Genomic DNA, 125,415 nt, shown 5'->3' with positions numbered 1-125,415 from the left:
GCCTACTCGGGATGCGATAGGAAACCAGAAGGATGTTCCTTTTGGCCTCCAGTGGGCCATTGCTATCTCCCGGGGCATCTTGATGTTCAATTCTCTCTACACTCTGCCCATACCAGAGGAATGCTTCCCCAATTTGCTTAGCAGAAGTGCACATACTACATTAAAAGCAAAAACAAAAAAGGAAACGTTATCATCAAATCACTGCTGAGTCCTAGCAGCCCCATATCATACATATATTTTCAGGATCACTGTGATTCTCAATCAACTGGATAAACAGTGGGTTTGCTTGTTTTTTTTTAATATACTTTAGGAGTTTATATTATTTGCCATCCTAGTCATTAACTAAAATCTTTCAGAATTAGGATTTTATTGTGTTAATTATACCTATCATTCTACATATTTTCATTTTCTTATTGCTAGATTCTTATAGGAGCCCTGGTGGCATAGTGTACTACTCTGGGTTGACTAGAGAAACAAATTTATAGACACTCATGTGTGTAAGAGAGCACTTTATACCAAAGAGTAATTGTATATTAAGAAAACATCCCCGCCCAGTCCAGTTCAAGTCCATAAGTTTAATATTAGCCCCTATACCTGATACCAGTGTTTAAATTCCTCTTCAGACTCACGCAGCCATGCAATGATGATCACAGGCCAGTGGGTGGAAAGTCTTGTGGACCCAGTGGCAGTGGAAGCATTTCAGCACTGGTGTGGGTCTCCACTTGGCTTCTCCAGCTCCAGGGCTCTGGTTCCATCAGCTTGGCTCCATGTGGCTTGTCAGTAGGAATGTCTCACAGGGAGGGAGTGTATCTGGCCTCCAGTGAGCTGTTTATATCCGCCGTGCCTCCAAATGAGGTCATCAAGCTGCGATCCTATTGACAGGCTAGACTCCACCCCTTCACAAGTTGACAATAGATTATGTAACTGTCACACATAGTGATTATGCGTTGAGTTGCTAACCTCCAGGTCAGCCGTTCAAAATCACCAGCTGCTCAGGAGAAATGACAGGACTTTCTACTCCCTTAAAGAGTTAACAATCTCAAACATTCACAGGGGCAGTTCTATCCTGACCTATAGGGTTGCTGTGAGTTGGCAATGATTCAGTGGCAGGGCGTTTGAATTCTTACAAGGGTCTTATTTTTTTTTTTAAGAGTCTTATTCATAGTGGAGCCTGGCACGTGGTGGGTAGCCAGTGAGCTGATTTTCTCTTAATATTTTAACTGAATTCTTCCTTTCTTTTTCTTACAGAATGAAGAAATTAAAATGCTGTTTTAAATACCCACTACAACAGAAAGTTTTTATCCTGTTTCTGACCCTATGGCTGTTCTCCATATTAAAACTCTTAAATGTGAGAAGACTTCTCTTTCCTCAAAGAGACATTTATTTGGTGGAGTATTCCTTAAGTACCTCACCTTTTGTGAGAAACAGATATACGCACATGCAGTCTGAAGACAGGTATGAAATTAACTGTTCAGGTATCTATGACCAGGAACCTTTGGAAATTGGCAAGAGTCTGGAAATAAGACAAAGAGACATCATTGACTTAGACGATGAAGATGTTGTGGCAATAACCAGCGATTGTGAGGTGTATCGGGCCATCAGAAGGTACCATCAGAAGCTTGTTTCAAGAGAAGAGAAAAGATTCCCAATAGCCTACTCCTTGGTGGTTCACAAAGATGCCATTATGGTCGAGAGGCTTATCCATGCCATCTACAACCATCACAATATCTACTGCATCCATTATGACCACAAATCACCCGATACCTTCAAAGTTGCCATGAACAATTTAGCGAAGTGCTTCTCCAATGTTTTCATTGCTTCCAAGTTAGAGTCTGTAGAATATGCCCACATTTCCCGACTCCAAGCTGATCTAAATTGTTTGTCAGACCTTCTCAGGTCTTCAGTGCAATGGAAATACGTTATCAATCTGTGTGGTCAAGATTTCCCTTTGAAATCAAACTTTGAGCTAGTATCAGAGTTGAAGAAGCTCAAGGGAGGAAACATGCTAGAGACAGTGAAACCCCCTAACAGTAAAAAGGAAAGATTCACGTTTCACCATGAACTCCGAAAGGTGCCCTATGAATATGTGAAGCTACCGATAAGGACCAATCTCTCCAAGGAAAAGCCACCTCATAACATAGAGGTCTTTGTTGGCAGTGCTTATTTTGTCCTAAGTCAAGCATTCGTTAAATATATTTTAAACAATTCCCTCGTTAAAGACTTTTTTGCCTGGTCTGAAGATACGTACTCACCTGATGAGCATTTTTGGGCAACCCTAATTCGGGTACCAGGAATACCGGGAGGGGTTTCTAGGACCTCCCAGGATATATCTGACCTCCAGAGTAAGACCCGCCTTGTCAAATGGAATTACCACGAAGGCCTTCTCTACCCCAGTTGTACTGGCTCTCACCTCCGAAGTGTGTGCATCTATGGAGCAGCAGAATTGCGGTGGCTTATACAATATGGCCATTGGTTTGCTAATAAATTTGACTCTAAGGTTGACCCTGTGTTAATTAAATGCTTGGCAGAAAAGCTTGAGGAACAACAGAAAGAATGGATCACTTTGTCTTCAGAAAATATATTTATGGGCACAAAACCCACAGTCCCATCACGATAGTAGTACCATGAGGAAAGCATGTGGGTGTCTGATGAATGGTGTTAAGGTGGACTTGTGCTCAGTCCCATTTGAACATAAGTCTTTTCTTAGTTTGAAAGGTGCCGAGAATTCTATGCCTAAGGGAAGATGATCGGGCCTGCAGTTGTTGGGAATTTGTTGTTGTTGTTGTTGTTGTTGTTAGTTTTTGCTTATAATCTCAGTGAGCTAAATGACAGCTATTACACATTTGATTAGTCAGGTGTTTATTGAGTACCTATTGTATGCCAGGAGCTTTCTTCGAAAACTTAATTGAAATTAAATCTAAATTATAATGGGTGACCTTGAGATTCAGTGGCTCACTCTAATCATACAGCATCCTTAATAGCTTTAGTTTCTTCACATAGCAACCAAAACTCTTGTTAGCTTTTGGGGTATGTGGTAATGATGTAACCGTCCAAACCGCCCCTTTCAGAATAGTGCTTAAGTGCAGGCACCAACACATTTGTTTCTCAATTCCATTTTCTAGGCTTTTTTCTTAACCATTAAAATACTAGGAGGAGAAGGTTAACTGCTCAAAGAATCGCCCATTTGCCAAAGCATAATTGACTTTTTGGTGCATCACTTGTTCACTCTTCAGACTCAGGGAGACTCGCTTGGGGGAGTCGGTGTAGTGTACATGAGGGAAGGCTGCGTGAGTGAGTAGGGGCACTTTGGGGCACTGGGATTCACCCAACTTTGGCATCACATGCACAGTGCTGTCGTGAATGGTTTCATTTTGGGCTCTACTATTTTTTTTAAAACCTACTTACTGATAAAAAATTAAGAGCGAATTGATAGTTCAAAGTGTCACACCCAGATCATTGAAACCAAGTCTTCCAGTTGTCGATTATCATGATAGGTAAGTTTTTACCATGGAATATTTCTGTGGGATTAGTTGGTTTTTGTTCTGTGAATCGTTCCACCTGTCAACCCGAGAGCCACCACATCTTCTTGAAAAGGTTATGTGAAATGTGACCACTTTCTGAAGTAAATATTGTGGACATTGATTTATTTTATTTCTTTTTGACCATCCAAGTGAGATCCAAGTGGAAAGTTTTAAGAGCTTAAAGTTTACTGTAATTGTCTGCTTCTCAAGCTTAGATCCAGAGAGAAAAAGCTAACTTTCCTCAGGACACAGTGAAAATATTCATTAGTAATATTTTATGAAACCTGTACCTTAAAGGACTACCCAGAGAGTCAAATACAAAGCCTTTCTCCATGTTTACAGTCCCTTTTAAAGAGTTTTGGTGGTGGGGTAGATGAGTGTTCTTTTCAGCCCAACTAGGATTCGCATCCGGTAGTGTATAGTGGTTACACTTTGGGCTGCTAACCACAAGGTCAGCAGTTAAAAACAACCAGCTACTCTGGGAGAAAAACCAGGCTTTCTACTTTGTAGTTACAGTCTTGGAACCCCACAGTGGAAGAGTTCTACTCTACTCTCTGCTGTAGAGTTGATAGGAGTCTGAATTGACTCAGTGGTAGGGAGTTTTTTAAGAGTGCCTTAGACCAGGCCAGGGGTAGAAATACTCTCCCTGCCATCCATTGTGTATCAATACAAAACAGGCTTAAACTCATAGATTTTGTCTGAAATTTTATGCCATAAGTAATCAGAAAAAAAAGGTGGAAAAATAAAGTGGGTGAATTGGTGTAGTTCTTTCCTTTAGGGCAAGAAATGATTCTGTCCTCTGCTCATTGGATCCTTTGCCAGTTGGTAGGTGGCAGTGCTTTCTTCCCTCAGTAACACTTCTCTTGGACTCCGTTATTTCCCGTTCAGGAGCTGCTGACCAGATCACCCCTTTTAGCAATGGGAGACCCTCCAGATTCCTCAACGCTTTCAAACCGCAGTCTTCCCTCAAGCCTTGTGGGGTGAGGCTTCTCTGGAGAATGTTCAACCGTCTGTGTGTCACAGATGTTTTTTGTATAGTATTTATTTAACCTAGACTCGAGTTGTTTGGAGGTGACATTGGGATCTTGGAGTTTGTAAATTGTATGTGGATCGTGGATCATATTAATGAAAGTGCTACCAAAAGATATCAAATATATCTGCATTTTGTGAACAATGTACTATATTAGTATACATGTTTAAAAACTAGGGTTATTGCTGTTTCAAACGTTTTTCGTATTTTCACTGATCCTAAAAATTTGAAGCCTTTTTTTTGCCTTCCAGAATGAGGTGAACATGGACATATACATACATATATATACATTTGTGTGTATATCTATATGTACATAGATATATTTCATAGAAAATCTAAAGGGACAATCCATTCTGGGAAGGTAAAGTGAATGTACCCTTACTTATGTTATAAACATTGATGATGAAAAAATAAGAGTTTTAAGGGTTTTTCAGAACGCATTTTTGTCAACTGTCCTCTGAATTGCATATTTTGTTTTTTATTGTTTTCAGAAGACATGATTTCCCATTGTAGAACTTTTACATAAACTCGTGTTGCATTTTTATATTATGCTATTGCTATATGTTAATTTTTCAGAATCATAAAATAAAATGTGCTTCAAAACTCAGACTCCTGGGATTTTTGGCCTTTCCTTTGTCTGGGTATGCTGACTCCCCAAAAAACTGCTGAAAATGTATGGCATTTGCTTAATATTTGAGGAGCAGGGTTACTTTCACTTCAGAGTTAGGAAGTCCAACCTGTGTATTACATATGAGTATAGCAGATCGATATATGAACGTAAGTTGTTTATTTTGGCAATGTCTCAAAGAACTTTTCAGGATTTCTCATCGTCCTTCAGGTTAGTTTTTTTATGTACTATACTATGACTTTCCTATATAATTTTTTAATTTTTGAAATGAACTTGTGTGTCATTAAAGGACCCAAGTCCACTTCAGTTTTACCTTTCCTCCTCTTTTAACCACTCAGACCAATATTTAGATCGGAGGGGTAAGGAATCTGGAAGGGTTTTTTCCTTCCCATGAAGCAATTTTTATCTTATATATTTAAATTTTGTATTTATTGTTTAATATAAACCCTTCCCTTTTTGCCCCCCATCCTCCACCCTTCCCCTCTCCCTGATAATTACTGCTTGATTAAGTTTTGAACTCTTTTTATCTCTGTTTCTTCACTGTAGAAAATCAAAACTCTTCTCTAGGCATGGACTCCCACCTTGGTTCTAAATCCCTGGACCGCCGGTGGGTCTTGTCCCGTCAATGTCATCAGGTTTTGTTGGCAGCGACTCCTGATGAACTTCTCTGTCCTGGACAAAGGTGCCTTTTCCAGCCTGGTTGAGCCAAGTGCTTGGCATCATAGACTAGCTCTCAATGTTCCCCCAGGCTTTATTCATCTTTCATCCTATCTAAAGCCCTGTCAGGCATCAGCCTTCCTGGCTGGCAAGGGTTATGCATGCTGTTCTCACAAATCATCCTAAGTCTTGCTCTTGCCAAGTTGGACAGCCATATAAATCCACAGACATTTGCATATTTGTTTCTTTTTGGTGGGCTTTAGGGAAAGGAAGCTTGTATAATATATTTTTAAATATCCAAGTTTCTTTAGATCAATATATTCACTTTGGTGACTATAAATTATACAATTGAATAGGAACAATTGGCTTCTAGTTTCATGAAACTGATTATGAGGAAATCTGACAAGAAGATGTGTAGATAATTGCAAATCTGTTCTCCCTACTGAAAAAAAAAGTTCCTATGACACTGTATAATCAACTTGAGTTGAACTCAGAGGCAGATCAGTGTGTCAGCCATGAGGCTGTGTTAAGACCAAGAAGCTCATGTATCCGACCTCAAGTCAAGCCTTTGCAATAATATCCTGACAAAACTATTATATATGTATAAATGTTCTAATCATAAGAGTCTATGTACACCATGTCTTATTGATATGGTTCCGTTCTAAAGACCAGGTCATTATGTGAAAATGGAGGATGATTATATTATTACATAACTGTCAAATGACATCATCATGTGACTGCTAAGCCACTGAGAATCAGGGCCCAGCCAAGTTGACCCATAATCATCACAGTCAGTGTTCCACTTACCTCACATCTTGGCATTTATTACTGCTAGGTGTGTATTGTTAATGTGCAAAGTAGTTGGGTAGATGACCTATGATTATAAATGTGAAGTGTTGAGTAATGAGAGTCAATAGGTGTGTGTGTATATTTACTCATACCTACTGCCTATATATATACATGCAGGGAAAAACTGTTCAAGCAATAATAATCATGCGTTTTTCTCACAATTCTGCTATTTGAGTGGGGCTAAGCAAGGAAATTTCATCGCGGCTGCACAGAGTGGTTGGTGGGATGCTGGGCAGTGGGCTAGAGGAGACCATTGCGAGGCATCTCATTCACATGGCTGGCGTATTGATGCTGGCTGTCATTTCAGGTCTGTATGAGGTCCAAGCGCCTGGCACTTTCCACATGAACTCCATGTGACCTGGACTTCCTTGAAGCATAGCATTTGGGTTCCCAGGACTACTGACCCACAGAGATGGCTAGGCAGAAATTGTGTTGCCTAGCTTCAAACAGAGCTTCTTCCACCAAATTCTGTTATAGTCAGAACAGTCACCAATTCTTATCAGATTCAAGGAGTGGAAGAAAGGCTCCACTCCACCTTTTGATTGGGGAGTGGCAAGTTCACTCAGAATTACATTGAGACCATTTGAGGGGAAAAAATTTGCCATAACAGCCAGGAGTAATTTCCAATATGTTTACTATGAAAATTAATGAGAAAGTATATATGATATATAAGTTAGTGCCTGACCAGCCCTTGTTGGCAAAAAGAAAATGATGGCGATGAGAAGACACTGGGAGGAGCATAAGAGTTCAAGGCCACAGTGGTTAAGTACTCACATATACAATCCTAGACTGGTGAGCTCCAGGTAGATGCATGGATAAACAGGCAGGCTGAATGGGCATGGAAGGAAGGTATAAGTATATTCACAAATGTATTTAGGTTTGACAGTATATTTATACGTGAGCAGTTATCTTTACTACAAGTATAGCTGTGGTGAAGCATACATGGGTCAAGTTATGAAAACTTTGTAGATATACACAAGAACCTTGAGGAGCGAACGGATTGATGGGCCTTGTGTCTCTGGACCATGGTCTCAGGACACCAAAGTCAATTGGGTAACAGTTCACAGTGACAATGTTCTACATCCTACGTTGGTGAGCAGCCGTCTAAAGAGCAACTCTGCTGAGAGGAAAGAAGAATGATGAAAATCAAAGGCACGGAGACATAATCCAGAAGACAAATGGTCCATGTGAACATCAGCCTCCATGACCCTGAGATCAAAACTCTAGATGGTTCTTCTATCTGGATACTAGTACTCACTGGTCTGAAATGGATCATACCAGAAGGCCCTGAATAGAGTGGGAGAAAAATGTGTAACAAAGTTAAAAATCATAAAAAGGACCTGAACGACTTGTCTTACAGAGACTGGTAGAACCTTCCAGACTATGGCCCTTAAACATCAAGTCTGGAGTCAAAAAAGATCGACTACTACTGACCACTCTGAAAGAGATCACAATAAGAGTTCCTGAAGGGGGGGGGGCAAAATAATAATAGTACTAACACCCAGGTTTGCTGGGTTGATAGAAATTGGCAGGATCCTTGAGATTATGGCCTTTAGTCACCCTTCAGGTCTGGAAATGATCTCATCCCCATGGCTCAGTCTTCAGCCAAAACCAAACAATCAGACCTCACAGGTCTATAGGGGGAACAAGAACACTAGTGAACTAATGAGGTATGAACACCTGAGAACAATCAACTATTTGAGAACAAAAGGGCAGCATTTACCCGGGGACCAAGTCCGGAAGATTTTGAACAGGAGTAAATGACAATAACCAGGGAAGAATGGGAGGAGTGATGCCGCATGGTGAGGGCTGCAATCAACTATATGACACAAAATACATATTGTTTAATGGAAAAATGAACTGCTTTATAAAACCTCCAACCAACCTATAATAAACAGGTTTTTTAAATGTATTCTATTAAAGAAGAAAACATATTTGAGCTCCTACTGGAGCGTTTGTAATCGCTTTGCTGTGCGTTGTTATTATTCGGTCTCTGCCTTAGTCTGGGTACATTAGAGAAACAAATCCACAGACACTTGTGTATAAGAGAGAGTTTTATATAAAGGGTAAGTGCACATCAAGAAAACATCCCAACCCAGTGCTGCCCGAGCCCACAAGTCCAACATTAACGCACATGTCCCACACCAATCCACAAAGTCCTCCTCCATCTCACAAAACAGACAGAATGACGCCGACTGCAGGAGGAAAGCCAAATCAGTGAATGTGTAAGCATCTCAGCGCTGGCAGGGGTCTCCAGCACCCAGGGCTGCATCAGGGTAGGTCCATGTGGCTTCTCCTTGGGGATATCTTGCAGGAAGTGAGCATTGCCAGCTGAAGCAGGGAACTGGCTAAGGTAGCTGCACCTTGGTCTGACCATCAGAAAGTAAGAGACCCGAGGACTCAAAAGGCGAGGCTCACTGAGCCATTTATACCCTCTGCCCTTCAATTAACCCCACATGTGTTTATCCTCCAGGCTGGCACAATAAACTAACTACATCAGTCTTGATGGTGCTGTTGTATAAGCGTTGGGCTGTTAGCTACGGTTTGAAGTTCAAACCTTCCAGTGACTCCTTGGCAGAAAGATGAGGCTACCCTGCTCCTGTGAAGATTTATAGCCTCAGAAACTCTATACAGAGTCTCTAAGAGGTCGAATGAACTTGACAGCAATGGGTTTGGTTTTAGTGGTTAGTATTCTGGTAAACCCAAAACTAAATGCACTGCCATCAAGTTGATTTCAAGTCATAGTAGCTCTATGAAGAAAGGATAGAACTGCCCTTGTGGGTTTCCTAGACTGTAACTCTTTACAGGAATAGACAATTTCATCTTTCTCCCGTGGTGCAGTGGGTGGTTTGGAATTGCTGACCTTGATGTGCAGAGCCCAACTTACGAGGGCTCCTCTAATATTCTAATAGATAAACCATAATTCACTCAACCTTGCCTTTATTGTGGGGCATATGGGCTATAAGATACTGCCATATTTTGCTGTCATAAAAAACAGTGCTGTAAATAGCTTTGTACACCTAGTTTCTCTTTTCCTTAATTACTTCCCTATGATACATTTCCAAAGAGAAATTACAGTCCTAAAGAGAATGGATTATTTTTTATTGACTGCCCTTTATATATTACAAATAATTCTCTGAAAGAATTGTGTGGGACACCTGACAGGTGTCTACCAACCCCAGCCTCCACCTGCCTGAAATAAATTGTATCTATTTATTCTGATCAATGGCTATTCTGATTTTCAAATAAATAGATCAAAGCAGGTGCTTTTAATGTGTGGCTAGTGAAGAATTATTTCAGAAGATGTCCTAATGGGCTTAACTTTGATGACTAGACGCTCGGCCCAGGGGTATTTCGAGGCCGTAGAGGTGGTAAGTTCATTCCAGTGTGATTCTTCACAGGTTTACTCTGAGCAAGAAGATGACCCATTGAAAGGCTCTTGTCATCCCCCTTTTCAGCTTGCAGTGACCCAGGAGACGCGAACAGAAGTCGTGCGTGGAGCAGCTGAGAACGCATAGAAAAGGTGACTTCTGAGCGCTCTTTCCCTTTTTCTGTTGCCTGGAATGTGTTTCTCGTGGCTGCGGTTTCAGCAGCCAGTTTTAAACCACGAGAATGGGAGCTACGGGAAAAGACTCCTCCTCATGGTGGCCCTCGAGGGCAGGGTCGAGCAGCCCCTGAGGGTTTCAGATATTGTAACTCTTAACAGGGTAGAAAGCCTCAACTTTCTCCCAACGAGCAGCTGATGGTTTCTAACTGTGGGCCTTGCAGTTAGCGGCTCAACGCAGAACCACTACGCCACCAGGGCTCCTGTGGAAAGAATAGCGATATTTAAACCGGTCAGGACTGTAGATAGCGACTAACTCCATCTCTTCTTTTGCTATGGATTTTAAGCTACTGTTATATCAGGGCTCTATTGTTGGCTGCTGAACGTGATCCCTAACTAAGACAATGTTTTTCCAGAACATTGCCTTTCCTACTTTAGTCTACATCAGAATGACCCTGAGGGCTTGTTAAACAGATTGCTGCCCTACCTCTCACCACCCCACCCCCAGTTCCTCATTAAGCACAGCCGGGAGGGGGTGGGGGGAGCTAAGAATTTGCAGCCCTAACAAGTTCCCAGGTGACGGATGCAGGTCTACACTATGTTGTGAAAACCTCTGTCACGGTCGCCTTCCTGAAAATTATTTCTTCAATATCATACACATTAGGTCAAGTCAGCATATAGAAAATATCGACTATGACAATCAGCACCCATACTTTCAGAGACTAAGACGCCACCCTGGCACGAAGTCCACAAGTATTTTATATGCTTTGCCTTTGGCTACATTTCAAGGTTGAGGAGGTGCCTGTATTTTTTGAGTAATGACAAAGATTTGGCACATTTCCATAACTGTCTGTCCTTTCAAAATCATTTCCAACTACAATGCTGCCTTATTTGGAAGTATGTTATAAAATGTGATAAGAACAAATGAATTTATTAAGTGAAATTACAGTGGTAAAAGCTCAAGTTCAGGGCTGTGTGTTAACTATTAAAAAAATAAGATGCATGCTGGTGAGACGGCCTCTATGAAGTTGAAATTTTTCATGAACATTTCAAAGTGACAGTGCCCATTTTTTAAAAAAGATTGCACCAGAGAGACATACCATGTTAGCTGTTGAGTGGTTCAGGACATTAGAGGAAGGCCAGTGAAGAACAAATGCAACGGGAGTTATACCAAACCAACCTCTCTGCCATTCTCCCTCAGAGAGACCCTCTGGGTTTCCAAGGCTGTAGATCCTGATGGGAGGAGAAAGCCTCATCTTCCTCCCACAGAGCGGCTGGTGGTTTTGAACTGCTGACCTTGTGGCTAGTGCCCAATGTGGCTCCTCAGGGCTGCTCTGCAGGAGTGATGCTATCTCATAAACGCTTGTGGTTTTTACTATACTCAGAGCTAGATGAAAAAGTAGTGGGCCAAGAAAACTCAGCAAAATGTTATCTGCCTACAGGAACTGATTCTCATTTCTAATACTAGTGCTTGTTATTTTGTTTTATTATTATTGTAATTGTTATTGCCTGTTATTTTGTTTTAAATAGCAACCCAGAGCAGGTAAATTCTCTTGCAAATAACTCTTTGCCCAATTTACAATAAAATGTTTTAAAAGTAAATTAAATTAAAGAGGTATTTTCCAACAGATTTGCTCAGTGCAATCTATACATATATATTTAACTACTTCCCTAGGTATTGATAGTGGATCCAAGTAAAGTGAAATCCTTGACAATTTCAAATATATTATTCATTTATCATGTAATCATGTAATTAACCAATATTCTGAAAACAGAAAACTTCTCTAACTACAGAGAGGGTTTACTGGCTCTAAGTGGATTAAAAACACTGCCATCAAGTCGATGCGAACTCATAGTGATCCAGTAGGACTGGGTAGAACTGCCTTTGTGGGTTTCCAAGACTTTAATTTTACAGGAGCAGAAAGCCCCATCTCTCTCCTCTGGAGCAACTGGTGATTTTGAACTGCTGATCTTGCAATTAGCAGCCCAAGGCATAACCACTATGCCATCTGGGCTCCTATCAAATATCAAATTCCATTATATTTTCCCATGAGCTTTTTGAAATCCCCTCGTGTCTTTGTGTTTTCCACTTATCTAAAGGAGGATCCAGGTGTGGTTCATACATTGGTTTGCTTAAGAAACCTTTTTCATGTTCTTACTCTCCTTCAGGAGTCTGAGTACTGCAAATGGTTAAGCACTCAACTCCTGGCCAATGCTTGGTAGGTATCTCTTTGATGATCTGCTTCTGAAGGTCACAGCCTTGAAAACTCTAGAGGGAAGTTCTCTGCCCACAGGGTCACCTTGAGCTAGAATCTACTTAAGGGCATCGAATAACTCTTTCTTAGGAGGAACTTAGCTGGGTAACAGAGGGGTTGAAATGTCTCAAAAAAAATAGAAGAATTGGGCCCCAGATACACTCTTCATTCCAATGTATATCCTTATGTATGCTACTAAACCTTTAGGATCTGTTGTTTGTGTTTAAATTAAATGTTAATTTAATTGATCTGTTCCACCATCCTTGAACAGTGGCAGCTCTATGAAATATATGTATATATAATAAATATCTATATGTAAACATGAAGCAAATGATATTAATCATCTGGAACTTGAAATATATGTTTATAGAATAAGCATATGAAGAGGCTTCAAAAAGTTCACAGGAAAATGGAATTAAAAGATAATGGATGAGTAGGGAAGGGAGACAGCAGTCAGTATAAGATGTGAAAATAATAATAATTTATAATTATCAAGGGGTCATGAGGGTGAGAGGTGGCAGGGAGAGGAAAAAGAGGAGCTGACACCAAGGGGTCAAATAGAAAGTAAATGTTCAGAAAATAATGATGGCGACTTTCGTACAAATATGCTTGATTCGATTGATGTATGGATTGTTATAAGAGATGTAAGAGCCCCCCATAAAATGATCTTTAAATTAAAAAAGAAATTATAATCACACACACACAAAAAGATAATGAATGAAAATCAAAGGGCATGGAAACAACCTAGTCTAACTAATGGCCCACACAACCATCAGTCTCCACACCCCAAAACTAGAACTAGACGGTGCCCAACAATGACTACCAACTGATTTTAAAATAATCACATTACAAACTCCTGGATAAAATTGGAGGAAAATGTGAAACAGATTCAAAAATCATAAAAGAGACCAGGCTTTCTGGTCAGATAAAGACGGTGAGGACCTTCAAGATTATGAACCTTCTCCTTCAGGTTTGGAAATGAACTCATGTCCATGTGAATCCTCAGCCGTGTAAGATGTTAAGGCAGCACTGGCCCACGCATTGACTTCTCAGGGACGACGGATCAATGACAGCACATTCACGGCAGGCAATGCACTCGTTGCAACAGAAAGCATATGAGTTGTTGAATGTAAAAGAGTTGATCTGCTCAGTAAACCTTCACCTAATTCAAAATAAAAGGATGTGGGGAAAAAAGATAATAGAATTTTCCAAGTACTGTTTTGAAGCTGCCCTCATCTCACACACAGAAACTTGTACATAGGTATCAGCCACCTTGAGTTGCATGGAGGGGCTGCAACCCCACGCACGTCCATGTCTGTCACCACTGTTTATAGATGAACAAGGTCCCAAATTGGTTAGCTGACCTACCTACGGCCCGTCAGGGGTGGAGCTGAGACAGAATCCAGGATGTGTGACAGCTCAAGCTTTACTCCTGCTACGTGCTTCCTGATGAGCAAGAAAGTGCTAGACAACTGCCTTTTGTTAATTTGCCCCACGAAGTGCTGATTTCTCTGAAATGCAGTGAATTTATATGGGCCTTCTAGCCGCAATTCCTTATGTGATTTATTATAATTCCGTACTCTATGCCTGTGGCTGTCATCCCATTTTGGAGGGTATAGGATTAAAGTATAGGATTAAGGTGGGATTTCTGCTGAATAGGTGTCACTTTACTGGGGGCTGGGAGTGGGGGGAGTGCTGAAGTCACTATCCTTTATTCTCCTTGGAGAAATGATTTGCTGAAAGGCACAAACCACACCTCCAGCAAAGGCATTCCTCTGTGTTTCTCTTGGACACCAAGAGAGATCCCAGCATCACTGGAAGGAAAGCACATTGAGATCTCTGTCTGAAGCAGTGGAGGTCAAGACCAGGGGCACTAGAGATGTGGCATGGAGGGTATGGGACAGAGTAAAGGAACCAGGCCCAAGGAAACCAGGAGACAGAGCCAAGGAACTATGGCAAGACTGAAAAACAGAGCAACAGACAGGCTTCCTGGTCCACGGGGACCACAGGCCCACAGGCTGAGAGGGGAAGGAACAGAGAGAGACTTCCATGATGGCTGAGCAGAGGCTTTGCTGTGGACCAATAACTGTAGCCTTACTGTTCCTGATCCTGACTTGTGATAACTATTCACTCCCTCAATGAGCCCCATAATTGTATTACCTGGGTGTTCTGTGTGGCCATTGCAGTGAGTTCCACCCAACATAGAAGCAGAGTGCTGTGAAGGAATGGTTGGTGTCAGAACAGGTAAAGAAGGATGGCGTCTGGAGGCATGTCTGAATCCCACATCATGGCAATAAGGAATCGTGAGGAGTTCGGATAGGGTCTGTTTCATCCGTCTTGTAGCCCCCAGAGACTGTGGACGTAAACTGTCAGCCGGGGTTGAGGGCAAGTCAGCATTTCAGGGGTCCTTGGCATTTCCTTTCTCCAGTCCTCTGCTCTTTGGCATTCCTGCCCCAGTCCTGCCTGATCGCAGGGCCTCCTCGTCCTCCGGGCTGCTGGCTGTGGGCTGTCCTCCCTTCACGTCCTTGTTCCTGAGGGTCGTTCCTCTTTGCCTCTTGTTTTGTCTGCTTTTCCACTCAAGTCTCATTTGCCTGCTTCCAATCCCACTTGCACATTTCTTCCATCTCTTGGTGGTGTGCTTGATTATAAACTAGGGGAGCCTCTTTTTTTTCATGGAAGGTCTCCTGGAATTGGCTAGCTCCCAAAGTCTCTTGGGAAAACGCAGTTTTAGATAAAGCCTTGTAGCCATGCCAAGCTCTTAAGCACAGAAGATAAAAAGTGGCGTCGTTTCTAGCAAAAGGCTTTCTGGGAAATATGTTGGGCTTATGAAATGACCTTGAAATTGATCAAGCATGGAGGCAGCACACAATCAGCAGTGAGTTATTGCATTCCAGGCACAGCTCGATGCTGGGCGAAGAAGACAATCAGGACAGGCTCTCCCTCCTCCATGAGCTCCTGGCCCAGAGGGAAATGAATATGTGCACACCATTATCTCAGAGACTGATGGCTGCTGCCCTTCCTAACCATTTCTATCTCCTTTCATAGGAGTAGAACTTTCCTCTCTAGAATAAAGGTTTCATTTCCCAGACTCCTGTGAGGTAGATGCAGTCATGTGATTAAGAGCTGGCCAAACCAATCCAAAAGCAAACTCAATGCCACTGAGTTGATTCGAACCGCATGGCCCTATGGGACAGAACAGAACTGCAGAAGTGCCCTTGAACTTCCGAGACTCAGTCTTTATGGAGAAAGTTTCATCTCTCTCCTTCGAAGCTGCTGCTTTGGAACTGCCAACTTTGCGTGATACGTAACCCACACACCACCAGGGCCCCTGCAAGCCAAGGGAATATAAATGGAAGTTGAAGTCTTCCTGGCCAGGACTTCAGACTTCCTGGATCAGAGATAGGAGACCATAATCTCAAAGGAATTCCAATCTCTAGAAATCTTGAGCATCATAAAAAGGTATTGTCTCATGGCACAAAGGGTGAGTGCTTTATGCTACCGAAATAAATAGTGAGAAGTTCCCATTCATCTTTCACATCCAAGATGAATGGCAGCTTCTCTGTTGAGTCCAAGTTCAAATAGCTTGACTTCAAAGAGGCCTCTTCAGATATATCCCGCACAGTCTAATTGAGATTCCCCTCTCTTCACCTGGCTTTTATGGCATGCATCACCATTTGTCATTATAGATGCACTTAGGTGCTTGTGTGTGTGTTTTTTTAATTTGTTTTCCTTTTAAAAATCATTTTATTGAGGGCCCATACAGCTCTTATCACAATCCATCCATGCATCCATTGTGTCAAGCACATTTGTACATTTGTTGCCATCATCATTCTCAAGGTGTTTTCTTTCTACTTGAGCCCTTGATATCAGCTCCTCATTTCCCCCCTCCCCCACCCTCCTTCCCTCATGGACCCTTGATAATGTATAAATTACTATTATTTTGTCATATTGTGTGTGTTTTTAAATGACTGCCTCCCCCTACCAGATTAAAGCTCCAGGAGGACGGGGGCAAGTGTGTCTCAGTGCCAGGTTCACAGTCAATGCCCGATACATATTTGCTGCAGCAAGAAGGCCTACACTTTTGGTGGCTAACCCGAGAACCACTCTTTTCCTTCACTTCTGAACTGAGGCGGGTCTCGGAAAACCTTGTTTCTTTTGCCATTTTGGTTCTGTGTGGATCAAAGAAGCTAGCATGCCCCACATAGAAAGCAGACTTCTCACTTTGCAAAAGTCAAGTTGTTGGTTCTTGCTGTTTCAGCGCCTTGCATTTGAGTGAAAATGGTGCCTTTCAGTTGCGGTGAGAACAAGGGAAAACAAAAGAGAGTTGCCCAGCAGCAGGGCATCAGGTGACCGCTTCCAAGGTCAAGACCTTAGGTTGTCCTTGGCATGAGAGCAAGCAGCAAGGTCCTGAAATGTCCTTCCATGACATGAAAGTGTAATGATAACTCAAAATGAATGGGCCGTCCCTGACATCTTGACCATCAACCATCTTTTAGAAAGGTCACAGGGGCAAAATCTGCTCTTTTTCTTTTTTGCCCCACTTTGGGACAGAAACAAAAATAGGATGTGAAATCAGAAAAACCTGTTTCTTGACACCAGTTAGATAAAACTCACAAGATGGTGTGGACTCTAAAAAAAAGTTGCATAAAAGAAAACAGGAAGTGCACAAAGACATTAATAATTCAGTTCAAGGTTGCTGATCACCGGCCTGCGGAAGCAGTGAATTACATGGTGCGTTTTTTTCTAGCCAAAGTCTCTAACTCCCACCAAACGACCTTTGTGTGCTTGTGTCTGGCAAGAAGGTGGGGGAAGATACTGATAGGATTCACCTGTGAGTCACTGTGAACAAGATCCCCTGTAGTGCTCTATGAAATGGCAGGAGGAGGGATCTCATTACCAGCAGGAGCTTAGAGCAGAGCACATTCTCTGGACCTGAAATCCCTACACAGCAGAACCAGGAGCCAGAGCATGGAACAGAGTGGTGGACTTCCCAACTCACAGAGCACGTAAGCTTAGTGATTTTATTCAGGAAACTGGCTTGTGAAGTAGACTGCCTCTGGGCACTTCATTGGGGAAGCTGAGCTTGCTGGCCCACAGAACTTGAGCTGAATTCTTCAGGCTGTGGCTAACTGGAATGAGGCACTTAAGTCAAGGAGCTGGCTTTACTGACCCACAGAACTGGAGCTGAATGTCCTTTGGAGCCTATATGAGAAAGCCTGAAAGGACTTTGTAATGTCCTGTGAAACACCTCTATTCTGAACACTTCTCAGCGGCATTACAACCTGTTGACTTCCTGAATAGACCTTTTTATCATGAATGTGGTCTGGGAGTTCTGGGTAGCCATTGCCATGGCTATTAGAGCCTAGAGAGGTAAGCTAGGCATCATTAAGATGGCACATTGTCTGACTGCCAGCCTAGTCACTGTGGCTATTAACCTCAGAAGCAGAAAGGTCTCTGTCCCTCCCAGATGCATCCAGCTTGCATGAGAATCAGGCCATTTAAAGGGATCTGCAAGGAATTGAGGTGGCTATTCAAATGTCACTGCATTCTAGAAGCTTCCACTCAGCTTCCCTGCCAGGGAGCAACCCCTCTAGGCTCTGACACCTGTGCCCTTGATGTTTCTTCACAGCCCTTAGCACCAGCTCATTTCTGTGTGGATGTGTTTTGTTTATTCTCCTGATTCCTATCTCCCTATAATGCCAGTTTCCATAGAGCAAGGCAAAACTGAGGGACCTCACAAAGTTCATCGAAGAATGGAATTAAAAGGTAATTGAACTTTTTCAGAAACTTTTTGACACCCCATCACCCCTCACATTTTTACTAACTGCAGAGCTCCTATCCCTTGGAACAACGATCAAAAAATACATCTTTCTGTATGGATGCCAACTCAATATAAAGAATATTTTAAAATCTCACGTCTGGACCAATAAACAATATCATGTTAAACAGAGTCTATCCAACCAGCAAGCCTTGTCTTCTTTATGATTTTGAGTTTGAGGGTTTTTTTTGAAATCATTTTATTGGGGACTCTTACAGCTCTTATCACAATCCATCCATCCATCCATTGTGCCATCATCCTTCTCAAAACATTTGCTTTCTACTTGAGCCCTTGATATCAGCTCCTCATTTTTGCCCCTCCTTCCCTGCCTCCTCTCCCTCATGAACCCTTGATAATTTATAAATTATTATTATTTTGTCATGTCTTACACTATCCGATATCTCCCTTCACCCACTTTTCTGTTGTCCATCCCCCAGATTTTGAGTTTTTGTTCCACATTTTGCTCCTGCGGTGTCCACGATCATCTCATGTGAGTCCTTTCAGAGCAGTTGGCAGTGGTAACTGGGTGCTGTATAGTTCTTCTCATCTCAAACATCTGAATTCTTCTTCAACTTTCTTTACTCTTCTTTCCTCCTGGCAGGGAGAGATCAATAATTGTACCTTAGATGGCTGCTCGGGAGCTTTTAAGGCCTCAGTCACTACTCACTAAAGTAAACTATAGAACATTGTCATGCTTGGTGTGCTGGTCTGAGTTGTCTAGAGAAACAAGACCAGTGACACTCATCTAGGCTTAAGAGACAACTTTATTTCAAGAAGTACTTTTATATCAAGCAGGCAGCCCAGCCCAGCCCAACTTAGATCCATGGGTGTGATGGGTGTAGCCAGAGCCCTCTTCAAATTCACATAATGCAGGCAGATGACGCAGAAAGGTGAAGCAGGATGCGGGGAGATCAGACCCATAGGTGCAGAGTTCACTTGGACCCAAGCTGTAAGAGAACGTAACAAGGCACTGGGGCGCTCTGGGTCAGGAGGCCCTGGAGGCAGACACAGAGGCCCAGCTAGGAGGAGAGCGAAGGGCAAGAGAGGGGAAGAGGATTTCTTTTTTTATGGGAAAGGTCACATCCCACGGAGTCATCCTCAGGTTGGAACCCACCGCTACCACCACACAGGTGCAAGTGGACATAAAATCTAACCACCACCCTTGGGAGATCAGTGAAACCACGCTGCAGACGGATGCACACAAAGGCGACACCACAAGGCTCAAGCATAATGCTTGTGAAGATGGCACAGGCGTGGGCAATGCTTTTTTCTGTTGTGCACAAGGCCCTCAGGAGTTGGGGCTGCGCACAGCCCCCTGCAGTAGCAGAACAATGCCTGGGACAGCCAACCCCCAACCTGAGAAGTTGCTGTCGAATCCAATTCCAACTCACGGCCGCCCATGTATCCGAGAAGAACTGTGTTCCGTAAGGTTCTCCATAGCCGATGATGGGAACAGATGACCAGACTTACCTTCAGAAGCGACCTCTGATTGGGCTCAGATTCCCAAACTTTAAATTAGCACTTTGTTATTAATCGAGGTGCATCTTGCCAACATCTGCATGGGTCTCACCACCAACCTTTCGGTGAGCAACGAGGGCTTAACCCTGTGTCTGGCACCTGATCCCCAAGCTGAACCACTGCCATCGAGTCGATCCTGACTCTCAGCAACCCTCTACAGGGTGCTCAAGACTGCAAATCTCTAAGGGAGCAGGTGGCCTCGTCATTGTCCTGCAGAGCAGCTGGTGGGTTTAAACCGCCAACCTTGCGGTGAGCCGCCCAACACTTACACAACAGCACTCCCAGGACGCCTTGTCTACCCACTGTGCCACCAGGGCTCCTTAGGGAGTGGGCACATAATAAGTAAAGAGTAAACACATTGCACATCAGGAACGTTATTTGTCCAGACAACCTGACTCACCAACAGGAACACAAATGGTCTACATTTCCTTAAGATGTATGACTTACATTTGGACCAGAGGTCTATGTGAAATCAACTCTCTGTATCAATATGACATGAATTTCTAAAAGGGTGTAGTGAGTCAAAAACATATCCTGGGTCTTTCCAGGATAAAAACCCAGGCAAGCAGGTTTGTGGAATCGATATTGGAGACTCCCGGGGATTAAGGAAAGTGAGCAATTACCGGTCCACAATCAGCGGCCGTATGCCGTTTCTCTGAGAATTTGCTTGCATTGGGTTTGGGGCTCTTTGGCATAGAGGGAATGAAGAAAGCATGTTATGGTATCACACAGAAGCAGCCTCACGACCTCGGTGGGTCAAACAGAGTGTGGGAAGCATTTTAGCAAGTGCTGTCACAGATGCCCTTCAGTAAGCTCAGACGCTTCCCCAAAGACCAGCCCTGAGTTACTTACCTCCACTACACTCATGCAGTTCGCCGCTGGTACACCCTCGCGGTCAGAAGGGACGCACTGAAAATGACAGCAGGGTCACCATGGTCACAAACACTGCAAATGCTTTGCAGAGGCAAGCTGCTTGTAATAACGCATTTCCGTAAGATCTGGTGAACATTTGGGGGAAAGATAAAGCAGGTGCAACCATGATAATAAAAACAAATATTGATGGGTGCAGTGTAGCAACGATGAAACATACAGCTTTCCTCTAGTTCCTAATTGCTTCCTCCCCACCCACTGTCATGATCCCAATTTTAGCTTACAAATCTGGCTAGACCAGAGGATGTACACTGGTACAGATAGCAACTGGAAACACAGGGAATCCAGGTGGATGATCCCTTCAGGACCAGTGGTGAGGGTGGAGATGCCGGGAGGGTGGAGGAAGGCTGGAGTAGAGAGGGGGGACCGATTACAGGGATCTATATATAACCTCCTCCCTGGGGGGTGGACAACAGAAAAGTGGGTGAAGGGAGATGTTGGACAGTGTAAGATATGACAAAATTAACAATTTATAAATTATCAAGGGTTCATGAGGGAAAGAGAAGTGGGAAGGAAGGGGGGGAAATGAGGAGCTGATGCCAGGGGCTTAAGTGGAGAGCAAATGTTTTGAGAATGATGAGGGTAACGAATGTACAAATGTGCTTCATACAATTGATGTATACATAGATTGTGATAAGAATTGTATGAGCCTCCCCAATAAAATGATTTTTAGGGGAAAAATATTTCACAATATATAAAAAAATATTGAGCTTTGAGAAGGTGGCAGGCAAAGGAGGGATGGAATTAGGGGGACCCCAAGGCTCCCATTTTTATCCCTCAGGGTAATAATCCACCATTTAAGGTCAAACGGACAGCATCTACCCAAGGACCGAATGCAGAGTGTGAGGGAAGAAAGAATGGAAGCAGGGAACAGGGAAGACGTGGGCTAAGTGGCGATACAGTGAGCACAGTGCCACGTCTGAGTTGAGTCAGAATGTGCATGAATTACTGAATGTAAAACTAAGCTCTGTGAACCACCACCTAATTCACAATGCATTAAGAGAAAGAAGAGGAGGAGGAGGAAAAAATTCCTGTTTGCTTTGACAAATACAGGAATTTCATCATTGGTATAAATCATTGTCTTAATAAAAATTACTTTTTTAATCCTCCAAATACCTTTCCATATAGGATGATTTGGAGGCTGGTTATATACTGAATTTAAGAAGTTTCCCTTTACACAATGCAGGTGCTATCATACAGAACTAAAATTAGATGCATTTTTCTCAACTCTCAGAATTTAAAATCATTATCAAAAATTATGGGAGCAAATAAAGTGAGAGAAAGGAGAGTCATAGAATAAGGATATATCAATTTCCCAGACTGGCCAGTGGCCATGCCCATGTTCGCATATTGTCTACGGCAAATTTTAGCTCTGTGATGACAGACATTACAGTTGTGATGGAGATGCCTACAAAAGAGAAAATATTGAATAGCTGGTCCTTTACAGAAGATTGACAATCTCTGATAGCTATTAAAGAGGAGGAGGATTCACCAGACTATCATGGTGTGATTAAAATATTCCTAAAGGCTGTATAATGTCCTTCTCTTTCATTCCTTTTTATGAAACAACCCTCTGATTAAAACCACATTTTTGAGGTGTGTTACTGGATTAGGAAGCGAATGTGAAGACTTATGAAGCACAGATTTCCAATCAGTATTTCTCATTGTAAATCAATAAATTGACCTGCTAGTATAGTCTCATAAATTCACACAAGATCCTCGGGTTGTCTAGGGGGTCTTGCACGTCTAGTTACTGGCTAGTGTGCTGGCCTGAATGACAGCTAGCTGATCCTGTGGTGCCCCTCGAGACCTGAGCTCACATGATCTTATATTCACATCCCCTTGGAGGTCAAGCACAAATGTGTGCCACAAATGTGCTTGGTGTGTGTGAACTTGGATTTCTAGGTCCCTTTTCCTTTATTGAAGAGCCCTGGTGGTATAGTGGTTACACACTGAGCTTCTAACCACAAAATCAGCCTTTTGAAACCACCAACCACTCCACAGGAGAAAGAGGGGGATTTCTACTTCCATAGAGTTAGTCTTGGAAGCCCACAAGGGCAGTGCTACCCAATCCTATAGAGCTGCTGTGTGTTGGAATCCATTTGACTCCAACAGTGAGTTTGGTGGGATTTTTCTCCCTTTATTTATTTTTTAAATGTTATTGGAATAAATGAATGAGCTACATTTTAAAAGTCAAATAGAAGTATGAGCTTCAAATAGCAAATGCCATTCACATCCACAAGAGCCTCCTGGCCTCTGAGTCTCATTAGCCAGAGCATCTCTATGGAACTCTTTTCATTGAATTCCCTCGTTATTACCTTCATAACTACATAACGTGCTAAATAAAACTCCCGTGATACACATGCATCAAGGAAATAATGAGTTCCTTCAAGTTTGGAAGCATCCTTGGTGTCACCCAGTCCAACCTTCACTGATTTTTCTCTGCACTCGGTGTTCAGCTTCCTGGAGCTTCCTTCAGTGCAGCTATGGGTTGTCCCACCATCTTCTGAGATCCCCCCTTTACTGAGCTTTCTGCACCATCTCAGGAACTCACAGGGGCAGTTCCACCCTGTCCTGTAGGGTCACTGTGAGTCAGCATCGAATGGATGGCAGTGATGTCGGCTTCTGAGTTTTTCCTACTGACAGATTGCGCAGTTCTTCAATCTTGAGGGAGGATGAATAGAAGATATAAGTGTTATTGCCTCTCAGGTCTTTTTTATATCCATATCAAAATTGGTTGATAGATTTTCTAGGTATGAAATTATATTAAAAAACCATGTTCCGTGGGGCAGGAGGAAAGTCAAGGGAAATAGAGGAAAGAGCTAGGAGGCAAAGGGCCTTTATAGAGGTCTAGACAGACATGTACATGCAAATATATATATGAGGATGGGGAAATAGATCTATGTGTCTATATTTATAGGTTTAGTATTAAGGTGGTGGAAGGACCTTGGGCCTCTACTCAAGCACTCCCTCAATGCATGAATACTTTCTTCTATTAAATTGGCATTCTATGATGCTCACCCTCCTGACACAACTGCTGAAGCCAAAGAGGGTGAACAAGTAAATGTGGTGAAGAAAGCTGATGGTGCCCGGCTATCAAAAGAGATAGTGTCTGGGGTCTTAAAGGCTTGAAGGTGAACAAGCGGCCATCTAGCTCAGAAGCAACAAAGCCCACATGGAAGAAGCACACCAGCCTGTGCAATCACAAGGTGCCAAAGGGATCAGGGATAAGGCATCATCAAAAAAAAAGTCTTACCATAGTGAATGAAGGGGGAAGTTCAGAGTGGAGACCCAAAGCCCATTTGTCGGCCACTGGAGACCCCCTCACAGAGGGGTCTAGGGGAGGAGATGAGTCAGTCAGGGTGCGATGTAGCACCGATGAAGAATATAGCTTTCCCCCAGATCCTGGATGCTTCCTCCCCACCCCAACTACCATGATCTGAATTCTACCTTGCAAGTCTGGATAGAGTAGAGGTTGTACACTGGTGCATATAGGAGCTGGAGGCACAGGGAATCCAGGGTGGATGATACCTTCAGAACCAGGGGGTGAGGGGTGATGCTGGGAGAGTAGAGGGTGAGTGGTTTGGAAAGGGAGAACTGATTACAAGGATGTACATGTGACCTCCTCCCTGGGGGGTGGACAACAAAAAAGGGGATGAAGGGAGACGCCAGATAGTGCAAGATATGACAAAATAATAATTGATAAATTATCAAGGGCTCATGAGGGAGGGGGGAGCAGGGAGGGAGGGGAAAAAAGAGGACTCGATGCAAAGGGCTTAAGTGGAGAGCAAATACTTTGAAAATGATTAGGGCAAAGAATGCACAGATGTGCTTTATACAATTGATGTATGTATACGTATGGATTGTGATAAGAGTTGTATGAACCCCTAATTAAATGTTTTAAAAAACAAAACAAAAAACCACGTTCCCTCAAAAGTTGGGGGCCCATTATCTCCTAGTTTCCTGGTTGCTGTGTTGGTTTTCCTTCCTAGACTTTCTATCCTTTGGAGGCTGCCTCTTTCCCAGATGCCCTGGAATTTTGCAGAGATGTATTTTGGTGTGAATTTTTTATATATATAATAAAGGTCAGTTTTTATAAGTGAAAGTAACGTTTTTGGTAGTACATTCTCACACACCAGAATGGGCCATCGCCAACAAGCCTGGAGCAACACATGAAGAGACAAGGAAAATGGGGGTGGGGGGCGGCACCAAAAAGAGGAACTTTTTTTAAAATCTTGGAGCTGGCAATCAATAGTCTCTTTAAAGCGGGTGGTCTGTACATTCAAGTTTGGGAGCTTTTACTTTCTTTTAAAAATATTTTTGGGAGCGGGAGGAAGGTAAAAGAAATCAGAGGAAAGATCTAGGAAGCAAAGCTATGGATAGTACCTCTGTTTAGAGGTATGCACTTATGAAAATATATTAATTCATAAAAATAGAGCTATTGGCCCATGCACACATATTTATATGGCAATACATTGAGGAAGTGGATGGACATTGGGCCTCTGCTCAAGCCTCCCTCAGTGCAAGAACACTTTGCTCTAACAACATGGCATCTGTGATGCTCACCCTCCCAGCACAATTGCTGAAGACAAAATGGGTGCATAAGCAAATGTGGTGAAGAAAGCTGATTGTTCCCAGCTATCAAAAGATATAGCTTTTGGGGTCTTAAAGGCATAAAGATAAACAAGAGGCCAACTAGCTGAGAATCAACAAGCCCACATGGAAGAAGCACACCAGCCTGTGCAACCATGAGGTATTGACAAAATCAAGTAACAGGCACCAAAAGACCACAAACAAACAAAAAACACTGTTGAGAATGAGGGGGCCAAAGAAGAAACCCAAAACTCATCTGTAGATAATAGGACATTCCCTCACAGAAGGGTCAAAAGTAAGGGATGAGCCAACCATGGAGCAGTATAGCATCAATGAAATACACAATACTCCTCTGGTTCTTTGAGGCTTCCTCACCCCCCACTATTATGACCCTAGCCCTGCCTTTCAGTTCTGGCTAGACTCAAGCATGTACACTAGTACAGATAAGAGCTCAGGACACACAGAATCCAGCTCAGATAGACCCCTCAGGAACAGAAATGGGAGTTGTGATACCAGGGGGGGGGAGGAGGAAAGAGGGGAAGGAGGGGGCGCGGGGGAACCGATAGCAATGGCCAATGTATAATACTCCCCCAAAGGGGGATAAACAACAAACATGGGTGAAGGGAGACAGGGATTGGCGTAAGATATGAAAATAATAATAATTTAAAATTTATCAAGGGGTCATGAGGGGAGGAGGGGAGGTGGGAGGGGAAAAAGAGGAGCTGATACCAAGGGTTCAAATAGAAAGTAAGTATTTAGAAAATAATGATGACAACGTATTTACAAATATGCTTGATACAATTAATGTATGGAATGTTATAAGAGCTATAAGACACCCCCCCCCGATAAAAATGATTTTTTAAAACTGAAAAAAGACCCCAAATAAAATGATTTTTTAATAAAATAATTTTATTCCTCTTTTTTTCTATTCTCTTTTCCCCCATGGTTCTTTTAATTAGAAATTTGAGTTTTCTTGATCAAGCTTATGATGTTTGTGGCTTCTTCCTTATATTTCCATCTCTTTGTCTTTGTTTCTTCTACCGCCTGGAAAATTCCCTTGAGTTTTCCTTTGAAACCTTCTATTGACATTTTTCTTTTTTCAAACGTATTTTTCATTTTAAAAGCTTTCTTATTCTCTACATGTTTCTTCATCCACCCTTCCCTCCACCCTCATTCTACTCTAATTTCCAGGATACAGCATCTTCTTTCACCTCTCTGAGGTTTTTGTTACATATTTTTAAATGTTTTCTCTGCTCCCTTCATTACCTATTTTTCTTTTTAAAAATTTTCCGTGATCTATTTCCCGTGGATTCCCTTGTTCCTTTTATTTTAGTCTTTGTGTTTTGTATCAGAGGTTTCATTAGCCTAATATTTCACAGTTGAAATTCAATTTTAAGAGAACGTTTATTTACATACCTAGTGGTAACAAAGCAGATGATATAAAGGTTCCTGCCCATGTAAAGAATGAGAAAACTGGAAAGTTATAGTTTAAAAAATATTTTCAGAAATTGTCTATTGTCTGTTATGTGCTATAGAGCAGGCTCCAATCCATAGTTACCCCCCTCTGCACAACAGGACAAAATGCTGCCCGGTCCTGCCCCATCCTTACAATTGTTCCTCTGTCTGAGCTCATTGACGTCAGTCCATCTCATTGAGGAGTTTCCTCTTTGTCACCGCCCCTCCACTTTACCAAACACAATGTCCTTCTCCAGGGACTGGTTTCTCCTCTCAATGTGTCCACAGTATGTAGAATGAAGTTTTGCCATCCTTGGCTCTAATGAGCACTCTGGCCTTACATCTTCCCATGCAGATTAATTGGCCCTTTTAGCAGTCCATGGTACTTTCAGCATTCTTCTTTCAGACATTAAGTACGCAGAAATCACAAAACTGTGACCTCTGAGAAAAACTGTACTATCAGCTAGGCTGTCTCGCTGGAGGTATGCCCCGACTTTGCCCTCAAGGGGAAACCTAAACAGAAAGTAGAATTTGGAGATGTCAAGGTAGCTAAAATTTGCAAGACAGAGAACTTGATCAACCAGAGTCACATAAAGAAACAACAAAACTCACTGCCATCAAGTTAATGCCAACTCATAGCAACCACATAGAACAGGGGAGAATTGCCCTTGTGAGTTTCCCAGGTTGTAACTCTTTAGAGAGTAGAAAACTCCATTATTCTTCCTCAGAGAAGCTGGTGGTATCAAACTACTGACCTTGTGGATTGCAGCCCAATAGGTAACACCTAAGCCATCAGGGGTCCTTAAGAGTTACATAGAGGTCTCTTAGCCTGGTTAAGGGCCCTTTGGACTTCTTTTCCAAAGAAACCCACTTCAGTAAAATCACTCTCTTTGTTCAAACCTTAAAAAATATGTTTTTAAGAGTTACATAGAGTTGCTGAAATCTGCATTGGATTTCCTTAGAGACTTAGGCTAAAGTAATCTGTATATGCGTATATATGAAATTACATTAGGCTGGACAAGAATATCTTCCAAGAAAATAAAAATAACCACTGAGGAGCTCGGTGGAAATGGCTCAGTAAACAGTTGCTAAGCACGATCTTGAAAGTTAGAACCCACTCGGCTTCTCTGCAGGAGGAAGAGCTGGCACTCTGCTCACAGGAGGATTACCACCCAGAAAACCCCATGGGCAGTTGTAGTCTGTTGCATGTATTTGCTATGAGTAAAAATTGACTCAACAATGACACTGAACTGTAACAATAAGACAAGTGGCTATCAAATCCCCAGAGGACTGAAAAGCATTCAAGTCCCTTCCAGAGGGAAGGAGTTTCACTGACTCCATTATTATCCCAGAAAGGTCATGCCTTGTAGTCGAGGCTCACCCCGCTACAGGATACTGGATCCGCTAGAGCTCCCGTAGGGTATCAGAAAACAAACAGCAAAAGGACTAAATCGGGGCTTCTCATTGGTTAATTATTCCTGCAGAGAATTTAATTTGCCTCTCTAGCTCAAACTCACTGCCATCGAGTCAATTTCAATTCATAGCAACTCTCTGGGACAGGGTAGAACTGTCCCTGTGAGTTCCCAAGATTGTACTTTTCTAAGGGAGTAGACAATGTCATCTTTCTCCCTTGGAGCCGCTGATGGTTTCAGACTTCTGATGTTATGGTTAGCTGTCCAATCCTTAACCCACCACGCCACCAAGCCTTTCCACCTCAGGTCACTAAATAAGAACCTACCTTTAAAAAATATCCCCCTCATGATTCTTTGAGGCCATCTGAGATGACAAAAATATTGGCTTCCTCTTCTTGGACGGAGGAGGAGCTCTGGTGGCCTAGTGGTTACAGGTTGGGCTGCTATTCACTCAAGGTCAGCAATTTGAAACCATCCACGACTCCTTGGGAGAAAGATGAGGCTTTCTATTCCCGTTAGCAGTTACCGTCTTGGAAACCCACAGGGGCAGTTCTGCCCTGTCCTATAAGGTTACTAAGAGTAAGCATTGGTACTTGATGTCAATGAGTTCAGTTTGGTCTTAGAGAGGGGAGCCCTAGGGGTCAAGCCTACCAGCTGCTTTGAGCAAGAAAAAAAATGAGGCTGTAAAGATTTACTTATAGTCTTGAAAACCCTATGGAGCAGTTTTACTCTGCCCTATAGGGTCACTATGAATAGGATTTGACTACATTATAGGTTCCCAAACTTATTTGACCCACTGTCCTCTTTTCAGGGGAAAAAAAATTACTCAGCAGCCCCTGGCAATGAAAAACTTGTATACAGTAGTCCATAATCCAGGTTAAAGTGTAGGTATCTGCTTCTGTAGCAGCCCCCTGTATCATTCCAGGGCCCACTTGGGGAAACACCAGTCTAGAGGGAAATGAGTTTAGCTTGGATTTTTTTTCTCCGTTTCTTAACCTAGATATGGTAAGTAGGCCTTTGCTCTCTCACTCTGGATCCCATCTTGCTTGTGAGACATTTTATTTAAATCCTCAACAAAACAAAGCACATAGCTTTTACTTGCTTGCCTGAAGCATGAACCCAGTCATAGTGTAGATTCCGAATCAGAGTGACCCTAAATACGGCTTCTGAGACTGTAAATCTTTATGGGAGCAGACAGCTTCAATTTGGCATCTAATCTTGTAGTTAGCAGGCTAGCACTTACCCAACAACGTCAACAGGTCTCACATAGTTTAGACATATTACCAAGAGAAACCAGTACCTGGAAAAGGATGTTATGCTTGGTAAATCAGGGGCAGCAAACAAGAGGAAGCCCTTCAATGAGATGGATTGACAGTGGCTGCAACAAAGGGCTCAAACACAACAATGGGAGGATGGCGCAGGACGAGGCAGTGTTTGAGTCTGTTGTACACAGGGTCCCTCTGAGTCAGAATGGACCCCACGGCACCTAACAGCAACACAAAGTCTAAAGCACAGTAGAAGGGGAAGAAATTGATGGTCCATAGTATTTCAAAGTGCCTCACAAGTCTGGGAATTGGAAACATAAATAAGGAGTTCCACAAATTGATCAAAGGATCCCTGGTGGTGGTGTAGTGGTTTTGCACGGGATGGCTAGTTGGGAGGTCAGCAGCTTGAAACCACGAGCCACTCCGAGGGAGAAAGATGCGGTTTTCTACTTCATGAGGAGTTACAATCTCAGAAACCCATAGTATCAGTCCTACCTTGTCCCATGGGACTGCTGAGTTGGAATCAGCTCAATGGCAGTGAGTTTGGTTTCAGTATAGACTGATAATGAGGGGTCTCTGGTGGCGCAGTGGATTGCATTCTGATGCTAACCAGAGAGTCAGCAGTTCAAACTGGCCAGCTACTCTCCAGGAGAAAGATGAGGTTTTCTATTCCTCTGAAGAGTTACAGTTTGTTGTGAGAGCCCTAGCTCTCCACCACTAAACTAGTCTATAGTTCGTCATCTGCAGAAACAGTAAAGATTTAGTCAGATGCTGAGTCAGACTAATATCAGAGGCAGATGCAGGGCATCACACTGGTTCATTCATGGCCAATGAAGTGAAACCAGAAGAGACCCAGATTTTGTTTGTTTGTTTATCTATTTATTTATTTATGGTGAGGATGGGGAAGGAGATTTATTCTGCTGACCATAGCATTTCTATGAGTCAAGTAACTTAACAGCCCTTAATGACACATCTTCACATAATGGATTAACAAAATTTTGGTATAAAATGTTATTTATACGGGTCTTCTAAGATTGTGTATCATTTACTATAATTTACTTTATACAAGCACATTTGCTCCCATCATCATTTTCAAAACATTTTTTTCCACTTGACCCCTTGGTATCAGCTCCTCATATTTCCCCTCCACCCCCCACCTTCCCTCCCTCACAAACCCTTGATAATTTATAAATTGTTGTTATTTTTTCATGTCTTACATTGACCAATATCTCCCTTCACTCACTCTTCTGAGACCCACATTTTAGAAATTTGGGTGATATCCAGAATGCTAGCTTCTTCCTTATTCAATGTCCAAATCTCACATACATACGAGGTGACTGAAAATGCCATGGCTTTTGTCAGTCTCACCTTAGTCTTCAAAGTAACATCCATGCTTTCAGTACTTTAAAGAGGTCTTGGAAAGCAGATTTACCCAATGCATCATTTGCTCTCTTGACTTCTGCTTCCATGAGCACTGATTGTGGATTCAAGCAGGATGAAGTCCTTGACAACTTTAATCTGTTCTTCATCTATCATGATGTTACCCATTGGTCCACTTGTGAGGATTGTAGTTTTCTTTACATTGAGTTGTAATCCACTCTGAAGACTGCAGTCCTTGATTTTTATCAGCAAGGGCTTCAAGTCTCCTGACTTCAACAAGTGAGGCTGGGTCATCTGCATATCACAAGTTGTTAGTAAGCCGTCCTCCAATCCTGATGCTGCATTCTTCTTCATATAATCTAGCTTCTCTGATGATTTGCTAATCACAGAACCAGACTATTTATAAGATGCTGCAGACAAGCTTGAATCTGCTGAAACTGACTGGTTGCAACACACTGGGCAGGCTCTATCTGACATAAGCTGCTTTCACAGTGACCCTGTACAGAAAGCCAGGGTACAATTGTATTTGGCTATCCCTACTTGCCTTCTAATTAAAAAGATGTCAAAGAAATGTTAAATGTTGGTAACATGTTTTAATGTAATTAAGCGATTGTCAATATTTAAATCCTCAAGACAACACAGTAAAATGGAAAATTTTATACTCTTCAAGATGAATCCCTCTATATTTACAACATCAGAGTTTTGCTTTTGGGGCCTTGCTGAAAATCTGCCAACAAAATTATTGTGTACTTATGCGCTAAGAATGGTGCTAGGGCACGGAAATCATTGGGGAATGACATGAGCCCACTGCCTCCCTTCACTGAGTTCACAGAGATGCACAAACATCAAACAACAACAACCATGGAGCCAACTCTGACTCATAGGACAGAGGAGAGCTGCCATGTGAGTTTCTGAGACTGTAACTGCTTACAGGAGTAGAAAGCCTCATTTTTCTTCTGCAGAGTGGCTGTGGTTTCGAACTGCTGACCTTGCTGTTAGCAGCCCAAAGTGTAGCCACTATGCCACATGGGATGCCACACAGATGTTAAATACACTGCTTATTCCACATAATTAATCTCAAGATCACAAACGTGGGAAAGACCATGAAAAAGAAGCTTAAGATGCCGTGGAAGCATATTTGGTGAGAGCTGACCAGTAATGGTATTCTGATAAATATGAACAGCTAATTATGTTAGAAGCAAGGGAGAGCAGCCTTAATTTGTAGTAATTGCTTATTTCTGAGGTGAAAGAATCCCACTATGATCGAGTTGAAGTTAAAGTTAGAATTGAGAACAGCTGTCCATTAGGGACACAGTAACACAGTATTTCCACCCCAGAGAGGGTCTCGGGGTATAGATAATAGCAAATTGTAATAAAATGATTAGGTGTTTCCTGTTTTAAAATATCATTGGTAATGTCTGTATTTCCAATATAGGATTATATGTGAATTATTTTTTTAATTTTTTTGTGTGTGTGAATTATTTGTATAATGGTTCAGTGTAATGATCAATAATGATTGTGTTTAACAACCAGCTTGTAAAGCCGAAGCTCTCACAAGCTGATACAAGTCAGCTCCAGCCTCACTGAACCTGACCCAGTTTGGGAGCGGTGCAGGGAGTGGTGATGGAGTTGAGGGCAAAGGTGTCAAATAAGACTTTCCTGAGGATGACATTTGAAAGATGACTTGGCATTAGCTAACGACAGAGAGTTGAGAATAGCAGGGGGAACAGCATGTGTGAATGCCCTGGGATTAAAGAAGGTAGCATGCTGGAGAAACTGAGGTCAAAGAAAGTTGAGGGGAAAATATGGAAAATGGAGACGAAACATCTTGAAATACAGGGTCCAAAAACAATTCTTGCTTTCGAAGACTGATGGCACGACTTGGGATTTCTCAGAAAAGTAGTCAAATAATTTTCACAATGACCACATTTTTTCTTATGCCACTTCTAAATAGTGATCCAAAATGACTTTACCATTCGCTGCTCACCCCTGACCACCTGCGCTCTCTCACATGAAGGTTATAATGCCCTGCTTCAAACCAAAGATTAAACACATATTTACCTTTGGTAGAAAGGTTAAGCTACCTGCTCCTTCAAAGATAGGGTTGCTATTGAGACAGGGAAATAGAGCTTTCTTGAGAAAATTTCTGAAAGAAACCATTTTCATTAAGAAAAATTGGATGGACAGAAAGCAAAACAGGAGGGGGTCCTTGCTTTGGAGAGAAATTTCATAATGTGGCTCTTCTACCCAAGTCTCTGTACTTCCCACCAAATGATTGGGTACCTATAGGGTGTGTGTGACACTAACCCAAGGGATTGGTCACTTTCGTTGCCCTCTGTCTTCCCAGCAGCTGTAAGGACGAGCCGTCTTTGAACAACAGAGGAGAGAAACCCCAAGGACCTTGGAAAAGCACATTCAAGATTCTATGTGAGAGGGCAGAGGCCCCGGGACCAGATGCATTACAGACTCTGGCAAAGAAACTCAGGGGAGCAATGCTGAGACGATGAGGGCCTCTCTTGTTGTTATTGTTGTTGTTTTTAATGTTTTATTAGGGGCTCATACAACTCTTATCACAATCCATACATATATCAATTGTGTAAAGCACGTCTGTACATTCATGGCCCTCATCATTTTCAAAGTATTTGCTCTCCACTTAAGCCCTTGGCATCAGGTCCTCTTTTTATCCCCCTCCCTCCCTGCTCCTCCCTCCCTCATGAGCCCTTGATAATTTATAAATTATTATTTTGTCATATCTTGCCCTGTCTGACGTCTCCCTTCACCTACCTTTCTGTTGTCCGTCACCCCAGGGAGGAGGTCACATGTAGATCCTTGTAATCGGTTTCCTCTTTCCAACCCACTCTCCCTCTACCCTTCCAGTATCACCACTCACACCCCTGGTCCTGAAGGTATCATCCGCCCTGGATTCCCTGTGTTTCCAGTTCCTATCTGTACCAGTGTGCATCCTTTGGTCTAGCCAGACTTGAAAGGTAGAATTTGGATCATGATAGTGGTGGGGGGTCAGGGGTGGAGGAAGCATTTAGGAACTAGAGGAAAGTTGTATTTTTCATCGGTGCTACATCGCATCTTGACTGGCTTGTCTCCTCCCCTAGACCCTTCTGCAAGGGGACCTCTAGGGGCTGACACATGGGCTTTGGGTCTCCACTCCGCACTCCCCCTTCATTCACTATGGTAAGATTTTTTTTGTTCTGATGATGCCTTATACCTGATCCCTTCGACACCTTGTGATCTCACAGGCTGGTGTGATTCTTCCATGTGGGCTTTGTTGCTTCTCAGCTAGATGGCTGCTTGTTTACCTTCAAGTCTTTAAGGCCCCAGACGCTATACCTTTTGATAGCCGGGCACCATCAGCTTTCTTCACCACATTTGCTTATGCACCTGTTTGTCCTCAGCTATCGTATCATGGAGGTGAGCACACAATAATATGATTGACTGAGAAACTAAGCACCAGGGAGAGACTTGTCTACCAAGTATCTGAGAGGCTGAGGTTGCTGGCTAAACTGTAGCCTTACTGTTTGGCTGATCACCACCTGTGGTAACCCATTCACTTCCCTAATGTTATTGTTAGGTGTCCCCAGTTAGTTCTGACTCATAGAAAACCCCTGAGCAACAGAGTGAAACACCACCTGGTCCTGCGCCAGCCTCTCAAGTGTTCTCGTGCTTGAGCCCATCGTAGTCCCTGGGTCAATCCACCCTGTCAAGGGCCTCCCTGGTTGTGTGGCCCCTCAGCTTCCTCTCTACTTTCCTCAGCTTCCCTGTCAAACCCCCTCGGTTGTGAATATCGTCTGTGAGTTCGGTGTGGCTGGCTATGGCAATGAATTACTGAACCCGCACAGCTATGGAGTGGCGTAGGACAAACGGTTAATGTCAAAATAAGTAAGGAAGGATGAATCACTGCTCTTCATTGATTTATCTACTTGAATTTTACATTTCTTTAAGGTTAGTGCATGCAAATATAAGTATTTGACATTCTTTTTATAGTTATGAATCAAGCAGGCATTCATTAAAAAAATAGGTCTTACAGGCAGGTTAAATAACATTTCTCTGAGATGCTACGCACATCACCTGTATGACAAGCCTGATTCGGAATTGTCGGCACTCATAACAGAAAGGGCTTGTAGGTCCTGTTTTCTTCTCTGTAGTAATTTATGTTCTGAGTTCCAGCTCACAAATGTTTAAAACGGATATGAATGATTTTGCGTCTTCCCCAACACTTGCTTTGTTAACATAGTTTGATTTACTATATGTATCTGTGTGGCAGCACATGTCCACATGCTGTCATCATCAGTAGGTATCTCCTTTTGAATAAAACGAGAAAAGGTGGGGGGATACATCACTATCTAGAAGAGAAAGTGCTCACGTATTTTGGGAAGTCACTCATCTTGTAAAGGAGAAAAGAAAGAACTGGCCTGGGATGTTCTGTAAGAAATGTGTGTAGGTGCGATGTTATAGGAAAACACACACACACACACAGATGAATGCTAAATTCCCAACTTTGGTTTCACAGGGGGCTATTAATAGCCTGAAGAGCTCAGAAGGTTTTATATCACTCATGACTTGGTGAAATAATAGCTTTCTCATTTTCTCTCAGTTGAAATTTCCATTGTTTGGCCTCTGCTCAAAGATGGAAACATTTAAAAGAACTATTCAGCTCTTCGTGAGTAAGTCTAATCTAAAACAAATTTGTTTTCAGTCATAAAAAAAGACATACCATTAAAAGTATATATTGAACTAAATGACTGAATTTTTACCTTTCACATTTCACCTGCCAGGACCCTAGGAAACATGGGGATTGAAATGTCTGTGGATGCTATACCAGGCGTGCTCAGAGAAGAACTTGCAAGACCAAAGGCAGATGCTGATTGCTGGCAGTAAATCAGATGTCTGAAGACTCTTTCGGGTAAATGGTGTCGTTTTTCTTTACTTGCCTCTAGAGACCAGTTTTGAAGGTTGGATTTGTGACTCTGGAACATACTATGCTCTTTCCCTCCTCTACCCCAAGGCTGTGTTGCCTTATTTATAAAACATATAGCAAGTACCTCTAGGTAATTCTCCTTGTGTGTATTAAATTCCAGCGCTGCGTTGTTTCTTCTCTTTGTTTTTTTTGAAGGAAATAAAATGGATAAAGTAGAGCATAGAAAGGCAGTCTACCAAATAGGACACTGGGGAGAGTCCAGCACTGCGCGTCAGGACAGTGCAGTTCTCCTGGAACCACCTAGAGGCGTGCTGTGAAGTTTGGGCAAGTCCCTGCACGTCTCTGGATTTCTTTATTTCTTTCTTCTCTAAAGAGGAAGCTTCAAATGGCTGATGCTTAAAGTCTCTTCAAACTTGAATATTCCATGAATTTGTACAGACATCTGTGTGTAACTGAGCCCTGGTAGCATAATGGGTTGTGTGCTGGGCTGCTAACCCCAAGGTCAGCAATTCAAATCCACCAGCCATTCCATGGATGGAAAGAGGCTTTCTTCTACCTTAAAGACTTAGGGAGCTCTGGTGCTATTAAGTTAGGGTTGGGCTGCTCACTGTAAGGTTGATGCTTTAAACCCACCAGCCACTCTGTGGAAGAAAGAGGAAGCTGTTTGCCCCCATAACAATTGATCGCCCCAGAAAGCTTACATGGAGCCGCTTTGAATTGGAACGGACTCTGTGAAAGTGGCATTGCTTTTCGGTTTTGTTTGTGTACATGTACTAGTTATACTTTCAGCTGTAAGCAATAGAAAAACTGAGTTACTTTGCTTAATTACTTAGCTTTGTATTAGTTTTTATAAGTCAAAGATTTGTAGATAGCTATCTTTTGTGGCACAGTGGGATAAGTATGGCCTGCTAACTGCTGACTCGGTGGTTCAAATTCACCAGGCATTCCTCAAGATCAAGATGAGATTGTTGGCGACTGCATAATGCCCCATGATGAGATTGAATGATTGAACTATCGAATTGTATGATATGTAAAATTATGTGCAAAAAAAAACTGTTGGGGAGGAGAAAAACTAAAACAAAACAAAACAAAAAAATAGGACAAAAAACTCTTGGAGGGTAGGAGGATGAGCTCTCTGTTTCCATAAAGATTTATAGTCTTGGAAACCCTATGGAGCAGTTCTCTTCTGTCCTATAGGGTCACTATGAGTCAGACTCCACTTGAGGCAATGGGATATATAGATATTCGAGTGCAAGCCAAAGCATGTAACTTTACCACAAAAAAATGGGGGGGGGGGAGGCTTTTTCAGCATTTAAAATGTGCTGAAAAATACTCAGCTTATACTCAAGTATATACTGCTTACGTGGCTCAGCCATGTCAAGGTCAACCTCTTTTTAACAAACTAACAGATTTGTCATTGTTATCGCTGTAGCTGTTGAGTCGATTTGGACTTGATCAACTCCATTTAAACTACTCTCGTAGAATTTTCTTGGCAGCAATGTTTTTATCATTTTATTGGGGGTTCATACAACTCTTATCACAATCCATACATACATCAATTGTGGAAAGTACATTTGTATATTCGTTGTCCTCATCATTCTCAAAACATTTGCTCTCCTGCGGGAGATTAGACTAGCTATCCCGCATCAAGCTGGGTTCGAAATGAGGCGTGCGGATGAAAGGAAAAGAAAGAGATATGTACAAAGCATGGGACCCGGAGGACTTCAATCTGATGGACTGAAGTCTCCTGTATATTTGAAGCTAGGTTTTTATACTCTTCTTACACAAGGGATTTGGTTACAAAACAAACATCAAAGAACTTAAACATTCCTAAACTCTTATCTATGCAAATGTTACTTAACTAGTCACAGTTTCTTAACCTTAGAATAATAAAAGCACTAAGCTCAAAGACAATCACAGGGATATGCAAGATTTAAGAGAGATCGTAAATAACTGAGTTATCTCTTAATGTTTTTAGCAGCAAAGTCACAAATAACAGTCATTTTGCAATGCTTTTGTCTGCAAAGACACAGAGGCACAGGGGATTAATTGATCACCCATTAGTAAACACCTTGATCAGCGGGATGTCTCCTACACTCTCCACTTGAGCTCCTGGCATCAGCTCCTTATTTTTTCCTCTCCCTTACCACTGCCCCCTCCCTCATGAACCCTTGATAATTTATAAATTATTATTTTGTCATATCTTGCACTGTCTGACGTCTCCCTTCACCCACCTTTCCACTGTCTGTCCCCCAGGAAGGAGGTCACATGTACATCCTTGAAATCAGTTCCCCCTTCCCACCCTACTCTCCTTGGGTCTCCACACTCCCCCTCATTCACAATGATATGATTTTTTGTTCTGATGATGCCTGATACCTGAACCCTTCGACACCTCGTGATCACACAGGCTGGTGTGCTTCTTCCATGTGGGCTTTGTTGCTTCTCAACTAGATGGCCGCTTGTTTACCTTCAAGTCTTTAAGACGCCAGGAGAAATACTTTTGATAGCCGGGCTCCATCAACTTTCTTTACCACATTTGCTTAAGCACCCACTTTGTCTTCAGTGATTGGGTTGGGAAGGTGAGCATCATGGAATGCCAGTTTAATAGAACAATGTATTTTTGCATTGAGGGAATAATTTGAGTGGAGGCCCAATGTCCATTTGCTACCCAAATACTAAACCTATAAATATATTCACCTGTATATATTTCCCCATTCTTATATATAAATATATTTACATATGTACATTCCTTTATTTAGACCTCTATAAATGCCCTTTTTGGCAGCAATATTTACAGAATCCAGATGCCAGTTCTTTCTCCCATCGAGTCACTGAATGAGTTGCAAGCCCCGACCTTTCCATTACCAGCCAAGTACTTAACCATTGTGCTGCCAGGCCCCTTACAGCAAATTTATAAAGATGTAATTGATGCAGCAAACTGCACACAATTAACGTTTACAGTGGATTGCCTAGCTCAGTGTGACAGGAAGATGTTCAGGACTTCAGTGTCCTAAGTGGGAGTGAGCTCTGCAACTGGAATGGGTCTGAGGATGGAGCCTGGAGCTGTTATGTACCAACCACTACACTGGCCATGACAAGGCATGTGATCCTGTTCCACTGGCAAGGAAATGCAGAATTACAGTCTTCTATATGCCTGGAGTCAGAATCTCAGAAACTACTGGGTTGCAGCGAATTTAGAATATATATATAATGTTCTGGAACAGGAGTCCTGGTGGTAACGTCTAGTAAGCTAACCACAAGGTTGGCAGTTCGAACTCACCAGCCCTTCTGAAAGAGAAAGAAGAAGCTGTCTGCTCTGGAAAGTGTTTACAACTTTGGAAACTCTATATTGGGTCTTTAAGAGTTAGAATCCATTTGTTGGCTGTGGATTTGGGTTTGGCTTTATAAGCCTGGGCGGAGACCCAGGTACTGATGGGAATAACCCCCTGCCATCTAGTTCATTTTGACTCCACACATACAGAAGACTCTAAACGGCAGTCCAATGCTAATAGAAGACTGTACGCAGCAGCCCAGTGCTTATCCAGGGCTCTTGTTGGTAATGTCTAAAATATTATTTTATTTGTTTAAGAAATTATAAAACAGTTTTTGGTTGACTTTTGTTTTGGCTGGCTGTGCATATCGCAAAGGCTTTAAGTCCGTTTCAATTGCACTTTTCTTCCTTTTACACCAGTCTTTGGGTCTGACGGGTAAGGAACCTGCAGGGTTTTTAAGGTTGTGACCCTTTTCTGTGTGTGTTTCTCTCGTTTGTAATTTTCTTATTTTCCATTTCATTTATAGACTATAACACACACAAAGGAAAACATACTATTTGTAGTTGCATAGTCTATCTCGCTAAAACAGAGACAGTATCCCAGCAAAGCCTCCATTTATGTGGTTCTTTCTTCTTCACTTTTTAAATTGAATTTTTTAACATTATATTAAATCTATGTGCATATATTTATAGGTTTAGTATTTAGGTAGCAGATGGACATTGGGCCTCCACTCACATACTCCCTAAATACAAGAACACTGTGTTCTATTAAACTGGTATTCCATGATGCTTACCTTCCCAACCCAATCACTGAAGACAAAGAGGGTGCATAAGCAAATATGGTGAAGAAAGCTGATGGTGCCCATCTATCAAAAGAGATAGCATCTGGGGTCTTAAAGGCTTAAAGATAAACAAGCAGCCATCTAGTTGAGAAGCAACAAAGCCCACATGGAAGAAGCACACCAGCCTGTGTGACACGAGGTGTCGAAGGGATCCGGTATCAGGCATCAAGGATGCAGAACAAAATATCATATCATTGTGAATGAGGGGGAGTGCAGAGTAAAGACCCAAAGCCCATTTGTAGGCAACTGGACATCCCCTTACAGAAGGATCCCGGGGTGGAGATGAGCCAGTCATGGTGCAGTTTAGCACTGATGAAACATACAACCTTCCTCTAGTTCGCTAATGCTTCCTCCTACCCACACCTCCCTGCACTATCATGATCCCAACTTTAACTTACAAATCCAGCTAGACCAGAAGATGTACACTGGTACAGATATGTACCGGAAACACAGGGAATCCAGGACAGATAAACCCCTTAGGACCAATAACGAGAGTAGCAATTCCAGGAGGGTAAAGGAAAGGTGGGGTAGAAAGGGGGAACCAATCACAAGGATCTACATATAAACTCCTCCCTGAAGGACAGACAACAGAAAACTGGGTGAAGGGAAATATTGGACAGTGTAAGACATGACAAAACAATAACAATTTATAAATTATCAAGGGTTTTCGAGGGAGGGAGGAGGTAGAGGGAGGAGGGAAATGAGGAGCTGATACCAAGGGCTCAAGTAGAAAGAAAATATTCTGAGAATGATGATGGCAACAAATATACAAATGTGCTTGTCACCATGGATGGATGTATGGGTTGTGATAAGAGTTGTACGAGCCCCCAATAAAATGCTTTAAAGATTTTTTATTGGGGGCTATACAGCTCTTTTCAAAATACATCCATACATCCATGGTGACAAGCACATTTGTACATTTGCTGCCATCATAATTGTCTTTCTTTTTTAAAAACCATTTTAATATGTTAACATCATTGAATTGTATGATTTGTGAATTATATGTCAATGAAACTGGAAAAACAAAACAAAAAGCTTGAGTATGTCCTGTGCTGCTGTGTCATGGATTAAAAATTGCATGACACATTAAATTAAAGCAAGCATGGGTTCAAGCAATCTTTGTTCTTACCCCACCCCTTTGTCTGAATATGCATTGTTTACCTCCTCGCTTACGCTGTTTGTCTGATAACACCCAAATACTTCCCAAATCAGTTCTGAGAAATCGTTCTCCTGGCTTCTTTCCCAGTGCTTTGCAAGAAAGTGATTTTCTCTTCTCCAAAGACCATTCTTCCCAGATAGGCTTTCTCTGTGCAGAGAAAGGGATCCTGCTTTGGTTGGTTTCCACCCATGACTTGTGTATTGTTCCAACCTCTGCTTCCTATAAACGTTAACAGCTTTCATGCCTTACATCACAGCAATACGTCTTGTCAGAAAAGACAATGGAAAAGAGCAATCAATAGAGCAGATGATCGCTGCCTCTCCCGAATCTATTAGGAGGGAGGCTGTGCATTTGTGCCTGAAAGAGAAAGAGAGTGAAGAGTAAGTACATGTGCTGTTTTCTCAGTGGGAATGTGACGGCTGATCCCTGAATCCAATCGATGAGTTGGGAGGAGAGCAGACAGGAAGGCAGGCAGCCAAATGATGCACAGGCCCTCCACTGGGGAGGCTCATCTCAGCCGAGGGAATCACAAATCGAATCACACAGGGGCAAAGAAGAATGAGAGCTGTATCATCTGAAAAAGTCATGCTGGCCCTTCTGGGGTCATTGGCAGCCGTTTTCTGACTTGCCAAATATGGTAGCCAGATGCTGAGGTTGTAATTTGTGTCTTCTCTAGGCTCAGGCTGCCTTGCACACCGTACTGGCTATGTCAACACATCTGCCTAAGGGGAAATAGAGCAAAGAAAACTATTCTTCAGATGAGCAGATATTCGTTCCAGGCTATGTTAACTCATCCAGGACTGACCACCCACCCTAGTAATTATGCCCAGTCTTAGAAACTTTTTTATTATGAATTAGGTGAAAGTCTACAGTGCAGAGCACTTTCCCGTCGAACAATTTGCATTTTGTTCCATGCCACTGAATGCAATCTCCACCGGGTACCATGCCACTTCCTCCTGTGTTCTCTGTTTTCATTCCTCCTTTGCCCCTAACCCTTCCAAATGCCGTACTTGAGCAAATGCTGCCTTTTAAAAGATCTCAAATAGTTGACGACTCTGAGGTGTGCGTAGCTCCCTGGTGTTATTGTTCCCCTTATGGACCTGTCGATTGTTTGACTGACATTGAGCTTGAGCCATTGGGGGAGTTCATTTTCAGATCTGAAAGGTGACTCGGGGCTGCGTTGCAACAGTTCTGTCAGTCTCTGGTCAACCAGGAAGCCTGGTCTGTTCATGATTTTGAATTCTGACTCACATTTTCCTCATACTCCATTCAGGACTTTCCAATGTGTCTTTTTAAGCCCAGTTGGATGTTCAAGTGGGCATTAGTCTGCTGGACTAATCGTTTCCTGGTGCCTTTCATTTTCTCCACTCTTCTTTCCTCTGAAAAGGAAGTGACCCCTGGTTGCAACCTCGGGAGCACTCGGGAGCTTTAAAGACACCAGTCGCTACTCACAAAAGTAAGACGTGGAGCTCCGGAGCACCACACCACGTTCCACAAAGCTTGCACATATGTAGACACTGCCAGAGTACACGAGACTTCCAGCCTCTCCTCACCCTCTCTAGCATTTGCTGTTTTCTCTTTGTTGGAATTGGTTTCCCACGGTCAGGGTATAGTTGTTGTTTTGATTTGCATCTCCAGAATGGCTAATGATCACAGGCATTTTAACACGGGCTTGTTAGCCATTTGAATGTCATTTTTGGTGAACTGCCTGTTCATGTCTCTTGTCCACTCTTTAGTTGGATTGTTTGTTTTTCTAATTGCTTAGATAAGGATAGATCAATACATTTGAAGAATGAAATTTAATTAATTAATTTGAACAATTAATTAATTGAAAGTGATGCAAATATGTTAAATATCATTTTCAAGATAACTAGCTGGGATCTACAAAGGGAATGAGATCAAAACAGAACCATTTTAAAATGAATGCTCAGGACTGGGCATCATAAAGAGCTATTGTAAAAAGCCAGGCAAAGGGCTTTATGCTAACAAATATTTTTTTTCATGGTTGCCAGGGATGGGGGAGGAAAGGAGGCTGTACTACCAACTAGAGGGTAGACACAAGTTAACTTGGTGAAGGAGAAGGCAGTAGACAAGAGGTGATAGCCAGACATGTTGGAGACAGGAAGACGCTAGAAGTGCAAGAGTAAAAAGTAACAGGGTAAATATACATAATCCTGTAATAATAGTAGTCGAGGAATAGATGTTTGGAAAGACATGCAGACTAAATGAGTATGGGAGGGAGAGTGGGAATAAATCCACCAATATATATGTTTGTGTTAGTCTGGGTTGACTAAAGAAACAAATCCAGGGACACTTATATATGTTTAAGAAAGAGCTTTATATCAAAGAATAAATGTATATTAAGAAAACATCCCAGCCCAGTCTGGATCAAGTCCATAAGTTTGATATTAGTCCTTATGTCTGATACCAGTATATAAATTCCTCCTCAGACTCACACAACACAATGATGCTGAATGCAGGAAGATCGCAGGCCAGTAGGTGGAAAGTCTTGTGGATCCAGTGGCAGTGGAAGCATCTGAGTGATGGCATGAGTCTCCACCTGGGTCCTCCAGCTCCAATGCTCTGGCTGCCTCAACGTAGTTCCATGTGACTTGTTCACAGGAATATGTAGCAGAGAGAGAGAGTTTCCAGAATCCTCCATAAGAAGGCCCTGCCCACAAGGAGGGATCAGGCTGTGACCTGATTGACAGGCTAGACCCTACCTCTTCATTCAAGTTGACAGATTATGTAACTGCTGCAAGGTTTGACAGAGAATATTTGTGCATGTGTATTTCCTATAAATATATCCGTGAATGGAGTGGTGCATATAGGAAGCAAACTTCTTATGAAAAGTTTGCAACCCTAATCAAACACCTCGAGTTAGGCCTGGGGGCTCAGGACCACAGTCTTGGGAAATACTTAGGTGAATTGGCATAGCATAGTCCACAAAGACAATGTTCCTTTTTCCTAGTTCCTTGTCTGTTGCATCATTGCTGAAAACGTTTTCCCACTCTGTGGGTTCTCTCCTCACTCTTTTGATGAAGTCTTCTGATTCACATGTGTCTTATGTTTAGGAGGTCCCAGTCATCTATTTTGTCTTCTATTGTGTGGCTTCCTTCATCACATTTGATAGTATGTCTGTGACATGCAATAGGGCCCTTAAGTTTGTCCCTATTCCTCATTGATCATATTAAAAGCTCTGGGACCTACACTTAGGACTTTGATCCATTTTGAGTTTATTTTCATTCATGGAGTGAGATATGGGTCCTGTTTCATTCTTTGGCAGATGGAGATCCATTTTCCCTAGCACCTAGCACCTGAAGACTTACCTACTGGTGGTGTATTGTTAGTGGTGATGTTTTTAAGTTTATTGTGACTTGAGTAGAAGTTAACAGAGAAAATTTGCTTTTCAGTCAACAGTGAACATTTTGATTCATGACTACTTACAATGCCCACAGTGTGAAAGCACTCTTCCTACTTCCTCCCAGTGTTTGGCATTTGCGTTCATCATTCTCTCCTATCCGTTCATGCATTCTGAGCTTTATTCTGGGAAAATGCTGCTCTCCGATCTCATATGACTCATTGGTCCAAGGGGTGTTTAGTGCCCTAGTGTTATTGCTCACCTTTTAGGCCTGTCTATTATTTTGCTGGAAGTTGAGCCAGTGGGATAACTTAAAAGGTTAAAGGGTGACTAAGGGACACAGGCTTGGGGGTTCCACCATTCTCTATGCAACTAGTAAACCTCATCTTCATGGTTAGTATTATTATTATTTTCACTCCCCCCCCCCCCCACGTGTCTAACTTCAACTCTCTCCAGGATCTCCTATTGTGATCTCTCTGAGTGGTCAACAGTGGTAACCAAGCACCATCTAGTTCTTCAAGTGTCAGAGATGTGGGGGGCTGTGGTTCAAGTGGTTCTTAGGATTAATTGTTTCCATGAATGTTCTATTTTCTTCATTCTTCTTTGCTCAGGCAAGAAAATATCAATAGCTGTATCTTAGACAGCCACTCAGAAGCTTTTAAGACCCCAGTTACTTTGGTGGACTCACCAAAGTAGGATGTTGAATATTCTCTTGTGGACTGGTATGCCAATTGACCTTGATGTGCCCAATACTATATTCCTCAACACCCCCAGACTCAGCAACATGTTCTCCAGCTTCTGTTTAATAAAGACTTATTTAACAAAATATTATATGTAAGACATGCTTCACCTGCGGGATAAAGAGGTGGTGAAATCGAGCTGAGAAAAGGTATCCAAGGATTTCCAGGCAGGCTTCTAACAGTGACCACCCAAGGAGGTGACATTTAACCTGATATTGGAATGGTAAGACAAAGCTAGGCAAGCTAAGTTCAAAGAAAGAACAGAAAGGCAGAGGAGAATGAACTTGGCTCACAATGTCAGCAGGTCTGTATTGTGGGAGAGGAAGTAGTGAGTGGTTAATGATTAACCAGATGAGGAAGAACTTTGCTGGTCAGGTATGGCATTCAGACACCTTTGAATTCTGTTTTTGTTGATGTTGTTTTGTTTTGTTTTCTGATGTCCCTGACCTACATAGCTTTCTATATAAAGTGTGATTTTAAGATTATAAAATGAAATTTCTTTTTAAAGTAAAGGTGTTTAAGGAAAAGAGTAAGATCTCTCGCAAGCATTGAATAAATTATACAAATGTGACTGTGACTGCAAAAGTGGTGCCTGAATGACTCAAGACAGGGAAATGCTGCTGCCTTCAAGAGAGAACATGGAGCAAGGTTTTGGGGTCTCAAATTGCTTAGGAGGTCAAGTGAGCAGTAATTTGCAATAATATGAGACGGCGTCAGGCCAGAGAGAGAAGCAGAGGTCACGATGCCTAGTAGAACATTAAAAGACCCAAGATGTCCATGCAACGGAAGCACAGTCTAGCTCATGGACCATTTGGCTCATGGCCTGGAAGCATCCTCTCTCCCTTCTCAAATATTCTCTTCAAAATGCCAGCCACTGTCTCTTCATGCTTTAATGTACCTTCTAAAGTTGATCTTGATAGTGAGTTTAGGCAGATTTCCCCAACACAGAATTTTAACCTATAGGAAAGATACTCCTATTGTAATGAACCTCCCCTTGCAGAAACATAACTCTGACACTTCAGGACACGCAGGCACACAGAAATAGAATGGTAAGAGTGACACCACAAAAGAGTCTCATTCTCATGATTCTCAGGTCTATTTTGAAATCTGTGTTTCTGAGAATATCTGCATTTCTGAAATCAGATTACAGCTCATAACTGATGTTTATATATAAATTGAAATTATAAACTAAATTTAACTAAGATCTCCTCCTCATTGTTAAAAATGAGACTTAAGTGTTTATTGTTTCCATTATATATGAGCATGAATATAATGTCATATATAATAAAAAAGATGCTGAAAATTGTTTTCTAGTTTGACAGATCAACATTTCAAGTGTCTCTACAGCTTAGGATATAGACATCAATACATTAGTATTGAGCCGAGAAATTATCAAGTAAGACAATCAATCAGAATTGCCCATTGCTTTGCAGGTTATCTGCATAGTAAAGTAAGAAATTTCTGAAGTATACAGAGTGTTGCAAGACTTCTTTAGTGAAATTACACCTCGAATGGCAGATACCTACTTCCAAAGGGGCTTACAATTATAAATCTTCAGGTAAGTCTCCCTGCTGGACAGAAAATAAGGTAAATGTTCTTTTAAGAGTTCTTGTTTTTACATCCTACCACTATGATTTTTCTGACTGACTTATGACAACGGTAATACATTCCCTAAAATGTTGCAGGTAAGCGAGACAGCGCTATCTCTTTCTTAGCCTCCTTTTGCTCATTATGAGGACTTTTTTAATTTTTAAGTCATGTTCTGGAATTCCATTTTAGTTTCAAAACCAGATCCAGGCCCATGGAGCTCAATTGTTTGAAGCAAACATTTTATTGGGGAAAAAAAACCAGAAAATTCAATCTAACATGTTTCAAATTCAGTAATGACAAAGGATAAAGATGACTATATATTTTTTAATTTTTTAATCATTTTATTGGGCGCTCTTACAGATATAGCAATCCATAGTTCAATCACATCAAGCAGCATTGTACAATTACTAACACAATCAGTTTCAATACATTTTCTTTCTTCTTGAACTCCTTGATATTAGCTCCTCACTATCCCCACCCTCAACCCCGCCCCCAGGAACTCTTACTATTTTTTCCTCTATAAGAGGTTTTTGTTGCCATATCTTATACAATCCAATACATCCTTTCATATACAATACTGTTGTCTGATCCCATCGAGTGGGGTTATACAGTCATCAGTGCAGTCAGCTCCCTATCCCCCCTCCCACCTCCAGCACCGCCCACCCCGCCTCGCTTCCTGTACCCCCAGGGAACCATTACTCCTGTCCCAGATTCTGAATGGTTATCTATCTTGGCTTTCATGTACCAAGTGATCTCAAATATACAAATGAACATATGCAAATCTAACATGATTAATGAGGTAAAACCAATAAAAACCATAATAGTAAGAGTAGGAAATATTAAAGTAATAGAAAATAGTATAGGTGATATACCTCACGCTGGATTTTTCATCCCTTCTGTGTGGCCCTTCTGAGAGGGACTGTCCAAGTATCTTACAGGTAGGTTTGGTCTCCACTACGTCCATGCCCTTTTACATCAATTTGCTTGTTTTTGAACTTCTGATATCTGATCCCTTTGACACCTCATGATCACACAGGCTGGTGTGCTTCTTCCATGTGGCCTTTGTTGCTTCCCTTCTAGATGGCCTCTTGCTTAATTACAAGTCTTTTAGACCCCAGACACTATATCTTTTAGTAGCGGGGCACCATCAGCTTTCTTCATCACATTTGCTTATACACCCATTTTGTCTTCAGCGATCGTGCCAGGAAGGTGAGTATCATACAGTGGCAAGTTATTAGAACAAACCATTCTTGAACTGAGGTAAGGTTCAGTAGAGGACCAAAGTCCATCTGCTTCCTTGTTGCATTTGCATATATATACATACATAAACAAATGCACATATATACATACATTTTTTCTTTCATCTTTTCTTTTTTCACATCAGAGAACTTTATTGGACACGGATGTCAGGGACCTGCGGGCCCCGCACAGAGTTCTCCCGGCGGCCTGGCGGGCGGCGGCCCAGCCCCGGGAGCCCCCAGGACACACTACCTAGAGTTACTATGGAATGGGCGGCGAGGGCTGCTCCACAGACGTGTGAACAGGTCAAATCTTTATAAATAAAACATCCAGTGAAGAGGAAATGACGAGTCTAGTCAACCTGATACACAGCACTCTGGGGCTGCGCCTCACTGGGGCCGAAGGGAGGAGTGGGCTCGGATGTCCACGGCACTGGGCAGGGGTCAAGGCGGGCACGGCCAGTGGGCACTAAGACACTGCGCATTTACAAGACCAGCTACGGGGGAGGGTGGGGGTCAGCGGCCCGGCGGGTGTCAGGCTGTTCATTCTGGAATGAGGGGGTGGTCTGTACATCGGATCGGCGGCCACTGAGCACGGTGAGGGCTACTTGGTAGACAGGATGAGGGCCACGATGAGGCCGTCGAGCCCCAGCACCTCAGCGAAGATGAGGGTCAGGATCATGCCCACAAAGAGCCGGGGCTGCTGGGCTGTGCCGCGCACACCGGCGTCCCCCACGATCCCGATGGCAAGGCCAGCCCGCTCAGGCCCACACTCAGGCCGGCGCCCAGTTGCAGGAAACTTGTACAGGGTCATCCTCTCATTCAGGGAGTTGGAGATGAGGACAGCCACCACCAAGCCATAGATGGCGATGATGCCTGCCATGGCCACAGGGATGACGGACTTCATGATCAGCTCCGGCCGCATGACCGACATGGCTGCGATGCCCGTGCCACTCTTGGCAGTGCCACAGGCGGCGCCCAGGGCGCTGAAGATCATGGCGGCCGTAGCGCCCATGATGCCAAAAAAGGCGGCGTACTCGGGGCCGGGAATGGTCTCGGACATGTCTGCAGGAGTGGGGTGAGCGCAGCGGGCGAGTCGGCCAGGCGGCAGGCAGGCGCGCAGACAGCAGGGTGAGAGCATCCGCGGCAGCTACAGCCTCATCTTTTCTTTTTCTTTTCCTCCTACCCCACTATTATCTTTACCCTTTATTCACCTCTCAAGAATTCCTCTCAGATACAATTCGATTGATTAAACGCAACCAGGAAAGCTTTACCCTCCTCGCCATCAATTTTAGAACCCTTAACAGTTCCCCTGTACCCGTCTTTGCTGGCTCCCCACTCACCTCCCTGCCCTGCCCTCCCATGGTCCCTAGGAACTGTCAGACCAGATGCTGTCTCTGTGAGATTACTTATCCTGCCTGTCGTGTACAGATAAACTCCAAAAAGAATAAGCAAACCAGCAAATACACAGAGTCACAGACCGACAGGGATCCTAACATAGAGCAGATGAATATCTCTCTTTAAATAGAGAGAAGGACATGTTATAAACCATCAGTCCAGTCCCACTTTGTACCAGAGCTGCAGATCCCAGGTCCCCCTTACCTAACAATTTATTCAACCTTTTACTCTTCAGCCTTCATGCCCAATAGGCGGGCAGCCTAAACTTCCCCACTGCTATTCCTGCAGTCAGGGATGGAGCAGTCTAGTGGCACCCTACCCCCACCCCCACCCCCACCAGTTACGCCATTAGACATTCATTCAGTGTGTCCACCTTGTGAGTCATCCCCAACCATTCAGATGGGTGCCAAGTACTGGCCCCAGAGGCAGAAGTCTATGATCTGGCTACTTCTGAGACTCCGTGGCTTCACTCCCATCTCTGGTCTGTGTCGCTCCCCTCCTGATTTGCCCCATGTGTACGGTTCTGGTCTGCTGCTCTGCCCTAGCTGAATCTTCAAGGCTGCCCTCTACAGCGCTGAAGGTGGCTAGTTTTAAGTTTGCGTGTCACCAAGACCTCTTGGTCCACTGAGAACATTTGAAATGGAATTGCAGAATTCACGTTGGAAATCGACACAACTGACTCCCAGTAAAGTGAGAGCAGAACAGCTCAGATGTGGTCGGAAGCGCCCAGAGCCTTCATCAGCGTGTTTTAGAGAGAGAAGAGAAAATGTCTGCAGATTGGCTTCAGTGGAGGTCTGTGAATTTTGCTAACCCTTCTTTTAAGCACCATGTTGACAAGAATAAAGTGTGCTTAGAAGTAATGCATTTTTAAAAAGTCAAGTGTAAGTAATGGGGCATCCATGTGATGAGATAATACAATGAAACACTATCACTTTAGACATCTAAATTATTAATGCTAGGTAATAAGTGCCTAACTCTTTCCTTTGTCCTCTTCTTTGGAATGGTTTGAAGTTTTCCATAGTACAAAGATGTTTTAAAAATAAAAAGACTCTCGATTGCAGTCTTCCTTCCCTCCTCTTAGGTCACTAGCTCCTTTGAGAGTTTGGTGACAGCCCTGGGCCTCTCCGTGGAAACTGTAGACAGACAGACTGACTGCATGCTATTTCAAGGGGTTTGTGGACGCCCCGGTTTCTGGCCCATTCTCTTTGATTTACAGAGGAGGAAATGAAGTTCCAGAGAGCTGAGGTGCAGTTGAAGGTCATGGAAAGAATCAGTAGCTCCAGCGCTGTCACCTGCTTCTTTGACAGTGTATCCCTTAGGGACTAATCTCAAAAGGCTCTGCTGAGTGTTCCGCCCCTATGTCCTGCCGGACTTTCAGTTTTCGTAAATGAAGCTTCCATTTCCCCCGGTGTGGCAGTCTGGCATCCCTCTTTTTTTTTGCTTTTTAACATTTTCTTATGAATTAGGTGACAGTTCATACAGCAGATCAACATTTTACAAACAATTCATATATATTATGATCCAACGTATCCATTGCTATCTTCTCAATTCATCGTTGCTTACCCCCACTTCCTCAAGGTGTTTCCTGTTTTCAAATACTACCCTTTTGATCTTAAATGGTTGCTTATTCTAACAGACTTGAGTTAGCTTCCAGACGTGCAGGATAAAGGCCTTGCTGGCCCCGAGGAGACGCTATCCAACCTGGTTTCTTAAGAGTTTGAGTTCAGTTTCACATTTTGCTCTCACTCTGTACCCACCCACCGCCACTTTGTTTATTCTGGCTCCTAGTGACCCTGTATGAGAACTGCCCCTTCGGATTTCCAAGGCTGTCCCTCTTTATGGGAAAAGAAACCCTCATCTTTCACCCTCTTCCTAATGGGCTCGAACTGCGGAACTGCAGTCAGCAAGTTAGCAACACTGGTGGTTAAGTAGTATGTCAACTTGATGTACCTACCTGTGTCAAGGTAGAAGTGGGGTCCAACTAGCTAATCGGGTCACAGCATGGTAATGCCTCTAGCTTATTTTATAAGTGAAACACCTAGAACTTCTCTCTTTTGTGCCAATGAGACCTGCTCTTCGTGGGAGCTGTCAGCGCCCAGCCATGCGCCTCCAGACCTTGGATCCACAAGACTCTGCATCCAGTGCCTGTGATCTCCCAGTTTCCCCGTTCGCCTTACTGCGTCTTCTGATGGCGTCTGCATGGGTCCAAAGGGAGCTCCAGCTAGTATCTGACCTACGGACTTGAGTTAGACTGCGCTTGGCAGCTTTCTGGATAGAAAGTTATTTCATATGCCTATATGAGTGTACCTGGTTTTATTTTCCTAGAAAATTCACCCTACCACAGCAGCTCAACCCATACCCCACCACATAATTAGGGCTCTTTAATGTGATCTTTTTCTGAGAAGTTAGTACTGGTAGCCGGACACCATCCAGTTCATCTGGTCTCAGGGTGTGGAGATCCTGAGGGTCTGTGTGATCCATTAGACCACTGGACTAATTGTTTCCATGTGCCATTTTTTAAAATCATTTTATTGGGGCCTCTTTTTTTTTTTTTTTTTAAACATTTTATTAGGGGCTCATACAACACTTATCACAATCCATACATAGACATACATCAATTGTATAAAGCACATCTGTACATATTTTGCCCTAATCATTTTCTTTTTTTTTTTTTTTTTTGCTTTTACATTTTATTAGGGACTCCAACAACTCTTACCACAATCCATACATATACATACATCAATTGTACAAAGCACACCCATACACTCCCTGTCCCAATCACTCTCAAGGCATTTGCTCTTCACCTAAGCCCCTTGCATCAGGTCCTCCTTTTTTTCCCCCCCTCCCTCCCTTTTCCCCCCTCCCACATATGCCCTTGGTAATTTATACCTCGTTATTTTGTCATATCTTGCTATTGGGGCCTCTTACAGCTCTTATCATAATCCATACATACATCCATTGTGTCAAGCACATTTGTATATATGTTCCCACCAGCATTTGTGCCTTTCTATTTTTGTCCCTCTTCTTTACTCTGAACAAGGAGAGACCAGTAGTTGCTCCTTAGGGGACTGCTCATGAATTTTTAAGACCCCAGTGGCTCCTTGCCAAATTAAGACGTAACACATTGCTTTGCCAATGACCTGAGTGTCCTCCTAGACTATGGTCCTGTCCTCCAGGTGCCAGCGACTCATTTCCTGTATCTAAGAAGTTTTCATAGCTTTATCCCTTGTATGATCCACCACATTCATGGATATCTACACATATACAAATGGTAAATACACAGACATCCTCTGTCAAACCCATGTAGATTCATGGGTGTACTCCCTCTCTCACCTGTTCAGCTGACGTGTGTGTCCCGTCATCCACTCCTAGATCTCTACTATTGCAGGGCTACATCTATAATGCTATTTGCCTCTGTTGCCTTCGATTCTTACAAACCTCCCAGGATTTTCCCCTGCTTCCATCATGTCTGTCCCTATCCTTCCTATTGTTGTGTAGCACCTTCCACTTGGTCCAAGTTAACATTTACTTACCCTCTAGCTTGTGACTTCTCCTCCCTCCCTTCCTCTCTTACTCCTCAGAAGCATCAAATGTTTTTTAATGTGAAAACCTAGTTTAGACTTTTCATAAAAGTGTCTCCCACAATACCTACTCATCCTTTTGTGTTTGGCTCATTTTACTTGGCATAATGTCCTGTAGCTTCAACCGTGTTATGAGGTGTTGCCCATGTTCCATCCTTATTTTTAACATTGTATAGGCATCTACTCGTGTGAAGATTTAATGCTTATAATAAGTTTAAAAAATTAAAGTTTTAGAAACCCAAAGTGTAGTTCTACTCTGTTCTATAGGGTTGCTATGAGTCAGAATCACTCCTTAACAGTGAGTGAATTAGTATTCCACTGTGCGTATATATTAGTGTATTTACCTATCCTTTCACTGTTTTTGAGGTTCAAAAAAGACCACAATCTTAAATATAATCTAAGGAGAACATTGATTGAGTCTTAAAAGGGGTCAAAAACAACACAAAATCATAGGCACATCATCCGGATGAAGGAGGTCAAAATGGCGTCCAAGGATTCAAGTTGGGGTGTTAGTTAACTAAGGCACAAAGGAAACTGTCATAAACTCAACATGGGTGGCAGACCAATACAGCAAAGTTATAGGCAAGACGACAGAACAGGAACAGGACTATGATTGGGACACATAGATTAGGGTCTTCTGACCAACATGGGCAGCGCACAACTGATATGGCATGAGCCATGACTACGTCATCTCCAGTAATGTCCAAAATATGGTGACCTCCATCAAGGACACATCCAGGCCAGCCCCTAAGAAGGAAAGGTTGGGGAGTGGGGGCGGTCAGTAATCTACTTTCCAAGTGTTCTGCCTGAGGACGAGATTGTCTGCGCCCCTTGGTTAATGATGAGAAAGAATTCAATGGAGGCTTCATCTATGTGGGGTCTCTGCACATGGATTTGGGCCCGTCACTGACATCCTTCGCCTATTACAAACCAGGATGTTCAGATATCAAACTCGACTACACCACCCATGGCATGTAGCTTGTTTGCATCATTTTGCATTGTCACTCGTGCTGTGGTGGACCTGGACATACATCTCTCCATTTCTGTCCTGGCCTGGAGTCCCTCTTTCCTGTTCTCTTCCTCACTCTCCATATCCAGTCAATCAGCAAATCCCGGGACCCTTGCTGTGCATGGTCTCTCACACCTGCCTCCTCTTTCCCTTTCCTTCTCCTCTCTCCACAGCTCGGCCTGCACCTCAGTAGCTACCACCTGACCCGCTTCTCGTTGCTATGTGGTAGAGGGTCGCTTCTCACTCAGAGTGACCCGGCAAGGACAGCACTGCTCACAGGGCTCCCAAGGCTGTGACCTCTACAGGAACAGCCTTGTCACATCTTTCTCCCGTGGAATATAGATAATGGAGTTGAACCATGACTGACCTTCACTTGGGAGCCAAATGTTTAATCACAGCATCAAGGGGCCATTCCTGACATTGCTGAAGAGGAAGGTTAGGAGGAAAAGGCTATAGCTTTAAAGACTCTCAGTGGCCTCATATGCATATAAAAGTTAGGCAGTGGATAAAGAAATTGTGCAAAGGATAGATGTATTTGACTTATGATGGTGAGATCGACTATTGAAAGTACCAGGGACTGCCAAAAGAACAAACCAGCCTGTCTTGGAAGACGTGCAGCCAAAATGCTCCTCTCCCTTACTTTGGACTCGTTACAGGAGAGGCCAGCCCCTGGGCAAGGACAGCATGCTTGGTAAAGTAGAGGGTCAGCAAACAAGACCTTTGATGAAATGGATTGACACCTCCTTACCAGAGCGCACTCACACCTCACAACAAGTGTGCGGATGGCGCGGACCGGGCAGTGCTTTGTTCTGCTGCACACGGGGTTGCTATGGGTGAGGCATGACCATGGGGCACCTGCAGCAACAGTGTTTCCAGAAGCAATGCCATATCTTTCTCTTGCAGAGTGGCTGGTAGGTTTAAACCACAGACCTTTCCGGTAACAGCTGAGCACTTCACTGAACTATTCTGTCTCCAGGGCCCCTCCGCTTCGTCACGCTGCCATACTTACGAATGCGTTATTATCAGCGTATTGGTATCTAGTACTGCACGGACAGGTAAGAATTGGTTAGATATCATTGCTACTTTGATTTAATTACAGAGATTGTTGTTGCTGTACTTACGCACGATAGCTACAAACCCTGAAGATCAAAATGTAAATTGCCTGCTGTTTCTTTGTTTGAAAGGTTGGTGGCCTGAACTTCTATTGCTTGATAATATTTATTCTCCTTTCAATTATACTTAGCGAGAAGATAAAACAATGACTAATGCTTCATCACCACCCCTGCCGAGCTGCTGCATTCACATCTGAGTCACAAGCTTTGTCACTTTTTACAATGTCCCATGGTTCAGAGCAGACGTCCCCGAATTTCTGTCTGTCGACATTTTCATAGGCTAGAGTTCCATGAAGGGCTCTCCAAGGTTCAAGCCTTTACTGGGTTCTTCAGTCTGAGAACAAGCTGGAAGAACAGCCTTCAGAAACCTCCATGATCTTAGCATTTCAAGAAGGCTTAAGAAGTTCAAGGTTTCAGAGGAAGCGCAAGGGTTCATGGGGACCAAGACAAACAATGCACAGGCAATCTAAAGAAGGGGGGTGTAAGCTGAAAGGGACACAGACTGATGGTCTGTTGCTCTCTACTTGAGAACGAATGTCTCCTGAAACGTTAGGTGCATTATAGACTCTCGATACAGACAGACTGAGCCCATAAACTGAACTACCGCTTTCTTCAGACAACACTCTAGATTTTCTGAGATGGTGGTGGTCCCTACAACTTCCTCCCCACATGGCAAATCCCAGTCCTCCCACCTAGAAGAGGAGCCTCTCTGTACAATGGCAGACCGCAGTCTGCCAGGAGATTGTTGCCACTCTTGAGTTGGCTCCACCACGTGGCAACGCCATGCACAACCGAAGGAAACATTGCCAGGACTTCAGTTTATGCCATGTCAAGGGGAAGTCTGGGCATCTTCAAGGGACTCAAATTGTGCTTCTTTTAAATGCCCTTTGAAAGGGCTCAAGTAGAAAATGTGTTGGAAATGATGATGGAAACTCGTACACAAATATGCTTGATACAATTCATGTATGGAATTTATAAGAACTGTAAGAGCCCCCAATAAAATGACTTAAATTTTTTTAATGTTCTTTGAGTCTGAGGAACAAGAAAAAGACATAATAAAGCCTGTGGGGTGGATGGGATAGGTTTTCCTAATGAAAGCCTCATCGGACGGATGAGCATTTAGGTTGTTCTATCCTTTTGCTACTGTGAACAGTGCTGCGATGAACACAGGGTGCACACAGCTCTTGGTGCCATGGCCCTTACTTCTCTGGGATCTATACCAGGTACAGGGATTGCTGTGTCTCATGGTATTTCTAGTCTCAATTGTTTCAGGAAGCACCATTTCCCAGAGTTGTTGGTTTGCAGAGTTGTAAGATCCTACCTGGGAGTCAGGAGTTCTGGGAAGGATTCTATTCCCAGTACAGATGCTGAACTGCTGAGTGATAACAGGGCCTCCGTTCCCTACAGAACGCAGGCCTCATAAGACCTGCATGTTTTCAGAGCACTCAGAAATTCTTGCAGGCGAGATGCTGTGTGTGCAGTTCAGCTGTCGGCACCGCTTGCTCGGGGCTCAGCATGCACCTCCCTAGGGGCTGGGAGCTCCGGATGGGCCTGGGTCTGATTCCTATCAGTTGTAATGCTGCGACAACCCAGAAGTCCTTGGAACTTGTCAGTCCAGTTTGGGTATGGGCCTCATATTAGGCGAAGAACTGACCATTACATCTGGAAGGCTCCCTGCTAGAGGAAGTGGGGAGTTAATTGTCATATGACTAACAGTACCCCTGAACAGAAGTTTATAGCCCCTACATGCAACATCTGGCAATACTCCATTGCCACTGATTTGATGCCAACTCAGTGAGCCTATCGGACAGAGTAGACCTGCTCCCTAGAGTTTCAGAGGCTGTAACTTTACAGGAGCAGACTGCCTCGTCTTTCTCCTATGGGGCAGCTGGTGAGTTGGAACCACAGACTTTTCAGTTAACAGCCCAATGTTTAATCTGCGATTCTGCTCAGGCTCCTCCCTTGCCACATTAAAAGGGACTCAGCGAATATTTATTGGGTAAGTGTCAATTACACTCGAAGATCAGGTGTAGGAATCTTGTAAGCCTCCAGGATCTGTCCAGGTGGCCTGGTCTATTAAGTACCAACTAGGATCCACCCAGATCCATCACGGTTGGCAGCACCTTTCTGGTCCTTTTCTAGCTACGGTTCAAAGACAGGTGTTTAGAGAGAGAGAAAGAAATTTCATTTGTTGAGAGTGTGAAAGCAATCTTTTGCATTTAGAGTTTTCTCCTCTCTGGGCATTCAGATTCATTTGGGTGCCTTTTATCCATAAGGAAGAAAGAGCCTTTTGCACCTGCAATTCCATAGTACCCCCACAGAACCACAGGTGCCTGGGAGCACTGAGTGCCTGTGTCCCCAGCCAAAGGGAAGAAGTCAAAGAGACAAAAGAGTTTGGTGCAAGAGGCGGCTGTCCTGACCTCATCCTGGGCCAGAAGGAGACTTGGGTGTGAAAACTGCCACACAAATAAAGGGCATACAGTCATGACTCATTCATTAGATGTTTGATTATATTATGATCTTGCCAACCTGATGTGCTTTCTATTCTTGTGTATTCCGCTGAGTCTCGATTTTTTTCTCCCTGTGTGCTTGGCTAACGAGCCCTAGTGGTGCTGCGGCATCAGCAGGGGAGTGCTAACATCATATAGGATTGTTATGCTTCGGAATCAACTCGGGGACAGTGAGTTTGGTTTGGGGTATTCTCAGATGAAGTGGAAAAGTTGTGGAGACAATTATTTTGTGTTTGTCTTTTCTCTTTTAATGAATGATTTAATCACCAAATGGAGCTCCCTGACCCAACCAAAAACCAAGCCCATTGTCTTTGGGTCAAAGCCCTGCACAGGGTTTCCAAGATTGTCCGTCTTTATGGGAGCCGCACTGTTGCCTGTGGAGCAGCTGGGGGATTTGAACTACTGACCTTGTAATTAGCACCTAACCCACAGCATCGTCAGTGCTCCTTGAACTCTCCTACAATGCAGTATTAAAGTTCACGGTTGTTTGTGCGAGTGTGAATTTGGATGCTGCGTTAATCTCCGATGGACCCAGACACTCAATCCTCTCCAAATCATGTCTACCAAAGCATGCTCTCCCGCAGCACACGTGGCTGATGAGTGGGTAGAATCATTAGAGGACTCCAAGTGAATCCTGGGTCATCAATTTGTGATAATTGGCAGGGTGACATTTAACTGTGGCTAATGGCCTCAGGTCGTCAAGCCTTAATGATTCATATACTTTCTGATCTCTGTCCTCTAGCAAGCCTGTTTTTGTATTTAATGGATATGTGTCTACAAGTTAGTCAGAACAGAACATCATACTATTGTCCTGGGCATTTTAATAGCATGCTGGTTTATGTTCCAAACTGCTGGCTGTCTTCTCCTGTTGCATCATGGTTCTTGCTGTGATTTCATTTAACTGTGACCCCCTGGCTACAGGCTGGGCCCAGGGGGATGGATGGTCCATACAACCGATTTAGCATAAAGCAGTATTTAGTCTAATCTGCAAGGCATAGGAAAACCAGCCAGAAGAGGCAAAATCTTTCAAGAGTATGGCCTGGTCAGCAGCCCTGTGGAAGAAGGTTAGTTCTTTCAAGAGGACATGTGATGAGTCTCTAAAGTATTAACGATCTATCCAGGAGGTCAGTGGGTCAACTCATCTCCATTAGCCAGGCAGTCTACGCTTAGTTTCTGAGCATAAGGTTCTGATCGAATGCAATGGTTGCTTCTTTTCTTATTCCACTTGGGATTGGTGAGTGTCACCATCTGCAAGTGGAGGCCCTTCTGCTCGCTCTTTGAGAAGTCAGTTTACAAGACTTCAGTCTACAATTGTGGCATTCTTAAATTTTTTTTTTTACCTCTACTCAAAGTAGGCAGTGCATTATCCCTGATGACCAAACACACACACACACACACACACACACACACACACACACACACACGCGCGCGCGCATGCCACTTTCTCCCACAATTGAAACAAAAAACCCAAAAGGCACTCTAATATTTTCTATCTCATTCTATTCCACCTCCTCCTCCACCTCTTCCTCCTTTTTTCATTTTAACCCTGTCAAGACCACCAAACTATTATGGGATTTACTAATGGATCATCAAGGAACCCTGGTGGGATAGCATGTTATGAATTAGGCTGAAAATCTCAAGGTCGGCAATTTGGAACCACCAGCTGCATCTGGGGAAAAGAGGCTTTCTGTTCCTGTACAAATGCATGGCCTTGGACACACACAGTGGCAATTCTCCTCTGTCCAGTAGAGTGTGTGAGTTGGAATTGATTGAGTGGCAGGGAGGTTTTTGAAGAATGGCTGATCGCCATTCACAGCTTGAAAAGCACTAGTTAGTGCACGCCGACCGACTGCGATGCTGGCGTTGTCTTCTATGTCTTCCTATTGCTTTTACCAAATTATGCTTCAGAATTGCCCATTATCTATGTTTTCCTTTAAAAATGTCTCCAAGGACATACAAGTACACAGAAGACCTCTTTTTGCCACTTCATTTCCCTTTTCTGTCCATGTAGGAAATAACTCTAAAAAAAATGCACAGCAAATGTTAATAAATTTGCTCTGCATGGGGAGGGTAAAAGTCATTTATCTAAATGTTCTAATATCTATATATTATTTGTATAGAAATGAGATAAGCTTTTAAAATGACCATTGCTGAGGTTAGCCGCTGGGGCTTTTTAAAGACTGCTGAGTGCTTCTCGTGTGCTTCTATTAATTCTCTACTTTCCTTTTCAAGGTCATTCTCATTCTTCGGGAAAGATACTTAGGCTAATTTTTCTCCAATAGTTTAATTGTGATCCAGATATTATAACTCAATTTATCAACCCCTTTCCAGGAAAAAAACAAACCTAGGTATGATTTAATTAATAATCTTCTTATCAGATATTCTCAAATTAAGTTAAGCAGTCATGTATTCATGTTTGACGTAAATTCAGATTACTTAAGTAAGCAAAGAAGTTGTAGGTAGAACCTAGCTTTGAGCTTTTGACAGACATCAGTGTTGTGTAATATTTGGTTCTTGTCTTGGTCTCTTAGGGCTGTAATCACAAAATGCTACCAAAGGGGTAGCTCTAAAGAACAGAAGTCTACTATCTGAAGACTAGAAGTCTAAATCTAGGGCATTGTCAGGGCTCTCTCTCTCTCTCTCTCTCTCTCTCTCTCTCTCTCTCTCTCTCTCTCTCTCTCTCTCTCTCTCTCTCTCCCTCTGTCTTTCTCTGCCAACTTAGTTAGGGCTCTCTACAGAGACTAAAGCAATAAGATGGTAATAAGATATGCATATAGCAGGTTGGAAATTATGTATTGTATCCTAAGTTGGTAGAACAATCAGTAAGGGAGGGAGAGTGATTCTGGTAAACTGTTGAACATAGTCTGGAGAACAAAGCCTCCCTCAGAAAACCTCAGTTTTTCTCTTAAAGTGTTCAACTGATTAGATCAGGGCCACCCATCTAATTTCGTGGTGATCTGTTTTACTTAAGGCCAACTAATGTAAATACAAGGAGCCCTGCTGGTGTGATGGGCTACTCATTAAACTGCTGTTCACAAAGTTAGCAATTTGAATGCACCACCTGCCTTCTGTTCCTCTAAAGATGCAAAGTCTCAGAACCCCGGAGGGAGCAGTTTGGGCCCACTATGAGGGGGAGCTGACTCAGGGGTAGTGAGATATAAATACTCTCCTGAACCAAACCTCCGCCACCAAGTCGATTCCAACTCATAGTGACCCAATATAGGGTGTCCAAGGCTGTCTGTCTTTCAATTCCCTAAATTATATATATAATCAGTTTGCTCCTGTCAATTATCAGGAATTAGCTGATTTCTGTAGAAGCTAAAAGAATCAACTGACTAATAATGTATTAAATGCATCTTTAAGTCTTATATTTAAGTAAGAAATGTCATCTGTCACCCCAGGTACTCAGTTCATACAAGCTGTTAAGGTTCAAGAGTAATAAATCATGCATATGTTTATCAGATCTAGACTCACTTACTGGTGTTTAGTTGGGAGTTAGCAGTAATTTTCTTTTAACTGAGGACAATCTTGTGGACTTTATGTTCCACTTATTTAACCATTACTTATTTTACTTGTTAGACAATCATTGGCTATCATAGCTTGCGTGCTTTTTTATTTGAAGAATGCAGACACTATAACTTCTAACGTATTATTAGTTCAAGTTAAATTGTTGTTATTGTTGCTGTTGTTGGGTGATGCTGAGTCAGTTCTGACATCTAGCTACCTTATGTTTACCTAGATGTTGTCTGTCTTCCACACAGAAATGTAGGAACCTAGAAGGCAGAGCTTTTTGTCTATGTTAGTTTCTACCATCCAGAAGTACGCAGAACACTGCCTGCCAGCCCTCAATATTCTTCAGCAAATATTTAGTAAATGAATAGATGAAACCTGCACACAAAAGGGAAGTACAAGCTTTTTAAAAAAGTATTGTTACAGGAAGTACTTTAAAAACTAAGATTAACAATTGGACATCCCCATACAGAAGGGTCACAAGGAAGAGATGAGCCAGTCAGGGTATCACCAATGAAACATACAACTTTCCTCTATTTCTTTAATGCTTCCCCCGTCCCGCATCATGATCCCAATTCTACCTTACAAATCCAGCTAGACCAGAGCATGTACACAGGTACAGATAAGAGCTGGAAACACAGGGAATCCAGGACAGATAAACCCCTCAGGACCAATAATAAGAGTAGTGATACCAGGAGGGGAAGGGGAAAGTGGGAGAAAGGTGGAACCAATCACAATAATCTACATATAACCCCTTCCCTGGGGGATGGACAACAGAAAACTGTGTAAAGGAAGACATCGGTCGGTGTAAGACGTGACAAAATAATAATAATTTATAAATTATCAAAGGTTGTGAGGAGGGAGGATGGGGGAGGCAAGGGGGAAATGAGTTGATACCAAGGGCTCAAGTAGAAAGCAAATGTTTTGAGAATGATGATGGCAACAAATGTACAAATTGCTTGACACAATGGATGGATGGATGGATGGATTGTGGTAAGAGCTGTATGAGCCCCCAATAAAATGATGTAGGTAAAAGACCCACTAAGCTAAAATGGTAACGACCTGGAAAAGCTTACAGTTGCCCACTCAGATGTATGCCCCAAATGGGATGTGCTTTAAAGAAAGTGAATCTTGAGTGGTGAAATTTCAAACATTCTAAAGACCAGTGAAAGACTTATTTTAGAATCAGCGATCTTCTCAAATAAGATTGCACTGTAGCTTCTATATCATTATTACTGTACTTGTGGAAGCACATACAATATTTTTTTAAATCATTTTATTGGGGGCTTATACAGCTTTCATCACAATCCATACGTATATACATTGTGTCAAGCACATGTGCACATTTGTTGCTTGAAGCACATACAATATTGTGTGTTTCAATGGAAGGATGCAGTTGAGCACATTTATTTATTTAGGCACCTATTTTGTGCTCAAAGTTTCTAGGTGGCATAAATGGTTGGCACCAAAAGGTTGCAGATGCTAGTCCACCAGATGCATTTCAGAAGAAAAGACTGGTGAGCTACTCATGAAAAACTAGCCACTGAAAACCCTCTAGAGTGCAGTACTACCCTGACACATCTGGAAGCTCCAGGAGTTGAGTCAACTTGATGACAACTGATTGGTGGACCTGACTGGATTATTGCCTGTTTCTCCCTCATTATGATCCCTGGATTGCAAATCTCCATCTAAGTTTTTAGACACTATGTTAGGCCGGTTGTCTGGAGAAACAAATCCAGTGACACTCATATGTATGTAAGAAAGAGATTTATATAAGAAGTAATTCCATTTCCAGAAGGCAGCCCAGCCCAGTCCAACTGAAGTCCCTAAGTCCGGTGCCATTCCATAAGACCCTCTCAAGAATCACATAGCTGCAGGCTGATGACACTGAAAAGTAAAGCCGGAAGCTCAGAGGCTGGTGGATGCATTGTTCTGTGGATCCAAGGTCCATGGAAACACGGCAGGGCACTGGCAGCTCTCAGGGCAGTCGGCCCACAGGAGGCCACACTGGAGGCCGGCAGAGTCCCAACAAACAGGAAGGCAAAGAGGCAGAGAGAGAGCAAGACGTTCCCATTTCTCTTTATAAGAAAGCCACACCTCCAGGAGTCATCATCAGGTTGTGACCCGATGAACAGATTGGGCTGCACCGCTCCAAAAATACAAGTTAACACAAAACCATCCAACGACCACACAGAGCTTTGAGATATGTTGAAGGCCATTAAGACTCAGCCTTGAAATGGCTGAGAAGTCTCATGACCTATGTGTCAGTGTTTGCTGATTTCTTTTGCGACTTAATGTTTTGAACAGACTGTCAAGAACAAGAAAGTATGCAAAGTCTGGGAAAATAGGTTGTTTAATTTTCTCAAGGATGCCTGGCTTGGCAGAAGATAGAGTTGCTATGCGTATCAAATGTGCTTGCTTAACAATGAGATAATTAACCCTGGGTTGTTTCTGCGTGGATAAAAGGAGTATGTAGAATAAACTCAGGGCTTCAGTATTCACTGTTGCCCTCCCAATACTTTCTGTCTCTCTTTTTTTCCCTTAATCCTCAATCCCCCTTTCAGGACTGTTCAACTAGTCGGCTGGCTCTGACAGGGATATTATGGGAAAAAAACTGTTTATTAGACATATGATCTTAACAAAATGACCTAAACTCCCTAGTTCTTCTTTTCCTATGAAATAGACACAATAATCCCCACTCCACACACCCCCACCCCAGAGCTTTTGTAGTAGCTTTGGCAATGTGTCATTCAGATCTCCATTTAAGAAAGAACTTGCTGGCTAACCAAAATTCTAGGGTCAAAAGAACTCCAAATTCAGATATATTTTAATAGAAACCCGATTATTAAGTCTTAAACAGGAAAGAAAAGACAAAAAGAATCATCTGAATGAAGTAGGTCATCAGCAAAAGGCCATCATGATTTCCAAAGTGGCTACTTACATGGAGCATATAAGACAAAAAAATTGTCATAAAATTATGATTAGCATTTAGGTAGTTAGTTTATTGTGCCAACCTGGCTGATAAACACATGTGGGGTTAATTGAAGGGCGGAGGGACAAATGGCTCAGTGAGGCTTTCTAGTTCTCTGGTCTCTTGCTTTGTGATGGTTGGACCAGGGTGCAGCTGCCTTAGCCAGTTCCCTACTTCAGCTTGCAAGGCTCACTTCCTGCAAGACATCCCCAAGGAGAAGCCACATAGACCTACCCCAATGGAGCCCTGGGTGCTGGAGCAGCCATGTGGAAACCCGTGTCAGCGCTGAGATGCTTACACACTCACCGACTCAGCTTTCCTCCTGCAGTCGACATCCTTGCGTCTGTTTTGTGAGATGGAGGAGGACTTCATGGATTGGTGTTGGACATATGGGTTAATGTTGGACTTTTGGACTTGGGCAGCGCTAGGTTGGGATGTTTTCTTGATGTGCACTTAACCTTTATATATAAAACTCTCTCTTATACATGAGTTTCTGTGCATTTGTTTCTCTAAAGTACCCAGACTAACACAGCATCAATTCATCACAGAATGAACCATAAAAGTGGGAAGGGGACAATGATTAGGATATGTGTGTACACTATTACAAATTGTAAAAGATTGCAGGATTGGTTCAGGGTCCTCCAGCCGCACTAGTTTGGATGTGTGACTCATGACCATTAGATTCTGGTGCCCACATTTCCACTAAGGGTATGCACAGTCAAGTTCCTGAAGATGAGGCTGCCCTACTGCCCACTCCCTCGGCTGGTTAGGGGAATTTCAGCAATCTTCTTCTGAATTCAGCTTGAATTTGGGGCAGTTCCCTATTGGCGTACTGTTGCAACCACTATAGAAGGATATTGAGCCCAGTTTTCACTTCCGTGTGATATTAATGACAAGGTTCGATAATTTCCGCATTGTGAGCCACTTTTCTTTGGAATGGATATAAATATGGTTTGCTTCCAGTCAGTTGGCCAGTTAGCTGTCTTACAAATTTCTTGGCATAGATGAATGAGTGCTTCCTCAGCTCGTTGAAGCATTTCAGTTGGTATTCCATCAATTCCTGGAGCCTTGTTTTTGGCTTCATGCCTCCAATGCAGCTTGGATTTCTTTCTTCAGTATCATTAATTCTTGATCATATAATACCTTTTGAAATGGTTGGTTGCCAACCAGTTCCTTTTGGTAGCATGACTGTGTATCCCTTCTCTCTTCTTTTGATACTTCGTGCATCGTTCAATATCTGGCCATAGAATCACTCAATCTTCCAACTTGAGGTTTAAATATTTTCTTCAGACCCTGAGCACGTTCTTAACACTTGGTTTTCTAATTCGGGGTCTTTGCACATTTCTTTATAACATTTAGTTTGTCTTCTTGAGCTGCCCTTTGAAAATTTCTGTTCAGTGCTTTGACATCATTTCTTCCATTTGTGTTAACTAGTCCATGCTCAACAGCAAGTTTCAGAATCTCTTCAGACATCCTTTTTTTTCTTTTCAATCATTTTATTGGGGGCTCTCACAGCTCTTGTAACAATCCATACACCAATTGTATCAAGCACATTTGTACATATGTTGCCATCATCATTTTCTTTCTACTTGAGCCCTTGGTATCAGCTCCTCATTTTTTCCCCTCCTTCCCTCCCTCATGAACCCTTAATAGTTTTGTGTGTGTGTGTGTGTGTGTGTGTTTACATGTCTTACACTGACTGCTGTCTCCCTTCACCCACATTTCTGTTGTCTGTCCCCCTCGGGGGGATGGGAGGGAGGTAGTTAGTTTATTGTGCCAACCTGGCCAAAAAACACATGTGGGGTTAATTGAAGGATGGAGGGATAAATGGCTCAGTGAGTCTTGCCTTTCTAGTTCTCGGGTCTCTTGCTTAGTGATGGTCGCACCAGGGTGCAGCTGCCTTAGCCAGTTCCCTGCTTCGGCTGGCAAGGCTCAGTTCCTGCAAGATATCCCCAAGTAGAAGCCACATGGACCTACCCCGATGCAGCCCTGGGTGCTGGAACAGCCGTGTGGAGACCCCTGCCAGCACTGAGATGCTTACACACTCACTGACTCAGCTTTCCTCCCGCAGTTGGCATCATTGTGTGTGTTTTGTGAGATGGAGGAGGACTTTGTGGATTGGTGTTGGGTTAATGTTGGACTCGTGGGCTTGGGCAGCACGGGGTTGGGATGTTTTCGTGATGTGCACTTACCTTTTATATAAAACTCTCCCTTACACATATGAGTTTCTGTGGATTTATTTCTCTAATGTACCCAGACTAACACAGGGGGTTATATGTCAATTGTGATCGGTTCCCTCTTTCGCCTCCCACCTCCCCAGTACCCTCCTAGTATCGCTCCTCTCATTTTTGGTCCTGAGGGCAGACATCCATTTTTAACCTTTTGCGTCTCTCCTGCCTTCTTAATGACCTTTTTCTTTCTTCGTGTATGACGCACTTGATGTCCTCCCACAGCTCATGTCTTCTGTCATTAGTGCTCAATGCATCAAATGTGTTCTTGCGATGTTCTAGAAATTCAGGTGGGATAGACTCAAGGCTGTGCTTTGGCTCCTTGTTTTCTTTCTTCAGCCTTATCCTGAATGACCATATGAGTGATTGATGGTCTATTCTATGGTCTGGTTTTAGCTGCTGATATCGACATTTTTTGTCATATCTTCCCACAGAAATAATCAATTTTATTTCTGTGCATTCCATCTGGGAAAGCCCATATATATTAGTCACTTTTTTGCTGTTGAAAAAAAGATATGTTCTAGGAATAAGTCAGTGGTTTTATAAAATTCTATCATGCAATCCCCAGCTTCATTTCTATCACCAAGTCCATATTTTTCAAGTATTGCTCCTTCCTCTTTCTTATTTCCAACTTTTGCATTCCAAATAAGAATAAATATCAATACATTTTGATTGCATGTTTGATCAATTTCCAACTGAAGTCATTGGTAGAATTCTTTAATTTCTTCATCACTAACTTTTGTGGGTGGTGCTTACATTGAATAATAGTTGTATTGGTTGGATCTCATTGAAGACGGTTAAGTGTCATCTGATCACAGACAGCATAGCATTGTACTTCATGATGGATTAGCAAGATCCCTTCTGACCATGCATGTCAGTTTGTCATACTATGATGGCATTTGTGTTTCTGTGATAATGGAAGCTATGTTACTGGTATTTCAAATGCCAACAGGGTCACCCAAAGGGAACAGTGAAGCTTCCAGAGCAAGAACAGACTCGGTTAACAAGAAGGACCCAGCTCCTCACTTGGCAGGAAGAAGCTGCTGAACCCATATGCAGAGCTTCAAAGCCTTCTCAGATCCTGACGGCCTCAACCAAGGAGGCAGAACATACTCCTGGCAGATGGGCCCCTCCGGTCGGAGGGCATTTGAAATGGGTCTGAAGAGGGGCTGATTTCTTGGAGGCGAGTCGACCATGATGATGTGAGTCAGACAAAGCCTGTGGGATCGGAGACTTCGGGATTCTCTTTGCTAATGGGGCATGACTCAAGGTAAAGAGAAACAGCTGTAAAAATCTTCTAAGGATTGGAACTTGGAATGTGCGAAGCATGCGTTTAGGAAAAGTGGAAGTGGGCAAAAATAAAATGAAATGCATGAAAATCAATATCCGCAGCATTGGTGAACTGAAAAGGACTGGTATTGGCCATTTTAAATCAGAAAATCATAGGGAAGAATACAGTCAAGAGGAATGGGATCCCTCGGTAGTGTAAGGAGTCGACTGGCTTGCCCGTTGATCAAAAGGTTAGAGGTTTGAGTCCCACCCAGTGGTGCCTCAGCTTCCAAAGGTGCTGGGAGGCCAAGGCCTTCCTGACGTGTGTACTCCTGTGTGTCTCCCTAGTGTTCTCAGGGGAGAGGTCCTTCCCAAGCACCAACTGCTGGAAGCTTAATGGAGCAGCTCCACTCTGACACACATGGACCACCATGAGTTAGTCAACTTTAACTCAAGGTAACGATGGGGGTGGGGGTGGGGGTGGGGGTCAGGTTTGTATTGTGGTTTGAGGTTCTTCCTGTCTCAGCTTCACAGATGTTTTTCTTCCCCACACTTAACTGTATTTTAACATCTGCTTATCAGAAGACCCAATCTAATGCAGTCATTCTGCACATTCAGTGACACATCTGGCAGAGCGCCACAGTTAGGTTTTCTTAAGCTTCCCTTGTCGGACTCCAGTTAATGAAGTCACAGAAAGGTGAACCATCACAAACCATGGGTCCTCAGGGAAACGGCTGGGGGGTTAGTCTCCAGTCCTGACAGATGAATTAACATTCATTAGCTCAATCTAATTCCTCAAAGCCCACCAACCTAGCAGAGCAGGGGGGGGGGGAGAGTGGGGGATGGGGGGGGTGTCCCAGGAATGTGTTGGAAGGGACACAGACTCCAGGCTCTGTCACTACAACAGAAATGCCAAAATCCCTCGTCTTTTTCCTGTAATTTGATTTGAGTAATTGAATGTTCAATTCTGGAATCCTGACAAGCATCAGCAAATTAGGAGGATGGTTTCCAATGCTTGAGGCCGGAATACCATATCGGTGGATTTAGCAACAAGAGACCACAACATGAATTCCCACTAAGCGCGAATGCAGTACTTAACCAACGTCTCCTTTCCCCAGAGTCTGCTAGGAGTCGTACAAGATCGAGAATGTTCCCACTCCTGGCACCTTGGGGACATCAGAAACATTGGCCAGTTGCGGCCTTCCTGCAGGGTCTTTGGTTTAACCAGCTGAAATTGGTTTTGCTCCTTTGTTTTCCACCGAGGACGGGAGGAGTGGGCAGAAATCAATTGAGTTTGTTTTGTGGTAAACATTTCTGCTGGGAAATGACTGCTGTGGGTTGCCACAGCTTCCGTGGGAAGGTTCATTAAATCATGCTCCTGCTGACTGGCATTTAGTCAGTGGGTGCCTTTAATCAGCAATGCCTTTTCCAAATGTTTGATTAAAAACAAAGTTAAGATATTTTGTCGCCCCACTCACTAATGGTGCCCGCAGCCAGGGTCATCAGCCTTCCACACCAGCAGACTGGGCTGGCTGGCATTAGCCGGCCAGTTTCCTTCAGGGTCTCTGTGGGAGTCGTGACTTCTTCATCTTGTTTCCTGGGCTGCTGGAACAGTTCTGTTGGTAATAGCTGATTCGGAAGTCAGGGAGGGAGCTCCCCAGTGGGGGGTGGGGCATGCCTTGTTTTCCTGGAGCACAGGCAACGGAGGGTCACATGACCTCTATCTGTTGTGTCGCTGCTGACTTGTGTTATTAGACTTCAGAATTACAGGATATGAAAATAAATAAATAAATGAATCAAAGAATTACAGGATATGCAGTGCCTCTGGTGGCTGTCTCTGCTGCGAGGAGTTTGATACGGGAAGATTTCTTAGGACTCTGAAAGAGGATTGTGTAAGTTCACTTTCCCGAAAGGCAACATTATGGAAAAGGGCAATAGCAAAATGGCTCATGAGATATTAAGCACTGTGATGCCTTAACTGTACGAGGAAACTTAAACGGCAGGGTCACGAACTGGCACCACTGTTCTGGTTAATACGCTGAGCGGCCAATGGCACGCAGGATTAAGGCGGAGACTAGTGAACTGTATTCGTTTACAGCGGCTGTTGTAACAAGTTAGCTCCAAATTGTTGTTGTTGGGTGCTGTGGAGTCAGTTCTGGCCCATCAAGACCAAGTGCACAACAGCAAGACCCACTGCCCAGTCCTGCACCATCCTCACAATTGTGCCTAAGCCTGAGCCCATTGTTGAACCCACCATGACAATCCATCTTACTAGAGCCTTCAAACCACGCACATTAAAGCTCTGGACGTCAGAAATCTGAGGTGGGTTTCTCTGGGTTAAAATCAAAGTGTCAGCACGTCTGTGAGTCTTCAGGAGGCTCCTGGAGGAGAAGCTGCCTCCTTGTCTTTTCCAGCTTCTGTAGGGTCGCGATCAGATGGAATCGAGTGGATCACCCTGAGAGTGGCTTCCTGCATTTCTTGGCTCACAATCCCAGCCTGCAACTCCAACATTCCAGACTCAGCCTCCATTGTTCCATCTACCCTGCTGCTTCCCTCATTCCCTTATAAGGACCCTTAGGCTGATCCTGAGCCAGCCCACAGGGTCATCTGCCCATCTTGACATCCTTCGTTTAGTCGCACCCCTCTTTCCAGGTAAAGTATTACAGTCACAGCTTCCTGCTATTAGAGTATCTTTGGGGACCTGTTACTCTACCTCCCTGTTAAGGGACTTGCTACTTCTGTCCTGCCCACCCACCCCTGCCAATGTCAGAGTTGTTTCAAACCCCTTTTGTTGTGGGAAGATAAAACAGCAATGCAGAGGTGGGCGCTCAGAGACACAGAATCCCATCTTCCATTGTCAAATGCAATTTCCGTTACTCGGGCAATGGCCGCTTTTAAAGGACCATAAGGATCATTACCCCCCTGGGTGGAACAGACTGATTGTTGTTATTGGTTCTCTAGGAATTGTTTTCTTTGCTTGGAATTAATGTATGGAAGATAAGAATGCTAAGTTAAGACATTAGTTGGTTTTGCTTTTGTGATTTGGCAGTATTTTTGGTATGTGAGTGATGTATTAATCCTGTCTTACCATCAAAGGTTTAGTACATGCTCCTCCCACATGTACTACATGATGGCACTCTTACTGAACAACATGCTGCTTTGTGCCTAGCTCGTAGATTGTTTTCCAAAGACGATGCTAAGAAAATTGTCAGACTGGTAGCATATAGCCACGTAGGACCTTCTTCCTTAAATCGCTTCTGTTGATTCAGTATGTTGTTTGCCTTTGACCGTTTGTCTGGTTCGCATAGGATCCCTATGGTTACAACTTTAGGAGATCTCCAGAGTTGTGGCATCTTCTTGACATCAACTTTTGTTTGCTTATTTCTTGTAGGGTCTAGACAGTCAACATAATGTTATTAGATATCTTAGGATGGTGGCCAAGTGCCTAAGAAACTGGCACAATTAAATACAAGCCATAAGAAACCAGTAAACTATTCACAACAACAAGAAGATGGGAGCAACCTAAACACCCATCAGTGGAAGATTGAATCAATAAACGTTGGTACAGACACACAATGGAAGACTATGCGTCCTTAAAAAATAAGGAAACTGTGGAATATCTCATGACATTCGACATGGTGTTTGGAGGACGTGTGGGTCAGAACTGACTTGATGGCACCTAACAACAACAACACACAGAGGGATGTTAGTCAATCATAAAAGGTCAAATATTGTATGAGACAATTGTTATTTAAAAAACCAAGAAAATGTTTTCATACCAAAAGAAACAGATTTTTGATGGTAACTGGAGATAGGAGGGGAAGAGAGAGAAAGAGACACAGTATGTCAGAGAGTAGACAGGTTAACTTGGGTAATGGGAAAGATAATATACTCTAAGAGGGCGATCGGGGAGGAAATGGGAGACTCCACGGCAAGATCTTGGGAAGTTTGATAAATTGTTTTATTGAATATAAAAGCAATCCTCTGTTATGGAAACCTTCAATTAATTCACAATAAAAAGTTAAATTTTAAAAAGAAACAAACAATTTATTTTTGTTATGCCCACTCTTAGACTTTCATCCTTAGGAATGAAAGCTTTGTGGGGCTTATCCTAAATCTTTCACTTTATTAAAAATATAAATTTCAAGGATTGCAGCCTTCCAGAAGGAAGGTAAAAGGAATCAGAGGAAAGATCTAAGGAAAAAAAGCTATGGATAGAGGTAGGATAGGTGCGTACATATGTGAAAACATATGTAAATACATTAATTCATTAAAATAGAGGTATTGACCTATGTACATATATTTATAAGGCAATACACTGAGATAGTAAATTAATTTGGGGCCTCTGCTCATGTACTCCCTCAATACAAGAACATTTTGTTCTAACAACCTGGCATTCTGTGATGCTCACCCTCCAGGCACAATCACTGAAGACAAAATGCGTGCATAAGCAAATGTGGTGAAGAAAGCTGATGGTGCCTGACTATCAAAAGATATAGTGTTTGGGGTCATAAAGGCTTGAAGGTAAACAAGCAGCCATCTAGGTCAGAAGCAACAAAGCCAACATGGAAGAACACACCAGCCTGTGTAATCACAAGGTGCCGAAGGGATCAGTTATCAGGCATCAAAGAACAAAAAACTATATCACTGTGTGCTCACCTTCATAATACGATCACTGAAGACAAATTGGTGCATAAGCAAAAATTGGTGCGAAGAAAGCTGATGGTGCCCAGCTATTAAAATATATAGTGTCTGGGGTCTTAGGCTTGAAGGTAAACAAATGGCCATCTAGCTCAGAAGCAACAAAACCCACATGGAAAAAGCACACCAGCCTGTGCAATCACAAGGTGTTGAAGGGATCCGGTATCAGACATCATCAGAACAAAAAAATCTTATCATAGTGAATCGGGGGGGAGTGCAGAGTGGAGACCCAAAACCCATTTGTAGGCCACTGGAGATCCCCTTGCAGAGGGGTTTTGGGGAGGAGATGAGCCAGACAGGGTGAGATGTAGGAATGATGAAAAATATATTTCCTCTAGTTCCTAAATGCTTACCGCCCCCCACTATCATGATCCCAATTCTACCTTGCAAGTCTGGCTAAACCAGAGGATGTACACTGGTACAGATAGGAACCAGAAACACAGGGAATCCAGGGCGGATGATCCATTCAGGACCAGTGGTGTGAGTGGTGATACTGGGAACGTAGAGGGAGGGTGGGTTGGAAAGGGGGAACCGATAACAAGGATCTACATGTGACCTCCTCCCTGGGGGACGGACAACAGAAAAGGGGGTGAAGGGAAATATTGGACAGGGCAAGATATGATAAAATAATAATTTATAAATTATCAAGGTTTCATGAGGGAGGGGGAAGCTGGGAGGGAGGGGAAAAATGAAGACCTGATGCCAGGGGCTTAAGTGGGGAGCAAATGTTTTGAGAATGATGAGGGCAATGAATGTGCAGATGTGCTTTACACAATTGATGTATGTATGGATTGTGATAAGAGTTGTATGAGCCTCTAATGAAACGAAGAAAAAAAAGCCAGATCACACACACACAAAAAATGTCCACTATATTGCAACCCAGAAAGGTTTTATTTCTCAGAAAAGATGCACACTCTATTAAGAGCCTGCACTCTGTGTAACAGAACAAGGGGAGCAGAGAATTGAAGTCACTGGAGAATACCAAAAGTAGACTGTGGGGCCAGGACCTGGCACCCGTGAGACTCAACCAGAAAACACTCCTAAAGGTCAACAAACAGATCTGGAACTATATATAACCTTTCTTTTTTTGGTCATTGTTCTTTTTGCTGTTATTTTTGTTGTTGTTTTGTATTTTTGTTACTTTGTTTTGCTCTGTCATGTTTTTGTGCATATTATTATCTCTGCATGTCTATCTAGATAAGATAAGCAGCATAAACAATCTGGAGGAGAAAACAATGGGACCTGTGGTTCCAGGGGGACATGGGAGAAGGGGGAAGGGGGAAAGGAAGTGGGTGCTAACATACCCGGGACAAGGGAATAACAACTGATCTAAAATCAATGGCAAGGAGGGTGTAGGAGGCCTGGTAGGGCTTGATCAAGTGCAATGTAACTGAGAGAAATTACTGAAACCCAAATGAAGGCTGAACATGATAGTGGGACAAGAAGAAAGTAAAAGGAAATAGAAAAAAGAACTAGGAGGTAAAGGGCATTTATAAAGGTCTAAATGCAGACATGTACATATGTAAATGTATTTACTGCATATACTCAGGTTTGGCTTATACACGGGTCAGTGGTACACCAGCCAGGTATAACATCTCATGGGTGATTGCCGTTCCTCTGCTGTTCATTCAAAGCCCCACTGACCCTGCAGGGCTTTGGATGTTTGCTTACTCACATCTAACCAATCAGAGCCATCCTATGATGTGGACAGCTCCAATTCTCAGAAGCACCCGTAGTGATTCACTTACACCAGCAGCTGAACTGGTAAGGACGTGTCTGTGGCTGCGCTCCGTCTCTCCCCTCTGGTCTCTGTGTTAATTCACATCCTGCATTTCCCACCCTAGGCTTATACTTGAGTCAATCAATTTTTCTGGTTTCCCAGGTAATAATTAGGTACCTCGGCTTATACTCGGGTCAGCTTATATTCGAGTATATGCGGTATATATGACGATGGGAGAATAGATCTATGTAAATATATTTATAGGTTTAGTATTGAGGTAGCAGATGGACATTGGGCCTCTACCCAAGTACCCCCTCAATGCAAGAATACTTTGTTCTATTAACCTGACATTCCATGATGCTCACCTTCTCTATATGATTACTGAAGACAAGGCGGGTACATAAGCAAATGTGATGATAGCTGTTGGTGCCCAGCTATCTAAAGATATAGCATCGGGGGTCTTTGAGCCTTGAAGACAAACAGGTGGCCATCTAGCTGAGAAGCAGCAAAGTCCACATGGAAGAAGCACGCCAGCCTGCATGATCATGAGGTGTTGATAGACCAGATATCAGGCATCAAAAACACAGAACAAAAAGTCATATCATGGTGAATGAGGAAGAGTGTGAAGTAGAGACCCAAAGCCCCTCTATAGGCAACTATACATCCCCTTACAGAAGAGTCACAAGGAAGAGATGAGTCAGTCAGGGTTCAGTATAGCACCGATGAAACATACAACTTTCTTCTACTTCTTTAATGCTTGTTCCCTGCCACTATCATGACCCCAATTCTACCTTACAAATCTGGCTAGACCAGAGCATGTACACTGGTACAGATAAGAGCTGGAAGCACAGGGAATCCAGGACAGATTAAACCCCTCAGGACCAATATGAGAGTAGCCATACCAGGAGGGTGAGGGAAAGGTGGGGTAGAAAGGGGGAGCCGATTATAAGGATCTACATATAACCCCCTCCCAGGGGAGACGGACAACAGAAAAGTGGGTGAAGGGAGGGAGGCATCAGACAGTGTAAGACATGAAAAAATAATAATTTATAAATTATCAAGGGTTTGTGAGAGTGGGAGGGGAAAATGAGGAGCTGATATCAAGGACTCAATTAGAAAGAAAATGTTTTGAAAATTATGACAACAGCAAAAGTACAAATGTGCTTGACACCATGGATGGCTGTATGAATTGTGATAAGAATTGTACGTGCCCCCAATAAAATTATTTTTTTATAAAGGAAGAAGAGCCGGCACTCTAGTTTATATAGTCATTCACGATTTTGCGTGCCCTAGAAAAGCAACTGGATTGTGGCTCGAGAAGCTGCCATGACATTTGTGCATAAAGCTGTCGAGCCTAACTATTTGGAACGATAAGCAGAGTGGCCATTTCCCTGCGTTAGACTTCCCAGTGTACAGATCCATGCACATGAATGGGCATGTGCAGTGTCTGCCTTTTCTCATGAAGTCATCAAATGTAAACGTTATGTTTCTTTCCCTGTCTTTCCTCTGTATCAAACCAGAACTGATGTTTATCAAGTTCACCCTTGCTCCCAGCACTCTCCCCTTTCATAAACAGGAACACAAAGCCCTCGCTCTTTCCCTTAGTGGTCCCTGATTCTCCAAGGGGACGGCTTTGTTTGTTTGTTAATGCGATTGTGCAGTTTTGAGCTGTCCGGGGAAGCTCTCCTCACATCCAGGCAACCACTCTTAGCTCCTGCTGGACAGAGACCTCTGAAGAGGTTCCAGGTCTTCCAGAACATCGCTGTTAGTTAAAAGTATGCATTCCCGAGCCACGTTGTGTTGTCGCTTAGCAGAGGAAGAAAGTGTTGGTAGGTTGCCTTCCAGAACATGAACCCCCTCGTCGCCTTGCCTTGATGGTAAAGATACACTCGCCCCTTCCCAAGAAATGATGCTTTGGACATGGGGCCCTATCTAGGGGCAAATTGCTAATTGGTAAGTAAGCATAACTAAACCTGTATTTACCTTGCTTACTATGTTCATGTCATGGGCTGTAAATTTGAAATGAGATTTTGAATCTATAGGAAGGTGCTCTGGGATTGGGAGAAAGACAAATGCTTGCCATATCAAGAAACAGAATCTTGGATGTGGTTTGGTGAAACCTATGTGAAACTACTCACTATAGATTAGTATGTACACAGAAGTCAGGTTGTGCTTACCTTACTGAGTAATCCAGCCCTGTCCCCCTCAGGTGACGTGAGGTGCTGCCCTTTTAGAGAGACCTATCTTTCACATATCGATCTCTTTAGACGGGGTGGAAGAAAATGAACAATTTCCTTCCCCATCTTCTCTCTCTCTCTGTTGCTGTTTACACACACATAGAGTTGTGAACCACCCACGTTTGGAGACACTGGGGTGCTCCAGTGATACCCTCCCACACCCACACCCACCTCTCCATCCCCAAGCTAACAGGCACCTTGAGACTCTGTTTCATCTGGGTCATTTTAATAATCCTAAAATCGAGTAAACAGGATAGCTAATAGAAACAAACACAAATATGGAGGAGTAGCAAAGCAACTGACCTGTAAATAATCATTAAAACTCACAAATACATGGAAATTGGGACACCAGAATAAGAAATGTCACCCTATCCTATCTATGTAACTCTATCACTGCCCTGGCTCCATTCCCATAAACTCAGTGTTGGCATAGACAACATAATCTAAATATATTTTGAGTCTTCGGGACTTGTTCTCAGGGCATTAATTATAAGACTTTATTTCATTTGGCTCATAGCTAAAAATTAAACAACAGGTTTTGGAATAGTTCCTTGGTATAAAAATCACACATCAATGTCTCCTTAATTTTTTATTTATGATCTATTACAGATAAAAGGTAGTATACCAATAAAGCTTTCCTAAAGAAACACTTATACGGGTCCAATTGTTGGTTAAGATTTCAAGCTCAGCATTTTATAACAAGTATCCAAAGAGGAAGCAATAGTGGTTATTTCTTCCCATTTAGAAATAATGTTTTATACTTTGTTAAAGAAAAATTGATGGCATTTTATATGAACTGAGACACATTTCCAATTGAGAAATGAGACATCGTTTCCATTGGGAATCTGAAACTGAGTTCCCATTGGCAGGACAAACCTGCTCAGGGACGCGGGGAGATTTGTAGGAGTCAGAAGGCACACACTTTGGCAATGGCTATGTCAATAAGATCAAATGCACTATTTGAGCAAAAGTGGAAAGGAGCACAATTTAGTATTCTGTAGTTTTTATTCTTTGCACTGTTGCCCATAATTTATTATAATTCACATATTTAAATGTCTTTGCATGGCCACTAAAGCACAAATAAACAGCATTTCCCACTGCTCATCTGTCATTTTGTTGTTAGTATTGTGACCTGCATGATGCTGTGAGCCTGAGTTGATTGATCACACCTGAATTTAAAGACTAGCTGAGGAACAAATGTGACACATTAAATCCCAGTGACCAGAGACCAAATGAGATGATGTCAAGGATACCATAAATGGAAAAAGATCATAAAAACCCAGGGAAGAAAGAAAAGACAAGCATAAATGTCAGAAAAAACTTTGAAACTTGCTCTGGAATGCAGAGTGCTAAAGCAAATGGAAAGAATTATGAAATAAAAGCTGATCAGAAAATTTGAATGGGCAGCCTGTGAGGACAAAGTTCAGTACTATCATGAGAGGGGCAAAGAACTGAAAACCACTACCAATCCATGCCCCACATATTGGAAGGCCAATCAACTAGACGAGATCCATATTTGTGCCTATTCTAAAAAAATGGTAACTCAATAGAAAGTGGAAATTATGAAACAACATCATTAATATCTCATTGAAGTAAAAATTTTCGGATAATTAAAAAAAAATGGCTGCAGCAGGACATTGAGGGAGAGCTGCCAGAAATCCCAGCTGGATTCAGAAGTCACGAAACTGAGAACATCATTGCTATGAATGGGATTGAACTATTGAAATGTCTGATGTGAATTGTATATTGGTGAAGCTGTTAAAACAGTAAGTTTTACATTGAAAATAAAAGTTTATCACTGCTGATATCAGATGAATCTTAGCTGAAAGCAGAAAGATGTTTGTTTGTGTCTTACTGACTGTGCAGAGGCGTTCAACTATGTAGATCAAATAAACTATGGAGATCATTGAGAAGAATGGGAATTCCAGACACTGGATTGTACTCGTGAAGAAACTGTATGTACACAGACCTAGGGGCTGTGGTTAACAGACCAAAGGAACTCAAACTATGGTATTTTCAACTTCCAGGTGGATTAAAATCAGCAAAAATCAACATCAGGGTTATATCCCATCACCATACTTATTCAATTTGTATACTGAACAAATAATTTGAGAATCTGGTCTCCATGAAGATTAATGAAGCATCAGAATTGCAGGAAGACATAAATAATCTTTGATATACAGATGACACAATTTTGCTTACTGAAAGGAATGAGGAATTGAAGGACTTACTGATGCATATCAAAGAGGCCTTCAGTATGGATTATAACTCAAACTTAAAAAAACAAAAATCATCACAATTAGACAACAGACAACACCACCCAATAGACAACATCACCATAAACAGAGAAAATATTGAAGTGTTGAGAATTTCATTTCTTGGATCCACAATCAACACTCATGAAAGCAGTAGTCAATAAAGTAAGCAATACATTGCATTGGGGGCAAACCTGCAATAAGGTGTTAAAGAGCAAACATGCCGCTTTTAGGACATCTGACCTAAGCCATGCAGGTGAAAGTTGGACAATGAATAAAGAAGACAAAAGACAAAAGAATCGATGTATTGACTTGTGGTGTTGGCAAAGAATAGTGAAAGCTCGGGGGATTGCCAAAGAACAAACAAGTATCAATCTGTCTTGGAAGAAAGATAGACTGTTCCTTAGAAGCAAGGATGGTAGGAGAGTGTCTCAAGTATGCTGGACATATTATCAGGAGAGACCAGGCCCTTAAGAAGGATATAATAATACTTGGTAAAGTAGGGAGTCAGCAAAAAAGGAAAAAGAGTCTCAACAAAATAGATTACTATAGTCGCTGCAACAACAGATTCACACCTACCAGTTGTGAGGATGGTGCAGGAGGAGGGGTTTCACAATGTTGTACATCAGGTGGCTGAGTTAGGACTGACTTGACGGCACTTCACCACAAGGTGTTAAAAAAGCCAAGATGTCATTTTGAAGACTAAGGTGCCCCTGCTCCAAACCATGGGATTTTCCATGACTGACACAACACCTCACCCATAGATTTGAACTGGACAGAAGATGCCTGTATGGGTAGACTAGAGAAACAAATTCATAGACACTCATATGTGTGCCAGAAAAAGCTTTATATAAAAGAGCAAATGTATATTGAGAAAACATCCATGAGTCTGATATTAGCCCATATGTCCGATACCAGTCTACAAATTCCTCTTCAGACTCACACAACACATGCAATGACACTGAATGCAGGAAGGTCACAGGCCAGTGGGTGGGAAGTTTTGTGGATCCAGTGGCGGTGGAAGCATCTCAGCGCTGATGGGACTCTCCACGTGGCTCCTCCAGCTCCAGGGCTCTGACTGCCATCAGTGTAGCTCCATGTGGCTTGTCAACAGGAATATGAAGAGAGAGAGTGTGTCTGGCCTCTACTGTGCTATTTATCTCTATAGCGCCTCCATATGAGATCATCAAGCTGTGACCTGATTGACAGGCTAAACTCCACACCTTCACTCTTAATAGTCTCAAGTTGACAGCAAATTATTTAACTACCACAATACCCACTTCTACAATTGTGTGAGTCATTTTCTTGATCTAAATCTTTCTATATGCTAGATCAAACTCAGTACTTGGCCAGTTGACCTCCCTGTAGACGCAACCAGAATTTGTTCTGTATGCAAGTATCTCTGACTTGATTCCATGACAGAAATTTCTTCCCTGGCTTTTTGAATGTTGATGGGGTTTTTTTCCTTCTTTTTTTTTTTTTTAATTTTAACAATTTATTGGGGCTCATACAATTCTTTTCACAGTTCATATATATACATACATCAATTGTATAAAGCACATCTGTACAGTCTTTGCCCTAATCATTTTTTTTCTCTTTTCTTCTTTTACATTTTATTAGGGACTCATACAACTCTTACCACAATCCATACATATACATACATCAATTGTATAAAGCAAATCCATACATTCCCTGCCCCAATCATTCTCAAGGCATTTGCTCTCCACTTAAGCCCCTTGCATCAGGTCCTCTTTTTTTTCCCCTCCTCCCTCCCCCTTCCCCCCTCCCTCATATGCCCTTGGTAATTTATACATCATTGTTTTGTCATATCTTGCCCTATCCGGAGTCTCCCTTCCCCCCTTCTCTGCTGTCCCTCTCCCAGGGAAGAGGTCACATGTGGCTCCTTGTAATCAGTTCCCCCTTTCCAACCCACTCACCCTCCACTCTCCCAGCATCGTCCCTCACACCCTTGGTCCTGAAGGTATCATCCACCCTGGATTCCCTGTACCTCCAACCCTCATATGCACCAGTGTACAGCCTCTGTCCTATCCAGCCCTGCAAGGTAGAATTCGGATCATGGTAGTTGAGGGGAGGAAGCATCCAGGATCCGGGGGAAAGCTGTGTTCTTCATCGATACTACCTCACACCCTAATTAACCCATCTCCTCTCCTAAACCCCTCTATGAGGGGATCTCCATTGGTCGACACTTGGGCCTTGGGTCTCCACTCTGCACTTCCCCCTTCATTTAATATGATATATATATATATACATATATATACATACATATATACATATACACATATATACACATACATACACACACTTATATCTTTTTTTTTTGCATGATGCCTTATACCTGGTCCCTTGGGCACCTCGTGATCGCACTGGCCGGTGTGCTTCTTCCATGTGGGCTTATTTGCTTCTGAGCTAGATGGCCACTTGTTCACCTTCAAGCCTTTAAGACCCCAGACACTATCTCTTTTGATAGCCGGGCACCATCAGCTTTCTTCACCACATTTGCTTATGCACCCATTTGTCTTCAGCGATCCTATCATGGAGGTATGCAGTCAATGATATGATTTTTTGTTCTTTGATGCCTGGTAACTGATCCCTTTGGGACCACTCGCTCACTCAGGCTGGTGTGTTCTTCCATGTGGACTTTGTTGCTTCTGAGCTAGATGGCCGCTTGTTTATCTTCAAGCCTTTAAGACCCCAGTCACTATCTCTTTTGATAGCCGGGCACCATCAGCTTTCTTCACCACATTTACTTGTTCACACACTTTGGCTCCAGCCGTTGTGTCGGGAGAGTGAGCATCATAGAGTTCCAATTTAATAAAAGAAGGTATTCATGCATTGAGGGAGTGTTTGAGTAGAGGCCCAAGGTCCTTCCGCCACCTTAATACTTGACCTATAAATATAGACACATAGATCTATTTCCCCATCCTCCTATATATATTTGCATGTACATGTCTTTGTCTAGACCTCCATAAATGCCCTTTGACTCCTAGCTCTTTCCTCCATCTCCCTTGACTTTCCTCCTGCCCTACTACCATGCTTCATCGCCACCTGGGCTAGCGTATACCTCTTCTCTAAGCAACCTTATCCTTGATCATTTCCCACCAGGCCTGCCACTCCCACTTCTCTACCATTTGGGGTCCCATGTTTTTCCCTTGTCCCTGGGTTTGTTAACACCACTTCCTTACCCCCCCTACCCCCCCACCCCAAGTGCCCCCAAAACTGTCGGTCCCGTTGTTTTTCCTCCAGATAGTTCATCCAATTTTTTTCCTTCTTATATATTATTTGTACTTTTGTCTTTAATTACTATGATTTTATCCTTACCACCTTAGGGCAATTTTGGTTTTTATTGTTTTCTGTTGGGTCTTCCAGCTGTGAAGCACAGGAGGAGTGTGGATACATAATGAGAATAATGGATACAAGGGATATAGGGAATACAGGAGTGGGGGATGGGTGATAGGGAGGGAATGGGGATTTCGGGAGTAAATAATGACGTCATGAGGGGGGGAAGGAGCACTAAAATAGATTGTGATTGCACAACTCGTTTTAAAGACGACTGAACCAGGGAGGGGGGCGGGGGTGCAATGCCCTAGAATTGATGTGATAATGATTGTACCTTTCTCCTTTATATGACTAAACAATTGAACAACTGAATTATGTGCCAATAAAAATGCTGGGGGCGCGGCGGATCACTCAACCTCTATGTCCATCTACATATGAGCTTTCTTGTATACTTTTTCAGTGTCTGATGGATGGCATCAAATTGCGATGATAGTCAGCTTCCACGGACAACTTTAGAATATTGGGGCGGGGGGCACTGTAACTCTGAAGAGCATGATCCTGCGTCACTCTTCATGTCTGGTTCTAAACTCACCCACGTGTCTCAGTTTTCGGTCCAAAATAGGTCCATAGGGGAGCAATAACAGTAGTGAGGTATGCACACCTTAGAATAACCAACCATCTGAAATGAAGAGGGCAGCAAAGTTTATGAGGATTAGAAAAGAAGGAGGGACGAAAGCAGGAAACACAGGGAGCAGATGAGATGCTACATGGTGGGGGTTGCCATGAATGAGATCTATGTGACTTGTTTCATGGAGAACAGATACTCTGTGCTGTAAACCTTTATGTTTCACAGCCATTGAGTCGATTCTGACTCACAGCGACCCTGTAAGACAGAGAAGATCTGCGCCTGTGGGGTTCTGAGACTAACTCTTTGTGAGAATAAAGGTTAATCTCCAGGAACACTTCAGGACCAGTGGTGAGACTGGCGATACCAGGAGGGTGAAGGGAAGCAGGGGTAGAAAGGGAGAACCGATTACAAGGATCTACATATAACCCCCTCCCTGGGGGATGGACAACAGAAAAGGGAGATGAAGGGAGATATTGGACAGTGTAAGATATGACAAAATAATAATAATTTCTAAATTATCAAGGGCTCATGGGGGAGCGGGGAGGGAGGGGGAAAACATGAGCTGATACCAGCGACTCAAGAAGAAAGCAAATGTTTTGAGAATGCGGATGGCAACAGATGTATAAGTGTGCTTGACACAATGGATGTATGTACTGATTGTGATAAGAGTTGTACAAGCTCCCAATAAAGTGATTTAAAAAAAAATAAGAAAAAAGAAAGGTTCATCTCCAGAGGAGCAACTGGCAGTTTTGAACTGGAAACAGCAGCCCAATGCATAACCACTGTACCACCAAGGCCCTTTCTCTCTCTCTTTCTCTCTCTCGCTCTCACTCTCGCTCTCTCTCTCTCTCTCTCTCTCTCTCTCTGCTTTAAAGAGATCTATTTCTAGGGCTCCATGGTTGCACGAGGTGGCCTTCTGCTCCCTTAAGACTTACAACCTCAGAAACGCCATACAGGATAGCGATGAACCTGGAGCAACTGGAACGCCGTGGGTTTGGTTTTCCTTGGCCCTTTTGCTGGCCATGCCAGATGCCATGCAGTGGAATAGATTTCCTCAGGTGATACACTATGTACAGAGGGTCTTTCCTTTAAATGGGAGGAGGGGCATTTTGAAAGATGAGAAGGAAGAAGAGAATCTAATCTCCCTCTTGAGGATATTTCCAGACAGATGCAGTAGTGTCTCTAGACCTGATGTTGCCTCCTCCTGGTGGTGTAGTGATTACATATTGGGCTGCTAACTGCAAGATCAGCAGTTCAAATCCACCATCTGCTGCTCTTCAGGAGAAAGATGAAGCTTTCTACTCCAGTTAAGAGTTACCATCTCAGAAACGCACAAGGCAGTTCTACCTTGTCCTAGGGTCGCTGTGAGTCCACATCAACTCAATGGCAGTGAGTTTGGTTTTGGAGTGAGATAACTCGAGTTCCCTCTGGTGTAGCTAGACATTCATCTGGACCTTAAAGTGTAGCTACTTATGTGGAACAAGTAACAACTCGTGGTTTTCAAGTTGGATTGCTAAACTGCAAGTCAGTAGTTTGAGTCTACCATCTCGCTTCAAGGAGCAAAGATGAGGCTGTCTCCTTTTCTAAAAAAAATCAAAGAAATCCTAGGGTAAGTTCTACTGTGTCCTATGGGATCACTGAGTCCAAATGGACTGAATGGCAGTGGGGCGATTGCTTATTAGGGTCAGAACTAAAGCATCAACAATCCCCCTACAATCTCCTCCCACACCAGACCATACAGAACCCTTACTACTGTAAGCCTCACTAATCTACTTTAATCATAAAATTATATTTATCACATATGTAATATTTCTTAGATTATGAGACTATTAACAACAAACTTTTTTTTTAACTAGGCAAAGAATTCTATTAACTTCTGTTTCAACTTTTACCCCCAGGCTGCTTCAGCGTATCTGGCTGCTAAGAGTGAGTCGCGTATAAGCGAAACGTAAAAGACCTGCTCCGTCCGAAAGGCTTGGGATCGAAAATAGTAGAGATCTAGATTTTATTCAATCCATCCACAAAACAAATTTTTAAATCAGTCATCATATAAAATAGCAGCCCTAAGTCACTTCCTCAAGTTTCATCTTCCCAGAAGCCGACTCAAATCAGTCAGCCTCATTCTTAGATGCCTCACCAAAGTTCTCCACAAGATCTGGAACCTCATCCTCATCATGCTCTCCTGTAGCAAATGGGGCCTGTCCATCCACAGATTGCTTTGGCAGTGCTTCGGCCAGTGTGCTTAGTCAGGCTGTCTGCGCCCAGCTGGCTCAAGATGCTGGGGAGCATCCCTGTCAGCTGCTTTGTCTCAGCATGGCCGGTGATGGTGAAGGTGTTCGCAGCCAGTGATGCTTGGACTTTGGGGTTGTTAAAGTGGATCACTGTTCCCTGGTTTGTAAACATATTCATCTCTTCAATACCAGAGATATTGTTGACCCCGAGCTTCTTTAAGGAGAACTGCGGATTTTTGTCATCTGCTGTGGCTGTTTTGTGAACCACCTTCTTTGTTCTGCGGGCAGTTCCTTTTCCACCAATGCGCACTTGTGCCTGCAGTTTGGCGAGTTTCTCTTGATCCATGATCATCTCTCTCATCTTGTCAGATCAGAAATGGGGCCCATGTGGGGACTAGGGCTGGCGCTAGGGGGTCTTTGGCAGGTCTTTGAGATAAGGCTCACACACGCAGCAAAGATGGAAGATGGCAGCTAACAGCAAACGTTTTTGTAGCAATCTTTCTACCCTGAATTAAAACATTTCTAGCTACACAAATATAGTAACTGAATAGATGCCTTTTTATTTTTCTCTTCTTTTCCTTCAATTAATACTTCATTCTCAAAATAAAAAGTTATTTATACAGATTCACAAATAGTAATGATTGCAATACTGCAGTTTAAACTTCAGAAATTTTGGCAAAAATCAACAATGATTTTTTTAAAAACCACCTTCAGCAACCAAACCAATAGCACTTACACATATGAAACCACAATTTGAAGCATGATTTCAATTGGGTAACAATGAGCACGGACAGAACACATTAAGAGATTCAAAAAGTAAATTCTCACAGGGCTTCAGTTTTGTAGGTGTAGTTGACAAATCCTACCTGTCAATTAAGAGGTGTTTTTATGGACATAAGAAATTTCTTCTGAAACATTACAAAATAATTTCTAGACCATCACTTTGATGTCACCCCCTCTGACAGCCACTTAAGATGACGCAAACACCTCAGCCCTCTCTGACGGGGCGCTGGGCAGATGAAGGTCTAGAAGCCCATCCCCATAGAACTGCCTGTGCCCACGTAGCCCTTGAAAACCTTCGCCCACCATGCTTGGAAGCTACTAAGCACTAGCAGTATTTAGTCTCGAATATATCATTAGCTTATCTGATGCAATGTATTGGAAGTTTATGTAGAAATTATCTTCATTTTTAATAGTCACTTCATTATTTGCATGATTACCTTCTATTTATGGTTATTGGTACTGCTTTTTTTTCTGTTGGTCATGTTTTTCTGTTGTTCGGTGTTTCTTTTCTGAACAATTTATCTATTTAAGATGGTGTGATAGTTAAGGTTTATTGTGCCAACCTGGCTGATAAACACGTGTGGGATTAATTGAAGGGCGGAGGGATAAATGACTTTGTGAGCCTCGCCTTTCGAGTTCTCGGGTCTCTTGCTTTGTGATGGTCGGACCAGGGTGCAGCTGCCTTAGCTAGTTCTCTGCCTTGGCTGGCAAGACTCACTTCCTGCAAGACATCTCCGAGGAGAAGCCACATGAATCTACCCTGATGCAGCCCTGGGTGCTGGACCAGCTGTTTGGAGACCTCTGCCAGTACTGAGATGCTTACATGCTCACTGATTTGGCTGCCCTCCTGCAGACAGCGTCATTGCATGTGTTTTGTGAGATGGAGGAGTTTGTAAATCAGTGGCAGACATACGGGCTAATGTCGGACTTATGGGCTTGAACTTGACTGGGTTGGGATGCTTTGTTAATGTACTCTTACCCTTTACATGGAACTCTCTCTTATACACATATGAGTTTCTGTGGATGTGTTTCTCTAGTCTACCCAGACTAACACAGGTGGTAAATCAATTAAAATAATTTATAAATGATTCAACTGGTTCATGTTTCTGACAAAATTGTGGAAACGGTGCCTAGATGTCTTAAGCTTGAGAAGAACACAAAAGGCATCCAAAATCATTTTGGTGGTTTCATAGTTACATTTGGACATGTCACAATTTTATGTGGTTGAAATCACACAGGATGGTTTCATGCATTTTTCCCACACATCGTGAATATTTACCAGTTCAAAGTCATGAGTATTTTGAACTGCAAGAATACAATATGCTGACTCAATCGGAAAAAGAAACAAACAAACAAAAATATCCTTTATGGGAGGTACAAAAAAAAAAAAAAGACAAAAATGGTAGTGGGTCTCTAAATAAAGGTATGGGCAGAGTTACAATTAAAAGACTGCATTCCCTTAATGCTCAATTTCAAATGAAACATAAAGAAGGAGGACACTGAGTATAATGTTTCTAAGAGAATTATCAAATCTAAAACTATTAAGATAGTCCCAAGGCGTTTCCATTGAATTTAATGTCTTTCTCTAGTACAGCCAAGAGATGCACACATACATCAACGGTTATCATCAAAATGCAAATGCAAGCGCACCCTTGCATACACTCCTCCCCTTGCACGTCCTGCTGCCCAGCTGCTCCCAACCTAGCCAATCTTGGTGTTTACTGCTCAAAGGAGGACGAAAAATTCCATGTCCAAGATGCTTTTCTAAAATACAACAAAAGATATTTACAGATGGGTTAACTCACTAGTACTACATTTTATCATACATTGTCACCTTGAAACATCTAAAAGGCTTAGATGCTGTGAAATAATAAACATTATTCAGAATAAGCACATGTATTTTATTTTAAAATGCACATATAGACTTATGGTTATAATCTAGATATGGAGATACTAGCCAACAGTCTTTCCCTTGGCCCTTCTTCTTCTCCTCCCACCACTTCTATGACTAAGTACAGAGGGACCAGTTCCAAGAGGCAGATTAACACAGGGTGCCCTACTAGAGACAGTCCTTCCTATAAATAAAAGAACATTAAGAGATTGTGTTACTACCTCTCCTTTTAACATACTTTGGCATTAGGACTTATTTGTCCTTTAACACACAGCAATATTAACTAAAAGGCACATATAAAACCATGTTTGGACAGTCTGAACTGGTCTAACTCTGGGCATAAAGGCTTTCCTCCTGCATCTCCTTCCCCCCCCCCCTCCACCCCACTACCCAGTATACTTTCTCCCATCCATCAAAATGAATGTTTCCATCACTCAGATGCAACCATTCCTATGAATTAAGGCCAAAAGAAAGTATTTAAAGGGTTTTACTTTACATCCTCTCTTGACATATGTTGCACACTTCTACGGACTATTTGTAACTGTTTCCAATAAGAACATAAGCTTGCCCTGTGATTTCCCCAAATGTGGGAAACTCGACTGCATAATTTGTGGTAGTGGGGGACTGCGTTCGCGCTCTCCAAAAAAAAAAAAAAAAGAACATAAGCTTGTCCACTACACACAGCAGTATTGAGTCAACTCCACATTTTGTTTAACCTGGGGCCTTGGTCTATACCAGTTTAACAATGTGGTTTATGATGGGAGTTATGGACCATTCAGTATTTTCTCAACCGCCAGAAAAGCTGGAGATTAAAGGCCAGCCAAGGGAGCAAGCAACCAGGCCTACGTGATCAAGCACCATTATAAACTCTCTGTGTACTACCACATGTTGTTGCCAAGAGAGTTGATGTTGTTCATGCCCCCACTAGGATAGGACAACCGGAAGCTCTTTGTGTGGAACTTGCCTGGACTCTGTCTCATGTGCTTCATCTCTTGACTACCATCAGTGTGGATTCTGATGTCAACAGTAAGTACTACTACCGTATATATTCGAGTATAAGCCAACCCGAATATCAGCCGAGGCACCTAATTTTACCACAAAAACTGGATTAAAAACGTGCTAAAAAACTCGGCTTATACATGAGTATATATGGTACTTTGGGTGAGTTCTCTGAGTTCTTTTAGTGAGCTATCAAAACTCAAGATGGGAACTCTGCCCTCTGCCATCACACACACACAAACTGAGTGTGTTCCTCAAAGCATAGAATGCTATAGGTGGGTGGGGAATTTCAGGGCACTGTTATACAGGAGCCTTGGAAGTGCGTAGTTACACATGGGCTGCTAATTGCAAGGCCAGTGGTTTGAAACCAACCACTTCAAAGAAGAATAATGGGGCTTTCTACTTCTGAAAATGTTACAGTCTTAGAAACTCACAAGGACAATCTACCCTATCTATAGGGTCGCTATAAGTCAGCATCCACTTGATAGCAGTGAGGTTGGTTTGGACTTGTTATTGTTTTGTATGTTTGTTTTTGTTTTTAGTGGGGGGACGGGTATTGTAAAAAGGATTCCTAATGGTGCACTGGGTTAACCATTGGGCTACTAACCACAAGGTTGGTAGTTCAAACCCACCAGCCCCTCTGAGGGAGAAAGATAAGGCTTACTGCCCCCACAAAGATTTATAGCCTTGGAAAACCACAGGGGAAGTTCTATTCTGTCCTATAAGGGGACTCTAAGTTGGGATCGACTCAATGACCATGAGCAAGTTGCTCCACAGCTACTGTCTGCTGATGCCTTCCAGGGTCAATTGAAGGGATGGGGTAACATCTACAACATGCTTCCATTTACCATCCTAATACCCTGCCTTTCTTGAAGGTGAACAAGCAGCCATCTAGCTCAGAAACAACAAAGCCCACATGGAAGAAGCATACCAGCCTGTGCAATCACGAGGTGCCAAAGAGATTAGGTATAAGGCATCATCAGAAAAAAAAAATCTTACCATAGTGAATGAGGGGGGAAGTGCAGAGTGGAGACCCAAAGCCCATTTGTTGGCTACTGGAGATCCCCTCACAGAGGGGTCAAGGGGAGGAGATGAGTCAGTCAGGGTGCGATGTAGCACCGATGAAGAATACAGCTTTCCACCAGTTCCTAAATGTTTCCTCCCCAACTACCATGATCCGAATTCTACCATGCAAGTCTGGATAGACCAGAGGATGTACACTGGTGCAGATAGGAGGAGCTGGAGGCACAGGGAATCCAGGGTGGATGATACCTTCAGGACCAGGGGTATGAGGGGAGATATTGGGAAGGTAGAGGGTGAGTGGGTTGGAAAGAGGGAACCAATTACAAGGATGTAGATGTGACCTCCTCCCTGGGGGACGGACAACAGAAAAGGGGGTGAAGGGAGACGCCGGACAGGGCAAGATATGACAAAATAATAATTGATAAATTATCAAGGGCTCATGAGGGAGGGGGGAGCGGGGAGAGAGGGGGAAAAAGAGGACTTGATGCAAAGGGTTTAAGTGGATAGCAAATACTTTGAAAATTATGAGGACAAAGAATGTACAGATGTGCTTTACACAATTGATGTATGTATGGATTGTGATAAGAGTTGTATGAGTCGGTGCAGCTTTTGGCCAGGTTCAGAAAAAAAAAAAAGAGTTGTATGAGTCCCTAATAAAATATTTTTTTTAAATACCTTGCCTTCTGCCATTAACTAAATTGATTCAAGCTAAGGATGTAACAACAGCTGCATCTGTGATAGTCATCCTCTGATATTGTGGGGAGAGGTCAAACGCTTACAGACATCCTCCCCAGGGTAGTTAGTCACCAGAGTACAGGGTAGGCCTCTAGGGCAGTTAGTCAACCAGACTATATGGCAGGCCTCACTCCCTGCTACTGGGGACAATAAACTATTCCTCCTTGAGGCCTGTGGCCAAGTGTTCTCACCCTACCAATAATGATCTCTATCAACTGAGTCAGGGAACAGGTCAAACTGACTCTGTGACATCCAAAGTTAAGTTATCCGCCCATCTTATCACATGTATACCCCCAATTCCTCCTCTTACTGTTGCATGTGTGTCCCTAGACCACCCCCTCTCCTTACTGTATTACCTATGGCACAACCCCTCCCTGTGACGTATGTACTCACCTGTGATTAAGGGACTTACACGTCCCCGGAGAATATAAAAAGCATGGGCCAACATTAAAGAAAGACTCTCTCCCTCCACGTGGAGCTGAGGTGAGCATGCTACAATGAATTGTGACTGACTCCATTTATTTCAATACTCCACTTCTATCTCTCATGCTCTCTATAACTTTACTATGATCTTTACTTATTATCGCTGTACAATTGCGCCTACCAGACCCATAATGATGTGTTAGGGGCTGGCTTCCCCTGACATGATATCTTCTTAAATTCACACCGAGGGGAGCAAAGCAGACCCTCTCTGGCATCAAAGATAAGAGATCTGAGTGTGGGAACTGAATTTCTACTTCGGCAGATTTCCAATCGTGTGGAGGAAGCTGGCTTGATAGAATGAGGCTGACATAGAGCCCAGGAATGAAACACATTTGGAGAGTCTCAGCTGTATCCACAGTTTTGGTTCTGAGAGTTCTTGTAGTTGATATATATTCAAATCAATGAATTCCTTCTTTGGAACAAGTACATTCAAGTTAGGAGCTTGCTGATTTCAAACAGAAAAGTGTTGCCCACTCTGGGCCACTCCCTTTAGAAAAAGTCCTCCAATGTCCCACAATCCCTCTAATTCCACCCACAGAGAACTACCCACTTGAATGTAGGCATTGCCCCTCCAGGAATCCACAGCAATGCACAAGAACGCCCAATCCATCTAATTCCCAAAAGCCAAACAGGTCAAAAGCAAGCAAGGCAAAGCTCAGCTGGGTAATGTCTGGGTTGGCAGATGGCACCAAGGTCTTGAATTAACATTCTAAAGCGGTGGCTCTCAACCTTCTTCATGCGGTGAACCTTTCATACAGTTCCGCATGTTGTGGTGACCCAAACCATAAAATTATTTTTGTAGCTACTTCATAACTGTAATTTTGCTACTGTTATGAATCAGGCAACCCCTGTGAAAGGATAGTTTGACCCCCAAAGGGGTTGCAACCCACAAGCTTTAGAATCAAAAGCCATGTCCTTATGAAACCTTCAGAATTCCTAAAAGGCAGACTCTCCTAGTTCTCTTAGCTTCAAAACCAGGCAACACTGACCTATAGGGGATGGTGGCAGCTGGCCATCACCTGCCATGCCTACTTATTCCAATTCCTATTCAGCTCCAGCTCAGTTTGGGGGTTCGGATTTCCAGATTGCCACCCCCCAGATTTTTTCACGGTTTTGTTTTTAAAGAGAAGTTGGTGATCTAGACTTTACATAACTTCAACTATTTATTTATATTGTGGTCACTCACAAATGGGTCTGTACCCTGTAAGGGACTCCAGCACATGTTGAATTTTTGTAGCTGCCAAATCTCTGACTTGGAGGGCCATTGAGGCACTCTCCCCCCCACCCCCTTTCTTGTCATACTAAATAATACTTTTATCATGTAGGGCAGGAATCAGCGAACTAGAACAATAGGCCAGATCCAGCCTACCACCTGTTTTTGTAAATAGATCATTTTTTTGGAACACCGCCACATCCGCTTATTCACAACATTTTGGGGGTGACTTTCATTATGCTGGATCCCAAAGTATTTACTTTTGGAGCCTTTAGTGAGAAAGTGTGCTGTGTCAGTCTGGGTACATTGGAGAAACAAATCCACAGAAACTCATGCATAAGAGAGACTTTTATATAATGGGTAAGTGCACATCAAGAAAACATCCCAACCCAGTGCTACCCAAGCCCACAAGTCCAACATTAACCCATATTCCCCACACCAATCCACAAAGTCCTCCTCCATCTCACAAGACACACACTATGATGCTGATTGCAGGAAGAAAGTCAAATCAGTGAATGTGTAAGCATCTCAGCATTGACAGAGGTCTCCACGCGGCTACTCCAGCACCCAGGGCTGCATCAGGGTAGGTCCATGTGGCTTTTCCTTGGGGGTGTCTTGCAGGAAGTGAGCCTTGCAAGCTGAAACAGAGAACTGGCTAAGGCAATTGCACCCTGGTCCAATCATCAGAGAGCAAGGGACCCGATAACACAAGGCTCACCAAACCATTTATCTCTCCATCCTTAAATTAACTCCCCATGTGTCTATCAGCCAGGTTGGCACAGTAAACTTTAACTAACTCATGTGCCAACCCATGGTAACACTTTGACCGTTAGTCCTTCTATTGTACTGAAATATATCCTAAGAGGTGTTTAATGTCAAATTACTTTAAACAAAAGAGATTTGTCCAGAGTGGATGCTATGCTACTTGCTTTGCCTTAAATTGTAGTTCAATTCAACCTGATAGGATGTGATGATTCCATTAGGATTATTTAGCAAAGTTGCTCTTCCACAGTCTTTGACCCTTATTATAGAGCCTAACAAGGGCACGTTGCTTGGCTCAGATCAGGAAAGATGAGCCTCGGGGGTGCATCCTCTCACCATATTTATTCAATCTGTGTGATGAGCAAGTCATCAGAGAAATTAGATTATATGAAGGGGAACTTGGCATCTGGATTGGAAGACGGCTTTCTAATAACCTGTGATATGTAAATAATACCTTTCTTGCTGAAAGTGAAGAGCAATTGAAGCACTTGCTGATATGATCGAGAATTGCAGCCTTCAGTATGGATCACACCCCAGTTTAAATAAGACCAAAATTCTCACACCAGACCAGTAGGTAACATGATGGATGATCAACTGCGAAAAGACTGAAGTTGTCAAGGCTTCTGCCTTGCTTGGATCCACAACCAGTGCTCATGGAAGCAGCTGCCAAGAGATCGAAGGATGCATTGCATTGCATTGGGAAAATCTGCTGCAAATGACCTCTTGTTGAAAAACAAGGATGTTGCTTTGAGGACTAAGGTGTGCCTGACCCACGCCATAGTATTTTCCGTCTCCTCAGATGCAGGTGAAATTTCCAATCCCCTCAGATGCATGTGAAAGTTGGACAGAGACTGAGGAAGACCAAAGAAGAACAGATGCTTTATATGTACCAGTGAAGAAGCTTGAACGGTCCATGGACTGCCAAAAGAACAAACAAATCTGCCCTGGAAGATGTACAGCAGAATGCTCCTTAGAAGGAAGGGTGGTGAGACTTTGTCTCCTGTACTTTGGACATTGGTCAGGAGAGACAGGTCCCTAGAGAAGGACATCGTGCGAAGTAACATGGCAGCGAAGCAGATGAAGTCCCCCACAAGATGGATTGACACAGTGGATGCATGGAAAGGCTCGAACAGAAGGGCAGTGGCGAGGACGGCACAGGGCGGACAGGGTTCCATTCTGTTGGACTCCGGGCCGCTACGCGGCACAACTGTCTTGACTGCACCTGATAACAATAGAGCCTATAGATAAGCGCATTCAGAATAGCATGCACAAACGGTGACAAATGAGCTCAGGCGGGCCTCTTTATATGGTTACACAGAGGAAGGTGAAGGAGAAGGGAGCACAGATTATCTCCTGTCCATAAATCTTGAAAAGCAGCTTGCACCATCTAGAGGTGAAAATGATAATATTCTCTATGCCTTTCAGATCTTTTACCAGATGATGTTCCCAACCGACTTAGACACACTGTTTCTTGCAGGATCTTCTGAGGCTAGAAATTTAGTACACAAAGGAGCCTGGTGATGCAGTGGGTTAATGACTGAGCTACCAATTGCAAGGTTAGCAGTTCAAACACACCAGCTCCTCCTGCAGAGAAAAAAATAAAGAAGATGGGGGGGGGGGGCTGTCTGTGCCTGTAAATATTGACAGTTGTAGAAGCCCTATGAAGCAGTTCTACTCTGTGCTACAAAGCCATTAAGAGTCAGGCTGACGTGCTGGCAGTGGAGGTTTTATGTCTGTTACAAAGGAAAGGAAATTGTGCTCAATGGGAATGAAGCAATAGTTACCATACCATCAAAATGAACTTCTAAATAGAAAGCTTTTTCTCCCTGTGGTTCTTCTGGCTCTTTGATTTTATGATTTGGCTGCTGGCATAGGGGTTATCCATTAAGATCAGAAGTTTAAAAACCACCTTGGGGGAAAGATGGGGCTTTCTACTCCAGTAAAGAATTACAGTCTCAGAAACTCACAGAGGCAATTCTTTATTCTAGAGGGTCACTATGAGTCAGCATTAACTCAGTAGCAATGAGTTTGGATTTTTTGGTTTGGTTGTTCTTATTGTCATTATTTTCTTAGTTAACATTCAGTCAAAAAAGTTTTTGTTTGGTTTTTCTAAATTCCTCCTTTTGTCTTACTCTGAAACAATGGGTGGGGAATATATTTTGCACATCTTTACCTAAACTTTAAAAAAAATAATCTTTTGTCATGTTTGAGGTGAAAGTTTGCGTATCAAATAAGTTCCCATTTAACAATGTCTACACAAATTACTCCGTGTCGTTGGTGACGTTTTCCAGAAAGTGTCATGAGTCTCCTTCATTCTGCTCCGGTTGGATCATTTCCAAACTCCAGTTTGCCTGCCCCTTATCTTCTCAATTTTGACCATTTGTTCCCACATAGATAATTTCCTAATGGAGCTCATTACTTGCAATGCTATTTGTTATTTAACAAAAAGATGACCTCAAGGGATAGTTTCCATTTAAGGTTCCAAGAGTATCCCAAGGTAATGGTTTAGGTGGTCCTCTATTCCCTACAAGTACAGGAAGTTTCGACATTTTGAGGATTTGAATTAGAACTCATATCCAACCTGACACTTCAAACTTCTCCTTCTCCTCTTCCTCCTCCTCCTCTTCCTCCTCCTTCTTCTTTCTGCATTTGTTAGGTTGGGCTTCTAGAGAAGCAGAATTAGTGACACTTGTATGTGTTGTAAATAGAAAGAGATTTATATCAAGAAATAGATCTCACAATCATAGAATAGGTAAGTCCAGTCCAGTTCAGATCAGGCCTCTCCTGACTCACGAAATTGATAAACAAGAAGCAGGATGGCAAAGCTGAGACAGCAGGAGGGCACTGGCTGATTGATGGAGAAGTCTAAAGTCAGTTGAATTAATCCACAGATGGTAGTGTGCTGAGGCTCCTGAGATGGCCTGGAGATGCTACAGGAGAGCGAGGAATCAGACACAAGATCCAGTCCAAAAGAAGACAAAGGGCCAAATGGAATTAGTCTCTGCTCAGCCTCTCCCTCTTACACAAAAAGCCACACCCCCAAGGAGCTGTCATCAGGCTTCCACCTGGTTGAAAGGCTGAGCTCCACCCCAATCTACCTAGGAGTGCCTAGCTGACATAATCCCTGTCACATTTCCTCATGCATCACCAAAAATTACAAGTTGTCTATTGTCTTATGGGTGCTTCCCTCAGGCTGAACATGATAGTGGGACAAGAGGAAAGTAAAAGGAAATAGAGGAAAGAGCTAGGAGGCAAAGGGTATATAAAGAGGTCTAAATAAAGGCATGAACATATGTAAATGTATTTATATATGAGGATGTGGAAATAGATTTTGTGCATATATTTACAGGTTTAGTATTAAGGTAGCAGATGGACACTGGGCCTCTACTCAAGTACTCCCTCAAAGCATGAATACTTTGTTCTTTTAAACTGACATTCCTTGATGCTCACCTTCCCAACACAATGGCTGAAGACAAAGTGGGTGAATAAGCACATGTGGTGAAGAAAGCTGATGGTGCCCAGCTATCAAAAGATAAAGTGTCTAGGGTCTTAAAGGCTTGAAGGTAAACAAATGGCCATCTAGATCAGAAGCAACAAAGCCCAAATGGAAGAAGCACACCAGCCTGTATGATCACGAGGTGTCAAAGGGATCAAGTATCAGGCATCATCAGAGCAAAAAATCATATCATAGTGAATGAGGGGGGAGCGCAGAGTAGAGACCTAAAGCCGGTTTGTAGGCCATTGGAGATCCCCTTGCAGAGGGATTGCGGGGAGGAGATGAGCCAGACAGGGCGTGATGTAGCAACGATGAAAAATACAACTTTTCTCTAGTTCCTAAATGCTTACTGCCCCCCGCTATCATGATCCCAATTCTACCTTGCAAGTCTGGCTAGACCAGAGGGTGTTCACTGTTACAGATAGGATCCAGAAACACAGGGAATCCAGGGAGGATGATCCCTTCAGGGCCAGTGATACTGGGAACATAGAAGGAGGGTGGGTTGGAAAGGGGGAACCGATAACAAGAATCTACATGTGACCTCCTCCCTGGGAGACGGACAACAGAAAAGTGGGTGAAAGGAGATGTCGGACAGTGTAAGATATGACAAAATGATGGTTTATAAAGTATCAAGGGTTCATGAGGGAGGGTGAGTGGGGAGGGAGGGAGGGAGGGAGAAAATGAAGAGCTGATGCCAGGGGCTTAGGTGGAGAGCAAATGTTTTGGGAATGATGAGGGCAATGAATGTATAAACGTGCTTTACACAATTGATGTATGTATGGATTGTGATAAGAGTTGTATGAGCCCCGAATAAAATGATTTTTTAAAAAAGAGCGCTTCCCTCTTCTCACCTCCATCCCTGGTAATCACCAATGAGTGTTGGGCCCTGTGCAAGGAGAGCTCCAAAAGTTTATAGAAATATTGCATTAAAAGACCAGGGAATTTTTCCATGGATATATATATATTATATATATGTTTGTGTGTATATATATATACACACACAAACATATATATATAATCTTGTTTTCTTATAAAAGTGCAATCTTACAATTGCATTTGTGTGACTGAATTATTCCTTTCAGTATAATGTGCTCCAGATTCATCCATGGTATGTTTCAAAGACGCATCAATTCCTATAACTGCATCGTCTTCCATTGTATGTATATACCACATTTTGCTTGTCCACCAGTTGAAGAGCACATAGATTATTTCCACCTTTTTGCTATTGTGAATAATGCTGCAATGAACATACGTGCATATGTATACTAACTACTCTATTAACTACTATAGAGTTATTTCAGACTCATAGAGACTCTATAGGACAGGGTAGAACTGCCCCTATGAGTTTCTGAGGCTGTTAATTCTCTATGGGAGTAGAAGTCTTGTCTTTCTCCTGTAGAGTAGCTGGTGGTTTTGAACTTCTGACCTTGAGGTTAGCAGCCAAACTCATAACCACTACTACACCACCAGGGTTCCTTAATGTGTGTCTGTGTATATGTATAGATATATATGCATGGGTAACCCTAGCAAACACTCTCTGTACGTATATTCATTTCCCAAATTATTTTGTACTTGAATCCTATTTAAAATATTTCTGCACAAATACAGTAGTCAATCACTAGGATAATTAGTTTACCCATTTGAATACATTAACATTAGGAACCTTTTAGGGGTGTTAATTGGCTATTCAAAGAGAATTTTGGAAATGCTCATTAAGTTTGGAGGGGTTTTTTTTCTTTTTTTAAAAAATGAGACAAAGCCAATTTTATTCAAATTCTCCAAACGTACACAGAATTTGTTGTTTCTAAAACCTATGTCCCATTTTACATAATGGTCTTGTTGCATCTTTAATTTGGTCATCTTTTTAAAAACAGTTCTTCAGTAGAAGCCAGAGTCCTGAGTTGCACAGTTAGGCGCCTCTGATCTACTATTCTGATTAAGTTTCTTCTCAATATTCATGGCCAACATCTGGCTTCTAAAAGAAAGGCTCTTGGTCTTTTCAATCACTTGCTGATAGGATGAGACTGCATTGTTACCCATCACCACATGACCTAATTTAGAATAAATCTTGGCATCCAGTCTTGCATTTCTAATCAAATTCACAATCCACCATTCAGCTTCTTCTTGGGTCATGTTCAGTTTATCCGCCAGCATGTTAATGCTGATACACTGATGGATGCGACAAAAAGTCTCAAATATGAAGAGACGGGCATTTTCAATGAAATCCTCAAGACAAGCCACCAGGAAGAAGACATTCACAAGCACTGATTCACATTCCCTCAACTTTTTCTGTGCCCCATCAAAGTCAAAGTTTACATACAAGCATTCAACAAACTCTGTAATTGGGTCCTTGTATGTGTAAGATTCCTGCTGAATAACTTTGAAGAGGTCTTTTAGCACCTGTCGGGCACTTTCGAACATCTTTGTTTGTTATGACTGCTGTAGTCAAGTAGCGGAGACTATGTGGACACATAGTCTGAATTGCATTAAGAGCTGTGGTTGGTAAAGGAAGAGATCAATAATGTTATCTCGGCCTTTGGGGTGGTTGAAGAAAACAAATAGAGACCAGTGAATGAGCCATGTTCGCTGCTGAAGAGACTGGAGTGGAGAACTCACAGAATTATAATCAATGATCTCTTTCAACCTTGTAAGGTCTTCCACGGCTGCATCCCAATTCTGAATTAAGATTTCAGAGGCCAGTTTCCACCAAAGGGAACTCAGAGCATTCCTATCAGTGCTGGAACCAGCCTCTAAAAAAATAAAGATACTCTGCTGCTCCTGAGTAATTCCCACATTCATATTGGAATTTTGCTATCTGGAGAGAGTGTCGAAATATTCCTGCCGAAAACCATACTTATCCGCCAGGTAGTCAATAACATCCCTGGTTGACTGCATTTGCCTTGTAGTTTCTGGATCTTCAAACGTTTTCACAATTGGTTCAGTTTCTGCCTGGAGTTGTTTTAGTTGTGCAGAGCATGTGGGATATCATCGGAATAAAGGTTTATATATACATCCATGGCAAAGTTTACCATGTTGGTATCACTAAGAAGATCCAGTTTCCCCTGTAATAATTCTTTTTCATCATATATCTCCTTCACAGACAAGAACTCCAGCAGCGGGAAGACCAGATGCCGATCCAAGAAATGCGTGATGCGAGTAGACAGGACGTACTCCGCCATCTTGCCAAGGAAGAGGGAGTCTGCGCTCACCAAACTTTATCGGTAGCACAGAAATGGAAATGAACAGACGCCCTACTACCGGTTTTTTTTTCCTTTTGATATTGTTGATTTCAAGTATATGTCCTAAGAGTTGTATTATGCTAATTTTATTTAACTTTCCCCTGATGATGTAGTGGTTATGCTGGGGCTGCAATCCTCGTGGTCGGCAGTTCGAAACCACCAGCAGTTCCATGGGAGAAAGATCGGGCTTTCCACTCCCCCAAATAAACAGTTATAGTCTCGGAACCCCACAGGGGTCACTCTGAGTCAGCACTGACTCAATGGCCGTGAGTTTGATGCTAGCTTTCCTCCTCTGACTCCCATTTCTATAACCACTCTGTGGCGCTATTAACCCCTCTTCCCAGAAGTTGTTTTTGCCTTATACGAACCTCTGCAGGTGCTCTTAAGCACCTACAACTTCTGACCTCTAAGAAGTCTCTTCTCTCCCAAACTCTTCGTCACTGTCACCCACCGATTTCCAGCCCTCGACCCTGAACAGATGAAGGAATTCTCAGGTGTCTCCTGGTGCATTGTTGCAATTGGAAAGCAAATTCTGTCTGCAGATGGGTCTGTAGGCACCATGGGAAACCGCCTGCAGACGATCAGCGTGGAGAACGCCCAGAAGAACGCAGGCTGTTTTGAGAAATCCTCTTCACTATGGATAATTCCATCAACCAGAGCCTCGGCTGTTGAAAATGCTCCTCAAGGATTATGATGAGACTCAATAAGACCAAGAGTTGCCCAGGTGTCAGACATCAAAGAACAAAAAAATCATATCAGTGGGTGCCCACCTTCCCGATATGATCACTGAAGACAAATGCATGCATAAGCAAATGTGGTGAAGAAAGTGGATGGTGCCCAGCTATAAAAAGATATAGCATCTGGGGTCTGAAAGGCTTGAAAATAAACAAGCGGCCATCTAGCTCAGAAGCAATAAAGCCCACATGGAAGAAGTACACAAGCCTGTGTGAATGACTACAAGGTATCGAAGGGATCAGGCATCAGGCATTAAAGAACAAAAATCATATCATTGTAAATGAGGATGAGTGCAGAGTGGAGACCCAAAGCCCATCTGTAGGTGACTGGACACCACCTTACTGAAGGGTTGCGGGGAGGAAATGAGCCATTCAGGGTGCAGGGTAGCAACGATGAAACATACAACTTTCTTCTAGTTCTTAAATGCTCCCTCCCCCCACTCTCATGAGTCCAATTCTACCTTACAAATCTGGCTAGACCAGAGGATGTACACTGGTACAGATAGGAACTGGAAACACAGGGAATCCAGGGCAGATGACTCCTTCAAGACCAGCGACTAGAGTGGCAATACCTGGAGGGTGGAGGGAAGGTGGGGTAGAAAGGGGAAACCTATTACAAGGATCTACGTACAACCTCCTCCCTGGGGGATAGACAACAGAAAAGTGGGTGAAGGGAGATTTGACAAAATAATAATGATTTATGAATAATGAAGGGTTCATGAGGGAGGAGGTAGTGGAGAGGGAGGGGGAAATGAGGAACTGATATTAAGGGCTCAAGTAGAAAGCAAATGTTTTCAGAATGATGATGGCAACAAATGTACAAATGTGCTTGACACAATGGATGGATGGATGGTTTGTGATAAGAATTGTACAAGGCCCCAGTAAATTGATTTTTTAGAAAAAAACAAGAGTTGCTCCTCTCGCAGGCACAAAGAGACCACCATTCACGGGCCTGATAGCTTCCCTGAGTTCTGCACTCAGCACAAAAAGGCTGGGGCTGACTTTGGGAAGTGGCATGCTATGCTGAGCATCACTGGCCAGTGTCCATCCAACTTCACTATCTGGAAAAATGCCAAAGCCCTGGCCTGCTCCCCCATCATCCGTCAACAGAGAGAGGTCATTCCTGATGAAGACCAAGGCCTGAAACACTACTAGTGTGTGGATGACTCCTGTCTATCAAGACCTTGAACGGCCACCGTGTTTACCTGGAGGGCACCCTTCTAAGCCCACGATGGAGAATGCTGGGCATGCCTACACCAAGAAGTACACTTCAGAGCAAATGGCTTTGGCCACGTCCCACCTCTCCACTGCTGTTCTCTTCCTGCAGCTGTTCCTGGAGTCTGCTTCTTGTCTCGTGGCATAAGTGAAGAGGATGCCACTATCAAATTCAATGCTATCAGCCTTTGCATTGTACCAAAGTCCTGGAAACTAAGCTTCTCTTGTAGATGGACCCCGAAACCAGTGCATTTACTACTTGTATTGGCGAGGTTGCCAACAAGAAGGTAAACCAGGAGGCCTTTATGAAGCAAGCCCCGACTAACAGCCAGGCAGGATGTTCACACAGGCTCCTCTGGTGCTGCCTCCAGCTCCGTCACTCTTCCCTGCCTCCTTATGGACTAGGACCTGTGGCCGGCCAGCCTTGCTCTCTCTCTTCAAAGTATCTTAGTAGGAAGGCTGAACATGGGCCTTTTGACTGACCCTGGGAATGGGACAAAATTAGATCAGCACTACAGGAAATAGAGTTCCACAGTCTTAAACACAAGAAAAATAAATCAGTGATTGCAACATACAAGTACTAATACCAAGGATCTGACAAAAATTCTTCCCTCTCTTTCTGTGTCCCCCTTCCAGTTTCCCACACTCCAATGTTTATCTAAAGAAAAGAAAAGGTTTTAAAGCAAAGCTGGCTTTCCATGCAGATAATCGGCACCAAGCACTACGTCTCAAAAGGTGAGCAGGGAGAAGTGTGTCTTTACTGAACAGGCTGGTGTTGGAGGCAGCAGCAACTGAAGGAGAAAATAGTCTGCAAATTTCTAGTGGACAACAGCTTTTACTTTCTGCTCTTGTTCACAGATGGGGCCATGTGTGTCGTGACTTTTGACTGCCTTCCATATGACTGATTAATAAAAAGGCTCCTTATCTTGCCCTATCCGGAGTCTCCCTTCCCCCCCTTCTCTGCCAAGATATGACAAAATAACGATGTATAAATTACCAAGGGCACATGAGGCAGTTGGGAGCGGGGAGGGAGGGGGAAAAAAGAGGACCTGATGCAAAGGGCTTAAGTGGAGAGCAAATGCTTTGAGAATGATTGGGGCAGGGAATGTATGGATGTGCTTTATACAATTGATGTATGTATATGTATGGATTGTGATAAGAGTTGTATGAGTCCCTAATAAAATGTAAAAAAAGAAAAGAAAATGATTAGGGCAAAGAATGTACAGATGTGCTTTATACAATTGATGTATGTATATGTATAGATTGTGATAAGAGTTGTATGAGCCCCTAATAAAACGTTTTTTTTAAAAGAAAAGGCTCCTTAATGCTTACGACTTTGGGATCAACCTAGAGCAGGCCTGGTGGGACAGTAGTTAGGGTTGGGTTGCTAACTGAAAGGTCAGCACCGTGCAGGGGGAAAGAGGAGCTTTCTATCCCCCCTAAAGAAGTATACTCTTGGAAACCCACAAAGGCAGTTCTATTCTGTCCTTTAGGGTTGCTGTGGGTCAGACCCAACTCATAAGTTGGTTTTGAGTTTTGGAATCATGTGGCAACGTTTTAAAATCCCAGATGTTCAGTCTATGCCCCAGCCCAATTAAATCAAAGACTCTGGATGTGTAACCTACCTTAATATCAGGATTCCTTTGCTGTTTCCAATGCAAATGCTCAGCTAAATTTAAGAACTGCCCATCTACACTTCTAGTTTGGGAATATTTAAAAATTAAAGCCATTCAAAATATGAAATCATCTAAAATGCAGAATGATTTTGAGCAACATAGGGACTGTAAGAGACTTTCTACTCCCATACAAAGTTGCAGTCTCAGAAGCCCACAGAGGTAGCTCCACCCTGCCCAATCCAGTCACTGTGAGTAGACATCCACTCAATGGTAGCGAATCTGGAGTTTTGGTTGTTGCTGTTGTTTGGGGGGGCGGGGTTATGGAGTGTAATAAAATAGAATTAATATGGAAGAGAAAAGAAGGAAGCAAAACCCTCTGCTAACAATTTGCTAAGAGGAAAATCAAATTGCTGAAAATGCTTAAGTTTCTCGGAATTGCCCTGAAAGTTTCAGAAAGGGTTCATAAAAAGTTGCTGTGTTCATTCCAAAGAAAGGTGACCCAACGGAATGAGGACTATATTCAACAATATAGCAACATAGCAATGATACATGCAAGTAAAGCTTTGCTGGAGAAAACTAAAAAGTGGTTGTAGAAAGGGCAGTGAGTTTTGAACTGAATCATATTTTGCTTTTTAAATTTTTGGTCTCTTTCTTGGTAGCCATCAGTTTCTGTTCTTAGCTTTTTTTTTTTCTCCCTTTTTTTAACTGCAAGGTCAGCAGTTGAACGCCGCCAACCACTCCCGGGGACAAAGACAGGGCTCTCTGCTCCCATAAAAAGGTACAGTTGAAAACCCCCAGGGGCAGTTCTAGCCTGATTTGTATGGTTGTTATGAGTTGGCATTGACTCGATGGCAGGGAGTTTGGTTTGGTCTTGAACTTTCTTTGAGTTTATTCTGTTGTTTGTCTCCTAATTTCTGAAGTTGCATGGTTAGTTCATTAATATCCACAATTTGTTCTTTTTATTAATATAACTATTGCTGCAAGTTTCACCTTAGCTGAATCCACAATTTTCATTTTTGATGTGAAACTTTTGTTGTGAGTTCATTGAAATGTTTTCTAATTTCCAGAATGATGCATTCTTTGACTCATGAGAAGCAAAAGGTTGCCAGCATAAATGCTTTGATTTGTGTTTTTAAGTAAATCCTCTTCACTGGATGGGTGAAGTCCATATTTATGTTAATTTGTATTCTTCAGATCTCCTCTATGCTCATTTTTGAATTTTGATTTAAGAGTTAGTCAGAGTGTGTCACAACTGAGATGTGTCTGTCAGTGAGTCCTCGTACTTCTGTCAAGCTGGTCTTACATATCTTTAAAGTCACGTTCCTAGGTGTGTATCAGTCCAGCATCATGAGGCAAGGTTCGTCAGCACCTACACCTCGCAGTTCTGATCATCAGTTCAACCTCCCTGGACCGTGGCCAACAACAACATACCTTCATGTATCAAGCCAAATGGCACGGAGCAGAAGCTGGTAGGAGAGCTCTTTTGAGAGTTGTGGCAGATGGGATCCTGCTTTGTTGCTGTGAACTTCTGAGCACATCTGAGGAGCTTGAAGCAGCATGATGTTGACCTGAAGGCAGACGTCTAAAGGGCATCTACCCAGCGGCAACTGTGACTATTGTCTAGGAAAACTGAGTGCAGCGAAGACACACAGGGGGAGGCTTTTGCATTCACGTTGATAGAACTATCATTTCTGGTCCCGAGTCTCTGGAAATGTAAAGCAACATCTTCACGAGGGACGTCTCCTTTTTCCCCTTCCTTAGGAAAACAGAGGTGAGCTTTTTGCCGTCCTCGTATGGGACAGACATTTTCCTCGTTCACCATCTCTGATCTCTCTCTGTTCACTAGTCTCCTTGTTCCCTCTTTAAACACAGATCTCTTTTCTGAGAATCTGGGGCTGTGTTTTGACACCTACAGGGCTAGTAAGGCACAAGGGACCCGCAGGCGCCTTCCTGGCCACCATGGCCTCAGCACTCATTGGAGTGGCTCCCCTTCACTTCTTACCCGTGTGGCCATACATTTAAATTTCCTTTGTCTTTCTTGTATTTTATTCAGCATTCTTAGGTGCTTTGAAGCAGGTGTGTTTTAAGGCTACCTGTTTATCATTTTGCCAGAGATGTAAAGTTTCCCAACTTATATTAAGAATTCTACTGAAGTCTCATTATGTTCAAAAGGTTGATTAGATAGATTGCTAAAACAAATTCACACACACATACACACACACACAAACAAACTCACTGCCATCAAATAAATGCCGACGCACAGATAAGCTGTTAGATTTTCTACAAACACCGAGTATGAAAGAGTGTGTGTGGGGTATGCGTTCACATAGGTTTTAACAAAAGAGGGACAAATATACATGTCTGGATGTTTGATGTGTTTTCATTATTTTTACACAAATAAACATTTTCTGGCATACCTTGATAACAACCAACAGTCCTTGTCTCTGGAGAAAGAGAAGGATAAGAAGGGATCTAAACAAGGAAGACAGGCCCCACCATGAGCTGTGGCGTCCCCTCACTGACCATAGAGCTATAGGGAACGACACTGTAGACACAGTGTGGGAATTGTTCCCAGTCTGATCGCCCCATACCGGGGCAAAACATGAAGGGAGCGCAACAGAGCAGCAAGGGGAGCAAAGCAATGAAGTCCCCGAGGAATCCCAAAAACGGACTTCAGGGGAAGTGCTTGGCACCTCCTCAGACTCAATCAGAAAACATTCATAAAGGTCAACAGACAGACCTGAAACTATTTTTTTTAAATCTATATAAGATAGGCAAGATAAACAATCCCTAGGAGAAAACAATGGGATCTACAGTTCCAGGGAGACATGGGAAAGGGAGAAGTGGGGGAAAGGAATGGGGAGCCAACAAACCCAGGGACAAGAGAACAAGTGATGTAAACTCGACGACAAAATGGGTGTAGAATACTAAGTACAATGTAGCTGAGAGGAATTACTGAAAGTTGAATGAAGGTTGAACAAGAATGAAGGTTGAACAAGATAGTGGAATAAGAAGGTAGAACAAGAGGAAAATAAAGGAAATAGAAGAAAGAACTAAGAGGCAAAGAACATTTATAGAGGTATAAATACAGGTATGTACATATGAAAAAATACTTTTATATAATGATAGGGAAATGGACCTATGGACATCTATTTATATGCTAGATATTAAGGTAGCAGATGGACATTGGGCCTCTACTCAAGTTCTCCCTCAATGCAAAAGCACTTTATTCTAATTACACAGCATTCTGTGATGCTCACCTTCCTGACACGATCACTGAAGACAAAATGGGTACATAAGCAAATGTGGTGAAGAAAGCTGATGGTGCCTGGTTATTATAAGATATAGCATCTGGGTCTGAAAGGGCTTGAAGATAAACAAGCCATCATCTAGCTGAGAAGCAACAAAGTCCACATGGAAGAAGCACACCAGCCTGTGTCATCACGAGGTGTCGACAGGATCAGATATCAGGCATCAGAAGACCCAGAACAAACATATTGATTCAAACAAGGGTAGCTGGAGTGGAGATCCAAAGCCCATCTGTAGACAATTGGACATCCCCTCAGAGAAGGGTCACAAGGAAGGGACGAGCCAGCCAGGGTGCTGTATATAGCATTGACAAAACACACAACTTTCCTCTAGTTTGTTTATGCTCCTCCCCACCCCCCGCCACTATCGTGACTGCAGTTCTACCTCAAAATCCGGCTAAACCAGAGCATGTGCACTGGTACAGATAAGAGCTCTCGACACACAGAATACAGGACACATAACACCCCCACTCCGGAACAATAATGGGAATAGTGATACCATGAGGATATGGGGAGAAAGAACGAACTGATCACAATGATCCATGTATAACACCCCACCATCACGATCACCCAGGGGGATGAGCAACAGAAACATGGGTGAAGGGAGACATTGGATGGTGTAAGATATGGAATTAATAATAATTTATAATTTATCAAGGGTTCCTGAGGGTGGGAGGATTGGGGAGGGATAGGAAAAAATGAGGAGTTGATACCAAGGGCTCAAGTAGAAAGAAAATATTTTGAAAAGAATGATTGCAACATATGTACAAATGTCCTTGACACAATGGATGTATGGATTGTTATAAGAACTGTAAGTGCCCCCAATAAAATGAGTACAAAAGCAAACAAGAAGACAGTTTGGAAACTGATTGTGGTAGCAATTGTACAGTTCTGCTTGACTTGCTTGAACTATGTATATGTACTAACTCCCAATAAATATTTAAAAATAATAAAATAGGAAAACAAAGTTGTTATATTGCTTAAATATTTTCCTGTGAATATATGTATGTTTGTTTTAAAAATCTATACCTCAAATCTAAAAAAATGTTTGGAATAGCTCTTGCTTCCAGTTTTCCACTGAAAATGTATCATTCTGAATAATATTATATTGAAAATTGTAATTATATGGCTTTGTGTTCCTACAACTTTCCCTTTTGAAGAACTGGTTTTAACAGCTGAGTTCTCATACTCAAGCTCATGAAGGTGAACTCAAGCAAGGTACCTGAGGGCTTGCTACAGTCGTGGGCAAAGTTAAGGATAGCGTCTTGATCTCCCATCTCTCTCTGCTCACTAGGAGGTCTAAGAGCTTTGCAAGAGAAAGACATTTCCTCATTGGAAAGGAAGTGACTGACCTCGTTAAACTTTATATCCTCTTTGGTGGAGATAGATACTTGTCCTAAAAGAATGTGGCTGCTACTGAACTGATAGCAACAAATACACATTCGATTTAAAATAGGGAACTTTTTATCTAAGTAAAAATTGATATTCATTTGAATGAGTTTGAACTATAAGTACTAACATAGACATAGCTTCAAAATATATAATGAGAAAAACATTTTAAAATAAGCTATACAACTGATGGTTCTGGGAGAACATGGGAGAGGGGGAGGTGGGGGCAAGGAAGTGGGTGTTAACAAACCCAGGGACAAGGGAACAAGTGATCTAAAATCAGTGGTGAGGAGCGTGGAAGATGACTAGTAGGGCTTGATCAAGGGCAATGTAACTGAGAAGAACTACTGAAACCCAAATGAAGACCAAACATGTTAGTGGGACAAGAGGAAATAGAGGAAAGAACTAGGAGGCAAAGGACATTTATAGAGGTCTAAATACAGGCATGTACATATGTCAATATACTTGTATATAATGATATGGAAATATACCTATGGACATATATTTATATCTTATTAAGGTAGCAGATGGACATTGGGCCTCTACTCAAGTACTCCCTCAACACAAGAACACTTTGTTCTAATAATCCGGCATTATGTGATGCTCACCTTCTTGACATGATCACTGAAGATAAAATTGTACATAAGCAAATATGGTGAAGAAAGCTGATGGTGCCCGGCTATCAAAAGATATAGCATCTGGGGTCTTAAAGGCTTGAAGATAAACAAGCGGCCATCTAGCTGAGAAGCAACAAAGTCCACATGGAAGAAGCACACCAGCCTGTGTGATCATGAGGTTTCGATGGGATCAGGTATCAGGCATCAAAGACCCAGAACAAAAAATCAAATCAATGTGAATGAGGGGGAGCATGGACTGGAGACCCAAAGTCCATCAGTAGATAATTGGACATCCCCCTACAGAAGGGTCACAAGGAATAGATGAGCCAGTCAGGGTGCAGTATAGCACTGACAAAACATACAACTTTCCTCTAGTTCGTTAATGCTTAAGCCCCCCCCCAATATCATGGCCCCAATTATACCTTACAAATCCGGATAGACCAGAACTTGTACACAGGTACAAATAAGAACTGGAAGCACAGGGAATCCAGGACAGATAAACCCTTCAGGACCAATAATGAGGGTAGTGATATCAGGAAGGTAAGGGGAAGGTGGGGGAGAACGGGAGAACCAATCACAATGATCTATATATAACCCCTCCCAGTGGGACAGACAACAGAAAATTGGTTGACATTTTTTTCAGTGTAAGACATGAAAAAAAAATTATCAAGGGTTCATAAGGGAGGAAGGGTGGAGGAGGGGAGAGATGTGCTGATAGCAAGGGCTCAAGTAGAAAGAAAATGTTTTGAGAATGATTATGACAACATATGTACAAAATGATTATGGCAACATATGTACAAAAGTGCTTGACACAATGGATAGATGTACGAATTGTGATAAGAGCTGTACAAGCCTCCAATAAAATGATTTTTTTAAAAGAGCATTCCTAGAAAAAAATAAAGAAAGAGAGAGAGAGAGTCAGCGAGATGGACTGATGCAGTGGCTGCATTAATGAGCTGAGGCACACCAGCTAAGAGGATGGCGTAGGACTGGGCAGTGTCCCTCTGTTGTGTGCAGGGTTGCCTAAGTTAGAACGGACTGAACAGCACCTAACAGCACTACCCAGCTCCGGGGTCTAGGACTGAATAAAAAGTTGGTGCACTGATTATAAATAAAAACCTGAGGAAGCCGAGCTCTAGAGAGTCCCACTCCTGGTTTCCCTCATTTCAGATGGCAACCTGCTGCTCCGGCAAGTCTTCATGGAAAGAGCTGAAGCAGGAGCGAGCAGGAGCTTTGGGACCCCATGGCCTGGGTTTCAGGTATCAACTGCATAATGTAACCGTGATGTATCTTCTAGGAATCTCTCTCCTTCTCCTGATCAGAAAGCTAGTCATAGCACCTGTATTGTGCTAAGGAAAAAATAAAAATAAAATAAGCTATACAGAAGGGCACCAAGTTAAAACTATAAAACTGACACTAATGTTTTATAACACTAGTGACAGTTACTTGTTCAAATGTTTTTCAGGATAACGTTTATTGTCTGAGTCTTGATGAATATAGAATGGTTTAAAGGAAATTAAAAATAGCTCTCAATGTTTTCTCACAGAATTAATATCTGTTAGCGTTCTGATAGCAAGGAAGACCAGGGAAGAACTGATGCCTTTGGATTATGGTGCTGGTGAAGAATGTTGACTATGCCATAGGCTGCCAGAATAAACAAACAAACAAACAAATAAACTTGTCTTAGAAGAAGTACAGCCTGAATGCTCCTTAGAAGCAAGGATGGCGAGACTCACCTCACATATGTTGCACATGTTATTGGGAGGGATCAGTCCTTGAACGAGGACACTGTACTTAATAAAGTAGTGAGGCAGCAATACAAAGAAGACTGTCTTGATCAGAAGGCTCGACAAGGTGACTTCAACAACGGGCTTGAACATACGCGTGATTGTGCAGATGGCACAAGGCCAGGCCGTGTATTGTTCTACTGCACATCGGGTCCCTCTGAGCTGGATCCCATGCAATGGCACCTGTCAACAGAACTGTTCGGACGCCTTCCTTCTAGTCTCATTTGCTCCCTCCCTCCTTTCTTTCACCTTCCTTTATGTCTTATGTTTGTCTGTGCTTTGCTCAGCTGTGTGTATAATATTACAGCTTCAATTCTATTCTATTCTTAGTATTATAATGCAAACATTCTTCCATGTCAGTCAATAACCTTTGAAAACACAATGTCAAATGTTGAAGTAATATTCTATTGCCTGACATAATTTATTTAGCTATTTTCCTGGGGTTTTTTTTTGTAAACTCTCCTGTTTTCCAAATGTGCAACACTTGCCTGTACTTTCAATTGTGTCTGCTGGAAATTTTCCTGGAAGTGAAATTACTGGGTCAGGAAACATGCACATTTGAAAGCAACGTGAAGGGCTGATGTCTGAGAAAGTGGCTGTGTCAGTTGTGTCCATGCCCACAAAGCATACAGGGGTCTCTGTTTTCCTGATCCCAATACTGGTTTTTAAATTATGTTTTTAACAGATACACATACATATACACACCCTTTCTTTTAAATTATTTTACTATTCGAAATATTGACATTTTTAGTGATTCTGGGCCATCTGTGTTTCTCAATTTTCAACGTTTAATAGCACCTTTACATCTCTCACACAATACTTGCTTCATGGGTGTTCCTGGCTGCTTCGCCAAAGTACACAAAGCGACCACAAGAGGTCCTTAGCACACAACTTATGTAGAAATCTGAAGCCTCACATCCTAAATCAGGATCGTTGTCACAAGTTTCCTAACTCAGATTTTAAAGACTATTAACAATTGTCCTGGATTCCTTGGGAACAGAGCTGCTGGTACTGGACAGAATCGGAGAGAAGAGAAGACAGTCGCCGCGACCCTTGGCGGGCTCTTGTTGAACACAGGTGTACTCTTCTGCATCTCCTCTTTCTCCCCACTCTCCTCTAGCTAGACTCTGCTGGCTTGGTATGTTCACTCTCAAATTTTTTAAAAAATCATGATAAATCTGGGTTGCCTATAGGTCATTGATTCAGTAGCTCAGCAAATGTTTGTTGTGTGCCCTCAAGTTGATTTGGGCTCTGAGTCTCAGTGGGACCCAGGAGAACTGCCCCTGGGGTTTCCTACAGGGGCTGTCATTTTTGACAAGAAGAGACGACCATATCCTTCGCCGGAGGAGTGGTGGATTTGAACCACCCACTTTCATGAAGCATTGTAACTCCCTAATATTTAACCTCACCACAATAGCTGTCTTTTCTCTTTTAATTCAAGATTAACATCTGCTCTGTGGACACCGAGAGTAAGATGATGGGCAAAACCAGATATGGTACCTAACCTCCCAAGGTTCATACCTCCCATCTGAGCGTTTCTAAACGGCTCTCAAGAAAGTCACTCCTAGAGATGCCGTTGCTTTGAGGGATAAGAGACATCCCATGAGAGACGTGTCTGCTGCTCTCAAAGCACAGCGTCCCTGGGACGCATGATTACAATGTAGCTGATTCAGTACACTGAGCCATCCAGTAGGATTGTGCCTTTTAACTGCCATTTTAAAACAGCTACAGTGTAGCACACATGCGCTCTCCAGAGTGCAAATCACATAGAAATGTAAGTAAAACAGATGAAGACACCCAAGGCCGCCAGCCTTCAGAGAAAGCTGTTAAACAAAATTATCTTTAGATCCACAGTGTATTACATGAAAATGCATTTCACTGATTTTTTTTATTGACTACCTGAGGGGACCAGTCCTTCCACGTGACGTCAAAGACAGAGAGTCGAACAACGCCTGGCCCGGCTTCAAAGAAGCTGGACGGTGGGAGTTGGCTGCCCAAACCCGCTCTCAACATGTATTTGAACTTGTTTGATTGTCCTTGCCATAATTACTTGGAGTGCTTTTGTGCAAGATTCTAAAAAAGTTTATCATCCAGTTTTTCCCTTTCCTTATCTTGGTTACCGCATAAGGGGCAGAATACGGCATCCCCCTCCAGGAAAGAGAATAGAGGGACTTACAATGAAAATGGCATAAGAATAGTTAACAAAGAAAGGTGTACAAGTTCCTGTTAGTAGTTTAAGTTTTATGGAACGGTTAGCAAGAAGAGGGCCTCTGTGATGTTTGAAGTCCACTGAAACAAAGCTACCTATTGTGAGGCAACTCACACCTTGGTACAGAAAGAATTTGGGGAGTTTAATTTATGGGAACTTAGTGGAAATATAAGAACAAGAAATGAAAGCCCTAGAGGAACAGCCTAAGAAAGAATAGAAAGAACAACCAAAGCCTGTCAAGTAATTTTTTATAATGAAATGTATTAATGCTTTATTGATTTCGTAGTTAGAACAATGCGCCCTAGTTGGATGAAGTGTGCTCAGTTATTGTTAGGTTTATGTCTATCACCCTTGTATGAAGATGTTTTAGTTTCAAGATGTACTAATTTTTAACCAAGAATCATGATGTGATTGATGTAACTTGTTACGGTCTTGTGGCCTGAGAATTTCCTAATGTATGATCTCAGGCCATAAGCTTTAAGCCAAGAAAAAGAATATATAAGTTGAAGCTTTGCATGAATAAAATTGGAACAGTCACCGCAACCTTTGAGTTGTGTGATTTCTGTCTCCCACTCGTCGAAGCCTTACCCACCTAGCGGGGGACCCGAACCCGCTGCGGCTGGACCACGGCTACTACCCCCTAATAGAGAGCCTATCCCAAAGACTGTGAGATCTCTACAAATGAGGAAGACACTGTCTTTGATTATGTCTCGCTCATTCAGGTGTCCCTTGCAAAAAGTACTTCCGACTCAGTGCGCTTTTGTTTCCTCTGTTGTCGTTTGCTACTTTCACTCTAGGTTGGAAATATATGACAAGGAAAAGAGGGAAGACTCCAGAAATTTTTAGTTTCCTCTTGGTTATGAAAACCCAATCTGGAATAGAAGAGCGAACTAGGCCTAAATCTACAAGAAGGAAGGGAATAAAGGTCTGAGCAGAAATAAATAAAAATGGAAATTAAACACACACACACAAAACAACTCAGAAGTTATTTCTTTGAAAAAAAATCAGTAAAATGGCAAGCCTTTAGCTAGAATGACAAAAAGAAACATTGCAAGTAATTAAATTTTTTCAGTGAAAGAACATTAGAACTGACTAGACAGGAATAAAAAGAATTACCACAGGATATTTTGAGCAGCTGGATGGCAGCAAACTGGATAAACTACATGAAACGGACAGGTTTTTAGGAGCTCACAAGCTACTCAAACTGACTGAAGAGGGAGCTGCTGTCATTAGGTGCCTTTGAGTCATTTCTGACACATAGCAACACCATGTGCAACACAACACCATGTGCGACACAACACCATGTGCAACACAACAAACCCTCCCCGTGCTTGTGCTAGCCTCACAACTGTCGGGTTTGATCCCATGGTTGCAGCCACTGTGCTGCTCCATCCCGTCTTTTCACTGACTCTCAGAATCAACTCAATGGAAGCGAGTTTGGCTTTTGTTTTCCACTTTACAGAGTACGATGTCCTTTTCCAGGACTGATTTCCCCTGGTCGGGAGCCCTGGTGGTGTAAAGGGGTACACTCTGAGGCTAACCACAGAGTTTGCAGTTCACACCATTGGGGTGGGGGGGAGACTGGGGGGGTGAGGCTAGCTGTTCCCATAAAAATTTAAAGTCTCAGAAACCCAAAGGGGGAGTGTTATTCCATAGTTTAGGGTCACTACGAATTAGAATCTACTAGATGGCAAGGAGTTTTGTTTTGATTTCTCCTGATTGAGAAGCCAACATTGAGACACTGGACGGAGACGGGATGGAGACAAAGAACTCGAGGTTAAGAGCGGCTTTATCAGGGCAGGGAAGGAGCTCCCGGGAGGGAGGGAGAGCATCGTGAGCCCCTGAGCGGTTAGAGACCCAGTGACTTGGGTCAGGGAAGTCGCAGCTTGTCAGTGAGGCGGTGGGAGATCTATGGGGCTGGAGCTAGGGAAGTGTACATTGACAGAAGGAAGGGAGATTTTTTTATTGCTTGTAGCTGCAGGGCCTTGAGTCAGGATGCACCCAGTGGGAAGTCATCTTGTTTGCAAACCTGCTATCTGGAGTGCTGGGAAAGGGGCTGTACAAGCTGGCCTCAGAAGATAAATTGCTTCCTGGGGTGCTGGGGAAGGGGCTACAAACTCAGCCTGGAGAGATAAGCTCTTTAGGGTGTATAGTTCAATAGGTCATCCATCTTCCTGAGAGGCTGGGAAAGGGGGCTGTGAGGTTTCATCTTCCTGAGGAGCTGGAGAGGAAGGGGCTGCCCGGTCCGGACCCAGCCCAAACACTGACAGCATGTCCAAAGTACATGAGATGAAGTCTCACCTACAGGGCATTCTTCACACCTAAGGAGCATTCTGGCTATACTTCTTCTAGACAGATTTGCTTGTTCTTCTGGTAGTACATGGTTTTTTCAATATTCTTCCCACAAACCATAATTCAAACGCACCAATTGTTCTGTAGGATTCTGAGGTAGTTTATTGTGTCTATTTTTTTCCAGTCTTCTTTTAGAGGTAAGGATGTTGTTGTTGTTAGGTGCCATTGAGTCAGTTCTGACTTGTAGCAACGCTGTACACAGTGGAATGAAACACCGCCCGGTCCTGCACCATCCTCACAATTGTTCCTATGCTTGAGCCCATTGTTGCAGCCACGGTGTCAATCCATCACCTTGAGGGCCTTCCTATTTTTTGCTGCCCTTAACTTTCCCAAGCGTGATGCTGTTCTCCACAGACTGGTCTCTCCTGACAACATGTCCAGTGCATGTAGGATGAACTCTCCCCATATTGCCTCTATGGAACACTCTGGGTGTACTTCTTCCAAGACAGATTAGTTTGTCCTTTTAGCAGTCCATGGTTGGATAGTTAGGTTTAGTGTGCCAACCTGGCCAGTAGGAGTATGTGGGATTAATCTGGTCCCAGTTTGATTGGAGGGCAAAGAGATAAATGGCTCTGACAGGCCAGTTCTTCTCTCTCCTGCTCTCTGGTGATCAGACTAGCATGCTGCTACTTTAGCCTAGTTCTTTGCCTCAACCTGTGATCTACACTACCTGTGAGCCAAGCCAATCCATGGATTGTGTTGCTAAGGCTTGAGGCTCCTTCAAGACCCGCTCCGCCACACTGCTGCTACATATATCGTTTGAACTTGTTATATTGCTTGAGTTCAATATCCCATCCAGGCCTGCTTCCCTAAGCTGCGGAGCTACTGACTGTTGCTGACCCATTCTGCTGTTTGCTGCCTGTGAGCAGATTCTGCCTCCCTTGCCTGTGGGAGGATTCTGCTGTCTTCTCCCTTGACCTTGGACCTGGCAGCCCATGTGAGTAAAAGGACTTCCAGTATATTAACTGTTCCACAGAAGCGAGTAGAACTGAGCCCTCTTTACTGCTGTGCAAACTATTTAGTTGTGGGATACAGAAAGATTTCTCCCAAGTTGTCTCCCCCAAATATATGCCAAACCTAGCTGCTTGCTACACATGGTAAATGACTATACACTTGGAGGTCAACAAAAGTAGGTCAGAAAAAAAAAAAAGTAGGTCAGAGGTTATTCTCCCCAAGGGTTATCAGTCATCTAGAGCAATCAGGCTGTATAGTCTGTCCCAACCTAAGTAGGACCCATTCCCTTCTGATAAGGACAATAGATTGTTTCCTTGAAGGACAGCCCAGGGAGGTCAAGCCAGCTCAAGGGTGACCAAGGTTAGGCTGCCATATTGAATCTAGGGTCTGCTCTTCTTGTCACATGGATACCCCTAATCCCTCCCCTTCCTATTATGTGTTCATCCCTAGCTCATCCCCTTCCTGTTACGTTAACGCCTATTGTACAACCCCTTCCTGTGACATGTCTTTGCCTATAATTAGGGGGCATGCATGTCCCCAAAGATATATAGCCTGGGTTAGTAATAAATGTCTCTCTCCTGCCCTCTCGTCTCCCATCCCCACGTGTACCATCAAGAGGAGCTGAGGTGAGCATGCTACCATGAGATGTATCTGACTACTTTGTTTCTCTTCTATCTCTCTTATTTTCTATGACTTTACCATAATCTTTATTTATTATCACTGTACCTGCCGGACCTTTGATAATTTGTTAGGGACTGGCTCCCTGACAAGTTGTTGTATTCCTCTTGCTGTGTGTATGTGTACACTGGTTTTGTTTCTCTAGAGAACCCTGCATAACACAAGTGGTACCGAGAGTGGTTCTAGAGAAACAAGATAATAAATATGGGCTTCTCCAATTGGTTTTCCAGCTTGATTAGGCCTAACAGCACCAAGAATGCTGTCTGTGCCCCCAGAGGCATGGATAAGTCTGCCGCTATTACTAGAGAAGCAAATCATAAAGATGGAGAGTGGATGCTTGTTTGACCTCTGTCTTGTGGGAGTTCTTCTTTGCCTAGCCAAAGGTCAGATATGGCCAAAGGTCAGATATAGCCAAAGGTCAGATATGGCCAAAGGTCAGATATGGCCATGCAGTTTATTGGGTTGTTTTAAGGGAAGTTAAATTTTTGATTATTTGTTTGGTTGTTTTCTCTTACATACATTTGGATTTCTCTAGTCTACCCGGACTAACACAATGGTACTTTCACACCACAATTCAAATATAGAGGTTCCTCTTCTATCTTCCTTATTCAATGTCCAACTTTCACATGCATATGAAGCTATTAAAATACCATGGCTTGGGCCAGGCACACCTATATATCTAGCTAAGAACAGATATAGCAAAAGTCCTGGCAAAAGTGGAGATCTTTGGAGAATGTTTTATTTTCCTAGTCAAGGTGCCACCTTCACTAATTCTTCCTGGAATGCAGTTGGTCCTAGGTAACTTCTTTGAGCTGTTGTACCAGCTCTGTACTACCAACTTTTATTCGGTTTGGTCACTATGCTGAGGTCTCTGTTATATGCCACCAACTACAGTCATGATACACCTGCTATTGCATCAATTAAGGTAAAGGAGAAGCGAGAAGCTAGACTGAGGCACTGAAGTGAAGCTAGAGATTTACAAGCTATCAAGGAAGCAGATTTGGAAGAACAGCCAGAACACTCTTTAGAGGCAAGGATGGCGAGACTTCATCTCACGTGCTTTGGCCATGTTATCAGGAGAGACCAGCCCCTGAAGAAGGACATCGGACTTGGTAAAGGGGAGGGGCAGTGAAAAAGAGGAAGGCCTGGGGTGAGAGGGATGGACATAGTGGTTAAAACAGTGGACTCAACCATAAGAACAATTATGAGATGGCACAGGACCATGCGGTGTTTCATTTTGTTGTACACAGGCTCACTCTGTGTCGGAATTGACTCATGCCATCTACCAACAGCAGCAAAGAAGCAGATGGTAAAAGGATGTAGCAGATGAGAGCCCTGGAAACCCGCAGGACTCTGATGATAGGGCTGCTATGATTGCAATCGATTCCATAAAACACAACAACAAGGAAGCAGAATCAATAGAATTTGGTGATTAAATTGGAAACAATCAATTGGAAATCGTCATCAGAGAAATTTTTCTCTTCTTCCGAGCTTCCGTTGCTTTCCCGCTCTGTTTCCCTATCCAAAGTCTGGCACCCAGCATACTCCCTTCCTCGTTTTCAAGAAGCTGGCCAGGCTTTTAGATTACCTTGTTCAGAGACATTTATGTAGATGAATTGTAAGGGTAGTGTAGCAGTTACACAATCTCCTGTCAACTTGAGTGAAAAGGTGGAGTCTAGTCTGTCAGTCAGGTCATAGCTAATGGTACCTCTGTGTGGGCATGGCTTTCTCCTGAAGATTCTGGAAACTCGTGTCTTCTTCCCTGGAGATGGAACACACACTCACTCTGCCTTCTACTTCCTGCTGTTGAGCCACTCAGAGAGCTGGAGGAGACACACGGAGACCTGCATCAGGGTTGAGATGCTTCCATTGCTACTGGATCCACAAGATCTTCCACCCCTGGCCTGTGATCTTCTTGTATTTGGGATAATTGCATGTGCTGCATGAGTCTAAAGAGGAATTTATAGACTGATATCGGACTTATGGACTTGATCTGGACTTGGCTGGAGTGTTTTCTTGATATACAATTACTCTTTGATATAATGTTCTCTTACACATATGAGTGTCTCTGGAATTGTTTCTCTAGACAACCCTGACTAACAGATTGTATTAATTATGAAAATGTTTCTTTGTGCATTTGTCTATAATTTCCACATTATTTGGGCTATTTTTGATTGTGCAAGCCTTACCCATGAGTGTATACCAAGGAATGATAAAGTTCAACATTAAAATGAACATAATTTTTATGTCATTCTTAGACTTTTCTATTTCAAATTCTGTTGTTCTCTTGATGAATTTTCCCCTTAGCCACATTAAACTGCGCAAATGTACATACTTTAGATTGCTGTATGTATGATATTGTCATGTAAAGGCATAATTTCGACTTTGCTCATTATTTCCACAACACCAAATTCATGGCCATGGAGTCCATTCCAGTTAACTGCGTCCCTTTAGGACAGGGTGGAACGGCCCCGGGGGGTTCTAAGCCTGTAGATCTGCACGGGCACAGAAAGGCTCCTCTCTCTCTCACGGAGCAGCTGGGGGTTTCCAGCTGCTCCTCCTTGGCCAGCAGCCCAACACATGACCACTCTGCCACCAGGAGTCCCGCTGTTGTTTGTGTCACTGCTGTTGCACAGCAGAGATGACTATATGGGAATTATGACTTAGAAAGAATTTTAGTACAAAAACATTCCTACGGATTCTGCCTGGTCTGGTACGGGGGGAAGTCCACAGGGAGAAGGGCGTGGCACCATGAAGAACCACGCTAGATGGTGCACACCTTAGTGATGACACTGCTATCGATTCCTGCTTCTTCCATCTTCATCCCTAGTCCCTCTCTTGCCCCGTGTGCTGGCTCCTCCCCGCTGCTTAGAATCATGTCCAAGAACTCTCAGCTTGGCAAAAGGACGGGACGACTTTGGCTTCACTCCCTGGATTCTGATCTCACTCCTTGGCATGGAGTACCGTTGGAATGAGATCCACTACTAATGAGCCCTCATTGGGCACGCCTCCAGGACCTCCCACACATGGCACTTGCCGGGCCTCTGTATACTGCAGTGTGCAGCCAGCCCGTGCTGTCGTGATGGGCAGTTGGGAGTCAGAGGCACAGTAACTGGGAACAAAGGATGAAGGAGAAGGCAGGGTCAGGAACGAAGTGATGGCAGGACCACCCTTCACCCTAGAAACTCTGGAGCAGGGGTATTCAGGGAGGAAGTAAGGACAACAATAAAACCTGAGCTTGAAGCTTATAAAATTGAGCGGTAGTGAGAGCAGAGTGGGTCAAGTAGACACCATTCAGAAACAGTGAAGTATAATGGGAGAGGCTTTGGAACTGAGATATACTTCGTTTCATAGTCTGGGTCGGCCAGTTATTACCTGAATGGTCACTGGTGAGTTACTTACCTTCGCCGAGCCTCTGTTTTCTCATCTGCAAAATGGGGGTTGTGTCTTGAATGGACAGCAGTAAGACAAAGTTGAGGTGTTGCTGAGGGGAAACCACCTGACTCACAGAGAACCAGCTGGTTATTGTGTGGAGGAGGCCTGACATTCCAGAAGTCAAGGCATAGGGCAGTAACCTCATCGTGACCCTGCAGAAGACAGAGGATGGTGGACTCATGGGGGCTACTGCTGGGGAAGCGGGCAAGGAGGGGGTGGATAGAAATGGAACAATTTAGGGAACATTTGGGAGATAGAGCCAACAGCCTGCTGCTATACGTTATCATATGATGTGTGTGTGTGGGGGGGTGCAGGGGTGTGGCAGATATAGGAGACCTGGTGGAGTACTGTTTACACATTGGGCTTCTAACTGGGAGGTTAGCAGTTTGAAACCACAAGTCACTCCAACGGGGAAATATGAGGCTTTCTACTCTAGAAAGAATTGTGGTCTTGGAACCTCACCGGGGCAATTGTACCCTGTCCTATAGGGTCACTATGAGTCAGAATTGATTCAATGGCAGTGAATTTGGTTTGGTTTGGTAGCAGATTGTATTGGTACTCAATTTCTATAGTTTCCCATCCCTTTGCCATTCTCTTGCTATGGTTTCACTTCCTACCGCCAACATGCGCAAGGAGAGCTACAAACACCAGGAAAATGATCCGCGCTGGGAGCAGCCCTCGGTGACTGCTGCTGCTGCAGAAGCACAAACACCCAGATTCCTGGCTCCTGATCCAGCTGCTTGGGGGTCTATCTCCAGAACTCCTCTGTGGAATTGAGCTTAAATCTGCCCATATGGTATCATATGTGTGTGTGGCTATTTCTTTTCCCCCCATCTCTCTTTTCCACTCTTTTACCCTGTAAATGTTTCTTGAAATAAGTCCCTTTCCCATAAATCCTTGTCTCAGGGTCTGTTCCTGGGGTTTCATCCTACGACGGTATAATATAATACTGCTCATTGATTTTTGCATATGATACGATTGCAGTTCCTGGCAATGGGTCCAACTTATTCACACTAGCTTCTAGGATGAACATGAAATTGCTGACATGAGATCCTTTAGAGTTCTTTTCTTCAACTATGGTGGCCAAAGCGAGTTCCTGGGTGTGTTAGTCCGGGTATACTAGAGAAACAAATTTATGGATATTCATATGTGTATAAGAAAGAGCTTTATGTACAAGAGCAATTGAATATTGAGAAAACATCCCAGCCCAGTCCAGATCAAGTCCATAAATCCAATATTAGCCCATATGTCCGATACCAAGCTATAAAGTCCTCTTCAGACTCACCAAACACATGCAATGATGCCAAAGGCAGGAAGGTCACAGGTCAGTGGGTGAGAAGTCTTGTGGATCCAGTGGTGTCTCAGATCTGGCATCTCAGATCTGGCAGGGGTCTCCATGTGGCTTCTCCAGCTCCCAGGGCTGCATCAGGTTAGGTCCTGTGGCTTCTCCTCAGGGGTGTCTTATAGGAAGTGATCAGAGAGAGAAAGTGTCTCGCCTCTAAGGAAGAAATACAAGAGTTCCCAGAATCCTTAGGAGAAGACCAGTGCCCACACAGAGGCTTTATTTGCTAAGAACCAATTGACAGACTAGACGCTACCCCTTCACTCTTAATTCTCTCAAGTCCCAAATTGACACCAGATGATGTAACTACTACACTTGGTAGTGCAACTAACATGCTCAGCTTCTAATAGAAAGGTTAAAGATCTAATCCGAGATGTCTCAAAAGAAAGGCCTGGCAATACTTCCCCCAAAATCAACCATTGAAAGCCCAGTGGAGTAGTTCGAGTTGAACACACGCCAGTTACCAGGCTCGATAGCAACTGCTTTGTTTTTGTTTTTTTATGATGACCCAGAAGATTCCTGCTAGAGGCTGCACTCTAAGCCTGGGTCCTAGAGCCAGTTTCCTGAGGGGAAACAGAGTCTCCAGTTTTGATTCAGAGTCAGTGAGAAATAAACTTCTGTTGTGTTAAGCCATGGAGATTTGGGAGTTGTTTAGCCCCACTGCGTAATGGAGCATATACTGTCAAACAGGGAGGATGAGAAAAAGAGAAGACCCAGGGTGATGGAGATGTGGGGTGTAGACTTTGGGGGAGGTCATGTCAATGTTCTTTGGAGTTGGGAAAAGCGGAGGAAGGACAGCTGGGTTTGTTTATGTGGGGAATGAAGTGCAAGATGGGACCTTCTGAGTGTGAGACTCCTGTTGAAATTCTAAGGGACTTGTTGAGAAGGCAGCTGGAAAATGGTTTTGATAAATGACCACCTGTGGAGAGTGATGTGGGTTGGAGACAGACATCGGGACATTAGGAAAATGGGAATAGAAAATGAGGGCCTGGGGCGAGATAGAATGCACATGGGCTCATGACAAGCATCCACGCGTTTACATTCGATGTTGAACTTCTTCAGCTTGGAAAGGACAGATGCATATCCACTATGTGGCTCTCTGTAATGGAAAGAAAGTAAGTTCTTCCAGGAAACTAAAATTCGGCAAGTCCTCCTTTGATCTCAACCAGAACAAACAACGAAAACAAATCTACGTGCTGTTGAGTAGATTCCGATTCCTGCTGACCCAGGGGTGTCAGAGTAGAACGGTGCTTCATAGAATTCCCAGGGGCTGGTTTTTTTTTTTTAAGTAGATTTCCAGGGCTTTCTCCTGAGGTGCCCCTGGATAGACTCAAGCCTCCGGCTTTTGCATAGTACTTTAGTGCCTTAACCATTCGCATCCAAGGACTGCTCCAACGGGACTCCATGACTGAAAACACCTTTTGGGTCACCGCTTACCTTTGGTAATCTTAGCTAAATATGAGTTCTTTGGACTAGATTTTTTTTCAGCCATAGAGGAACTTATATGTCATTTTGATCACTAAGAATAATATTGCAAGATGACTCCAATGCTTAGATTTCTGATATAAATAGCAAGGCAGAAAATTCAAAAATATGCTCTCTAAAACGGGTGTGAAGCACAATACTCTTTGCATACCCCAAGCAGGTGGTAAGATAGAAACCAATTATGTAAGCTGAAATGTTATCCATCCTTCGTGGCTGAGCCAAAGACCCCTCCCTGCATCTCCCTATGGAGGGGGTCTGGAAGGGTCCCCCGGCCAAGCAAGACTTGCCTCCAGGAGGAAGCTTTGGCATTTATTTTCCTGGTATTGACTTCAGCTGTGTAGCTTGTCCTGTGAAGTTAAACCCTGTGGAGTGAGGCCCGTCTTAATGTCAACAAACTGGGACAGTGCTGCTCTGTCTGCCAGCGTTTCCCCCAATCGTGAGGGACTGCTGCTGCTTTGGTTGCCATGAAACCTCCCAACTAGTATTACACGGACCTCCATAGAGCAGAGAAGAGTAATCAGACCTAGAGGACCTCCCAAGTCCATCTAATCACCAAGGTCGACGTGGCTAGATGACTCCAATACTTAGCTATTGTGTTGTGTGAGGTTTTATTTCCCAGAACACAAAACGAGCTCCATTCACTGAACAGATACGGTCTTTGGCAAGACAGTCATGTTTTTGCTGGGGCCTGGGGAGCTTTCGATCGCACACAATAACTACAGTAACCCTGGGGAGAGGGAAGGAAGTGGATAAAAAGCTACCGCGGAAAGAAACATAGAACAAAAATCAACCCAAAAATAAGTAAATAAAATGTAAATATTGAAAATATCATCTGACTCATAGAATTGCAAATGTAAGTTTCATAAAGCACCATAATAAGATAAAACGAAACCACCTCTTATTAAATGAAGTTAATTACCGTATTTAATTCCTGGGGCTGCTGGAACAAATCACCACAAACTGGAACCGCACCAGTAGTTACTGAAAACTTAACAGATACAGAATGGAGGTGACGATGGGGTTAGTGCCTTCTGGACCCTGTGTGGAAGAGAAATCATTTCCATGTCTCACCGCGCTTCTAATGGTAAGCGGCATTCCTTGGTATTGTTGGCTTGTGGCTGCATCGCTCCAATGTCCACTTCCGTTGTCCTAGGGACTGCTTCTCTGGATATGTCCCTATGTGTCTTCTCCAGGTCTTAGAGGACTATCAGTCATTGGACTTAGGTTCACCCTATTTCAGAAAGACCTCGTTTTAACTAATACATCTGCAAAGAGCCCATTTCCAAATGTCGTGGGCTGAGGTTTCAAGGGAATATGAAATGTGAGGGGACCTGGTCAACCCAGGGCAGTGATATTAAGTGAACCAAGGTGCGTTTGGGGTATTGTTCAGTGTCTAGAAAAACAGTCATTAACCTTTTAAACACAGAAGGAATGGTGCAAACATTCTCCTAATTCTCCTAATTGTAACAAATTCAAGAGAACTTAGTGGGAAACTTTTCAATTTGTAAAAACAGTCATCACAAGGGCAAAGAAAACCAAACCAAACTCACTGCCAACAAGTTCGCGCTGACTCAGAGACCTGATGGGTCTGGGTAGAAATGCCCGTGTGGGTTTCTGAGACTAACCAACAGGAGCAGAGAGTCTCCTCTTTGCCTGGTGGGGCACTGGTGGTTTCTAACTACTAACCTCTCAGTTAGCAGCCCAACACATAAGCCACTCTGCCACTAAGCTCCTTTAACAAGGGCAAACATACAGCTAATATGAAAAGTCAGTATTGAGGTTATTCTTACACGCGAAGACAGAGATGAATTTTGTGTCAGGCACACAGAACACTCTATGGAGGACATGTTTCCTAAATTTAAATATTTAAATTATATACTTTTTAAAAGATACCAATGTAATTAAAATCTTATTTATCAAAAGGCACCGACGAGGATGCCCTAGAGTGCCAGCCTGCTATGCACAAAACGAGCCCTCTGAGAAGCAGGAGGAGGGACCTCATTACAGCAGGAGCCAGGAGTGAACAAGGTCCCTGCTCAGAAAGTAGCTGTACTATCAGAAAAGTAACAGCAAAAGCAAGAGCCAGGGCATGGAGCAGAACGATAGAAATGGTGCTGGGACAACAGCATAGTCACAAGAAAAATAATGGGGTTGGGCTTCTGTCTCTCACCATACACACAAATGAACTCAAACGAATCAGCGACCTAAATGAAACAGCTAACTTCTATAAAACTCCTAGAAGAAAACATAATTGTAACTCTGTGTGACCTCAGATTAGGCAAAGGTTTCGTAGATATGACACCAAAAACACACATGGAAAATGAAACAAAAAATCAATTTGACTTTATAAAAATAAAATAAACTCTATGTGTGTCAAAGTACACTTTAAAGAAAGTAAAAAGACACTCACAGAATGGGACAAAGTATTTGTAAACAACATATCTGATAAGGATCTAATATCCTTATGTATATGTAGAGAAATCTTACATCTTCACAATAAGAAGATAAATAATCTAAATTTTTCATGGGGGAGGGGGGCGTGGGGAGGGAGGGGGAGGGGGGAAAAGGAAAATGAGCTGATTACAGGAACCCAAGTGGAAGGCGAATTTTGAGAATGATGAGGGCAACGAATGTATAAGGGTGCTTTACTCAATTGATGCATGTATGGATTGTGATAAGAGTTGTATGAGCCCCAATAAAATGATTTATTAAAAAATAACCATCTAAAATTTTAAATACTCAGTTTTGACTATATAATTCTATTGAAATGTCTGTTTTAATTTGAGTAGATACTTCTGTGACGAAGATTATGCAAACGACCAGTAAGCACATGAAGAGAACTCAACATCAATTGTCATTAAGGACATGCAAATCAAAATCACAATGAAAGAAAAAATCCACTGGATACCACTTCACACTCAGTAGGATGGATATAATTTTCCAAAAGTAATAAAAGGACAAATGATAAGTGTTGGTGAGGATATCAAAGAATTTGGGCCCTTACACAGTGTTAATGGAATTTCT

The 125,415-nt window shown here is 42.9% G+C and overlaps 1 protein-coding gene and 3 pseudogenes across 1 annotated transcript; 1 reads left to right on the top strand and 3 right to left on the bottom strand.

Moving 5' to 3' along the window:
- The first annotated feature begins 1,249 nt into the window (after positions 1 to 1,249).
- GCNT4 (glucosaminyl (N-acetyl) transferase 4) lies at positions 1,250 to 2,617 on the top strand. The gene has a single exon (XM_075542660.1). The coding sequence runs from the start codon at positions 1,250 to 1,252 to the stop codon at positions 2,615 to 2,617; it is 1,368 nt and encodes a 455-aa protein (XP_075398775.1).
- A 45,976-nt stretch (positions 2,618 to 48,593) lies between these two features.
- On the bottom strand, positions 48,594 to 49,075 carry LOC142440845 (V-type proton ATPase 16 kDa proteolipid subunit c pseudogene; annotated as a pseudogene).
- Positions 49,076 to 84,523: 35,448 nt separating this feature from the next.
- Positions 84,524 to 85,007, bottom strand: LOC142440844 (transcription factor BTF3 pseudogene; annotated as a pseudogene).
- A 12,902-nt stretch (positions 85,008 to 97,909) lies between these two features.
- LOC142440843 (eukaryotic translation initiation factor 3 subunit E pseudogene) lies at positions 97,910 to 99,237 on the bottom strand (annotated as a pseudogene).
- Positions 99,238 to 125,415: the final 26,178 nt, after the last annotated feature.

The sequence above is a fragment of the Tenrec ecaudatus genome, chromosome 2 (assembly GCF_050624435.1).
Source record: "Tenrec ecaudatus isolate mTenEca1 chromosome 2, mTenEca1.hap1, whole genome shotgun sequence".
In the NCBI taxonomy this organism is placed as follows: domain Eukaryota; kingdom Metazoa; phylum Chordata; class Mammalia; order Afrosoricida; family Tenrecidae; genus Tenrec; species Tenrec ecaudatus.
Note: the sequence above shows the minus strand (reverse complement) of the source record. Positions and strands in the feature narration are given on the sequence as shown.

What these genes read in the sequence shown, in the direction of transcription:
- GCNT4 (XM_075542660.1), top strand. Translation starts at nt 1,250, where the DNA reads ATGAAGAAATTAAAATGCTGTTTTAAATACCCACTACAACAGAAAGTT.